Source organism: Aphidius gifuensis, linkage group LG3, assembly GCF_014905175.1.
Source record: "Aphidius gifuensis isolate YNYX2018 linkage group LG3, ASM1490517v1, whole genome shotgun sequence".
Classification (NCBI taxonomy): Eukaryota; Metazoa; Arthropoda; class Insecta; order Hymenoptera; family Braconidae; genus Aphidius; species Aphidius gifuensis.
In genome coordinates, this window is record NC_057790.1 from 14,752,871 (window position 1) to 14,874,766 (window position 121,896).

At 26.8% G+C, this 121,896-nt stretch overlaps 7 protein-coding genes, 3 non-coding genes and 1 pseudogene across 10 annotated transcripts; 7 read left to right on the forward strand and 4 right to left on the reverse strand.

The window, feature by feature from the left end:
• Positions 1-46,571: 46,571 nt before the first annotated feature.
• Positions 46,572-49,942, reverse strand: LOC122852034 (ELKS/Rab6-interacting/CAST family member 1-like). Its single transcript, XM_044151589.1, has 4 exons — positions 49,367-49,942; positions 49,141-49,301; positions 48,639-48,780; positions 46,572-48,555 (listed from the first exon to the last, which is right to left on the reverse strand). Exons 1-4 carry the CDS (start codon positions 49,868-49,870, stop codon positions 48,442-48,444), a joined length of 921 nt encoding a protein of 306 aa, XP_044007524.1. The 5' UTR covers positions 49,871-49,942; the 3' UTR covers positions 46,572-48,441.
• A 180-nt stretch (positions 49,943-50,122) lies between these two features.
• On the reverse strand, positions 50,123-80,906 carry LOC122852033 (trichohyalin-like). Its single transcript, XM_044151588.1, is given in 20 exon segments — positions 50,123-51,042; positions 51,206-51,263; positions 51,411-51,598; positions 51,689-51,946; positions 52,663-54,493; positions 54,495-54,806; positions 54,880-55,019; positions 55,098-55,244; positions 55,337-55,489; positions 55,590-55,892; positions 56,208-56,612; positions 56,742-57,005; positions 57,855-58,022; positions 58,585-58,752; positions 65,010-65,849; positions 68,641-68,706; positions 71,361-71,416; positions 71,563-71,659; positions 72,677-72,826; positions 77,978-80,906. Coding segments are annotated over 20 exon segments (6,429 nt in total). The 5' UTR covers positions 78,767-80,906; the 3' UTR covers positions 50,123-51,006.
• Positions 80,907-93,696: 12,790 nt separating this feature from the next.
• Positions 93,697-102,296, forward strand: LOC122852035 (beta-hexosaminidase subunit beta-like). The gene is made up of 7 exons (XM_044151590.1): positions 93,697-93,821; positions 93,954-94,101; positions 100,423-100,645; positions 100,715-100,830; positions 100,930-101,302; positions 101,384-101,939; positions 102,035-102,296. Exons 1-7 carry the CDS (start codon positions 93,712-93,714, stop codon positions 102,210-102,212), a joined length of 1,704 nt encoding a protein of 567 aa, XP_044007525.1. The 5' UTR covers positions 93,697-93,711; the 3' UTR covers positions 102,213-102,296.
• A 3,450-nt stretch (positions 102,297-105,746) lies between these two features.
• LOC122850931 (3-hydroxyisobutyryl-CoA hydrolase, mitochondrial-like) lies at positions 105,747-107,388 on the forward strand. Its single transcript, XM_044149980.1, has 5 exons — positions 105,747-105,834; positions 105,950-106,014; positions 106,084-106,325; positions 106,426-106,887; positions 106,987-107,388. The coding sequence occupies exons 1-5, from the start codon at positions 105,747-105,749 to the stop codon at positions 107,291-107,293; spliced, it is 1,164 nt and encodes a 387-aa protein (XP_044005915.1). The 3' UTR covers positions 107,294-107,388.
• Positions 107,389-107,752: 364 nt separating this feature from the next.
• On the forward strand, positions 107,753-109,918 carry LOC122852036 (beta-hexosaminidase subunit beta-like). The gene is made up of 6 exons (XM_044151591.1): positions 107,753-107,951; positions 108,012-108,225; positions 108,303-108,421; positions 108,491-108,863; positions 108,934-109,486; positions 109,569-109,918. The coding sequence occupies exons 1-6, from the start codon at positions 107,784-107,786 to the stop codon at positions 109,744-109,746; spliced, it is 1,605 nt and encodes a 534-aa protein (XP_044007526.1). The 5' UTR covers positions 107,753-107,783; the 3' UTR covers positions 109,747-109,918.
• A 326-nt stretch (positions 109,919-110,244) lies between these two features.
• On the forward strand, positions 110,245-110,363 carry LOC122853568. The gene has a single exon (XR_006373907.1). It is a non-coding gene; the product is annotated as a 5S ribosomal RNA (ribosomal RNA).
• A 1,761-nt stretch (positions 110,364-112,124) lies between these two features.
• On the reverse strand, positions 112,125-112,243 carry LOC122853577. Its single transcript, XR_006373916.1, has one exon. It is a non-coding gene; the product is annotated as a 5S ribosomal RNA (ribosomal RNA).
• A 718-nt stretch (positions 112,244-112,961) lies between these two features.
• Trnai-aau lies at positions 112,962-113,035 on the forward strand. The gene has a single exon. It is a non-coding gene; the product is annotated as a tRNA-Ile (tRNA).
• An 824-nt stretch (positions 113,036-113,859) lies between these two features.
• LOC122853585 lies at positions 113,860-113,980 on the reverse strand (annotated as a pseudogene).
• A 506-nt stretch (positions 113,981-114,486) lies between these two features.
• On the forward strand, positions 114,487-117,056 carry LOC122852037 (homeobox protein 5-like). Its single transcript, XM_044151592.1, has 2 exons — positions 114,487-114,676; positions 114,765-117,056. The coding sequence occupies exons 1-2, from the start codon at positions 114,666-114,668 to the stop codon at positions 116,965-116,967; spliced, it is 2,214 nt and encodes a 737-aa protein (XP_044007527.1). The 5' UTR covers positions 114,487-114,665; the 3' UTR covers positions 116,968-117,056.
• Positions 117,057-117,159: 103 nt separating this feature from the next.
• Positions 117,160-118,055, forward strand: LOC122852039 (keratin-associated protein 10-12-like). Its single transcript, XM_044151593.1, has 2 exons — positions 117,160-117,365; positions 117,463-118,055. The coding sequence occupies exons 1-2, from the start codon at positions 117,292-117,294 to the stop codon at positions 117,986-117,988; spliced, it is 600 nt and encodes a 199-aa protein (XP_044007528.1). The 5' UTR covers positions 117,160-117,291; the 3' UTR covers positions 117,989-118,055.
• Positions 118,056-121,896: the final 3,841 nt, after the last annotated feature.

Genomic DNA, 121,896 nt, shown 5'->3' on the forward strand with positions numbered 1-121,896 from the left:
TAGTTCAAGTTTTTTTACATTCTGCCAAGAATAATCAAGGGCCTGTTTCCATTTTTTGCACACTAAAAAATAAATTTATTATCATTACAAAATAATTTTTTAAATCAAATAATTGTTATGTTATAACTATCATACCTAGTGCAATTTTTGGTCTTTCACATACTGGCAGATACGTGAATATTTCAGCCAGGCAATCATCATTAAGAAGGTCGATCATCGTTATTTTTGTACAAACCTTATCATCCTTTATGTCAAAGATACGTGTTGAAATATGATTCGTTACTTGAGAATTTTGTACACGCGTTTTTATACACTTACGTATTCTTGTGAATAAATAACACATTATATTTGATTAAGTTAAAAATTAAAATGGAGTATTTACTATTTAATCAACTTTTGGTTTAATATTTTATTTTTATTTTTATATATTATTAAATTATAAAAGATCAAGATTTTTTATCTATATGTTTTTAACCAAACGTAATTTCTATATTTTCATTTATTATCTTTATTAATAGGCCAGTATGTAAGAGGTACGCAGAGGTACGTTGCTACTGCCAGATAGATCGATTGTAACTAACAAGCTAACAAGATCACAAGATCATCAACGCCGTCACAAACGTATAGATCATGCTGGACCATGAACACGTAAAAGTATATAGACAACCAAGTTACTATACTATTGTATTCGATAGTTAACTAAACTATTGGCTACAAAACCGGCTCTAACTCGTGATTGGCTCCTAGAGAAAAAAATGGCGCATTTTGGCTGCGTCCAAGCCATGCGCATAGCGATGAAAAAAAATGTTCTGAGCTACAGTTTATATTATGTTGAAAAGACGAGAATATTCTCAAGTTTAACTGTTAGATACTTTATTTTCATAAAACCAAGAAATGTTGGTTAAGGAATTACCAGTAATTACTTTGCTACTAGATTATCTTTGTATACCACGCAATAATCAGCTGACAGATTGTAACATATATATGAACCGACATTGTTGAAATCACGTGGCGCAAGTGCCCACGTTGCCACGCCGTTAAAAGATTAGGGCGGGTTTTCACTCACCGCAACTCACAACTTCATGACGCAAAGCAACCAACTTCTTGACGCAAAATGTCCAGCTTCATGGTGCGCAGCTTTTTTTATGGGTGCCATTATTGTTTACAATCTGTCAAATTTGAAACATGTGATTTTTTTTGGCAGATTGTAAACAATAATGGCGCCCAAAAAATCTGCGCGCCAGATTTCGTGTTGCGCGTCAAGTAGCAGGATGGACACTTTGCGTCAAGAAGTAGGGTATTTTGCTTCAAGGTTAAATGTAAAAACGAATTCCCTCTACTCGATTTTGCTAATTTTTTTTTAAGCGCTAGCTAGAACATTTCTCTATTTAAATAACTACACTGAGAGAAATATTAACTAAGAATTACAAATGTAAAAGAAAAAATTACAAAATAAATAGTAAAAACTGCGTTCCCCCGTCATTTATAAGAATTATTCGTATATTGATAGATAATTTTTACAATAAAATTATGTAAAAAATCTGGCCATTGACTATATACAATACTAAGCCATAAAATTTACACAATTTTATTGTAATTTCTGTTTAAAAAAATGACTAAATTCACGACACTCACAAGTAAATTCTAGCAGACTGAGAATTTACCCACTACCGGTTTTAGAATTTACTAAATTTTATTATAAATTTTATTTAAAAGTTGGACATTTTTTGTGTTAAGTTCGGCAGTTTGTGCTAGATTCACGGAGAATATCAATCGATTCCCGGCAACATTTTTTCTTTTCTGTTTACACGCTCAAAACTCGAAAACTAATTGTTAAATAGAAAAAAGTTATTCTTGATAAATTGTTTAGAAATAAATAAGCAATAATAAACCTCGCTTAACCCCATACCTAGCTTCAACAGATAAGGCTGTAGAAATGCTTGAAATTACATGACAGTTCAATCATTTGTTCAATCGGTCGGCCATCTTTGTGTTATTTCGCCCCACAAACAGAATTTTTACAAAGCTATATAGTAAAAAATATTTAAGTCTATGCTAACTTTTATATGTGTACATGATAATTTTTATTATATATATAAGAATATTTATTAAATTGTGCAGTATTTTTCATTCAAACATATAATAATTTTTATTGTTTTCACTAAACATGTATGTTCTTTATTTAATTAACTCATAACTCATTATCTAAGAGATTAAAAAAAGTAATTCTTTACAAATTGTTTAGGAATTTTCAATAATAAACTTCACTCAACCCCATGTCTATCTGCAATGGATAACGATGTATAGAGGCTTGAAGTAACCTAGCAATTTTTTGACATTTTACATAATTTTATTGTAGAATTCCGACTCTGGCGGCCAGTCGCAGAGTTAAAACAAAGATTACAGAGTACTATAGTAGTTTCTATTCAACCATGGTTTTAATTTTTAGTTAAAATTTCTCTCAGTGTAATAAAATAGATCTCGGTCGTTTGTGGCTTATTAATGATACTTTTACTAGAAAATCGTATCATTTCGTCTATGTTATTGCATAATAAATCATATTCTTGTAATTTAAACAATTTTAATTGCTTTTAATTTTCACATAATGACCTCGGCAACAGTGCTTTTTTTGTAAGTTTGCAACACTGATCTAGATGCCATATTAATATCTACCCTAGCGGATGCGTCGACACCTATTCGATCGAGATTTGACTCTCCAATGTAGCACTCAGTCGACATTTGACAGCCATTTTGATATATAAAACGTAATTCACAAGCGCCGGATAATCAAAATAAATTGGAAAATATATAATAAATGATTATAATGACAACAACTTGAACTGAAACCTTGACTAGTATATGTATTTAATATTAAATAAGAGTTTAAATTATATACGGTAGAAAGGTTAGGTTTGTATCTACTGGAGTCAAAAAGCTGTCGAGCCTCAGACCATTCATCGGTAATTGATTCGGTCATTATTAAGATATTTTGTCACAGAATCAACAGTCTTTCGACACCGAATTGAGAGCTGTCTAATTCATTCATTTTTCATTGTTTTAAATTGTTTAAACATTATAATGGACTTTATTAATGATAGATTTATATTTTTCTATGAAAAAATTAATAGGAAATGTAAAAAAACTTGTAAAAAATTAAACAAAAAAAATTTTTTTTTTGTTCGTAATTTTTACAAGTTATTTTATATTTTCTATTATTTTTTTATAAAAAAAATACAAATTTATCATTAATAAAGTCCTTCATGATATTTAAACAATGAAAAATGAATAAATTAGATACCTCTCAATTCGGTGTTGATAGCCTGTCGAAAGGCGGTCGAAATGCTGTCGAAACGTGATCGAAACGGTGTCGAGACAGAGTCAACTGGCATATAGTGATATAAAATTGAAAAAAAAATTATTTTTGCGATTGTTTAATCTTTAAATGCATAATTATACTGTTTTATAGTGTTTTACATGCAATTGTTATTAACATTTATTTTAAAAATTTTAAAAAAAAAAAAATTTTTTTTTTTTAATTTTTACAAGTTTTTTTATATCTTCTATTATTTTTTTAAAAAATACAAATCTATCATCAATAAAGTCCATTATAATTTTAAACAATTTAAAACAATAAAAAATGAGCAAATTAGACACCTCCCAATTTGGTGTCGATTCAGTGACAAAATATCTCGGTAATAATGACCGAATCAATTACCGATGAATGGTCTGAGGCTCGACAGCTTTTTGACTCTAGTAGATATTCGAATCATGTCAACCTAACCTCTCTACCGTATGTAATTTAAACTCTTATTTAATATTAAATACATATACTAGTCAAGGTTTTCTTCAGTTTAAGTTGTTGTCATTATAATCTTATATTTATTTTATATTTTTCCAATTCATTTTGATTATCCGGCGCTCGTGAATTACGTTTTATATAGGTATGCTGTCGAATGGCTGCATGTCAAATCGTGAAATCGCTATCGACTGAGTGCTACATTGGAGAGTCGAGCCATCCGCTAGGGTATGTCATGAATGCATGTGTGTGTATAGTAGGGATGTGAAAATGACGGTCACAATTTTTTTTGTCATGTCATAGAAAAAATGACCGTCATGTGACAATGACGTCATTTTTTTTGTCACAAGTTTTTATTATTTTTTTTTTTTGTCATAAAATATTGTCATGTTTTTTTTTTGTCACAAAATATTGTCATGTTTTTTTTCTGTCATGAAGCTGTCATTTGACGATCATATAGATGAAAAATGACCGTCACATTTTTTTTTTGTCATATTTTACTCAAAAATTCAGCAGTCAAAGTCTAGGTGTACAAATAATAAAAACCCTCAAAAAACAGTATTGGGTGATATTCGGTGAAAGTAGACTGAATTAAAATATTAAAATCAAGGGGCGACAGTCGCTGCGACACTTATTGAGAAATGACAGTCACGGTTTTTATTTGTCACAATTGGGTCAATGGCAGCTATATAGTTGAAAAATGACGGTCAAACTTTTTTTTTGTCATAATTTTATTTTATGACGAAATTGTCACATGACATCGCGTTGTGTCATTTGACCGTCATGACATGTCACAAAAATTTTCTCATCCTTAGTGTATACTGTATGTCAGCTGTGTAAAAGCTAAACATGTGTAAGCATGGATGCTAAATTTTGCTAAGTTTGCTGTTCAAATTTTCCCGCTCCAATGCGCTGTTGCCAAAGCCTCAGTACTCGTTCTCATAAAATTGGTAAAAATCGTGTTTTTAGCTTATATTTTTATTAATTACGCAAGAATTAGTCTTATAATCCCATTTCATCTTGATATCAAAAAATTCCTTATTTTTTCTTTTATTATCTTTCAGTTTTTGGGAAAGATGTCGTTAATTTGGGTATTGTTTTGTTAAGTTCGTAGATATTTTCTAACACCTCCTCCCATATGAGCCCATGTTTAACCTCTCTAAATTATGTCAACTTTAAATAATTATTTTAAAAAAAAAAGTCTTATAACATGAAAACTGAATTGATAAAAAGATGCATTATTATTCCATGTACCTAAATTATTAATTTCATAAGCGTCCCGTTAGTTTTCATTTTGGTAAGTTATACCTTAATAAAAATAATAAATAAAAATAGAAATTAATCCATGCATGCACGTGTAAATATGGGAAACAATCATGAACTAAAAATAAAGTCATCAAATCAATGAACATTAATAATTTTGATAGAACACGTGTACCCTAAAAGCCCTATATGAACCCGTATGACAAAACACAATTTTAAATAATAATGCAGGGAATTTATGTAATGAAAGTTGGTGCTGAAAGATGTCCACCACTTGTCGTTGCAATATTATTGTTAACATCGTTTGTAGCTTGTAGAATTTATCAACTAAAAATGCTGAATTATTATATCAAATCGATTAGTTACATAACGAGCTCAGATCTAAATTTGACGTTACTTGAGTAACGTAAAATTCATAATCATCATGTTATTGTTGTTGTTATTTTTATTTAGCCTTGATGAAAGAAACTATTAGGGTTTTTTTTTATATAATAAGAATTATATTTATATGATAATTTATAATTTATTTATTTCCATTTTCGTAAACCACGCAGAATTAAGCCATTTAAGTTTTTTTTTTCTACAGTAATTAATTACAATATATAATAAGAACAATATAGCCATTTTCATGTTTATTTTTTTCGACCTTGACCATTTATGTTTTTTTTTTTATTACTTTATTTCTGTTTTTTATTATTAGATACTAAACAATAACAACGTCTTTAATACTATATCCCAAGTGGAAAAAATTTGTATAAAATATATATGGAATAATATATTCAGGTACATGTGAATTATCTGGACATTGATTTATTGGCTATATACTTTTTTATATATATTTTATATATATTCCATATATATTTCATATATATTCTATAGAAATATTTATTTATAAATATTTTATATTATTATTTTTCACTGAGAGAATTTTTTTGTTAATTCTACGGGGCAACCACTACGAAGTGGGCCAAGTTGACGATTCTGTATTTAACTATTTATTTACACTAAGTTTTCTGCATGTGGTTACTACTATTTACGAAAGAATACCGTACAAATTCAGGAATTTATAATTACGGGAATATGATGTAAAAAATATCAAATTATCATGGAATTATTTCATTGCGCATTGAATATTTTACGTTGTATTTTCCTAGATACAGAGTTATTTTATATCTTTAAGTATATAAATTATTTGTGAATGTATCATCAAATATTCCGGTATGACACCGTAGATATAGAACGTTTACTAAGAAATTTATAAATACGGAAAAATACTCTGAAAAGATTAAAAAACATTGACGAATTTTTTAAGTTACTAATTTTATATTTTCTACAGGGGACCCTGTACTTTTACGCTTTCTTTTTATTTTTTATGACAACAAAACGAATTTTGTGCATGCTTTAAAAATTAAGAATTTATTTTACGGGGCAAGCAGTATTTATAAAACATATAAATTATCAACAAAGGTATAATTACAAAATACCCCGTAATTTTATTTCAAAAAAGAAAGAACAAAAAAAAAAAAAAAATTTATTTAATATCTATTGCAGTCCTAATGCTTTTTCTATGCAAATAATTTTAATTAATAATTTACATGTATTTTATTTATAAAATAAATAAAAAATGTCCAAGGAAAAGCAGTAGCTAAGGAAAAGATGTAGCTAAGGAATGAATGTGACTAAGGAATTATTTTCTTGAAATATAATTCTTTGGCAACATTAATTCCTTAGTCACATTAATTCCTTAGCTACATCTTTTCCTTAGATACTGCTTTTCCTTGGACATTTTTTATTTATTTTATAAATAAAATACATGTAAATTTATTTTTTAAAAATACAAATGTCCAAGGAAAAGCAGTAGCTAAGGAATTAATGTGACTAATGAATTATTTCCTTGAAATATAATTCTTTGGCAACATTAATTCCTTAGTCACATTAATTCCTTAGCTACATCTTTTCCTTAGCTACATCTTTTCCTTAGCTACTGCTTTTCCTTGGACATTTGTATTTTTAAAAAATAAATTTACATGTATTTTATTTGAAAAATAAATAAAAAATGTCCAAGGAAAAGCAGTAGCTAAGGAAAAATAAATAGCTCAGCTAATGACTAATTGTTCCTGAAATATATTCTTTTGGCAACATTAATTCCTTAGTCACATTAATTCCTTAGCTACATCTTTCCTTAGATACTGCTTTTCCTTGACATTTTTATTTATTTTATAAATAAAAATACATGTAAATTTTATTTTTAAAAATAAAAATGTCCATAGTAGTATATGGGGAATTAATGTGACTAATGAATTATTTCCTTGAAATATATTCTTTGGCAACATTAATTTTAGTCACATTAATTTCTTAGCTACATCTTTTCCTTATACTGCTTTTCCTTGGACATTTTTATTTATTTTATAAATAAATACATGTGTATTTTATTTTTAAAATATGTGTCGTTCAGTAGTTAAGGAAAATTATGTAGCTAAGGAATTAATGTGACTAATGAATTATTTCCTTGAAATATAATTCTTTGGCAACATTAATTCCTTAGTCACATTAATTCCTTAGCTACATCTTTTCCTTAGCTACATCTTTTCCTTAGCTACTGCTTTTCCTTGGACATTTGTATTTTTTAGAAAAAATTTACATGTATTTTATTTATAAAATAAATAAAAAATGTCCAAGGAAAAGCAGTAGCTAAGGAAAAAGACTAAAGATAATGTGACTAAGGAATTAATGTTGCCAAGAATTATATTTCAAGGAAATAATTCATTAAGTCACATTAATTCCTTAGCTACATCTTTCCTTAGCTACTGCTTTTTCTTGGACATTTGTATTTTTAAAATAAATTTACATGTATTTTTATTTATAAAATAAATAAAAAATGTCCAAGTACAGCAGCTAGCTAGAAAAAAGTATATAACTAGAATTAATGTGACTATGGGAGTATAATGTTACTTAAAATTATATTTCAAGGAAATAATTCATTAGTCTCATTAATTCCTTAGCTACATCTTTTCTTTAGCTACTGCTTTTCCTTGGACATTTTTTATTTATTTTATTTAAATTACATACATAATATTTATGAAATAAATATTTTATTTCATATATGTATCACTTTAATTCTCTTCACATTCATTCTTGTCTCGATTTATTCATTTCAATAATTAACAAATCTTTTTTCATTTAATTTTCGAGGGTCATTATTAATAAGGACGAAAATTTTTTTCTCCCTTAATAACGCGCGATGGCTTAGGGGATAACGCACTAGGTTTTAAATTTTAGGTTTAATAGGTTTAGGTATGGTCGTAGGTTCGAATCCCGGTCGGGACAGAAAAAAAAAAAAACAGGGAAACAATTATATATATATATATATAACTTCTGTCAAAACAAATCATCCCGTTAAATGTAAAAAACTTTTTTTTTTAATAACTGAAATGCATTTTTATTTTAACGGTGTACCGCGTAAAAATTTCATATTTCGTAGGGACCGATAAAAGTTGAATTTATTTGTACTTGACATCATATTATTTTTTTACAGACCACCCCGTAAAAGTAGAAAGTTCTTCCTGAAAAAATAAAAGCGAGCACATTTTTTTAATCGGTGTACCCCGTAAAAATTATTGTGTTTCGTACGTATTTATAAAATCCGAATTTCAATATTCGTGCGTAAACTTATCTTTGTCACCCACGAAAAAAAACAAACTATCTCGTACAAATTACGGTGTTGTCGTCTTGGCCCAGTTTTGAGTGGCTACCCCGTAATTATAAAAAAATTTTAACTTAAAAATAACAAAAAAATTCTCTCAGTGTTTTCTATATTTCTATATAATATATAGAAAAAATAATATAATATTTATATAAAATATAATAATATATATAAAAATATAAATGTATATATATACAATATATATATATAAATATATATATATATATATACATATATATTTTTATATATATTTATATATATTTATATAAATTTTTTTTTTAAATTTATTTTTTTTTTTTTTTTATTTTTATTAAAAAAAAAAAAATTAAAAAAAAAATTAAGAAAAAAAAAACATATACTAATGAATTAATTTTTATAAATAAAAAACAAGAGAAAAAACGGAGGGAAAAAAAAATTAACGCAGTAAAATGAATAATTAAAAAAGTTTGTTTATTTGGAGCCCTAGCAACGGTCACTTTCTATCCATTATAAACAAATGAAATACTTAAAGTGTCAAATATATATAAAATATATATGGAATATATATGGAAAATCTACGTCCAAATCCATACATATTCTATATATATTCCATATATATTTTATACATATTTTTTCCACTTGGGATGTTATCTTTAAGAAATATTCAAAGCCATAATATAATAGCAAGTATTAAATATTCGTTTTTCAATACAATTTTGTATACTTGTTTAAAAAAAAAATTTATTGTCATATTCAAGAATGTTTTTTTTTTCTTTACATACATTATTTCGGAGTGAATACAATAGTACATTTATATATATATACATATATACATATACAATAATAATTTTTCATTTATCAAAAAACAAGTAAATAAATAATCCTTTAATTTAATCCTAATTCCTAATTCCTCTCACAAAATTTCAAACTGATTAAATCTTTTTTTTTAAACAATAAATGTTTTTGCAGTCTTTTTTAAACATTTGCTAATTTTCTCCCAGTCTTTTCTATCGTAGACAGAAAGATCATCTTGTATGCATGTTAATAATTGAGTTTTTTGAGTATCTAAAAACCCAAACCATTCAAATAATGAATTTAATTTATTATTTATATCATCTTTACTTTCTGCTTTTTTTATAACATTTCTTACAGTATCAGGCCAATACGTATGAAATTTATACTTCTTAATTTTATCTTTATCATTTTTATATGTCGCATCAAAGAGTTCATCAGCTATATCATAGCGCTCATGTTTCTTCATGAAATGCTCCAAAATACTGTATAAATCAAATGTCATGATATAATCATATCTTTCTTCTACTGTTACTAAAATATGTTTTTGTATTTGATAGATCAAATCCCATTCTTCTGACGTTTCAAGATACCAACGATGACCATCTGATACTCTAATAATATCTTGTCGGATTTCTTCTGGTTCAATTCTTTCAAGCCCAAAATATATTTTAATAAAAATTAAAACTCTCATTTTGACTCATATTCATATGATGATTTCCAGCATATTGTGGGAATATTATCATAAAGAGGACGTCGATACTTTTCTATAAACTTTCTAATTATCCAACCACTTAAATACCCAATTTCTTGAGGGATATTAAAACCATCAATTATCGATTCAAGAATAAAACTCAGTGAGTTTTCATAAATTGTTTTTGTCATATTAGCACCTAATTGAATTGACAAATCAAAAATGTCAACATACAAATGCCGCCATGGCCAAGATTTAATCAAACGTCCCCACGTAAAGGTATTAATCGATTGAACATATTCAAATCGATGTCTATATGTGATTTGTTGCATTGAAATTATCCAGTTTTCAACATTATCTGGAAATCTTGAATGTTTATCCAGGCCAATCAATTGATGCAACAAAAAATCTTTCTCTTGGCCATCTTGAGGATACACTGTATTCAAAAAATATTTAAAAGTTTCAATGTCTTCATATAAAAACATACGTTCGGAAAATCTTTGAAATACATCTTTTGATATTTTAAAAGAGGTATTTACAAGATTATTTGATTGAAAAAAATTTAAATGGCTTCCCCAATAAAAAACTAATGATGTTGTATAAGGATTAAAACCAGGCAAATCAGAATAATTCAATGTATCAGTAGCTGCTTCATCAATTTCACTTTTCTCTTCATCTGTTAATTTATTCCAAATTAATTTTATATCCATTTCAGAACAATATTTACAAGCTTCTATAAACAAAAACTGATTATTACAATCTTCACGTGGATATTTTTCATTGATATTGTTAAAGATAGCTTTTATTGTTCGTGATTTATTGATTAAACCTTTATCTGAATATCGTATATTATTAATGTAATCATTTAAAGATGGATGTGCTTCATGTACTTGGCCCAATGACCTTTTTGCATCTAGTAAAAATGTCATTGTTATTTCACCAATTGCGTACATAACTTCTGGTAATTGTTTTTGAAATTGATTAGGTATTTTTGCATATTTAATACATTGAGGAGAATCACGCAGCACTTCTTTTGCTACAATTGATGGAACACCTAAGCCTGCATAAAATAGACGAGGTATTGCAATTTTCATTTTGTTTATCGTATCCTCATGTTTCCACCAGTTAATGGCTACTTGAATCAATGCTCTCTGTTCCAGTGATAGTTCTAATACAAATTCACTTGAACTGAAATTAATTAAATAAAACTATTTAATTTTTTCCTGCAATGATTTTTTTTTCTTTCAAATTACTATTATTTTATAGATGAAAAATTTATTTTTATACTCACTGCAAACTCTTGATTTCTTTGATAATTAAAACCAACATAATAAGACAAATGAATAATTTCATGATTATATTTTTCAATCGTGCTGTATGGTGATGCGTCGTCTACGTGTAATTCACAGTATACGAGTTATTTTTAAAAATTTTTTTACTACATGTATATTTCTTTTCGATGCTTGTTATCTTTAAGAAATATGCAAAGTAATAAAATATCAAATAAAAAAACAGGAAGTAACAAATATTTAAAAAAATGTTTTTTTTTTTTCTAATACGTCAAGGACATGAAGACGGAAAAATAATTGCGTTGCAAAAAAAATAATATTAAAAATTTGCATGTTTTTTTATTTAAAAAATAATATATTCATTTAATAAACTTGCAAGATTTTGAAAAATATTTTTAGATAACGTTTAATACTTAATTTTACTTTTAAACGTAACAAATAATTTCCATTAACTTTAATCAAGTTTAATAAATTATCCCTGAAACAATAACAATGAAATATTGTAGGGGTGTGCGAATAGTCTTCGAATCGAATCGAATCGAATAGTACTATTCGATTCGAAAGTCGAATCGAATTATTCGAATTTTCGAATAGTCGAATAGCTACGAATAATTCGACTATTCGGGATTATACGAATATTCGAAAATTCGAATAATGACGAATAGTCGAATAGTAACGAATAATTCGACTATTCGACTATTCGACTCTATGTTTTTAATTTTTCGAATAAAAATAATTTAATGCATTTAAAAATTGTTCCAAATGGAAGATAATAATTATTGTTAGAATATTGAACCCAAACATGAGATAATTTTTTTATTTATATTATTTTAATGAATTTATTAGGTATGTAAAATTAGCCTATACATTGTAGCACAATCAAACTGGACTATATCAAAAATTACGTGCGGATTATGTGCGTTTTTTGTGCGGAATTCGCAATTTTTGTGCGTTTTTTTTTTTTTTTTTTCCTTTTTTAAAAAGTTGTGCTAGCTTTCACTGTAAGCTATAGCAAAACTTTTTTATTAATGATCTGATCTTGATGAAGTTAGGCTTAAAATTATGTGCGAATTATGTGGGATTTATGTGCGAATAAATAAATTTAAAAAAAAATTTTTTTTTAATTTTTAATAACATTTTTAATAATTGACAAATGAAAGCTAGCAGAACTTTTTATATAATGATTAGATCTTGATGTAAGTAGGCCCGAAATTACGTGCCAATTATGTGTTATTTATGTGCGAATAAATAATTAGAAACATTTTTTTTTAATTGTTTATAACAACTTTTTTAATAATAATCCGATCTCGATGAAATTAAATTTCGTGTTATCTTCAAATAAGTAAACTTATAAATAATTCTTTACAATTATCTAGTGCAAATCCAATTTTTTGCAACTGAAACCTCAATAAGAGCTAAAACGACATGCAACAAATTATTTAAGAAATTCAGTCATTTTTATGATAAACTCATATACCTATATTTATTTTCTAGTGTTATAAATTGTTTTCAAAATATAATTTTTCTTATATACTCTTACAATAATTTAACATGAAGTATTACAGTTTTAAAATAATATTAAATATCTTATTGATACTATGTGCACAAAGAAGAATTTTTTTCATTTATTTTTTATTTCGGTGTTATTTCTTAGATATTTATAAGTTTACTTATTTGAACATAACACAAAATTTAATTTCATGAAAATAAGGATATTATTAAAAAAGTTAAACCTAGGTCTTTTCAATAATAACAAAATTGAATTTGTTATAAAAAATGAAAATAAAAAAATTTTTTCTAATGATTTATTCGCACATGAATAACACATAATTCGCACGTAATTTTTGATATAGTCCAGTTTGATTGTGCTACAATGTATGTGCTAATTTTACATACCTAATAAATTCATTAAAATAATATAAATAAAAAAATTATCTCATGTTTGGGTTCAATATTCTAACAATAATTATTATCTTCCATTTGGAACAATTTTTAAATGCATTAAATCATTTTTATTCGAAAAATTAAAAACATAGAGTCGAATAGTCGAATAGTCGAATTATTCGTTACTATTCGACTATTCGTCATTATTCGAATTATTCGAATTTTCGAATATTCGTATAATGGCGAATAGTCGAATTATTCGTAGCTATTCGACTATTCGAAAATTCGAATAATTCGATTCGACTTTCGAATCGAATAATTCGATTCGTATTCGATACGAATTATTCGAATTTTCGAATATTCGCACACCCCTAAAATATTGATAAAAATCTGATGTTTCTGCAGTGTATACCACATTGAGGTTTCTGTTTGTCATCCTGCACAACTATTCTGATTTGGCTAGCCTGATTTGACTTCAAGTGTTGATCAAGACTTGATCAATGTTCCCTTAACACGGGAAGCCTGATCAAATTTTGATCAAGATTTGACCAAGATGCTTCCCTAGCGAAAATGCCGATAGTCGGATTGTGCACTGATCTCATACAAAACCGACATACGACTATAAGAATTTCTAAGTCACAAAAAAAAATAGTAAAAAGCATTTAAAAAATAAAATATTATGTCTAAAAATTTCTAAATAATACCCTAGCGAAAATGCCGATAGTCGGATTGTGCACTGATCTCATACAAAAACGACACAAAACCGACACACGACTATAAGATTTTCTAAGTCACAAAAATAAATAGTAAGAAGCATTTAAAAAATAAAATGCTATGTCTAAAAATTTTTAAATAATATTTTTATAATTTGAGACACATTAGAATTTTTTTTAAATAATTTTTTTATTGAAAAAACTCAATTCTGTTGATGTATTAAAAGTGAGGTTAGCTGTCAGAATCATCTGTACACGACTGTGAGATTCAGTGAGATTTTACAATTCTCACACAATTCCGACACAATTCCGACACACGACTGTGAGAATTGTAAATCCGACACAATTCCGACACAAATCCGACAGACGTACGACAGTTCATTTTTATTTTGTATTTAATATAAAAAAAGAGCATTTTATTAATAAAAATTTGTGTTCAATATTAAAGTTATAATATTTTAATAATTTTAGGCATATTAGATTTTTTTTTTTTTGAATAAATTTTGATAAAAAAAATAATTGGAATCGTCTGTGAGAATTTGCGATTTGCAAAAATTTTTGTTTAATAATTAAATTATAATCTTTTAATAATTATCGGCAAATTAGATTTTTTTAAAATTATTTTATTAGAAAATTATCATTTTTTGGTTTTTTTTTCAAAACTAATACATTTAATCAGTTTCCCACGTATTTGGTATTTTTGTAACTCGAATGTAATTTGTAATGAAACCATGTATTTGGTTTCCCATGTTTCCAATTATTTTTTTTGTCAAAATTTATTCAAAAAAAAAAAAAACTAATATGTCTAAAATTATTAAAATATTATAACTTTAATATTGAACAAAAATTTTTATCAATAAAATGCTTTTTTTCATATTAAATACAAAATATAAAAATATACTGTCGTACGTCTCTCGGAATTGTGTCGGAATTGTGTCGGATTTACAATTCTCACAGTCGTGTGTCAGAATTGTGTCGGAATTGTGTGAGAATTGCAAATTCTCACAGACGATTCCAATTATTTATTTTTCTCAAAATTTATTCAAAAAAAAAAAATCTAATATGCCTAAAATTATTAAAATATTATAACTTTAATATTGAACAAAAATTTTTAATAATAATTTTTTTAAAATAGTTTTTTCAATAAAAAAATTATTTTAAAAAAATTCTAATGTGTCTTAAATTATAAAAATTATATTTAGAAATTTTCAGACATAATATTTTATTTTTTAAATGTTTCTTACTATTTATTCTTGTGACTTAGAAATTCTTACAGTCGTGTGTCGGTTTTGTGTCGTTTTTGTATGAGATCAGTGCACAATCCGACTATCGGCATTTTCGCTAGGGAATTCTTTATAAATTGTTTAGAATTGAATTCTCAATAATTAACTCCACTCAACCCCATGTCTATATCTGCAATAGATAACGATGTACAGAAACTTGAAGTAACATAACAATTTTTTGACATTGTGTGACATTTTACATAATTTTATTGTAGAATATCATCTCTCGCGGCCAATCCCAGAAATAAAACAAAAATTACAAAGCAGTATAGTAATTGAGGGTCTGGATGCAATAACACGTCGAGCGCTCGAAGTCAAGAAAATGCTATGTTGCTGTGGGTGGAAAATAAGAAAAATTAAAATAAAAAAATTAAAAAAAAAAAAAATACAGTCGTCGATAAAATTAAAAAGTACATATTTTTCTCCAAATAAACTTTTTTATATGATAATTAGTTTACGAGATAAAAAATAAAAACGAAATTTTTTTTTTTGAAAAAAATACTTTTTTTTAATCATATAACTCGAGACAACTTCTTTAAAAAGTAATAAATCAACTTGAAATTTCGACTGTAGATTCATTATAAGCTACCGATTGCAACAGTATATAATAAAAAAAATCATTTATTCATATTGTTTAATTTTTATTATATGATTATTCAATGTCGAGGAAAAATTCAATTTGTCTACCCTGGCGGAAATGGTGAGAGCTAAGCCAGAAGAAAACGATATCGTTTTTGTCGCCAAAGCCAGAGCAAAACCAGAGCAAAGCCAGAGATAATAAATACAGAATATTAACGATATCAAACGTTAATTTAGGCATTATATATAGATATATTATTTGAATTCAATTATTATTCAACTTATTTTTGGCAATTATATTGATGTAAAGAGATAAATATAAGTAGAACAAGTTGTAAAAGTTGACAGATTTTGACGTTTTGAGGTTGACTTGAATCGACTAAACACAAAAATCCCTAGCTCAATACAAAGCCAGAAAACCAAAAGCCAGAGTAAAGCCAGACATGTAAAAAAGACATTTATTTATAACAATATCACTAATTATAAATAAACAATAATAAATTAATGAATTTTAATGACTTTTAGAGACTTTTTTATTATTAAAATTAATTTTCGCTTAAAAATAAAAAATAAAACACATCAATCTCTGACAATACAAAAGCCAGAGGAAAGCCAGAAAAAAGCCAGAGTAAAACCAGACAAAAGCCAGAGCAAAACCAGAGTAAAGCCAGACTTGTAAAAAAGACATTTATTTATAGCAATATCAGTAATTATTAATAAACAATAATAAATTAATGAATTTTAATGATTTTTAGATACTTTTTTATTATCAAAATTAATTTTTCGCTTAAAAAAAAAAAAAAAACACATCAATCTTTGGCAATACAAAAGCCAGAAGAAAGCCAGAGTAAAACCAGAAAAAAACCAGACAAAAGCCAGAGTAAAGCCAGACTTGTAAAAAAGACAGTTATTTATAACAATATCACTAATTATAAATAAACAATAATAAATTAATGAATTTTAATGACTTTTAGAGACTTTTTTATTATTTTAATTTATTTTTCGCTTAAAAAAAAAAAAAAGAAAAACACATCAATCTTTGGCAATACAAAAGCCAGTGGGAAGCCAGAGTAAAGCCAGAGTAAAGCCAAACTTGTAAAAAAGACATTTATTTATAGCAATATCAGTAATTATTGATGAACAATAATAAATAAATAAATTAATGAATTTCTATGACTTTAAGAGACTTTTTTATTATTAAAATTAATTTTTCGCTTAAAAAAAAAAAAAAACACATCAATCTCTGGCAATACAAAAGCCAGAGCAAAGCCAGAGTAAAGCCAGACATGTAAAAAAGACATTTATTTATAACAATATCACTAATTATAAATAAACAATAATAAATTAATGAATTTTAATGACTTTTAGAGACTTTTTTATTATCAAAATTAATTTTACGCTTAAAAAAAAAAAAAAAAAACACACCAATCTCTGGCAATACAAAAGCCAGAGCAAAGCCCAAGAAAAGCCAGACATGTAAAAAAGACATTTATTTATAAAAATATCACTAATTATAAATAAATGTTGGAGATACAAAGTCTGATGACACGTCCCCGACTAAATATATTTACAACTGCTACACTACCGGACACAAATCTTAACTTACAGGCTGACACTAAACAAACATACACAACCATACACTACACACACACTATATGCACCCCTATATAATATATTCATTCCAGTTCCGGCCGCCGTGCACTTTACACTCTTGCCTCGCATTATATATTCTCTGACCGCTAATTAAATAAACGTAACCAATAATATTAAATTGTACTTGTTATTATTTATGATCTACCCTCACATAACCAACAGGTCTGGTCCAGGCAATTAGCCTAAAATTAAATAACAAGCATTTAAATAAATTTTCTTGTTTAACGTACAACGCGTCTAGTGAAAACGTGTAGCGTCTATTGCATCAGAAACCGCGTGTGAACAGTGAGTGCTTATATATATAAAATTAGTGACAATGGCGAAATCTCACGTTATCTCAATTGATCCATTAAAACATGATAATTATGAAATATGGAAAGTCCGGATGGAATCATATTTATATAAATTAGATCTCTGGGATATCGTATCAGGCGTTGAAACAAAACCTCCAACAGAATGTGATGATTGGAATCAAAAAGATAAACTGGCCAGATGTGAAATAATCCTAGCCATGTCAGCTAGCGAATTACAAAGTATTAATTCTACAAATACGTCCAAAGAATTATGGGACAAAATTAAAAATGAGCATCAGTCAAGTGCACCAATAAATAGAGTGACTTTACTTGCCATGCTTACTCGTTTTAAAATGGATAGCGCAAAAAGCATCCTAGGTAATATTAATGAATACTTTGATCTTGTTAATAAATCCAAACAAATAAAATTGGAAGTAACTGATGAAATATTGGCCATGTTTTATTAAATAGTTTGCCCGAAGAATTTAAAAATTTTAGAATGAAAATTATGACTAGACAGACTTTTCCATCATTGCAAGATCTGCGCTCGAAACTTCTAGAAGAGTCACATGCAAGAAAATCTATTACAGAAAGTAGTGGAAACAGTCAAGGTCAGAGAGCCATGTACGCAAAATCTTCGTTTGGCCGAAAAGGCCCGAGCAATCGAAACTCGTTTTCTCGAGGTGGAAAACGACCAGCACATAAACCGCCGTCACACACAGAAACAGATGACCGGTATAACAATAACAATAGAGGTGGGGGAACGAATGGACAGAGAAGATGGATCCCGCACAACAACAATAACAAAGGTTTTGACAGAAAGTCAAGCAATACAATACGCTGTGCAAGGTGCAATGGTTACAATCACCATGCAAAAGATTGCTATTCAAAAAATATTTATAAACATGCAAATTATGCGGAAGAAAAAGAAGAAGAAGATGAATACGAAGAAAATATTGAACTGACTGCAAGTTCTCAAACAAATGAAGAAATCGCATTAATGAATTATGTAAACAATGCTAACAAATCAAACGATAAAAATCTATGGTGCTTAGATAGTGGCAGTACATCACATATCACTGCAAACAATAAGCTATTTAAACAAATTGAAAAAGCAAATTTAAAATTAAGCCTTGCCAATAATGATTCAACAAAAATGAGTGGTGTTGGTGAAATTAAAATGAATATTAATGATGGTAATAAACAAAAGACAGTGAAATTAGATCGTGTTTTATATGTAAATGATTTAAGAACTAATTTACTGTCAGTGTCAAAAATGACAGATGAAAATTATAAAATCCTCTAGCTTTTGAAAAAGAAAAAGCGACAATATCTGACATAAATGATAATGTACTGATAACAGCAAAGCGAATTGGCAATCTATACTATATCCAAGAGAGCCAAAACGCTGCAAATCTTGCCGAATTTAATTCTAAAAATGACTTTGAAAAATGGCATCAACGTCTAGGCCATGTCAACGAAAAAGATATAAAGCTCATGTGTGAACAATCTACCCTCACATAACCAACAATAAACAATAATAAATTAATGAATTGTAATGACTTTAAGAGACTTTTTTATTATTAAAATTAATTTTTCGCTTAAAAATAAAAAAAAAAACACATCAATCTCTGGCAATACAAAAGCCAGAGGAAAGCCAGAAAAAAGCCAGAGTGAAACCAGACAAAAGCCAGAGCAAAGCCAGAGTAAAGCCAGACTTGTAAAAAAGACAGTTATTTATAACAATATCACCAATTATAAATAAACAATAATAAATTAATGAATTTTAATGACTTTTAGAGACTTTTTTATTATTAAAATTAATTTTTTGCTTAAAAAAAAAAACACATCAATCTCTGGCAATACAAAAGCCAGAGTAAAGCCAGACTTGTAAAAAAGACAGTTATTTATAACAATATCACTAATTATTAATGAACAATAATAAATTAATGAATTTTAATGACTTTAAGACACTTTTTTATTATTAAAATTAATTTTTCGCTTAAAAAAAAAAAAAAAACACATCAATCTCTGGCAATACAAAAGCCAGACGAAAGCCAGAAAAAAGCCAGAGTAAAACCAGACAAAAGCCAGAGCAAAGCCAGAGCCGTGCCGTAACAAGGGGTGGGCAAGAGGGGCAACTGCCCAGGGCGCAGTGTAAAGGAGGGTGCACTTAGAAGCGCGTCACAAGAAAAAAAATATTCTTTTTTAAACAATTAGAAAAAAAATTATATTTTCAGGAAAGAAATTGACTACTGTCATTTATGATCATTCAGATATTACATAAACATGATTGTCTTTCTAAATTTTGAAGTTAATTGTCCTCATTATTGTCATTTGTCGTTTAGAGACAATCGTGCTAAAACAATATTAAAAGTGCAAAATAAGACGTAAAATAAAAAATATACTTAACAATTTGAATTGAAATTTTTTTTTGTTTCTTCTGACAACGGCCAAGACACGATCTTCTATTCTCTAAAATTCTACCTAATTCTACCTATCACTAACATTGTACTATAACCAACTTAACCACTAACGCAGGTTAACATGGACCGATTTTTATTCTGCTTGTATTGACTATATATGCCAAAGGTTTGCCTATCCTTTTTCCAATTGACATAAATTGAGATGATTATGGCAAATGGCTGAGAAATTAATTCAGATTACGAATTTATTTATTTGGTCACATCCTTCTCTTAGCAACATTTGCCATAATTAATTAATAAAAAAGCTATTGCCAAATATTGCTGAGGAAAGAATGTATCACCAAATATATTATTTCCTAGTCTAAATGAATTCTTTAGCTATTTTAGACAATAATTTCAATTTATGATAGGAGATATTGCCATCCCTAGCGAAAATGGCGACACCGATCCGACAGTCGGTTTGTGCACTGATCTCATACAAAAACGACACACGACTATAAGAATTTCTAAGTCACAAAAATAAATAGTAAAAAGCATTTAAAAAATAAAATATTATGTCTAAAAATTTCTAAATAATATTCTTATAATTTAAGACACATTAGAATTTTTTTTAAATAATTTTTTGTATTTAATATAAAAAAAGAGTATTTTATTAATGAAAATTTTTGTTCAATATTAAAGTTATAATATTTTAATAATTTTAGGCATATGAGATTTTTTTTTTTTGAATAAATTTTGACAAAAAAAATAATTGGAATCGTCTGTGAGAATTTGCAATTCTCACACAATTCCGACACACGACTGTGAGAATTGTATATCCGACACAATTCCGACAGTATATTTTTATATTTTGTATTTGATATGAAAAAAAGCATTTTATTAATAAAAATTTTTGTTCAATATTAAAGACTTAAAGTTATAATATTTTAATAATTTTAGGCATATTAGTTTTTTTTCTTTGAATAAATTTTGACGAAAAAAATAATTGGAAACATGGGAAACCAAATAAGTACATGGTTTCATTACAAATTACATTCGAGTTACAAAAATACCAAATACGTGGGAACTGATTAAATGTATTAGTTTTGAAAAAAAAGTATTTAAAAAAAAACCTTTCTTAACCTCATAAAAAAACCAAAAAATAATAATTTTCTAATAAAATAATTTTAAAAAAATCTAATATGCCTATAATTAGAGATGCCGCGATAATCGATAATATCGCGACAAGACGATACGATAATGACGACAACGATACGATAATGCCATTTTTTATCGTATCGTCGTCACGTCACGATAACCGATAAAATTATCGTGTTATCGCGATAATGTCGGAAAAAATATACATTTAAATCAAAGCAATATTTTCATATTGTTAAACTCCACAAAATATTAAATTAAAGAAAAAATAGATTACTGCAACATATAATATTAGATACATATTAATCTAACAATATGAAAGTAATATAAATTATAATAATATGATAATTAATAATAATTTTATATAAATTATATAAACCGTTGTTGCATGTGTTATAATATTTTTTTTTTAATTTGGTTTTCAAGTTTTTTTTCAATATTATTTGCCAATGAACTTTTAAACCATGAATTTAAACATAATAAATTTTGAGTATAATAATTTTTACTTAGATAATTCATGTAATTTACTTATTGTCCTTAAGATAATTCTTCCTGCTTTTATAATGTTTTTGTATGCAAAAAATATTTTAAAATTTCCCTGTAAATTATACTCAAACAAAAAAATTATCGTCGATAATGTCGATAATACCCGATACGATACGACAACACCTATGACGATACGATAATAAGACGACACGATACGATAACGACAATCATCTTTCGCGACACGATACGATAATCAGCCAATTATCGTATCGTATCGTATCGCGGCATTTCTACCTATAATTATTAAAAGGTTATAATTTTATTATTAAACAAAAATTTTTGCAAATCGCAAATTCTCACAGACGATGCCAATTATTTTTTTTGTCAAAATTTATTCAAAAAAAAAAAATCTCATATGCCTAAAATTATTAAATCATTATAACTTTAATATTGAGCAAAAATTTTTATTAATAAAATGCTTTTTTTTATATTAAATACAAAATAAAAATATACTGTCGTACGTCTGTCGGAATTGTGTCGGATTTACAATTCTCACAGTCGTGTGTCGGAATTGTGTCGGAATTGTGTGAGAATTGTAAAATCTCACAGTCGTGTACAGATGATTCTGACAGCTAACCTCACTTTTAATACATAAACAGAATTGAGTTTTTTCAATAAAAAAATTATTTAAAAAAAATTCTAATGTGTCTTAAATTATAAGAATATTATTTAGAAATTTTTAGACATAATATTTTATTTTTTAAATGCTTTTTACTATTTATTTTTGTGACTTAGAAATTCTTATAGTCGTGTGTCGTTTTTGTGTCGTTTTTGTATGAGATCAGTGCACAATCCGACTATCGGCATTTTCACTAGGGATGGTAGAAATACTACAGGTATGGCAGTGCGCAGCCTGGTTTGGCCGCTGTGAATCGACCAATCAAAGGGTGCGTTCCGTGGCTATCCAGTCCGTACGAACTTCAAAATGGCGGAGTTTGGAAATATTTTGATCCTTTCTTGTGGTAGACCTGATTTTTTTCATTTGAAAATAATTTGATCAAATTTGACGTTAGCCAATTTATTCGACAGATTTGAAATAATTAAATAGAAACTCTGTCAACTTAAACCTCGCGACGAAAAAAGCATGGACTACTGCCATACCTGTAGTACTTCTACCATGGATATTACTAAGGAATTAATTTAGACTAGGAATTAATATATTTGGTTACATTCTTTCCCTAGATACATTTGCCATAATTAATTAATCAAAGGGCTATTGGTGACTGTTGCTAAAGATTGGATGTAACCAAATAAATTATTTCATTATCTAGATCAATTTCTCTGAAATGGTTTCTATAATACAATAGAATCATTGTGCCAAATTGATTGTATCTTCAATAGACTTCGATGACATCATAGATGAATTCTCCAGCGACAACGCCAGAAGACAAAAACTGTTTTGATTTTCTAATGATCTATTCTTCATCTATAGGTATCACTTTTAAAATATTTTGTCTTCTATATTAATATCCACAACAGTTTTTATTTAAAAAATAAAATAATTTCAGTATATTCTGGCAGTTTTGCTTGTTATATATATTATTGTTAAATACACCTAACAAATGATTTCTTTTTTATATATTATATCGATAAAAATAAGGCGCAAAATATAATTTTGCCCAGGGCGCAAAAATTCCTTGTTACGGCACTGAGCCAGACTAAAGCCAGACATATAAAAAAGACATTTATTTATAACAATATCACTAATTATAAATAAACAATAATAAATTAATGAATTGTAATGACTTTAAGACACTTTTTTATTATTAAAATTAATTTTTCGCTTAAAAAAAAAAACACATCAATCTCTGGCAATACAAAAGCCAAGTAAAGCCAGAGTAAAACCAGACAAAAGCCAGAGCAAAGCCAGAGTAAAGCCAGACTTGTAAAAAAGACATTTATTTATAACAATATCACTAATTATTAATAAACAATAATAAATTAATGAATTTTAACGACTTTAAGACACTTTTTTATTATTAAAATGAATTTTTCGCTTAAAAAAAAAAAAAAAAAACACATCAATCTCTGGCAATACAAAAGCCAGTGGAAAGCCAAAGTAAAGCCATAGTAAAACCAGACAAAAGCCAGAGTAAAGCCAAACTTGTTAAAAAGACAGTTATTTATAACAATATCACTAATTATAAATAAACAATAATAAATTAATGAATTTTAATGACTTTTAGAGACTTTTTTATTATAATAATTTATTTTTCGCTTAAAAAAAAAAAGAAAACACATTAATCTCTGGCAATACAAAAGCCAGTGGAAAGCCAGAGTAAAGCCAGAGTAAAACCAGACAAAAGCCAGAGTAAAGCCAAACTTGTAATAAAGACATTTATTTATAGCAATATCAGTAATTATTAATAAATAATAATAAATTAATGAATTTTAATGACTTTTAGATACTTTTTTATTATTAAAATTAATTTTTCGCTTAAAAAAAAAAAAAAAAACACATCAATCTCTGGCAATACAAAAGCCAGAGTAAAGCCAGACTTGTAAAAAAGACATTTATTTATAACAATATCAGTAATTATTAATGAACTATAATAAATTAATGAATTTTAACGACTTTAAGAGACTTTAAGAGACTTTTTTATTATTAAAATTAATTTTTCGCTTAAAAAAAAAAAAAAAAACACATCAATCTCTGGCAATACAAAAGCCAGAAGAAAGCCAGAGTAAAGCCAGAGTAAAACCAGACAAAAGCCAGAGCAAAGCCAGAGTAAAGCCAGACTTGTAAAAAAGACATTTATTTATAACAATATCACTAATTATTAATGAACAATAATAAATTAATGAATTTTAACGACTTTAAGAGACTTTAAGAGACTTTTTTATTATTAAAATTAATTTTCCGCTTAAAAAAAAAAAAAAAAACACATCAATCTCTGGCAATACAAAAGCCAGAGGAAAGCCAGACATGTAAACAAGACATTTATCTATAACAATATCACTAATTATAAATAAACAATAATAAATTAATGAATTGTAATGACTTTTAGAGACTTTTTTATTATTAAAATTAATTTTCCGCTTAAAAAAAAAAAAAAAACACATCAATCTCTGGCAATACAAAAGCCAGTGGAAAGCCAGAGTAAAACCAGATAAAAGCCAGATTAAAGCCAGACTTGTAAAAAAGGCATTTATTTATAATAATATCACTAATTATTAATAAACAATAATAAATTAATGAATTTTAATGACTTTTAGAGACTTTTTTATTATTATAATTTATTTTTCGCTTAAAAAAAAAAAAAAAAACACATCAATCTCTGGCAATACAAAAGTCAGAAGAAAGCCAGAGTAAAGCTAGAGTAAAACCAGACAAAAGCCAGAGCAAAGCCAGACTTGTAAAAAAGACATTTATTTATAATAATATCACTAATTATTAATGAACAATAATAAATTAATGAATTTCAATGACTTTTAGAGACTTTTTTATTATTATATTATTTATTAATATTTGCGAAAAATTAATTTTGATAATAAAAAAGTATCTAAAAGTCATTAAAATTCATTAATTTATTATTGTTTATTAATAATTAGTGATATTGTTATAATTAAATGTCTTTTTTATACAAGTCTGGCTTTACTTTGGAAAAGGTCTGGATTTACTATTGCTTCACGCTAAGGATTTTTGTGTTTAGTCGATTCAAGTCAACTTCAAAATGTCAAAATCTGTCAACTTTTACAACTTGTTCTACTTATATTTATCTCTTTACATCAATATTATTGCCAAAAATAAGTTGAATAATAATTGAATTCAAATAATATATCTATATAATGCCTAAATTAACGTTTGATATCGTTAATATTCTGTATTTATTATCTCCAGCTTTGCTCTGGTTTTGCTCTGCCTTGGCGACAAAAGCGATCACGCCAGTTTTGCCAGGGTAATGTTAATTAATCTACTATCCTTGAATTTAATTTGTTAACAATTTTATTTTTTACAGTATCAAAAATCAGTCTTCTAGACAGTAAGCTGATGGCAAAAAAAACTAGACACAACCTTACTGGTCAAATATTTGTTCAGTGGTAGTCCTTGAGTTCCAAAACACGTTGCACCTACTCCCTACCGTTTTCTTCGGTAACTCTCCACAGGTAAGCCAGGTGAAAATCTGATAATTCAGACAGCTCATAATTACTTAATTTTTTGTTTAATACTTTTAATTTTATTATATTAATTTAATTTAAAATCCCTACTAAATTAATTGCAGGTAACCGACGGAGATTATAATTTTTGAAAATTGAAAAAAACACGAATTATTATTATTATATCAGGCACGTTAAAACATTCTCAAACATTCATTCGCCCGTGATCTAGTTTGATTTAAGTGCAGATCAAGTTTGATTTAGTCAGATCTGGTTGGATCAAGTTTGATTTGGTCAGATACGATTTGATCTGGGTCCAGATCAAGTTTGATCTAGTTGGATCCGGTCAGATAAGATTTGATCTGTACCCAGATCTGATCAGATCTAATTCGATATGATTAGATCTGACGATTTTTCCCTGCACTGAGAGAAATTTTAACTAAAAATTAAAACCCATGTTGAATAGAAATTGAGGGTCTGGATGCAATAACACGTCGAGCGCTCGAAGTCAAGAACATGCTATGTTGCTGTGGGTGGAAATTAAGAAAAATTAAAATTGAAAAATTAAAAAAAAAAAAAAATACAGTCGATAAAATTAAAAAATACATGTTTTTCTCCAAATAAACTTTTTTATATGATAATTACATTACGAGATAAAAAATAAAAACGAAATTTTTTTTTTTTGAAAAAAATACTTTTTTTTAATCATATAACTCGAGACAACTTCTTTAAAAAGTAATAAATCGACTTGAAATTTTGACTGTAGCTTCATTATAAGCTACCGATTGCAACAGTATAATAAAAAAACTCATTTATTCATACGGTTTGATTTTTATTATATGATTATTTAATGTTGAGGAAAAATTCAATTTGTCTAACTTTCAATGGAAAAAGAGTCGGAGAAATTTAAAAATTGAGTAACTTCAAACTTGTCAGTGGCAATATTGTTGAGCAGTATATCAAGAAGTTTTTTACAAATTTTCAGATATTTTTATTAATTATTTACTGAGTTATTAATTTAACAACAAATTGCGCGTATACTGTTTGTATTTATATGGATATACAAACGCGCGAACATACGCGTTCGCGAGAGAGGGGGCTGACGATCACGCATACATAGCCCTAACGGCAGCTCGCAATTTGTTGTTAAATTAATAACTCAGTAAACAGTTATTAAAAATATCTGAAAATTTGTAAAAAACTTCTTGATATACTGCTCAACAATAATGCCACTGACAAGTTACTCAGTTTTTAAATTTCTCCGACTCTTTTTTCATTGAAAGTTACCCTGGTAGAAATATTTTTTAGCGTTCGACATAGTTAAGTCGAATTCAAAGTCGACCCAATGTCGGCCGTATGTCGGTACGATGTCGAACTTGCCCGTTTGTCGTCGTTAAATCGAGGTTATGGTATTTGAAAAAAAAAAAATTCCTAGCATGGTTTTTATTAAAATGACATTATCGGCAGCGGTATTTTATTTATTATTGGATAAATGAACTACATGTACTTTATTTATTGAATAAATAAGTTGTATGTATTTTATTTATTTAAAAAATGAGATACATCAAAATTATTCTTTGAAAATGAAAATTTCCAAGAAAAGCTGCAGCTAAGGAAAAGATGTGGCTGAGGGAATACATTTGCCAAAAAAAATATATTTTCAAGCTACATTCATTCCTTAGCCACATCTTTTCCTTAGCTGCTGCTTTTCCTTGGACATTTTTATTTTTCAAAAATGAAAATTACATGTATTTTATTTATTTGATATAAATAAAAATCTCAAGGACAAGCAGTAGTAGGAAAAGATGTAGCTAAGGAATTACAGTTGCCAAAAAAATTATGTTTAACCCTTAGCCACATTACTTCCTTAGGTACTGCTTTTCCTTGGACATTTGTATTTTTAAAAAATAAATTTACATGTTTTTTATTTATAAAATAAATAAAAAATGTCCAATGAAAAGCAGTAGCTAAGAAATTAATGTAGCTAAGGAATTGAGGTTGCCAAAGAATTATGTTTCAAGGAAATAATTCCTTAGTCACATTAATTCCTTAGCTACATCTTTTCCTTAGCTACTGCTTTTCCTTGGACATTTTTTATTTATTTTATAAATAAAATACATGTAAATTTATTTTTCAAATATACAAATGTCCTAGAAAAAGCAGTAGCTAAGGAAAAGATGTAGCTAAGGAAAAGATGTAGCTAAGGAATAATTGTGACTAAGGAATTCTTTCCTTGAAACATAATTTTTTGGCAACATTAATCCCTGAGCCACATTAATTCCTTAGCTACTGCTTTTCCTTGGACATATGTATTTTTAGAAAATAAATTCACATGTTTTTTTATATATAAAATAAATAAAAAATGTCCAAGGAAAAGCAGTAGCTAAGGAAAAGATGTAGCTAAGGAATTAATGTGACTAAGAAATTATTACCTTGAAACATAATTTTTTGGCGACATTAATTCCTTAGCTACTGCTTTTCCTTGGACATTTGTATTTTTAAAAAATAAATTCACATGTATTTTATTTATAAAATAAATAAAAAATGTCCAAGGAAAAGCAGTAGCTAAGGAAAAGATGTAGCTAAGGAATTGAGGTTGCCAAAGAATTATGTTTTAAGGAAATAATTCCTTAGTCACATTAATTCCTTAGCTACTGCTTTTACTTGGACATTTTTTATTTATTTTATAAATAAAATACATGTAAATTTATTTTTCAAAAATACAAATGTCCAAGAAAAAGCAGTAGCTAAGGAAAAGATGTAGCTAAGGAAAAGATGTAGCTAAGGAATTAATGTGACTAAGGAATTCTTTCCTTGAAACATAATTTTTTGGCAACATTAATCCCTGAGCCACATTAATTCCTTAGCTACTGCTTTTCCTTGGACATTTTTTATTTATTTTATAAATAAAATACATGTGAATTTATTTTTTAAAAATACAAATGTCCAAGGAAAAGCAGTAGCTAAGGAATGTGGCTCAGATTAATGTTGCAAAATTATGTTTCAAGGAAAAATTCACTTAGTCAATAATTCCTTACAACTAATCTTTTCATAACTTTTCCTTGGACATTTTTTATTTATTTTATATATAAATAAACATGTAAATTTTTTTTTTTAAAATACAAATGTCCAAGGAAAAGCAGTAGCTAAGGAATTAATGTGGCTAAGGCATTAATGTTGCCAAAAAATTATGTTTCAAGGAAAGAATTCCTTAGTCACATTAGACATTTGTATTTTAAAAAAAAAAATTTACATCTATTTTATTTATAAAATAAATAAAAAATGGCTAAGGAAAAGCAGTAGCTAAGGAAAAGATGAAGCTAAGGAATTAATTTTTAATTTTACTTTTTAATTTTTAACTTTAATTTCTTAGCTACTGCTTTTCGTTGGACATTTGTATTTTTAAAAAATAAATTCACATGTATTTTATTTATAAAATAAATAAAAAATGACCAAGGAAAAGCAGTAGCTAAGGAAAAGATGTAGCTAAGGAATTGAGGTTGCCAAAGAATTATGTTTTAAGGAAATAATTCCTTAGTCACATTAATTCCTTAGCTTCATCTTTTCCTTAGCTACTGCTTTTACTTGGACATTTTTTATTTATTTTATAAATAAAATACATGTAAATTTATTTTTCAAAAATACAAATGTCCAAGAAAAAGCAGTAGCTAAGGAATTAATGTGACTAAGGAATTCTTTCCTTGAAACATAATTTTTTGGCAACATTAATCCCTGAGCCACATTAATTCCTTAGCTACTGCTTTTCCTTGGACATATGTATTTTTAAAAAATAAATTCACATGTTTTTTTATATATAAAATAAATAAAAAATGTCCAAGGAAAAGCAGTAGCTAAGGAAAAGATGTAGCTAAGGAATTAATGTGACTAAGAAATTATTACCTTGAAACATAATTTTTTGGCAACATTAATTCCTTAGCCACATTAATTCCTTAGCTACTGCTTTTCCTTGGACATTTGTATTTTTAAAAAATAAATTCACATGTATTTTATTTATAAAATAAATAAAAAATGTCCAAGGAAAAGCAGTAGCTAAGGAAAAGATGTAGCTAAGGAATTGAGGTTGCCAAAGAATTATGTTTTAAGGAAATAATTCCTTAGTCACATTAATTCCTTAGCTTCATCTTTTCCTTAGCTACTGCTTTTACTTGGACATTTTTTATTTATTTTATAAATAAAATACATGTAAATTTATTTTTCAAAAATACAAATGTCCAAGAAAAAGCAGTAGCTAAGGAAAAGATGTAGCTAAGGAATTAATGTGACTAAGGAATTCTTTCCTTGAAACATAATTTTTTGGCAACATTAATCCCTGAGCCACATTAATTCCTTAGCTACTGCTTTTCCTTGGACATATGTATTTTTAAAAAATAAATTCACATGTTTTTTTATATATAAAATAAATAAAAAATGTCCAAGGAAAAGCAGTAGCTAAGGAAAAGATGTAGCTAAGGAATTAATGTGACTAAGAAATTATTACCTTGAAACATAATTTTTTGGCAACATTAATCCCTGAGCCACATTAATTCCTTAGCTACTGCTTTTCCTTGGACATATGTATTTTTAAAAAATAAATTCACATGTTTTTTTATATATAAAATAAAAAAAAAATGTCCAAGGAAAAGCAGTAGCTAAGGAAAAGATGTAGCTAAGGAATTAATGTGACTAAGAAATTATTACCTTGAAACATAATTTTTTGGCGACATTAATTCCTTAGCTACTGCTTTTCCTTGGACATTTGTATTTTTAAAAAATAAATTCACATGTATTTTATTTATAAAATAAATAAAAAATGTCCAAGGAAAAGCAGTAGCTAAGGAAAAGATGTAGCTAAGGAATTAAGGTTGCCAAAGAATTATGTTTTTAAGGAAATAATTCCTAGTCACAATAATTCCTTAGCTTCATCTTTTCCAACTACTGCTTTTACTTGGACATTTTTTATTTTATTTTATAAATAAATACATGTATGTATTATTTTTCAAAAATACAAATGTCCAAGAAAAAGCAGTAGCTAAGGAAAAGATGTAGCTAAGGAATTAATGTGACTAAGGAATTCTTTCCTTGAAACATAATTTTTTGGCAACATTAATCCCTGAGCCACATTAATACCTTAGCTACTGCTTTTCCTTGGACATATGTATTTTTAGAAAATAAATTCACATGTTTTTTTATATATAAAATAAATGAAAAATGTCCAAGGAAAAGCAGTAGCTAAGGAAAAGATGGAGCTAAGGAATTAATGTGACTAAGAAATTATTACCTTAAAACATAATTTTTTGGCGACATTAATTCCTTAGCCACATTAATTCCTTAGCTACTGCTTTTCCTTGGACATTTGTATTTTTAAAAAATAAATTCACATGTATTTTATTTATAAAATAAATAAAAAATGTCCAAGGAAAAGCAGTAGCTAAGGAAAAGATGTAGCTAAGGAATTATGTTTTAAGGAAATAATTCCTTAGTCACATTAATTCCTTAGCTTCATCTTTTCCTTAGCTACTGCTTTTACTTGGACATTTTTTATTTATTTTATAAATAAAATACATGTAAATTTATTTTTCAAAAATACAAATGTCCAAGAAAAAGCAGTAGCTAAGGAAAAGATGTAGCTAAGGAATTAATGTGACTAAGGAATTCTTTCCTTGAAACATAATTTTTTGGCAACATTAATCCCTGAGCCACATTAATTCCTTAGCTACTGCTTTTCCTTGGACATATGTATTTTTAAAAAATAAATTCACATGTTTTTTTATATATAAAATAAATAAAAAATGTCCAAGGAAAAGCAGTAGCTAAGGAAAAGATGTAGCTAAGGAATTAATGTGACTAAGAAATTATTACCTTGAAACATAATTTTTTGGCAACATTAATCCCTGAGCCACATTAATTCCTTAGCTACTGCTTTTCCTTGGACATATGTATTTTTAAAAAATAAATTCACATGTTTTTTTATATATAAAATAAATAAAAAATGTCCAAGGAAAAGCAGTAGCTAAGGAAAAGATGTAGCTAAGGAATTAATGTGACTAAGAAATTATTACCTTGAAACATAATTTTTTGGCGACATTAATTCCTTAGCTACTGCTTTTCCTTGGACATTTGTATTTTTAAAAAATAAATTCACATGTATTTTATTTATAAAATAAATAAAAAATGTCCAAGGAAAAGCAGTAGCTAAGGAAAAGATGTAGCTAAGGAATTGAGGTTGCCAAAGAATTATGTTTTAAGGAAATAATTCCTTAGTCACATTAATTCCTTAGCTTCATCTTTTCCTTAGCTACTGCTTTTACTTGGACATTTTTTATTTATTTTATAAATAAAATACATGTGAATTTATTTTTCAAAAATACAAATGTCCAAGAAAAAGCAGTAGCTAAGGAAAAGATGTAGCTAAGGAATAAAGGTGACTAACGAATTCTTTCCTTGAAACATAATTTTTTGGCAACATTAATCCCTGAGCCACATTAATACCTTAGCTACTGCTTTTCCTTGGACATATGTATTTTTAGAAAATAAATTCACATGTTTTTTTATATATAAAATAAATGAAAAATGTCCAAGGAAAAGCAGTAGTTATAGAAAAGATGTAGCTAAGGAATTAATGTACTCAAGAAATTATTACCTTAAAACATGTAATTTTTTGGCAACATTAATTCCTTAGTTATTATTTTCTTTAGCTACTGCCTTTCCTTGGACATTTTTATTTTTTTGAAATAGAATTACATGTATTTTATTTATAAAATAAATAAAAATGTCCAAGGAAAAGCAGTAGGTAAGGAAAAGATGTAGCTAAGGAATTGAGGTTGCCAAAGAATTATGTTTTGTTGAAATAGTCACATTAATTCCTTAGCTTCATCTTTTCCTTAGCTACTGCTTTTACTTGGACATTTTTTATTTATTTTATAAATAAAATACATGTAAATTTATTTTTCAAAAATACAAATGTCCAAGAAAAAGCAGTAGCTAAGGAAAAGATGTAGCTAAGGAATTAATGTGACTAAGGAATTCTTTCCTTGAAACATAATTTTTTGGCAACATTAATCCCTGATTATATTACCGCTTTTTTTCCTTGGACATATGTATTTTTAGAAAATAAATTCACATGTTTTTTTATATATAAAATAAATAAAAAATGTCCAAGGAAAAGCAGTAGCTAAGGAAAAGATGTAGCTAAGGAATTAATGTGACTAAGGAATTCTTTCCTTGAAACATAATTTTTTGGCAACATTAATTCCTTAGCTACTGCTTTTCCTTAGACATTTGTATTTTTAAAAAATAAATTCACATGTATTTTATTTATAAAATAAATAAAAAATGTCCAAGGAAAAAGTGTAGCTAAGGAAAAGATGAAGCAGGAATATGTATAAAGAATTATGTTTTAAGGAAATAATTCCTTAGTCACATTAATTCCTTAGCTACTGCTTTTACTTGGACATTTTTTATTTATTTTATAAATAAAATACATGTAAATTTATTTTTCAAAAATACAAATGTCCAAGAAAAAGCAGTAGCTAAGGAAAAGATGTAGCTAAGGAATTAATGTGACTAAGGAATTCTTTCCTTGAAACATAATTTTTTGGCAACATTAATCCCTGAGCCACTTTAATTTCTTAGCTACTGCTTTTCCTTGGACATTTGTATTTTTAAAAAATAAATTCACATGTATTTTATTTATAAAATAAATAAAAAATGTCCAAGGAAAAGCAGTAGCTAAGGAATTAATGTGGCTAAGGAATTAATGTTGCCAAAAAATTATGTTTCAAGGAAAGAATTCCTTAGTCACATTAATTCCTTAGCTACATCTTTTCTTAGTTATTATCTTTTTTCTTCTAGCTACCGCTTTTCTCTTGACATTTGTATTTCTTTTGAAAAAATAAATTTACATGTATTTTATTTTATAAAAAATAAATAAAAAAAATGTCCAAGTAAAAAGCAGTAGCTGGGAAAAGATTTGTGCTGGGAATTAATGTGACTATGAATTATTTCCTTAAAAACATAATTTTTAACATTAATTCTTAGTTATATCTTTTAGCTACTGCTTTTTCTTGGACATTTATTTATTTTATAAATAAATACATGTATAAAAAATAAATAAAAAATGTCCAAGGAAAAGCAGTAGCTAAGGAATTAATGTGGCTAAGGAATTAATGTCGCCAAAAAATTATGTTTCAAGGTAATAATTTCTTAGTCACATTAATGTCCCTTAGTTACATCTTTCTTACATTGTGCTTTTTTCAGCTACTGCTTTTCTTGGACATTTATTTTTTTGAAAATAAATTACATGTATTTTATTTATAAAATAAATAAAAAATGTCCAAGTAAAAAGCAGTAGCTAAGGAAAAAAGATGCTAAGGAATTAATGTGACTAAGAATTTTTCCTTGAAACATAATTTTTGGCAACATTAATCCCTGAGCCACACAATTAGCTACTGCTTTTCCTTGGACATTTGTATTTTAAAAAATAAATTCACATGTATTTTATTTATAAAAAAAAAAAATAAAATGACTAAGGAAAAGCAGTAGCTATGAAAAGATGTAGCTATGAATTGTATTTTAAAATAAATTATGTGTTTTTATATAAAATATTTCCCCAAGAAAAAGATGTAGCTAAGGAATTAATGTGACTAAGGAATTCTTTCCTTGAAACATAATTTTGGCAACATTAATCCCTGAGCCACTTTAATTCTTCTTAGCTACTGCTTTTCCTTGGACATTTGTATTTTAAAGAAATAAATTTCCATGTATTTTATTCATAAAATAAATAAAAATGTCCAAAGAAAAGCAGTAGCTAAGGAAAAGATGTAGCTAAGGAATTAAAGTTGCCAAAGAATTATGTTGAAATAATTCTTAGTCACATTAATTTAGTTATTTTTCCTTAGCTACTGCTTTTACTTGGACATTTTTTATTTATTTTTCAAATAAAATACATATAAATTTATTTTTCAAAAATACAAATGTCCAAGAAAAAGCAGTAGCTAAGGAATTAATGTGACTAAGGAATTCTTTCCTTGAAACATAATTTTTTGGCAACATTAATCCCTGAGTTATTATTATTTTAGCTACTGCTTTTCCTTGGACATATGTATTTTTAGAAAATAAATTCACATGTTTTTTTATATATAAAATAAATAAAAAATGTCCAAGGAAAAGCAGTAGCTAAGGAAAAGATGTAGCTAAGGAATTAATGTGACTAAGAAATTATTACCTTGAAACATAATTTTTTGGCGACATTAATTCCTTAGCCACATTAATTCCTTAGCTACTGCTTTTCCTTGGACATTTGTATTTTAAAAAAATAAATTCACATGTATTTTATTTATAAAATAAATAAAAAATGTCCAAGGAAAAGCAGTAGCTATGAAAAGATGTAGCTAAGGAATTTATGGTTGATTAAAGAATTATGTTTTGCTGAAATACTTTTCTTAGTCATTATTGGCTCCTTAGCTTCATCTTTTCCTTAGCTACTGCTTTTCCTTGGACATTTTTTTTTATTTTATATATAAAAAAACATGTGAATTTATTTTTCAAAAATACAAATGTCCAAGAAAAAGCAGTAGCTAAGGAAAAGATGTAGCTAAGGAATTAATGTGACTAAGGAATTCTTTCCTTGAAACATAATTTTTTGGCAACATTAATCCCTGAGTTATTTCTATTAGCTACTGCTTTTCCTTGGACATATGTATTTTTAGAAAATAAATTCACATGTTTTTTTATATATAAAATAAATAAAAAATGTCCAAGGAAAAGCAGTAGCTAAGGAAAAGATGTAGCTAAGGAATTAATGTGACTAAGGAATTCTTTCCTTGAAACATAATTTTTTGGCAACATTAATCCCTGAGCCACATTAATTTCTTAGCTACTGCTTTTCCTTGGACATTTGTATTTTTAAAAAATAAATTCACATGTATTTTATTTATAAAATAAATAAAAAATGTCCAAGGAAAAGCAGTAGCTAAGGAAAAGATGTAGCTAAGGAATTGAGGTTGCCAAAGAATTATGTTTTAAGGAAATAATTCCTTAGTCACATTAATTCCTTAGCTTCTGCTTTTACTTGGACATTTTTTATTTATTTTATAAATAAAATACATGTAAATTTATTTTTTTAAAATACAAATGTCCAAGGAAAAGCAGTAGCTAAGGAAAAGATGTAGCTAAGGAATTAATGTGACTAAGGAATTCTTTCCTTGAAACATAATTTTTTGGCAACATTAATTCCTTAGCCACATTAATTCCTTAGCTACTGCTTTTCCTTGGACATTTGTATTTTAAAAAAAAAAATTTACATGTATTTTATTTATAAAATAAATAAAAAATGTCCAAGGAAAAGCAGTAGCTAAGGAATTAATGTGGCTCAGGGATTAATGTTGCCAAAAAATTATGTTTCAAGGAAAGAATTCCTTAGTCACATTAATTCCTTAGCTACATCTTTTCCTTAGCTACATCTTTTCCTTAGCTACTGCTTTTTCTTGGACATTTGTATTTTTGAAAAATAAATTTACATGTATTTTATTTATAAAATAAATAAAAAATGTCCAAGTAAAAGCAGTAGCTAAGGAAAAGATGAAGCTAAGGAATTAATGTGACTAAGGAATTATTTCCTTAAAACATAATTCTTTGGCAACCTCAATTCCTTAGCTACATCTTTTCCTTAGCTACTGCTTTTCCTTGGACATTTTTTATTTATTTTATAAATAAAATACATGTGAATTTATTTTTTAAAAATACAAATGTCCAAGGAAAAGCAGTAGCTAAGGAATTAATGTGGCTAAGGAATTAATGTCGCCAAAAAATTATGTTTCAAGGTAATAATTTCTTAGTCACATTAATTCCTTAGCTACATCTTTTCCTTAGCTACTGCTTTTCCTTAGCTACTGCTTTTTCTTGGACATTTGTATTTTTGAAAAATAAATTTACATGTATTTTATTTATAAAATAAATAAAAAATGTCCAAGTAAAAGCAGTAGCTAAGGAAAAGATGAAGCTAAGGAATTAATGTGACTAAGGAATTATTTCCTTAAAACATAATTCTTTGGCAATCTCAATTCCTTAGCTACATCTTTTCCTTAGCTACTGCTTTTCCTTGGACATTTTTTATTTATTTTATAAATAAAATACATGTGAATTTATTTTTTAAAAATACAAATGTCCAAGGAAAAGCAGTAGCTAAGGAATTAATGTGGCTAAGGAAATAATGTAGCTTTAAACATAATTTTTTTGGCAACTGTAATTCCTTAGCTACATCTTTTCCTACTACTGCTTGTCCTTGAGATTTTTATTTATATCAAATAAATAAAATACATGTAATTTTCATTTTTGAAAAAAAAAATGTCCAAGGAAAAGCAGCAGCTAAGGAAAAGATGTGGCTAAGGAATGAATGTAGCTTGAAAATATATTTTTTTTGGCAAATGTATTCCCTCAGCCACATCTTTTCCTTAGCTGAACCTTTATTGGAAATTTTCATTTTCAAAGAATAATTTTGATGTATCTCATTTTTTAAATAAATAAAATACATACAACTTATTTATTCAATAAATAAAGTACATGTAGTTCATTTATCCAATAATAAATAAAATACCGCTGCCGATAATGTCATTTTAATAAAAACCATGCTAGGAATTTTTTTTTTTTCAAATACCATAACCTCGATTTAACGACGACAAACGGGCAAGTTCGACATTGTACCGACATACGGCCGACATTGGGTCGATTTTACCGCCGACTTATTAAGTCGAACCATATGTCGACCCGACGGAGTATTTCTACCAGGGTAATAAAATGTATTATTAGCTACTGCTAAATTAGCGGTACTGATAGGAACTTCTTGGCTAGTAATAATGAAAAATTGATAATTTCTTCAGAAATCTTATTATTTTAATATTAATCATCATATGTTATGAATAATAAAAACTTACTCAAATTATTATAATAATAAAGAAAACAATTTATTAAGCTCATAATCAATGACCAAATTTTCAATCCTAATAGTTTTTATTGGCCAAGAAAATAGTAATTTTGGAGTACTGTTACGTGAAGTAGAAGTGTACCAAATAGAAAAACCATTAAAATAAAATATTTCCCTGGAAAAAAAAAAAATAATTAAATAAATAAAAAGTTTTACAAATAAATTACTTATTTGTATTTTGTTTGCATGCTTACTTTTTCTTTCGATAAACTTGAATATCACCCAATATCCTGTAGTAGGTTGAACAACATACATACAACATCTGGTTTGTCAAATAAGTTATTCGTAACTTTTATTGCATATGTATCTCCTTCGATGTTTCCAATTCAATATACATGTATATGTCCTGTTGTCCAATCAGATGCTATTGATACTGTTCCATTAAACATATTGAGAACTCGTTTAATTATTCGAAAATTGTTATTGTCATCATATTGGATGACGTCTAGTACTTGTTCAGGATCTGAAAAAAAATATATATGGTAAAATATGTATATTTAAAATAAACTAAAAAGATTTTTAATTAAATTTTGAAAATTGTTACCTTCATGTGGAGTTGTAGTTTTTAAAATACTAGGGGCCATGACGCGCCTACGGCGCGTCTTTCTGGCTCTCCAACCTTTAAGTAGCGTATCCACCTTGAAGTGCAAAGAAATAATCTGGCAATAAATCTTGCAAGTGTACACAGTTTGGAAAATTAAGATAATAATAAGAGAAATTTACTTAATATTTTTACTTATTATAATAAAATATATTTTAATTATTTATATACATTATAATTTTTTTTTTTATAATAATTATAAATATCATTCTAAACTATTTAAATTTCAATGGAATTCATTAACTGAACATAAACATTATATAATTATAAATATTCTATTATTTATTCAAAAACAATTATTTATATACATAATTTTTAACAATGTTACTTTGACGCTGATCACTTAAAAATATGAGAAGTGATTTCCATGATCTTACTCTTGAGAAAGCAACGTACATTTGTCCATGATTAAAAAAATCTTTCCGGAGATCAAGACCAACTAAAATAGCTAATAGACCTTACGTAGCCTCCTACGTATTGCTTTAATTTTTCTAACTCCATACGTATTGCTTCAAATTTTCTAAGCCCCATTCGTATTGCTTTAATTTCTTAAGCCTCATACGTATTGCTTTAATTTTTTGAACCCCGTACGTATTTCTTTAAATGTTCTAAGCCCCATACGTATTGTTTTGGATTTTGTAAGCCTTATACGTATTTATTAGAATTTATACTTTACTTTTATATTATTTCTGTGAATATTAATTTCATATTTTATAAATATCAAGAACAATTATTTAGGATTCATTATAAGGTGATCAAATAAATAATAAACGCAGTGATAGAATGTTTAGTTTTATCTTTAAGGCAAAGCTAAGTATAAGGTGATCTGGTCAGAGCTATATGACGGTCAAAGTTAACTAACGCTTTTACAAATATTATATTTCTTCTAAATTTCCTTTTTGCCTTTTTTTTTTTAAAAAAAATCCTTGAAAAAGTGAAATCTTCTAAAATATATTTACAAGGACATTGCAACATAAGTAAACACTTAAACGTAATAAAAATAAATATGTTCACCCTTATACCTGAGTTCCCAACATGCGTTTCACCTTTTACTTCGTTTTTACCATTACCCTCTTGTTTAAAGTCTACCGACAAGTAAAAACTAAATATGTTTTTCTAACAGTATTGCTTCAAATTTTCTAAGCACTATACGTATTGCTTTGAATTTTCTGAGCTTTATACGTATTGGTTTAATTTTTTAAACCCCATACGTATTGCTTCAAATTTTCTGAGCCCCATTCGTATTGTTTTAATTTCTTAAGCCTCATACGTATTGCTTTAATTTTTTGAACCCCGTACGTATTGCTTCAAATGTTCTAAGCCCCATACGTATTGTTTTGGATTTTGTAAGCCTTATAAGTATTGTTTTGAATTTTCTAAGCCTCATACGTATTGCTTCAAATTTTCTAAGCCCCATACGTATTGTTTTGGATTTTGTAAGCCTTATAACTATTGCTTTGAATTTTCTAAGCCTCATACGTATTGCTTTAATTTTTCAAACCCAATACGTATTGCTTCGAATTTTCCAAGCCCCACACGTCTTGCGCCATTGTCGGCTTGTTAAAAAAAAGAGAGAGAGAATGTTTGACCCTACAGCAACCGTTGCTAACCGCAAAATTTATAAAATCGACAAAAAAAAAAAAAAATATGAGAAAAAAACAGACGAAGAGACAAATGAATAAATTCATTTTTTCAATTAAAATAAAAAGAAATAGAAAGAATATAATCTAGGGACCCGAGAGACAACCAATCACACAACGAAGAACCGGCATTACAGTTCTTCTTTTTATAATAGGATAAATTATCTTATTCGAACAATCACAAGTAAATCCTTTATTGTATACACATCTTTCGTAAAATTTGAAAAAAAATCTGGAGAATCACACTCAGAGAAGGATATGTTAACAGTTAACATATCCTGTTTATAATGTTAACATATGCCATGTTTAAATGGGTGGTGGCTGATAAGTTTACATCAGAGATATATATATTAACATTAAACATACGTATCTTAATAGGCGTATTAATATGCGTATGTTAACTATTAAGATATCTGTAATTGACACAATCTGAAGGTTAGGTTGATAGTTGAGGACATTTACGTATGTAAATATGAAAATTTAATGTAAAATTAAGAATGAATTTACAAAAAAACTAAATTCAAATAATTTTATGACAACACGAGTACATATTATATTATATTACAATTAGAATAGTATCACAATATAATGTCAAAAAAAAAAAGATTACAAGAAGTACACTGATATGCGCAGGCGCATCAAAATATTTGGCCGCGTAAAGATACGTATGTTAACTATAAACATACGTATGTTAACAGTTAAGATATCTATGTTTATTGTTAATATATATATATATATATATCTTAACATTAAACTTTTGTATGTTTAATGTAAACATATTGGTATGTTGACTGTTAACATATCCTTCTCTGAGTGCAGTTATTTGAATTTCTAGTTAATGTTTCGTTTTTTTTTTAAATATGGTCGTGCAAAAACTGTATACAAATCTAAGAGTACAAAAAACTTTGTAGAATTTTTTTAAAGATCTACAATATAAAAAAAAATTTGTTATCACCAAATGTTATTTATTTGTAAATGATGTTTATAAATCGAAATTTTAAAAATATAATTTAAAGATATCTTGTTAACGAAATTTGATAATCCACCTCGAGTCATTGTTAACGTCTCCAACTTTATCTAAATAAAATAAAAATAATTGTTAAATTAGATAGATAAAATACCAAAAAAAAAAAATTAATTGTTTAATTATTAAAGCTGTTAATTTTTTTCCTTATTTTTTTATCATTCTAGTATACTGTTGTTATTATAAATTACGTAAAATATACAGTACCTTTCTCTGCTGGTTTTGAATAATCTGTAACAAATGAAATTGTTGTCAAATTAAATTACGAGACAGTAGATCGATTAAGTAAATTTATAATATGAATTAATAAAATTTATTAAGGATGAATGTAAGTCCCAAGGTAGGAGAATTCTTTGGGTTCAAAGAGGCACCCTTGTAACCATAATTTAAAAAAATAATAAGCGCCCTCCAATGTCTAAAATTTTTATACTTTACTGCCACGTCTTTGGAAGTATGAGCGTGGACGGCTTGTATTTACACACACTAATACTATTTCAGCAGATTATCAATGCTTTGGCTAGTACTTTTTGACTGTTTTTAACCTTAAATTTCCGTCTTAAATAATTAGAAACTTTTAAAATCCGTAGTAGAAATCGATATTTTTTTTTTATTATTCTCGTAATTTAAAGAAGTATAAGCTGTAGTAAAATAGAGGATTTCTGTGAGAGCGTTTTTTCAATAGAAGCGAAAAATGGCTGATGCTTCCTATGCTTGTGTGTTAAAGTGCACGGAGAGAATTTATTGTGAAATTTACAAAAAAAAATATTTATTTTTACATGGTCACCACGACAGTTCGGATCGAAGCGCCAACAATGTAATTTAAAAAGGAGAACCTGTTAATTTCTGTGTATACATTAGAAGATTCACAGTGTACCATGTAAAAATAAAATGGATGTTATATTTTTGAAATGTTTTCTTTTTCACATTGCACAATGCGAAATTAAAATGTATTTTAATGAGTTTTTTTTAGGGTGACCATGTAAAAATAAAATGAAATTTTTAATTTTTTTTTTACCAATGCTAAATAAACAAAAAAAAAAAAATCAATAGTATTATACTTATTGTAATCATTGTTTTTTTTTTTTGACGACTGTCCCGACCCGGATTCGAACCTGTGACTCTACCTAAACCTATGGAACCTATATTCTAAAACCGAGTGCCTTATCCCCTATACCAGAAAGTCAAGAAAGAAATATATTTTCGACTCATGTAACCAACTCTGAACTGTTGGCAAAATTTTATACTCTACCCCACTTGATGTAAAATATATATTTATTTATATATACTAAAATTTTATTTGAGAAAAACCAAGTGAGTCATTTTGATCATATAAAATTTAATAAATCCAGCCTCAAAATTACTGGATTGTAATTTCGACACACACTGGTTTGTTTCAACATATACTTCACAAAAAATTGTTACTAAGGTAACAAATGAAATCTGGACTCTATGAATTTCAAAGTATCGATAAGAAAAAAGATATAGCGTGAAAGAAAGTATGAGAACAAAAAAAAATTAAAATCTGGCTTTTAACGCAAAGATGTAAAATATATTTAATTCCCTGGTAGAAAAAATCTCTCTAGAATTCTCTCGAATTGAGACTTCTGGAGATATTTTTCCGGAATTTTTTCGGATTTTCTCTGGATGTTTTGGAAGTACTGAAGGAATTTTTTTCTAAAGTCAAGGACAGAAGAAAACTTCTATCGAAAAGTTGTTTAAAATAAAAAAAAAATAGTTTGAATTAAGAAAAATTCTGTTTGTATGGAGAAAGATAAAGTTCTTGTTTGAAACAATTTCGGGTGGTGCTTGCACCTGGAGATGTTGAAGATGTATATTTTATATGCTGAATACTAGGGGTGTGCGAATAGTCTTCGAATCGAATCGAATCGAATAGTACTATTCGATTCGAAAGTCGAATCGAATTATTCGAATTTTCGAATAGTCGAATAGCTACGAATAATTCGACTATTCGCCATTATACGAATATTCGAAAATTCGAATAATTCGAATAATGACGAATAGTCGAATAGTAACGAATAATTCGACTATTCGACTATTCGACTCTATGTTTTTAATTTTTCGAATAAAAATGATTTAATGCATTTAAAAATTGTTCCAAATGGAAGATAATAATTATTGTTAGAATATTGAACCCAAACATGAGATAATTTTTTTATTTATATTATTTTAATGAATTTATTAGGTATGTAAAAATTATTCATTGTAGCACAATCAAACTGGACTATATCAAAATTGCGTGCGGATCATGTGCGTTTTTTGTGCGGAATCCGCAATTTTGTATGTTTTTTTTTTCCTTTTTTAAAAAGTTGTGCTAGCTTTCACTGTAAGCTATAGCAAAACTTTTTTATTAATGATCTGATCTTGATGAAGTTAGGTTTAAAATTATGTGCGAATTATGTGGGATTTATGTGCGAATAAATAAATTTAAAAAAAAATTTTTTTTTAATTTTTAATAGCATTGTTAATAATTGGCAAATGAAAGCTAGCAGAACTTTTATATAATAATAAGATCTTAATGTAAGTAGGCCCAAAATTACGTGCCAATTATGTGTTATTTATGTGCGAATAAATAATTAGAAACATTTTTTTTTAATTGTTTATAACAACTTTTTTAATAATAATCCGATCTCGATGAAATTAAATTTCGTGTTATCTTCAAATAAGTAAACTTATAAATAATTCTTTACAATTATCTAGTGCAAATCCAATTTTTTGCAACTGAAACCTCAATAAGAGCTAAAACGACATGCAACAAATTATTTAAGAAATTCAGTCATTTTTATGATAAACTCATATACCTATATTTATTTTCTAGTGTTATAAATTGTTTTCAAAATATAATTTTTCTTATATACTCTTACAATAATTTAACATGAAGTATTACAGTTTTAAAATAATATTAAATATCTTATTGATACTATGTGCACAAAGAAGAATTTTTTTCATTTATTTTTTATTTCGGTGTTATTTTAGATATTTATAAGTTTACTTATTTGAACATAACACAAAATTTAATTTCATGAAAATAAGAATATTATTAAAAAAGTTAAACCTAGGTCTTTTCAATAATAACAAAATTGAATTTGTTATAAAAAATGAAAATAAAAAAATTTTTTATAATGATTTATTCGCACATGAATAACACATAATTCGCACGTAATTTTTGATATAGTCCAGTTTGATTGTGCTACAATGTATGTGCTAATTTTACATACCTAATAAATTCATTAAAATAATATAAATAAAAAAATTATCTCATGTTTGGGTTCAATATTCTAACAATAATTATTATCTTCCATTTGGAACAATTTTTAAATGCATTAAATCATTTTTATTCGAAAAATTAAAAACATAGAGTCGAATAGTCGAATAGTCGAATTATTCGTTACTATTCGACTATTCGTCATTATTCGAATTATTCGAATTTTCGAATATTCGTATAATGGCGAATAGTCGAATTATTCGTAGCTATTCGACTATTCGAAAATTCGAATAATTCGATTCGACTTTCCAATCGAATAATTCGATTCGTATTCGATACGAATTCCGCTTTTTTTTACTAATCTAGCTGAGAAGAGATATCTCCAAATAAGCGCAACATTTTTTTTTTTTTAAATACTCATAATCAATGATTTACACATTTTTTTTACGAGAATTTCATTTACTTTTTTAATTGCTAACTCGTTTTCTTTTTTTTTTTTTTTTGTATCGCACGTGTTTTATAATATCATTGTGGTTTTTATTTTTTAAATTATGAACTTGAAAAGCAAATAATGAATTTTTTGAGTATAAAAGACCAAAGAAGTACACTAAAATTATTACGTTGTACATCGAGATATAGAGTATAACTTTTTTTAAATTTTTTCTTCATGCATTTTTTGCAGAATAATTTTTTTTTTTTCTGTTTTTATCATCATCATCATATACATCAATTTTTTCGTAGTTATTTAGATTTTTTTATGACAACACAATAATGATTTTCAAATAAACAATGGCACACATCATGGCAGTTGCATCAATGTATTTTGATGAATATTTTATTATATTCTTAGCCACAACTCAACTTAATTTCTATATTATAATTTTTTTTAAATTATCTCTATCACATTCCATATTAATTTATGATTTGGAACACACATAATTTTTGTATATAATTATTTTTGCATTTGGAATTTTTGCAGTCTTTCGTGATGTGTCTTTTTTTTCTGTTATTTACTTACGCTTATAGAATTATTTTTATCGAATCATTTGTTTGAATATTATTTTATCTTCACAAGCAAATAAATTATCGAGGCATGAGTGTGTATACCATGTTGTTTTTAAAATTTTTACAATATTATAATTAAAATCAATTATCAGTCGAATGACGTTAATCATTCATTATATTCAAATAATATTATTAATTGATAAATAATTATTCATCCAATATATTTACATTCATTAACTACATTGCTATTACATTTCATTTTTAAATACGTTCATGTGAATAATATAATTTTAAATTTTACCAATCAATGACTCACGTAAAATTAATAGTCAATGTCTTACATACTTTCATTACGCGTATCCATAAATTATATGTATATTTTTTTTTCTTTCAACTGCCTCTTATTTATTATTATTTTATTAATTATTTATCAAGTTAATCAGAATGTTTTTATAATAAAAAATTACAGAAAATTTAATAAAACTCACACTCACATAGATTTGAAAACTATTTTTTTTTTTGCTCGTCTTTGTAATGTTATTATCATTAATAATTTTGTAATTTCTTTTTGTATTGCAATATTCACATAAAAAAATTTGGTAAATACTGAACAGTCGAGTCAAAAAATAATCATGTCAGCCTCTTTTACCAGGAGGTTTTTTTGTTTACTTAAATTCAAAATTTTTTTTTTTTTTTTCATTTAACATTAATAATAACAAATCAATTTGATGCTTCAACAACGTAATTAAAATAAAAAATAACTGGTTTTTTTCATTTTGAGTTATTTTTTAAATTTACATCAATAAAGTTCATGTATTAGACTTTCTATATAGTAATAAACAAGTTGATAATATTATCGTCTATAACAAAGTGCACTGAAATTCTGGCAATTTCAATAATCATAATAAAAAGAATTTTATTTTTTATAAATTATATTTGTATATTATGTTTCAACAAGTTAATTATTGTGATATATTATTTACGTTTGATATATTATTTTAAATTATTATTTTTTTTGCTCGTCAGAGTTATGTTTTTTTAGATAATATTTATTTTATATGAAGGAAAAAGTCCACTCTTTGTGGAAACAGTCATTTAGAATTAACAATTCGATTTTTAACGATAAATACTTATATAATAATTTATATTTATTCTTTATTATTTTTCTCATATTATTTTATCTCTATCTTAACATGATGATATATATATCGATTTGATATGGCGATAGCACGTTTCAAAACTCAATAATTTTTTATAATATATCTTTTCAACTCACATTAACATGATAATATTTTTTGCATTTATTATAAATTATTTTTAATCTGCAAATAACAATCAGTTTTGATTTAAAAATTTTCTTAATTAAAATAAATAATAGGTCATTTTTTTTTTTAACTATTATGAATTGTAAAAATTCATAGTAACTAATTGTTATATTATAAAAAATTTATTGATAATATTTTTTGTAAGATTTGTAGAAATAAGAAAGATGGAAAATTATTAATGACTGTTATGGGCAAATAAAAATAATTTACAATACATTTAATAACACAGTATTTTTTTTTTATTATTATAATACTTTGCATATTATTTTTTTTTCTTTTTGTTTTTTAATAAAGTACAATAAGAGTCAAAATTTGATAAAAGTCCGTTTGTTGCACAACGGTAGAATTTTAATTTCTTTAAAATTTTAATTCATTATAATTTTTTTTCTGAAGAAAAAGAATAAAGTTACTACTATCTACAGTCTCGTTTTTTAGTGGATAGACAAGCCAGATTTCGTTAACACTAATGAACAGTACAATAATTATATAGCATTACATATTTTGTTCTTTTATATATTTTTTCGTTTTGTGTTTATTTACAGAAAAAAAAACTAATAAATTAGTACCTTGACTAGTATAATAATTAGACTCCGATTCTAAAAATCAATGATATTAGATAAACCAATTCCAAATGTTATAAATTTTTTGTATTTATTTTTTAAAGTATAATCTAATTCCATCTGGCATTGTCCAACATGTTATTATAAATTATATTACTATAAATAATATTATATCTACAGTAAAAAAAAATGTAATAATATCCATAATAAATTGAGAAATAAATTATACCTATTATTCGAGAATTAGATAAAACATTAGATGCATATAAACAGTCATTATTGTCAATATAATAATCGAATACAATATTTGCTCATTTGTCAAACTTGAATAATACACACTCAGTATTATTTTCTTCATCGACCTTGTAATTTAAATTTATCGTAATTATTTTATTGTAAATAATAATAAATTCATTATCTATACAAATTAATTAATACTAACATATATATTGCTTATAATAAATGTTTTGTTTGTTTATTTATTTATTTTTTTTTTTAATTCTTGAAATATTTGGACCCTTGACAAGAATTCCAAATTAATTATAATAAAAATTACTCATTTATACTTTTATTTATTGATATATGTATTTTATTATTAAAATTAAATTTAACAAACAATTTTTAAAATTTTATTGATGAATTTAAATTAAAAATTTGTTTAATCTAAAATTAATACAGTTTTTATTATTTATTTATTTTTCGATTTGTTTTTCAACTGGTTATAGTGAATAACAACGAATATGGTCCAATAATATAATTATTTATTATGTCTATGATATTCTAGATTGAGTTATATGATTATTTAAATATGTATATGCTATTGTCATTAATTTCGATATTATTATGTGCGATTTAAACGAAATTAAAACGTTCATATTCATCAATTTGTTTTCATTGTGATTATTGCTTACCCATCTTGACTTGCGTATTTATTTTAATTAGGTCCAAATGGTTTTTATAAATTTCCGTAATTGTCACTAGGTTCAAGTGTACTAGTAAGAAGTGGTGGATTATCTGTACTTGATGAACTTGATTCACTTTCTTCTGATAATTCCATGTACTTTTTGTCCTAATAAAAATTCAAAAATCATATAATTTAATGAGTAAAAATAATTGTTAAGATAATTATAAAATAAAAAATATTATTTATACTTCATTTTTTAGTTGCTCGATAATTTTTTCCTTGTCTTTTCTAAGTTTTTCAGCTTGAATTGATTGTTTTTCAATACTAGGCAACTCAAGGAGTGCTAGATGAGCATCTTTCTCTGACAAAGTTGCTCTTAATGCTTCACGCCTGATGAAAAAAATGATGAATTATATTAATTCATTATTGATTGTGTTAATTAAATAATTAATTGCATAGATTGTTAGTTAATTTGAGTTCGTCACAACTCGTTGAAAAATGTTGTTTTACAATGGAAATGATTTCAACAAAACAAAAAACAAAAAATAATTAAATACTGTACTTTATTTGTTTTTATTTGATGAATATGATTAATTATTGTTTTATCAAGATGAAACTGCTTGTTAAATTAAAATGAATATCTAAGAAACTCTAAAAATGTTAAAAAATTTTGATTTTAGGATAAAAAAATTCATCAATAATTAGTATCAATTTTACTGTTTGAATAGAAAAAAATTAAATTTTATTAACTTTATTTGATGGAGTTCTTTGAGCTGTATCATTCGTTCTCTTGTCAAACAGTCTAGTTTTTTCTCATTGTCTGCTAATTTTTGCAACAAAGATTGGCAAGTATAACACTTGATAGCTGAAGCTGATTGCATTGATGTTATTCTCTGCTCCAATTCGTCAATCTAATAAATTTAAAATTAATTCAATAAAATAAATTTCTTATTGGTTTTAATTATTAATAACTTACTCGAGTTAGAGCATTTCTTTTTGTTTTTTCAATAGAACGTGATTTGTTTTGTTCTTGACTCGATATCTTGATACTTTCACGTAGTGCTTCAGTCAACTCGTTATTTTTTTCTTTTTCATTACCAAGTTCTATGACTAATTGATACTCTCTTTCTTCTTTTTCTTTAATCATATTAACCAATTCTTCAATGTGATCAAGATCTTCGAATCGTTCACTGAATGTATGCTCTAATGATTCAATTTCATTTTCAAGTTGTTGAATTTTTTCATCTCTTACTCGTATCTCTTCTTTCAGTACACCAATATCTTCAGCTTCATATTCTGTTAATTCATTTTGCATTTTTTCCATATTTTTAGTTAGAAAATTAATTTCAATTTGTAATTCATTTACTTGTTTTTCATGTTGCTGAATTTTGTTATTTTTATCTTTTATTGTGTAATTTAGTTCTTTTATTTTGTTATCATCATCGATAATTAATTCATCATCAAGAAAAGTCAGTGGCATTTTTTCATTTTGCAAAATATTTTTTTCGAAAATATCAATTTTATCTTGTATTTTTCACGATCCTTTCAAGACTCGCAACCATTTTTTCTAACTCTATTATTTTAGTTTTTTCAATTTTTACATCACTATTTTTTTCAATCCAATTTTCAAGCTCATGAATTCTTTGATCACCAACAATTATCTGAAGTTTAAGATTATAAAATTCTTTGATATCAGGATTTAAATTAAGAAAATCTTTAAAATCAGAAATTACATCTTTTAAATTTTCAATTTTATTTTGTTTATGATTAATAATTTCTTGTAATTTTATTATTTTATAATTATCTGAATCATTTTTTTCATAATTATTCAGTGAAGAATATTTTTTTTCAATGTTATAATTATTCATTTTTGTATTCTTGAATTTTAATTTATCATGACAAATTTTATCCTTTTCATTATCCGAAGCAAGATTCATTTTGCAATAACGCAAATGTCCGATATACAGATGGGTCAATAAAAAAATAAATAAATATAAATAAATAAAATAATAATCAAGATAATTTTAAATAATCAAGATAATTTTAAATAATATTTGGAATTTTAACATAATTTTCCTCATTTACATTAATTTTTAATTTCAAAATTTTTATGTGCATATTATTATTCAATTTAAGACATGCAAAAATCACACATTAATTATTAATTGTGGATAATAAGTTATTAATATTAGTTGGAAATACTGTATTTACTATGTGGATTTTTTTTATTGTTGCCATTTTTTATTTTTATATATACTTATTAATAGTAATAATAACAATAACAATAATAATTTTCTTTTTTATTTTAAAAGATTAATAATCAAAATGATTATTGTTTCAATTAAGTTGTTATTATTAATAATTGTTTATGAATATTTCTAAGTTTTTTTTTATCAAGTTTATAGATTAATGGTCGTAGTATTATCGATCATTAATAAATTATAAACAAATAATTTATATATCGAAAAAAAAACACACACAAAACTGCGTATTTATCAGTTCACATAAATGAGTTCATGCACGTTAATTGCAATTTTTAACTGATCAATTTTTGCAATAAACAAAAAAAAAAAAAACAAAACAAAACTGAGATGATTTCTCCAATGGTAAACGATTTTAGAAGAAGCTTTTCAAGAATCCAGCAGGGCCAGCCTTTTTTTATGAATATTAATTTATTAATTAAAAAGATTTTTTATTTTTTTTTGATGTCCAGGTTAGCGTGAAAAGAATAATATTAAAATTGCATATAATTATGTACTCATTGGATAGTTAGAAAATAAAAATATATGATAATTTTTCAAAATGAAATACTGACCTCTTGTTGTTGTGCAGTTGTTGCTTGTTTCAACTTGGCTTGTGCTGCTTTTAGTGCTCTAGAAAATTTATAAAAAATAATCATTATATAATAGTAGAAATAATTAAATATAAATTAAATAGTTTGTATTATTTTTTAAACTAAAAAAAATAAAACAACAACAACAACAACAACAACAACAACAACAACAACAATAACAACGTACTCTGAAAGATCTCGAATTTGTTTTTCCTTTGAATTTTGTTCTTCTTGTGTCATTTGTACAAGTTGAAGTAATCTTTCAGTTTCGGCAGAACTTCTACCTGCTTCATCTTTAGCTTTTTCCAATTCTTTTTCAGCAATTTCCAATGATTTTTGTACTTCTGCAAGTCGTTTATCTGGTGAACCACCACTCTGTTATAAAAAAAAAAAAAAAAAAAAAGTTTTGTTAATTACATAATAATTTCATTTGTGTATTAATTTATAGATTTTTAATTTTAATACTTTTCGTATTTGTTGTTCCATTTGATCAATTTTATCTTTTCTTTTTTTAAGTTCTTGATCAAGACTCTGTAACATTCTCTCTTTTTCTTCAGCTGCTCTAAATCTACCCTCTGCAATTCTTGCTCGTTCTTCTGTTTGTTTCCTTTGCTCTTCTAACTGACGTCTTTGATCATCAAGTTGTTTCCTTTCTTGATTATTATCGACGCCAGGTTTCCCTCCGCCAGCTTGAAGTCTCTTGTTCGCCTCGTGAAGATCCACCTGTATCATTCATTATCTCAAATTAATATTATTACAAATTTATAAAAAAATATTTTTCATTCCATTTTTACTACATAAAAATATTGAGTGCATTTTATAATAAAATTTTATTCAAAAATCAAGACAACATTATCATAATGCTCATATAAAATTAATATAAATTATTATTTTTTTATTTTTTTTCATAAAAATAATAGCCAAAAACATACAATAAAAACAAGTGTTATAATATAAAAGTAAAATAATAAAAAATAACAAAGAGCAAGTAGCCATGAGCAGTGCAATATATTGTTCCATGACTTTGATCATTGTTTAATTTGCATAAAAAAATAAAATAATTGTTAACAAATCTATAGCAATTTAAAAAAATAATAAAACGATGATGCATATTTGAACATGATGATACTACAAAATAATACAATGATGATTATAAAATAATATTTTGATAATAGACGTGTGCAATGAATGTATTGCAGTAAATGTCATTGATAAATATAAATAATAAATATTAATTCATTAACGTTGAAAAACGTGATATTGTAATTGATATTGCATTGCAAGAGTGTAATAAATGTTTTTTTTTTTTTTTTTTCAGTAGAGAAAATGGCAGGCCATGAGTGGATACAGTGAGACATAATAATATGTTGCAAGTTGATCAGTGCGACAAGATCAGACTTAAAAATTTTGCAGTCATTATCCAGACGTAATCGTCTAACCTGATTTTTCTCCAGTTCCTGACACAACATCTCGAGCTGAGCAGTCAAACGCTCACGTTCAACAGTAACTTGTTTAATTTCTTCACGAGCATTATCAAGTTCCTTTCGTAATTCAGCAACACCAGGACCAGCACCATTATTTTGTTGTTTTGATTGTTGTTGCATCTGTTGTTGTGCTTGCTGTAAATGTATCTGCATCTGTTGTATTTGTTGTTGTTGTGCATGTAATTGTCTTTCAGATGTTTGTATTCTTTTTTGTAAATCAGCTGCATTTTTTTCAGCATTATCAGCACGTTGTTTTTCCGTTTCTACAAGTTTTTTCCATTGTTCAATTTGTGTTTCATTTGTTGCACCTGCAGCAGCATTTGCAAGTTGTTTTTGTAATTCTTGTATACGTTTATCTGATTGTTCAGCATGTTGTTTTTCTTTATTATGAGCTTGAGTAAGTGTTTGTACTTGTTGTGTAAGTCTTTCAACTTCACGATATTGTGCATCAAGTGTTTCTTTTGTTGCACGATCATTGACTGATGATGATGACTGATTTTGTAATAATTGTTGTAAACGTGATATTTCTTTACGTTGTCTATCAACTTCTGTTTCACTTGAATTAAGTTCTTGCTCAAAGTTCATTAACATATCCTGTGATTTTTCTAATTGTAATACCAATTGATCTCTTTCTACTTGTAATTGTTTATTTTCAATTTCAAGTTTTTCACGTAATTTTTCAATTTTTTCAGAATGTTTTTCACGATTTTCAAGTATTGCAGCAACTTTATCACGTTCACGAATAATTAATTGTAAATCATGTTGTAATTTTGCCATTTCTTCATTTCCATGATTTTGTTGAATTTGTTGCATTCTTCTGAGTTCTTGTCTTAAATTTTCTTTTTCTTCTCGCATCATTGATAATTCATTGATAACTCTTTCATATTCTTTTTTTGCATTATCAGCCGCTTCTTGATGTTTTTGCATAATTAATTGTGATTTTTCAAGTTCTTTAGCAAGTCTACCTGCTTCAAGTTCAACTTGATCTCTGGCAACAATTGCTTTATCTAAACTTGCTCGTAATCTTTCAACTTCAATACTAGCACTTTCTGATCTTGTTTTACCTTCCGTTTGCATTAATCTTTCAAGTCTAACAATTTCAACTCTTAATTTTTCATTATCAGCCTCAAGTGCATCAGCTTTGGCTTTAATTTTATCATGTTTATCACGTATTTTTTCAGCTTCAATTTTAGTATTTTCAATATCTGTTTTCATTTTTTTATGATTATTATTAGCTTTACTTGCTTCTTCACGTGCTAAATCAGCTTGCAATTGTGCCTCATGTAATTTAGCCTCAAGCTCTGAACATGTTGTTTGCATACGTTTAAGATCAGCCTCACGTATTTCAAGTCTTTCTCTATATTTATCAAGATCCTGCTGTAGCCTATTGCCCTCACTCTGCCATTTTTCCTGCTCGAATTGATATTTACCTCTGGTACTCATTGCTTGCTCCAAATCAGCACGACGTCTTGATGAATCCTGTTCAGCTTTTCTTGCACGTTCAAGTTCAACAAGTGCCTTGTCCAAACGATCACTTAATCTTTCAATTTCCAATTTAGCTTTTTCACATTCTTCTTTTTGACGTTCTTGATTTTCTTGATATTTACCAAATCTTGATGCATATCTTTCACATTCTTCATGTGAACTTTCAGCTTCTGAACGTAATCTTTCAGCTTCAGCTTGTGCTTTACGTAATTCTGATTGTAGTCTATCATGTTTTTCATACATTTTTTCAATTTCCATTTACGCCACGTTTATTTAATTAACACGTGCTTGTGATTTTTCACTTACGATCATTTTGTAATCTACGTAATTCCATTTGTGATTTATCATATCTTTCACGTATCATTTCAAGATCAACTGATAAACGATCCAAATCTTCTTTTGATTTTTCCTCATTTTCTTTAGTACGACTAAGTTGAAGTGCTGCACGATCATACATTTCTTGTACACGTGCTAGCTCTTCTTGGGCTTTACGTGCCTCTTCACGACTTTTATTTAATAAATGTAAATTTTTTCCTGATTCAAGCTCAAGACGATCTTTCTCGGCTTCAGTAACTTCAATGCGATTTTGTAGACGATAAACTTCACTCTGTAATCTTTAATGAGAATAATATTTAATATATATTATTGGTATTCAATAGTTTTGCTTGTTATGTTGCTAACACTTACCTGTCATATTTACCAGCTTGTTTTTCAAATTCTTTACTTGAAATATCACGATCCTCAATTGCTTTGTTCAATGAATACTGAGCTTTTTCGAATTTTTCTTTGAGCATTTCAATTTCTGTTATTGCATCATCACGCTCCATCTGAATAATCAAACCATTTTATTTATATATTTCAAATTAAATTAAAGTAACATTATTATTTATTATTAATAAACTTACACTTATTTTTTGGTGCGAATTGTGCGTTTTTTCCCATCTTTCCTTGACAAGTTCTAATTCAGAGAGAGCGTTTTCTTTGTCTCTTTGAAGTTTTGTAACTTCTTCTTGATAATTATCACGTTCTTTTTGTAATCTTTGAATAATTATCTATTGAAAAAAAAAAAACAAAAAAACAACAAAAAAAATGATTAAATAATCAAGTAAAAGAAAAAAAAATTTATATGAATTATTTGATTCACTTGTGTTTTTTCATATTTATCTTGGAAACGATCAGCCTCAAGTTGAATTGCATCTTTTTCTTTTTGCATTCTTGCACCTTGTCCCAAAGCTTTATCCAACTGACTCTGTACGTTTTCAAAGTCATAGTTTTGTTTTTCTTTTTCCATTTGCATCTATTATTTTTTTCAATCGAAAAATAAAATTTATATTATCATCATAACTTCAATAAAATATTTAACAATAGTAATTATAAAGTAATATAATAATACTTACTCGACGAACTTCAGTTTGTGATTTGTCAAAACGTTCTTGAAGTTTATCAACTTCACTTTGTGCTTTATCAAGCATATTTTGCAATCTTTCTTGTTGAAGTTGTGCTTTACCAAGTGTTGCTTGTGTACGTTCCAATTCTTCTTGTGCTTTTTCAAGCTCACCAACAGCTTTGTCACGTTCAGAATGAAGTCTAGCAACTGTTGCCTGTGCTCTATCATACTCATCACGAAGACTCTCCTGTTCACCTTGGGCATTTTCCAGTCTAGCTTTTAGTCGATAAACCTCACCCTGACTCTTTTCAACCTGTCACGTAACATATAATAACAATATTCATAACATTGCTTGTTGTTTTCTTTTTTTTTTTTTTTTTTCTAATAATGATGATAATGATGATGATAATGATAATTTAAAATAACTAAGTTCTTAAATAAATGATAAAAAGAAACACACAGTCTCAGTTTCACAATGAAACTACGTAGTCAAATCATCACACATATTTTGTTTTTTAACTGTTGTATTATTAAAAAAAAAATATAATTTTTATTGTTGATTTGAAATAAAATATTGATTATCACAATTATCATCGAAACATAATGAAAAAAAAATGAATATTTTTACCTTTTCTTGGAGAGCAGCTGCTTCAGCTTTAGCTCTCTCATTGTCAGCTTGTGTAACTCGGAGTTCAGCTTGAGCACGACGTAATTCTTGTGCTGTTTTTTCAGCACGATCTTGAATTCTATCAATTTCTGGTGATGATTCATATTTATGTGAAGTTCTTGTAAATGTTGTTGATGGTGTTGATGATTTTTCAATATCGTGTCGCAATCTTTCATTTTCAAGCTCAAGACGTGAAAGACGTTGTTTAGCTGCTTCCCAATCAGCACCAGATCTACCAACTTCAGATGCAGCTTTGTCTAATTCTGCTTTACTTTTACCCAATTCAGATTGTGAACTTTCTAATTTTGTTTCTAATCTATCTTTTTCAGTTTGAGCACGTTCAAGTCTAGCACCAAGTTTTTCAACCTTAAACAAAATAAAAAATAAAAATATTTATATTAAAAAAAAAAATATATAAATATGAAGAGTGTCAAAAGCACAATAGATTTTTCTTGATAACTATTTTTTTATATAAAAAAAATCGAATAAACATACTTCAGATTCAAGTGCATGTATTTTCATTTTATATTCAGCAAGCTCACGTTCATGCAATTCTCTTTCTTCTTGTTTTTCTTGCTCAGCACGGTCTCGTTGTTCACGAAGTTGTGCCATTTGCTTTTCTTTATCACCAATTGCTTCTTCTAAACTAGTAACAGCACCCTCACTGCTGCAATGATGTGCTTGCATTGCTATTAATCTCGCACGTGCCATATCCACTTGATTATCCTTTTCTTTCAATAAATCCTCAAGATTTTCAATCTAGTTAAAACGAAATTATTCAGTGTTAGTATAAATTTTTTTCAAATATTACATTGTTCCAATTATTCCAGTTGTTAATTAACAAAGTAATTTAGATCATTATTACAGGGATATATTACAAATAAAAATACATTTATTAATTATCAAAATATACAAAGATGAATGGACAACTAACATTTTTTATGTACTTACTTTTCTTATCACGTTTTCTCAATTTTCACGTCGTAACTTTTTTATTTTATTTTTTTAACAACACCAATTTACACATACAAATAATAACGAATACATTCTACGTGTATGTTGTACTGGGATTGGACACTTTGAACATAAAATAAAAATAAAAAATAGTACTTTGAAAACATCAAAGTATAGAAGAATAAAAACAATATAATTTCAAATTATTACATCTATAAAATAGAAAATACTTGATAATAAAAAAATAAATAAAAACTCAAGAAAATTTGAACGTTTAACATTACATATAAGAAATAAAAATGTAAAATCAATTTTCTAATGAATTTTCAAGTTTCAATTCAACTAGAAAATTGGCTTATTTTTTATTTTATTTAATTAATCATAATTATTTTAAAAATACAATTAAATTTTGTTCAAACTTTCTTACATTAACATAATATACACAAGAACATATTTTCATACAAATTACATTGATCAAGTATTGATTTATATAACAGAAGACGTTGAAATGTTTACTCATTTACTCATCCATTCATGTACAATAAATAATTACAAACAACAATAAATGATAATTTAAAAAATAATAATTGGTGTAAAAAAGTGAGGATCAGTGTAATGATGTGAAATATTGATAATATTATCATTTGAACTTACTTTACGTTGAAGAACACTAATTTTTCGATCCTTAATTTCCATATGATCTTTGAGTTCTGTAAATTCATTATTCATTCGATTTCTTTCTTGCTGTGCTTGCAACATTCCTTGGGTTTTCTTTTCAATTAAACGATTCTTTTCATCAAGTCGTAGTCGCATTTCTTCAACCTATTTAACATAATAATAATAATAATAATAATAATAATAATAATAATAATAATAATAATAATAATAATAATAATAATAATAATAATAATAATAATAATAATAATAATAATAATAATAATAATAATAATAATAATAATAATAATAATAATAATAATAATAATAATAATAATAATAATAATAATAATAATAATAATAATAATAATAATAATAATAATAATAATAATAATAATAATAATAATAATAATAATAATAATATAAATATAATAATAATAATAATAATAATAATAATAATAATAATAATAATATAATAATATATATAATAATAATAATAATAATAATAATATATATATATATATATATATAATATAATATAATATATATATAATAATAATAATAATAATAATAATAATAATAATAATAATAATAATAATAATAATAATAATAATAATAATAATAATAATAATAATAATAATAATAATAATAATAATAATAATAATAATAATAATAATAGGACAAAAGTAAATAAATAAATAAAATTTACAATGAATTATTATTATCTTACATCAGCTTGCAGCATATTGTAATGTTCTTCTTTGGCGCAAAGTGACTCTTTAAGAACAGCAATGTGTCTTTGATAATCCTGATGCTGTTCTTCAAGTGTTTTCATTTTGGCTGACATTCCAAGTATCTCTTGGTCCCTGCGTTGTACTTCAGTTCTAAGTTCATCCAACTGTGAAAATATTTGTCGATTTGACCAAATAATCAATAAGTATTATTATTTTTTAGATAATTAACCATATTTTTTTCTTTTTTTATTTACATTGTGTTATGTTATTTTTTACTCTTTATTTTTTTCATCATTTTATTTGTCACATTATCATTATTATTCATTCATCTTGTAATTCATAATGATAAAAATAATACCTTGATCTTCTGACTGATAACATTAATAATAATCAGTATTACATGCAAAAAAGACTTTTTGAAAAATGTATATATATATATATTATATAAATTTGTTTAAATGTAAAATGTTGTTATGTTTTTAAAAAATCTTTTTTTTTGGTTATTAGTGAACCACTCGATTGAGCCACCATTCAGCGTGAATTGTCTGTTAATAAAGTCTACATTATTTGCATACTGGCAATTGAGTTCGTAGTGAATATCAAATACATTTATGTTTATTTATCTCACTATAGTGTGAGGTAAGTAAACTTATTATTTGATATTTAAAAACGAAAAGCAGTTTAATTTATAAACTAAGCTCTATATCTAAACTTTTTTTATCTTCAAGAATTGGCTGTTTATTTTTTATATTATTATTATAAAATTATAATAATATTGTTATATAATATATCATCTGACTTTTTGTGTAAAAATTAAAACAACCAATTCTTGTGTATTTTTTTAATGATGATAATGACAACGTGTGATGAATCATGAACGTGACAAAGTTAATATTGCATTGAATACAATTTTTTTATATTTTTTTTTATTCATGAAAAAGGATGCAATGGAAAGGGTTTTAAAAATTACTAATAAACACTGCGAATTCCTAAATGATTATAAATTTTTTTTTTAAAATTTCGTTAATCTACCATTTATATTTTGAGTCAATAGTTTTTTTTTTTTTTTTGTTTAATTTAAAAAAGAAAATTGAAGTAATTATGATGATGAATTTAAATACACAATCATTGATAAAGCATCGATTGATTATGGGATCAAATAGTTTGATGTCAAAATGCAAAATGATTATGATGTTTTGTAATTTTTTTTTGTTTTTGAATATATTTATATATGAATAAACAAGTAATGATAACTCAGTGATTACTACGATCAGAAAACATCAATGCTGATTTAATTGAACTTACTTATTTTTGGTTCTTTAATAATAATTTGGTTGAGAGGGAAATTTATAAGATTTTTTTTTTAATTTAACTTTTTTTTTTTTTTGTTATAATTACGATAGTCCAGATTGTTTGGAAGTGGGATGTCTCGTTTAAGTAAACGCAGTGATTGATATTGAGGATTGGGTGCTTGGAGAGCTTGGATGTGCTTCTCGTTCAACGGATGAATTCATATCCTTACCTCCTCAGTAAGCTAAAATATTTTTATTTCATAATTTTAAAACCTTTCTTTATCAACTCAGCCAACTCGATAATCCATTTAATCTCGTTTATTTTTATCTACAATATTTTATATTATTTTTTTAAATACAATTATGAAAATAAAAACTTTTATATTTATTTTTATCTTTCTTTGTAAGAAAAACGAGAATCAATAGAAATCGAGGGCATTTGTTGGCTTCAATGTCTTAACAATAAACCTTAAACTTATTATAAATAAATAATATTATTGTTTTAATAATTATTAAAACTTTAACTTGCATAATTTTTATGTATTTTTATTTATTTAAAGATAAAATAATAATACTGATAATCACGTTGAAAATATTTTTATCTATATTTAAATAAATAAAAAATTTGATAATACAGTGATATGAGTGCAAAGATAGACTATGATAGTATATGTATTTTATATATGAACAGTTTTGTAAAAATATTTAATGTTTATTCTCCAAGGCCCGGTTGCACCAAGCTCAGGTCAAAGGATTTGTTCATGTTAAATAAAACCGGTACTTAATTTTTACGATGTACTTACAACAATTTTACCCTAAGGAATTTTATCAGTTTTTATTTATACACGGTTAAAAAAAAAACTGTTAAATTTTCAACATCTTTAAATGTTAAACTGAAAATTTTTACATCAATTTTTTTGTGCACAAAAATAAATGTTGAAATAAAAATTCAAATAAGAAAAAATGTCGTTTAAAAATCAATAGATAACGAAAGCTTGACATTTTATTTTAAATATTGATTAGTCAACATTTTTCAAGTATTTTTTTGACTGTCTGTATTTAGCTAATGGCATTTGTCAATAAAAATATGTTAATATGGTTAATTAAAATAATAAACCATCATAAATAAAATTAGAAAATGATTAACATAATAAAATTTTTGTCATAAATTTACCAGGCATATATAAAGTTATTAATAATAACGTATTATACACTACCAAATAAATTTATATGTTGAGCAAAAATTAAAATAAATACCCTGTAGTTTATTAGTGTGAGGGTATTTTACCCGACGGTGGTGCAATCGAGCCTTGATCTATCATGCGATTAAAAAAAAAAAAAATTATATAATATGCCTTTCATGTGGTATATATGTATTCAAACGAAAGTGGCTAGCCATCATTCAATTTTAAGGATAATTGAATTTTATCACGATGAAATATTTTGATCCACTTTTTACCAAATTTTGTTATAGAAAAAAAAAAAAAAATACACAATAATAAAAAATTAAATTATAAATTTTTTTATTTAAAATAAATTTATAAGTTTAATTGAAATTTCATAAGCATAATTTTTAAATAGGAAAAGAGAGTTCGAAATAGATATTATTAATTATTTTTCACGAAAGCATTTGAAACTTGCTGTACGCGCACATGCATCATGCTTTTATTTATTTATTTTTATATATAATGTTAAATATTATTTATAACATCATTATATTAAATTGTCAGATTTTGACATGTTTTTTTTTTTTACGTAATAATGATTGAAAAAAAAACGAACATGTATTCAATATATGTTTAAAAAAATAAATGAATCATCTGATACATGTCGATGAGTTGAAAAATAAAAATATACTTTTTTTTTTAGTTGATTGTAGGGATAAGTATGTGATAAACACCTTCAACAAGATGACTCATGGTTGAAACTTGGTAGAAAAAAAAAAAAAATAATAATGTGAAAATAAAATAAACTAATTAATAACACTTAATAAATAAATGAATGAAGAAAAAATATTATAAAACAAAATAATTATGTGTATAATTAATTATTATAAAAATTTTTCGCATTTCAATTTTTTAAACTATATTATTACCTAATGCTAATGAAAGGTCGCGTGCTCGTATGAACGATATAATGATAATTTTTAGTGATTCAGAAAAGCAAGATCATAATTTAATAATGATAAATTTGATGAATTGGTTATAAATTTATAATAAAATTTATAAATTATACTATTGCTCTATAATGAGAATAATGATTGAGTGCATTCAATTTGCAATTAATGATTTTCAGTAACAATAATTGTGATAATTTAATAGCAATGATGCAACGAATGGTTCAAAATAATATTTATTCTACCGATAGATGATTGAACTTTTAGGATAGGATTTATTATAATTTTTTTTTTTTTTTAATATTTCTACTAAAAATTTAAGAAACTCACCAATTTTTTTGATCAATCATTATCTTTTCTTTTTTTTTTTTTTTTTTTGTTGACATAAATATATATAACTTTATTTTTGTAATTTTTTAAAATTTATTTATTTAATTTCTCTCACAATTTTGACAATTTTATATATTTTTATTTTTATCAGTATATTACAGTGAATTTGAAAAGATATTATTTAAATCACTGGAAATATTTTTTTTTTTGTTTTTTTTTTATATTCTCATAAAATTATATGGATAAATTTTATCTATTAAATTTATATTTTTTTATATTTATTTATCTATACGCATTCCTCGAAAATAAAGTTTATTTTTTTTTTTTTATGGTTTTTCAATCTATCGACTTTTGCATACTTGAAATATTAATTATTTTGTGAATCAGTCTCGTTATCTAATTTGTGTTTTTTTATTTTTTTAAATTTAGCGGTTTTTTTTTTTCATCGCGGTTTTTCTATTGTAGGCAATTTTTGAAAATACTATTTAATATGTAAAAATATCATTCCGAAATTTTTCAATTTTACTCAAACTATTACAATTTGTTTTTTTTTTTTCTCAAATATATATTTTATATATAGGTACATATTTTCTATACATAAATAGTTTTATAATTGTCTTTATTTTTTATTTATTGACTTCCCGAAAAAAATCTACTTTCTGTACATTTAACATTTTTTAAATATCTTAATGGATCAACAATTTCTAAGGCCTAAAATTCAATTCGATATTTTTTTTTTTTTTCATTTGTTTATTTGTCTAATAGATTTTCTTTTTATATTTTTAGATTTTTTCTAATAAGGTACGTTAATAATTATGATTAACTATCCTACACAGCCAAACGACTTTCTTTTTATTTTTTTATAATATTTGATCTTTTTAAACTCTGTTATTCTGAATCACTACATTTTTTTTATCATAAATAAAAAAAAAACCTTTGAAGTTTTTTTAAATTCTTACGAATCAATTATTTTGAGTATTTATTTATTATTAATGATGTAATCTAAAAATTAAATTTGAATAATAATTCATAATATATATGTTATATCAAATAAAAAAACTTAATTAAAAAGAAAAAATTATAAAAAATAGTATATAAAAAACAATAAAAAAAAAAAACCAGAGTAATAAAATTATTATTATTATGGTAATACGAAGGTAAAATAACTGAAGGTAAAAAAATTGGAATAAATATCTTGTTTGAGGTACAATATTAAAATTTTTTTTTACAAATATTAATGATAAAAAATATTGAGAATGTATTGAACACGGATGGTTTGTAATCAGTTTCCTGCATACCGCTCTCAGAATATAATAATAAAAAAAGAAATAAAAAAATTCATGGAAAATACCACGATACTGCAGCATGTTTACTTTAGCTTGTATGGTTATCGACTTATCGAAATTTAACTCGATCACTAGGATAAAAATATAATTATAACAATGATATTGTTAAGTGTTCAGTCATTACAGTTTAAGGCTGTATCTCACACCGCAAATACAAGAAATAAAAAAATAAAGAAAATGTTTAATTGTTGATATGTTTTTAAGCCTATCCAAGTATTTGAAATTAAAATAAAGATTTTTTTTCTATTATTTTGAGTAGTTAAAATATACTAAAATAAAAATAAATTTGTTAGTTACTTTGATTATTAAAAAATAGACACGATAAAGTCATCGAAAGTCGTTAAACATAATTAAACCATTAAGCAATTTCTATTCAACAGTGTAAGTATATTGATTGAATATTCTTATCAGCACAATCATCAAAACTAGACTGTAAGATACAACCTTAATGCGACTAATGCTTGAATTTCTCTGGAAAAATTATTTATCTAGAATTTTCCGAATTTTCTCTATATTATTACGTCTGTTTGCGAAATTACTTAAATTTTATTTTGGATTTTCTCGGAAGAGATCAGTTCCAGAGAAATGCTGAGTTATATTTTCAACTAATATTTCAAAGTTAATGAAAATATATTATATAAATTTATCAACGAGAATAATACATACTTTTTGGATAGTAAATACCATTTGATATGTACCCGATAAATAAAATTTCATAATATACACAAAATTTTTTTAGAGTCTTTAAACTAGGATTAACCCAAAAATTTCATTTGATAAATTTTTTTAAAAAATATCTTATTATTTTTCATTTCTAAATTTTATTAACTGAAATATTATTTTATCAAGAGATCCTGTAGAGTCTCCCATCATATTATTTTTTCTATTTACTCATTTTTTTTTTAAACGGAAGTACGATTGTGTGCTGTCTAAAAATAACGCACAACGTACTGATGTATGTTTATTTATACTTAAAAGTTTTAAAGATATTATGTTTGGTGTTTTTTTTTTTTTTTTGTTTCAATTTTTCAATGTTGACAGTATATACTTTTTGCCTTTTTATATCAATTTTTTTTATTTAAATGCATGGAATAATTGTTATTAGTATATATACTGTTTGCTTGGGATGGAAAGACAACGTATTATATATTCTATAAATTTTTATCCATGTATATTCGTTGGATTTAATTATCATAAAATAATAATAATATTAATAATAAATAATAATACCAAAAAATAACATTAATACCAATAATAATAGTTAGAGTGGAAGTGTGTCCAGAGATCTAGGTTGAGTCGTTCTTTTCGATGCGGACGTTGTTGATGAAGAAACTTACTTGTCGTTTAAAGTTGAGATCATGCTTGTTGAAATTATGAGCATGAAGAGCCAATGCACCAGCGGCGGCCGGCTCAATTTGCTTCAGATGTTGTTGTATTGTTTGTTGTTGTTGTTGTTGTTGTTGTTGTTGATGATACAAATGATATGGCTGTTGTGAATGATGATGATGAGATGTTGTTTGATGTCTGTCAGTATATGGATTGACTACACCTGTTGATAAACCAGACGATGAAGTATTGAAACATGATGATGTACCAGTTGTTGTTGATGTTGTTGTTGTACCTGTCGAACTCGTAAGTAGCGGATTTGTTAATGTATTTGTAATTGTATGAGTTGTCATGGCTGTGGCCGGTCCACGTGTTAATACAGATGATTGTAGACTTTCAAGAGCTGTTGGAAGTGATAATGAATGTACCCTGTTTATACTAGTTTCAATAACTGAGGAAGACGATGTAACACCTGGTCCTGGTGTTATATTACCACTTGGTACTGATTTAAGTAATTGATCACGTAATCTACCACCACAATCACGTATTCGTTGCAATTCAGCTTCAAGTAAATCAACTTCTTTTTGTAGGGTTTGTATACGAGCATCTTTTGTTTCAAGTATTGCTGTTAGTGTTGTACTACCCGGCACACCACCAGGCACTGCAACACTTCCACCAAGATGAGTTGCTGTATTACAAGATGATGTATAATATGGACCAGTACTGCTACTTCTACCAACGCTTATTCCAGTACATCCAGCTACTGGCGCACCAGATGATGCTGTTGTTGCATATGCAAGCTCCAACTGGGTCTGGAGACTCTTCAACGACTCGTTCGTTGCTTTGAGCTCCTTATAACAAGCAATAGCAGACGTTACTCGCGCTTGCTTTTTTTAATATTATCATTAATATTCAACAGCATTTTTAGATCTATTTTTTTTTTTTGTTTTTTGGGTGTAGTTTGGTGAAAGTGATGATTGTGTTTATAGCAATATTGTTTGGGTGATTTTAAATAATCATTACGAGATTGGATAATATTTTATTTTCATATACATTATTTAATTTACAAAAAAAAATTTTATTATACTATTCATTTTATGATTTAATTTTATTTTTCATTTACAAATCCAGTCTTGGTAATGATTTTTTAATAACACCTCTTGTTGATGAACCACACACAAAATTTTTTTTATTTAATTTTTCTATATAATCTCGTAGAAGTGTGTCATGGTTGACGAAAGAATAGCGACGGTCCCGTCGAGCTTTCAAATTATTTTTAATTATAAATCCACTTGTTTAATATCCATATTAATCAGCTTTCACAACAATTATCTTCTCGTGATTTGATTCAATTTCAAGTATTTTTTTTTTTTGCAACTTTTTATCATGTTTATTATTCAATTAATTATTGATATCACTGGCACGCCACTGGTAATCAGTTGACTCTTCCAGCATTATTTCGACTTTTTTTTTTTTTTTTTGAATAATAAATTTTGAAATGAACTCCTCTTGGTTGATTGATATTGACGCCGGGCGACGCCGCAGTTCTTTCGCCCACCGCGACGTACGGCCGACATTTTGTCCATTGTTGCAATCAGCGGAGTTTTTGTTATTTATTTAATTAAAATATATTTCGTTACATATTATAAATTTCACTAAAATTATTTCTTTTAAAAAATTTTGAAAAACATAATAATGATGCTGCTGTCGCAATATAAAATTATAATTGCCAGCGATCAGAGCATTTTTGTTTTTTTTTAATTCAACAATTCCTCTGATAGTTATGTTCACTATGGACAAAGATCTGACTCTACGAGAATTTTTCAAGATGCACAATTATATCGAATAAGTTAAGACAAATTTTAATAATTATTATTATAAATTTTATGTCTAATCGATTATTATGCATTTTGATATAAATTAATATCAATATAATAAATTTTTATTTTATTTTTTTTGTGTGATAATTGTTTAGCAAGATAAAGAGTGATTTAAATAATAATTAAAATGAGAGATAATTTGAAAATAAATATGAACAAAAACAGAAATAATGTGTGAGTATTTACTATTTTGTTGTTATGATTAGTTACCGGTTTATTTTTTAAATATATTTTTCAATTGTATAGTATTTCGAACAGTAAATCATTTATATAGAATAAATAAAATATTGACAAATAAGTTTTTAAGAACGGAAATAGTGTATATACATCCAGTGATAAAATAAGTATAATAATCCAGCGTAAATAAGTATAGATAAATAGTGCCAAGGAATGAAAGATGTATGTCATTTGACTTGTTTTTATAAATATATGTGAACATATAAAAGGCGCTCTCAATACAAAAAAAATTATTATTATTGAATGTTAATAACAAAAAAAAATCATGCCGTGATTCATAAAAAGGCCATCCATAAATTATGTAAAGGCTTTTGGAAGGAAGAGAGAATAGAGATCCAGCAAATCTCTATCTAAGCAACTTGAAATAGAGCAAGAGAAAAGGGGTGACAAGGGGCATGAGGATTCTTACGTAATGACTAGTGTTTCTTTTTTCTATATTCATTTTTTGCAGAAAACCTTGACGAAGAAAATTCTCCGATGTTTTCTTCATTTTCTTCACGATTTTTTTTGAATTTTCTCTAAAATCGACTCAATTTAGAGAAATTGTATGAATCAGTGGCAAAATTTTTGAAAAAAAAATCATAGAATTTAAAATTAGAGAAAGGTGATACCAATTTTTTTTACCAGAGAACGATTAAAAACCGATTGTTATTATTTGAAAAGAAATCAGTCTTATACATGTTGATAATTAATTGAAATAAAAAAAAGTTGAGAAAGATTCTAGAAAAAAAAAAACCTGATACCAATAAAATGTTATTTATAAATAATGATTTTTTTTCTATTCTTACGTAAGAGCGTGAAAAGAAGGTGAAGGGTATAATTCAGATATTTTTGTTAAAAGATGTGAGAATTGAATTGATCAAAATAATCACATTTAAGTTTATATGTAGGGGGTATTTCAAGTCAACTCACATGATCATTTCTTTGCCTTCCCGGTCCCTTTTTAACTAGCTTGAATAATTTACATTTCCATACGTTTAAAAAAAATACTAAAAGCCCCAAATATATTTAGAATCTGCAATTTTTCATCTATATAATTGTATAAAGTGATCCAGAGAAACAAGAAAAAAAAACAACGTCCCTTTCAAATAAATTTACAGTAATAATTAAAATATAATTTTCCACGGAAATAATGACTTTGTGAGTTGACATGTAGTATCTATAAACATTCGTGCTGAACACTTATGTTGAAATGCCGTACAATCAAATATATAAAAACAAATTGGTTAACTGTGGATAAATATGTAACCGTTTGTGATTATCGACATAATAATTTTTTTGTAAAAATTTAATTGAAATTAATTAATCACACGAAGCTAAACTGTATCGAAGTAATTATTATATTAATAATTATTGATAAATTTTGACGACAAAAAAAAAATAGTTAAATAAATCCGATCAAATTGTTTTGTATATTTAAAAAATATATATGTTGTAACACGGTAATAATTGAGATTTTTTTTTTATTTCATTGACGTTGTGTAATTGTTTGTGTAATATTGCCATGAATTTATTTCGAGTGTACCTGTTTGGTCCTCCGTCGAATTGGTCGTCCGCGTTCTTCAATGGCCAATAATTTTTTGAGTTTGTCCTAGAGACAACAGACGTATATTTTTGTGGTACTTGTTGTTGTTGTTGTTGATATCATGAAGATGATGATAAACAAAATTTATGATGAATAAATAAAATTTTTATGATGATTAATATATTTAATGTAATTTTAGTAATTAATAATTATCATTAATATATCAATAGTATATCTGATAATCATTATATATAAATATTATAATGCAATTCATCAAATAAAAAATAATATATAAATCATATAATTATAATAAATTATGATGATGATGGCTCAGGGCAATCTAGATGCAGGCACAATGCCTTGGATTGGACATTCTAATGTTTTTTATAATAACGATAATAATAATAATAATAATAATAATAATAATAATATTTTTTAATTAAAACCATCCTAAACATTCAAAGCGGTTCATTCAACGCAAATGTATATTTGTATAATATTTTTTTTTCATTAATTTAATTGAGTATTTCCGGTACACCCTTTCATTTCACGCCTATCTCTGTATACATGTTTTTTTTTTTTTTTTTTGTATATGTTTATATATAAAAATGTAAATAATAAATAAATAAATAACTAAATAAATGAATAAATAAATAATAATAACAAGCGAAAAAATAATTTGTGTGAGAATAATAATAAGCGACACAAATTAATCGAACTCTTGTATATAAAAATATCTATTTAGTCAAGTTTTTTTTGATTAAATTAAGAAAAAAAAGGTGTTGAATTGTTTGTTGATAAATTCTTTTTTTTTTCATTTTTTTTTATTGATTAAAAAAAGAAATAACTATATATTTTTTTTAGAGTTGGTGTTTGAAACATCAAGTTGACAATTATTTTGAATGATTATAAAATTTCGGTGTGAGGATATATTCACACACAAGCAACAACAATTATAATTCCGAAAAATAATAAATAATATTAAATTTTCGAACTCTCTTTTTTCTATTTTTATATATATTATTGTTTTTAATTATTTCATTATTTTATGAATCCTGGTTTTGTTTATGTTTTTTTTTTTTTTATTTATATTTATTGAAATAAATTATGTGAATTCAATTTATGAGTCCTAAAAACTATTTACGAGCACATTCATGAAAATGCAATGACTATGGCGCAATGTTTTTTTTATTTTTTTCTATGTCGAAGAATTAATCTGCTCCAAAATAATAATTACAAAATTTTTAAGCTTTGATGTAGGTAGATATATATATTGCTTTATAATGAAAAAAATTTTAAGTCATAAAGTCATGAATAATATGTATTTGAAAAAAAATTATTTTATTAATGGAGCAACTTAAAATTCTCAAAGAAATCATCAATTATTCATCGAAAATAGAAAAAAAAAAAAAAAACATATCAATTGGATCTATAAAATTTTTATCAAAGTGGGCCAGAAATAATTTCATCTTTTTTAAATTCTGTTTTATGCATTATTATTTGCATGATCGAAATGTAACTATCCAATTTCGTTGATGGAATATAAAAAAAAATTTAGTATAGTTATCAAGACAGATAATAATTATCCACTGCAAGGAATAAGTGCATTTTTTTACATAAATACAATAATATGCGATAAAAGAGGACTATTATTTAATAAATTTTTCAGGCATAAACACTAATGAGGCGATATTACTACTGGCATGCTAAATTAATAATTATTGGAGTAGCCATTAATAGTGCAAAATTTACATAAGAAAAATTAAAGAAATGATATTAAAAAAAACAAAAAACAAGCAGTAAATAATTCAAAAAATTTAATTTGTATAAAAGAATAAATAAAAAAAAACCTTTAAAACATGAATAGTACTGTGAAAAAAAATTTCACAGTAAATATATAAAAATAGATAAATAAAATATTTTGTTCAAGAGAAGCATACGTTTTTTTTTTGTTTTTTTTTTCAATAATCAATAATAGTATTTGAAGAAAAAAGAAGTGAAATTTTATTTCGTGTAGATTATAATATTTTTTTGTATGTAATTTTAATATTTTTGTTTTTGCTTTATCATTATAACAAATTATTAGATCCAAGTGTACTTACACGTTGTTTGAACAAAGTACAAAAGGAAAAAGCATTCTCATTTTGTATGAGCGAATTGTAATATTTCAAGTACAGAATATATAAAGAAATATGTTTTTTCGAAAGAAAAAAAGTATATAAAACCAAAATTCTAAATGTACAGACAAAGCAAATGACAGTTGTTATCTTCTTGATTAAATAAAAATGTATATGAATGCATTTGTGTGAATTAAATTTTTGAATGAAGCGAATGAATGAATATAGCGTATATATATAAATGAGGTATAATATAACTAAAGCGTATTATCAAATCAATGTCTACAATAGAACAACAATAATGAAAATTTAAAAATATTTGTTTATGATGGTTTACTAATAGTTAATATTATCTATATAAATAACTTGACGAATATAACATCGCGCGATATATTTTTTTATGTATAATATATATATTTATAATTATTTTATATAAAATATATATATATAATAATTATGAATTCATTAATAATGTCTTATATGATTTTCAAGTTAATAAATAAAATATACTTATTATAAATAATATTTAAAATAATAATTGATACGAGCATTATTATGATAATAATAAAATAATACGATTAATAATAAAATATTTATAAGGACCTGCTTTTGGGCCAATGACTGCATCTGTTGAAACATGATCCTCTCTTCTTCTTTCCCTGTAACAATTTAATAATAATGCTTACCGATTCGTTAAGATAAATAAAATAATAAAAAATGCTAATTAATTTTTCATTAAATATATAATTTCAATTTTAATAAAAATGTTGATTTCTTTTTTTAAAATTAATAAATGTTATCTTACCCATTCCTTTGTTTTGAAGCATCTCAAGGAGTTTTTTGATGCTATCATCGCGGGCTTGAAGTGTCTGTTTCTGAGTTTCAATTCGTAATTCAAGTTCCTGAAAAAAAAACAAAAAAAACGCACATATATAGTGAAAATAATGAAAAAATGAAAAACAAAAATTGAATATTATTATTTTGTTGATATGGAATATAAAGTTCCAAGATAAATAAGTAGATAGTCTATAATTTGACACCAGATATACCTATAACGAATTTATGTTCTTGCCGTTGATGACGGAAATATAATTATAATTATTATCGTGCAAAAATAGAATTATGTCAATAAAGAGAACTTGGTGTAAACTATTTTATACTATAAATAAATTCTAAATAAGACACAATGTCGATACAGTGATATGCTATCTTATATTTTTTTTACTTCAAAATAAATAAATTATTATGCTATTTTTTTGAAAATTTACTTGCATGTTTTTTATCAGTTTTATTTTACATGTACACATTGAAAGATACGAAAAAAAAATAAAAGTATAAAAGGTTCATTCGTGCTGAACAAGTTAAACAAATGAGCTGAAAAAAAAAGGAAAAAAAAGCACGACGACTTGACTTGGATATACAACTGCTAGAAACGTGATGGAGTGCACAGTTGGGTGATAGCTTGACTTACAAATTATTAACGTTGGCTATTTGGTCAAGTTAGTCACAATGACAAACAATGTGCTGATGATGTTCTTAGAGTAATAATTATAGTTGTATATATAGCAGCAACTGCTAAAACTGTGTATATGTATATATAATAAAAAAGGCTACAAGCCAAAAACTGGGGTCAACAATTGTGGATGTACGATAATGAGTTGTGAGGAATGAGGATAACGACATCTACATTATCTGGCATTATGCCAAAACGACTAGTTGCTTCTTATATGTCAATTTCAATAATAATTTTTATAAATCAAAAAAAGCTTTATGATATAAAAGTTATTGAAAATCTTAAAATTGCCCACTAATTAAAGAGAAGAAAGATGAATAATTCTAGTTGATAATAATTTTTTTACAGTTTATATCATAATCAATTAAATTAATATAAGTATAAATAATTTGAGTCAGTTTCTTACCTTTATGGTGTCTCTCAGTATTGCTATTTCTCGTGTAAGATGCTCGTTCTCGTTGTAAAGTACTTCCATTTGTTGTTGCATTTCAACACTTGGTCCCCGCATTCTCAGTCTAAGTTCTTCTTCAAGTTGTCGAACCATCATACTTTGTTTCTGAAATAAAAATAATTTAATTATTTATTTAAATGGTATTTATCTTAAGTTATGATAAGTATTATTAAAATTATCATTTATCAATTACTATTTTACAAGCCACTTAAATAAGAAACTTTATGTCAAAATTCCCTGATAGAAAACTGCAATTGCAAAGTTCCTTTTTTAATAAAAATATAGTGTTTATGTTTTGCTAAGATAAGAGCATCTCAACATAAAAAAAAAAATGTAATTAAAAAGTTAACGAATAAAAAAAAACGCTGCTTGAATGGTAATTTATCATGATAATATTTCTTTAAATTTTTCTCTTAACTGACCAATTTCGGAGATTCACGAAAAAATACGGAGCCATTACAAAGTAATACCAAGAAATCTCGATGAATATTTCAAGCCCTCCATCAATTTAAAAACTATGCTTCCCTTATCTAGCATCAAAACTTATCTCGTATAATATTGAAACATAAAATCACGACAATAAGTGCATATCAAGTAAAATGATTTCAATTTACGACATGGATATATATATATAAACACTGTATTGCAGAAAATCTAATTGAAACATCAAAGCATGTGATGTATTGATCGTGTCGATAATCAATACAAAGCTGATTAATTAATGTGTCAATGACATCACATAAGGTGTGACTTTATCAGGGGCTAAAAACTTGCAGGTTAATTCGACAAGTTATTCTATCATGTTTGACCCGGTTAAATGTGGCTCATCTCTATACATTATACTGGTAAGTGTGACGTCATCTCAACTATACGAAAGCCACACCCATTATTCATTATTGTTTTTTTTTTTGTTTGTACATTTTTTATTCCCCAAGTCAAATTAAGTACTTAATCGCATTCTTTTTTTTTTTTTTTTTTAAATATAAACGTCATGCAATCTTAACAAAATAAAATCTGCATGCATGTGTATACGTGAATGTATATATATTTCATATCATAATCTGTTTGCTGAAATAATTATTTACTGATTAATGCTTGTTTTTAGCAAAAACATAGAACATTGTGTTTATATTTTTTTTATCAAAATTTTTTATCAGCTTCAAGTGGTGTTTCAGTGTAACCAATCATATCTCGATGGAAACATATTGCCAGGAAGTTATATTTATTCGATAATATTATATACAAATGGTTTTCAAAAATATGAAAATTTTATGTGAAAAATATTGGGACAAATAAAAATAAGCTTATACTTATGTATATGCTATTTGAATTGAGCATTGTAATGTGTTTTTAATGTTGAAATTTTGTGTAAAAAATAATACAAAGAATAATAATTTTAAAAAAAGTATAAAAAATTTTATAAAAAAAAGATGAAAAGAAAAGACAAAATAAATTGAGAAAAGAAAAAAAAAAATATGCGAATGCACGTAGTTCAGCGACACGTGTTTGAATAGCCTCTTGAGCCAACACTCTTGTCTTTGAGAAATGAATGTCGTTGTTGGTAACAGACCAAGTGTATACATGTACATAGTTATTTTCGCAGTCATGTAATATATGCTTGCGTGAGTACATATATTTTATGTATATATAATGTAAAACAGCCTGAGGTCAATGTACTCTAAGAGAATCGATCTCTTGTTCTTCTGGAAACTGGCGAAAATTTAAAAATTTCGCTTAATCTGATTTACTCAAATTAATTTGAAAATTGATTAAAATCATTTCATCAAGTTATAAATTACAGTATAATTATAATTGAAAAAATACTGTTAGATTTAACATTAAGCTTGGAATGCTTGAATTTTTCTTAAAACTCGAAAAATGATAAAAAATCAATTTAAAAAAAAAAATGTTAAATTCAAATTTAATATAAACTTGTTAATTTATTATAGCGAAAAAAAAAAAAGTTAACTCATTTAACATGTTTAATTAACACATTTTCATTGAATTTTAAAAACCATTTTTTTGTGTTAACTTCAAAATTGAATAAACATTTTTTTTTATTGCGGAATTTTCATTACAACATTTATTTTTTTGTTTCAAAATACAAATAAATGTAAAATTTCTAGCTGAAAGTTTTGGGTTAATGTTGATTTAATATTCAGATACATTTAGTTTTTTTATATTTACATTTTTATTTTATATAAAAATGTGCCTGCTGGATTGTCGTTTCAAAAAATCAGTGATAGAAAACTATTTTTATTATTTATCATATAATATAGGAAGTTTTGACCGGCGTACTAGCAAAACATAGCTTAATGTTTCAAGAAGAAACTAGTATGGCAAAGGGGCAAGGGAAACATAGTAGCCGGAAAAGAGGGAGCGAACCGCTCGATAATACTCCCGTTTATTTCTATCTCACTTTAGCTTGTACAATAAAACCTGTGTTCTATTTAGCATGCCATCTCTTTCTCACCATTTGACCTATTTTTTTTTTTTTGCCTGGTATAAAGTCATGCTCTTGTACTAGAAATATACGAGAAGTAGAAATTTCAAGGATTAAAGCTGAAAAAAAAAAGGAAAAACCATTCAAAAATAATGTGTGGTTTAAGTTGTGGAAAATGAAAATAATTTAACACTTGATAACATCGAAAATAATGGACTAAAAAATATAATAGAATTTTCAAAAAATATGAGTATAACTTATACATCCAATAATCATTTGATGACAATTATAAATATATTCATATAATGACATGGAATTTAGCCAATAACAATATACAACTTGCCTTTTAAATTCTCAGTAATAAATTTTTTTTTTTTTAATATTTTCCAATTATCACTCGACTTTATCCCAGTCTGATTTGCTTGATGGGTTCAATTAACTTTCTGTCAATTTGCCAAAACATGACCATGAAATTTTTTTTTTTCAAACGACATTGTTGAATGATTTAAATTTATATAATTCATTTCGTTTTAATATCTCTCAACAAAAAAAAAGTACAATTAATCATTTCAAACAAATTTTGACGTGAAAGGAAATTCAACTTTTTTTTAATCAAATTTTTTTTTTTTTATTTTCAAAAGTTTGTATAAACGATAAAATAATTTTATAGTGTAATTGCTTCAATGAAAATATATATGTTTATATTTGTTTAATTAAAATAAGTTTGATTTTTTGAATAAATAATAATTGTATTTTCTAAAATAGGTGCATGAATGTGTAAATGGTTTTTTCATATTTTGTTTTTCAACTTGCCAAGAATAAATGTATTGTTGTATAAATTATTGGGCAAACAATATAAGAATGCTTTGTTTATTCATGAAGAAAATAATCAATGTGAGTTATTTGTAGAATATTTGTATAAATCGAAAAACAAAAAATATGAATGAGACTCTTGATATATAAATTGTGTTTCATGATGGTATAGAAAAGTATATATATAATTATCAAGTGTCATTTATGAAGACCTTGACATCAGCTACCTTTTTATTTATCTAGGACAATCTTTAGTACACTGATAGATGAAATTTTATTACAACTTTTGTTCTCCAATCAAAAATGACATATCTATTTAATTTTTCAAAGAAAAATAATAATAATAATAATAATAATAATAATAATAATAATAATACTTTCAGAATAAAAAGTAAATTGAAAATTTCATTGTATAAATAGTAGTGCTGCAAAAGATTCATGTAATTTGACATGTAATAGAAAAATGAAAAATATCTATTTTATTTATTCTGATGATCTTCTCAGATGATATATTGATCGCCCTAAATTTGACATAGATAGAACATCTTGCTGTCGATATCACAGATATCACTAATTTTAATTATTGAATAATTAATATATATTTCTATTATTAAAATATTATTTATTATTTAAATGTTTTGACTATAATTAAAACTATTTTTTTTTTTTAGCTATACTTTTAGTATTATCATTTGCATTTTTTATAAAAACGAATAAATCGATAGTATCATCTGAAGACGAATTATTTATTGTCCAAAGTGGTATTAACTTGGCTTAAATTAAGTACATATATTTTTCTTGTTGTTGTTTTTTAATATATGTATATATTTTTTTTTTTTTCATCGACATGAAATAAAAAAAAATTATATTTAATCTGAAAAAGTCCACGAGCTTTATTTACGACCTACTTTTGCTGCTACATGTAAATGTAACTAGGGGTGAAAATTCAAAGAATATATACTTTTCAGAAAATGTCGAATCAATATATTCGACAGACTAAAATTATTTCGAAACAAAAAAAAGAATTCTATTTTTAAATATCTACTTTATAATGAAATTTTTTATTAACTGTTTACTTTTTATAAAATATTTAATAAAATTGAATATGAAAAATTTAAAATACCATGTGTATAATTGGTCAAAAAAAATAAAAAGAAGTTTATTTTCCACTAAAGCCAGTGACTGGCTCGTTAATTAATAATGCATGTGTACTAAAGTGGAATGAGCTATGCGTGCCTGTGTGTTTTATGGTACTGTATATATACGTAATATATTATGTCGGTTATTCTATTCGTGTTGAAAATAAGATAGAAAAAACAAAATGAAAAAAAAAGTCAGCGCCTAAACGCCTGCGTGAAACGCATGATGATATGTCAGTCAGTCTTACTATACATAATATATATTTATATGGACCTGACACTACAAAGTACTACATATATATGTATAAATAAATTATAGTAGTGTAGATAGCGTAGGTCAGCTTGTAAGTATCTGGATGAATCAGAGAACAAAATTTGAATCGGAAATACTATTCCACATCTATCAATAATTATTGAAAAATTGTAATCCATATGGCTCTGAAAATTTTCGACTTTTTAAATTTGATTTGAGCTTTTTATCTGAATCATTCTAATTTTACACTAAATTATTCTTTCAACCATATTTTCTAACTAAAATAAGAGCTCTGCGAGTTTTACAGTTATCAAAAATTGTTTGAAGTCTTATTGAACTTAGCTTTAAGCTTCTAAATGCTTATGAAGTTCTTCATATATAGAGTTTAGTTTCTAGATTATCCATAATAAATTATTAATACTAAGTAGATTTAATTTTTGAGTCATTCTTAGAAGACTGTGGTTAGCTGAAATAGCTATAATCAAATGAATTTTATGTAAATAAAATACTTATGGACGGTAAATCAAAATGTTTCTCCAGTGTCTGATTATTCTTAAAACTTATCACTGATGCTTATGTATTTATATAGTAAAAAATATTAAACCAACCTGATTTTCTGAGTTGAGTATTTTCAGCTGTTCATTAATAAGACTATACTTGGTGCTTTCCTCTTTTCTAAGTGCTCTTTCTTTCTTGAGTTCTGGGCTCCAAAATGTTTTAATACTGTGCATAGAACTACCAAGTTTTTGATTTGTTAATTCAAGTTCTTTTTTTAAATTTCCAAGTTCTCTTTGTAAGTCATTATTTTGATGTTGTAATTCACCAATATATAATCCACCATCACGAAGCATATGAGGATTTGGACTTTGTCTAGCTGATCTTGAGCCATATATGTCATCATCAAGATAAAGACCACCACGATCCCTGCTACGATCTCTACTGGGTTCACGTATTGGTACAAATTCTCGATCATGATCAAGTATACCAGCAGATGCACGATCTAAACTTGTATATCTTGCTGATATACCAGCTGAGCTAGACATTGCTGGTCTTGATGCACTTCGTGAACGATGATGTCCACCACCGCCAGTGGACATACTTCTACCACGTTCTTCAAGCATAACTGGACTACCAAGTTCTTCGTCACGTGAATAAAATGGACTATTTAATTGATGATGATGATAAGTACTGTAGCTAAGATGTTCAGGTGAATTATTTCCACTTCTTGTACCACGTTTACGTCCTCCAAGTGGACTTCCACGACCACTTGCATAACTTCTTGATGGGCTACGATCAACTGTTGGCAATTCACCTACACGTCGACCACTTCGTGGTGATCTGGTCCCACCTCCTGGACCAACCACACCACTCGACGAGTAAGGATCTCTGGACATCATCTGTTAGTACCAAATGATATAGCCACTTTTTTTTTTTAAATATCAAAATATCCTTTTCTAGCAATTTTCACTTTTTATAATTTAATCTCATACAACTCAAACACTATATTAATCTTTTATCTCAACTTTTTTTTTGTTATATTTTTATATTAACCGGCGCCTGGCCCGCGTCTTCAAAGTACTACAGCTCCAATCGCTTATTCTTTCAGACATCAATGGCATTCTCACCAAGCTCAATTGATTCATTCGTCGATTTTCTTTTGTCAGTCACTTAGTTCTGTCATTCAAAGACAGAAAAACATAATATCTTGACAATTTTATTGACTTTCTTTTCACGTGTATACGACTAAACTTTTAGCATCGATACACTGTCAATACAATTCTGAATCTTCTTTTTTATATTTATCGGAAAATTTAGAAGATAAAATAATCATTGAATAATTTCTTTTAAATTTTTTTGTTCTATTTTTAATCTTATATTTATAACTATGATAATAATTCATTTATTATGTTTGCTATGTTGAGAAAAAAATTTTTTATTCGTCCCTGAGTGATGAGTAACGTTTTAATAAACATGCTCAACTAATTAAACATTTTTTATGAGTTTAAATAAATAATAATTTTATCGCTGCACCACTGATGTATCTATTTTTGCTTCTCACACAATCAAATACCAAGTTACACTCTACAACTGAAGAGAAAATTTAGTTATTCTCATCCAGGACGATCGATTTTTGACCCTCTTCTTTTTTTCGTTCAATCAAACACCAAAATACGTTTGAATAAAAAATGAAAAAGTAAGGGAGTATCTTTCACTCTGGATATGTGCGCCTCCCTATTATAAATTTTTACGAATGACGTCGATGTTCTCTTTTTCCTCTTTTTTTTTTTTATAATGGATTTAGGGTACACCCAAAATGAGACCCTTATTACGTTTCTTCTTTACCCACACTCGATAAACTACACTGTACTGTTAATTTTTATTTTTCACAAATTAAAATTTTTTTTTTCTCATTTGTATTTGATTTTTAATTTCATAAATATTGAATTACATTTCATGTAATAACAAATTATTTTAATCACTTGTTTTTTTTTTTTAATTTATATTTAGAATTAATTTGTTTAAATAATTAAATTATCATTGAAATTTTCTAAATTTTTATACGAAATAATTCTGCCGAATAAAAAATGAATTTACAGTTCTCCCTTTTGACATATATATATGCCAACTACCGAATCGATCTTTTAAATTACCACCACCACCAGCACTATATTATCACTGTATATATGAAACACCACCGCCACCACCACATCGACAATCACCACTGCCTTCTTCCTCTTTTCTTACACGCATAATCACAATAAACTACACTTAAATACTCCAAACATTTATACTATATATTATTAATAATTAACAGTTTTTAAAATTTTTTTTTCTAATCAAAATCAAATTCAATTTATCATACTATTTTAAATAAATAACAAAAATTTAATTCATTGATGATGGTGATGATGCTGACGATATTGATAACAATGACAATGATATTGATGATTTTTGTTTGAAGTAAATAGTGAGTTAACCCGGAAGTCAAAATGCTGATTAATACACAACAGTTTCAGTTCAATTGACGGCATATTCACGACGAAATTAAATGTCTTAAATTAATACGAATGAATTTTAACGAAACTAAACTGGCACTTTAGTTTTTAAGTCACAATTTTTTAACGAGTACACATCATCAGTAACAACACCATCACCAGTAGTAGTAGCACAGCAGCAGCAACGTGTATAGTGTTAAATTTTCTTGGATGGTAAAAAAAAAAATTTCTTCTCTCCTTCTTTGTTTCGTTATTGGACTTGAGCTTTTTTAACAGAGGCCACCCGTATCGAATCTATTCTCGATTCTGCGCTGTAAAATGCATGTCTCTTTATTCACATAGGCATACAACATCGCGACGATACCCATTAGAACCCACCACATATTTTCTATATATTCGTTTTCTCACTTTTCATCAAAGCTTTAGTCATTACTACCTATATACCATGTGACTATTTTTTTTTATTCTTTGTCGCATGTATCCCATATTCCGGGAGCATAGAACTGTTTCAGTCTTCCCCTACTTGAACTTTAATACTATACTAGTACTACTACTACTACTTCTACTACTACTATTTTTTTTTTACAAATACATCTGGGGTGTACCAACACTCTGATAGCAAACACACAGATTTAGGGTAAGTTCAATAAGCTCACTTGAAACTTCAATATAAATGCAAGAATAAAAAAATGCTATGGTGAATTTATACTATATCATGACAATTCTTTATTTTTACAATGAAAAATATACTTTGCAGATTTATTCTAAAAATATATTAAACTGGGAAATACAATATATAGATTTTTTTTTTGTATCAATGAAGTCATTGCTTTTTTAATTAACATGAAGAAAAATATTTTTATAAATAAATTATACAATTGTATTGTAAATTCAATACATCTTATGAATAATAATATCATATAAATTTTTACGCATGGGTTTTGAAAATTCATATGTTACTCTGTATATAAACAAGTAGATCAATATGAATCTGTTAATGATATTATTTGAGAAAAAGGAAATGTAGCACTGATTGCACATTGATTGAATTTCGCATGTCTGACTAAAGCTTTACCTCGACTTCTTCTTCACTGATACAGGTGAAGCTTCGTAATGAGGTTTTTTTAAAAAAGAAACATAATTGACATGTACGGAGATAGACACGAAATAATTATTACCAAATGATATTGAAAATAAATTGATATATTATATAATATTTAAAGAATATAATATTCAAAATTTAAGATACAAGGAGATGAGTTTTTAATATGACGCAGTATAGCGTGACTATTTTATAATACAGAATCGATTATGTATAGAATATATTCAAAATATGTCATATGTTGCGTGACAAAGTTACCAAGGATATTGTTTATCAACTCATCAACATTAGAAAATTATATTTTCATTTTTCTATTAAGCTATTAGTTTCTAATGATAAAAAAAAATCTGCATTACTGTTATCATCGGTTTCTAATGTTATTGCGCTTTTAAATGATTACAATCAGTAAAAAATATTTTATATATATTTTAATTTTTATCTAATGCATTATGACTAATATCTTTTTTTTTTTTAATATCATTCAATAGTAAATTATTTCGTATTGATTTACTTGTTAAATAGTTACTTGCAATGGCTTTTGTGTAACAATTAACATCATTTTCATATTTGTGAAGACCAAATAGTCGATTACCTTGTTCTTTGAGTTTTTTGTCAGTCAAAAAACAAGAAATTTAAATTATGTAAGTATATTTGAATAAATTTTAATATTAATAAATTATTATTTCATTGGATGTTTTGCTAAAAAAGACATTATTGGTGGAACCAATGGAATTGATTTAATACGATATTTTTGTATTGTTTGACAAAATAATTGTGGATCAAATAATGACATAGATACAACAGTTAAACCACGTGATATTATTGATAACATTATTGCTAAACCATAGCCATAGTCAATAAAAACTGTTCCATTTTTTAAATCTCCACAAAACTGTGGAGATCTAAAATTTAAAAACAATTCATATAGAATTATTATTGAAAGTTGTATATTATGTATTTGATAACTTACTCCATTGCTGAAATTATTGCAAGCATATTTTTGTGTGAAAGCATGACACCTTTTGGCAAACCAGTTGTATCAGATGAACATAAAATTACAACTTCAATATCACATGGATGATCGATTATTAATTATTTCTGCTTTATAAATAAATTCATCTGGCCATATTTTTGATCCACCAATAATATCATTCATCATTATTGATTCATTTAATTGTACCCAGCTCAAATTGTATTATTTCAATATTTCAACTTGAATTTTTAATGACATCGTGAATTAGCTTTGATGTTTTTTGAGATACAAAAATTATTTTTGGTTCGATAGATTGAGACAGTGATGAATTTCATCTGGAATTGTTAGAAAATATATATACAGTCAAATAAATTTAGCTACTTAATTTAAAACTTAATGAAAAAAGAAAAGAAAATATACTTTTTAAATAAAATGAATTTATTGGTGCAATGCAAGCTTCTCTAAATAAACCAGCACACACGGCAATAAAAAAAATCACAATTATTCCCGCTTGATATTGCAATTGTATCACCTGTTTTGCAGTTGTATCGTTTATTCAATGACACAGCAAGTCTAACACTTTTTTTTAACAAATCATGACTTGTTAAAATTTCACCAGCTTTAGCATTTACCTAGATTTTTTTACAAAACAAATAATTAAAAATATATAAATTAATTATACGATAAATTTTTTGTTCATTATTGAATAGATAAAAATAAAGTGATGCAAAAAAATCAATTGATTTTATTTTTCTTCTATACAGTCTCTACGATAGAAATATAGAATGGTCATCATTAATCCACAAATTTTTTTATTTACTTGAAAACTATTTCATCAGATATTTAGTAAATCCTATCCATTTTTTTACATTATATACAATTTGGTGATTAATCAATCAAATAAATATATATTCAAAAAATATAATTTTATTACCTGAACAATTGTCATCTTGAATTTGTTGATAATCAGCCAATGATGCAGCTTCAAATTCCATTGAACCTTTTTCTAATACAACAAAGGATGAAGATGATGATAACGATGTTTTTTGATCATCACAATTTAAATTACTACTTAAATATGATGGTGACATGTGATTTTTGGCCAAGGCTTTCAAAGATTCCAGATGACAACGCTGGTGATGTCTCAGTTGCCATGATAATTCTGATAAAGTAAATAAATAAATAAATACCATTGTCCAATTATAAAAACAATAACAAAATTATATTGATGATACAATTAATTTTATTGATTGTCACATTGATTTCAAAATACTTTTAAGGGCAAAGTGAATTTAATAGGCTTGGTTGACTTTTAGCAACAATTTGGTGTTGGTTTTTTATACTTGAAACACTAAATTCATATTTGAATTGTTATAACAAATAAGCTACTTACATGTTATATTTATAAAATTAAACGTCACTCACAATTCATTCGATTAATATCATCAGTCATAACAATAATAATATCATTATTATCATCGTGCCATCAGCTGGTTTCCTTTTACTCTCTTTCTCTCACTCTTGTTTATTCAATCGTTTTTTTTTCTTTTTAGTGGATTGAGATGACTGATGATATATTACGGCTATTTAGCATATTCATTATTTTACAAGGGCCAATCGAAAGTCGACACGACGGACAATGTAGCCTTTTCTTTTTAGGGAATTTTAATTTCCTATTGTTTTCGCTTTTCATCTGGACCCCCCCCCCCCGAAAATTTTCTAAGTCCCTTAATCTAAATACGATAAATATGGGGAACATCATTTAATATGAAGGAAAATATAGAAAAATCACTGAATATGAAGAAAAAAACAATAAATATGTGAAAATATCAGTAAATATGTAGGAAAAATTACTGAATATAAAGAAAAAACCGATAAATATGGAAAATATAAGTAAATATGAAGGAAAAATCACTGGATATGAAGAAAAATACAATACATATGGGAAAATATCAGTAAATGTAAAAAAAAATGTAGGAAAAAACTTCGAGGAAAAAATATAGAGGAAAAATTACTGAAAATAAAGAAAAAATTGCTGAATATGAAGAAAAAACCGATAAATATGGAAAAACATCAGTAAATATAAAAAGGGGTAAATATAAAGAAAACTCTCATAATTATGAAAAAAAATCAGGAAAATATCAGTAAATATCAAGGAAAACTTACTGAATATAAAGAAAAATACGATAAATATGGAAAATATTAGTAAATACTACTGAAAAATTACTGAATATGAAGAAAAATCGCTGAATATAAAGAAATATCCGATAATTATGGGGAAATTTCAGTGAATATGGAAGAAAAGTAACTGAATATAAAGAAAAATACGATATATATGGAAAAATATCAGTAAATATGAAGAAAAAGTCGCTGAATATAAAGAAAAACCGATGAATATAAAAGAATATCAGTAAATCTGAAGAAAAAAGCGCTGAATGTAAAGACAACTCCGACAATTATGAGAAAATATCAGGGAAATATTGGTAAATATCAATGAAAACTTACTGAATACAAAGAAAAATAGGATAAATATGAGAAATACCAGTAAATATGTAGGAGAAAATCACGGAATATGAAGAAAAATACGATACATATGGGAGAATATCAGTAAATATAAAGGAAAAGGTAGACGAAAATAAGAAAATATCAAAGAAAAATCAGGGAATGTAAAGAAAAAACGATAAATATGGGAAAATATCAGTAAATATAAAGGAAAAATTACTGAATATAAAGAAAAAATCGCTAAATATAAAGAAAAGTCCGATAATTATAAGAAAATATCAGGGAAATATCAGTAAATATCAAGGAAAACTCACTGAATATAAAGAAAGATACAATAAATATAGAAATTAACAGTAAATATGAAAGAAAAATCACTGAATATAAAGAAAAATACGATATATGTATATGGAAAAATATCAGTAAGTATAAAAGAGAATGTAGAAAAAAATATGTCAATATCAAAGAAAAATCAGTAAATATGAGAAAAATTATGATATATATAGGAACATATCAATTAAGTTCTCCCCCCCCCCTCCAACCATAGTAGATCTCTCGAAAGTCCCTTAATTAATCTAAACACGATGAAATGGGAAAATATCGGGGAAACATTGGTAAACATGAAGGAAAATATAGAAAAATATAGGAAAATATCATGGAAAAATCACTAAATATAACGAAAAATATAATAAATATGGAAAAATATGAAAGAAAAACCACTATATATATAATAAAAAATATGATTTCAATCATGTTACCCCCTCTTAATATGCGAATCGAAATCTAAAAGAAATTATCAAATAAATCACAAAAATAAAAATGAAATGACAAGTTTAAAAAAAAACAGAAGAAAATAATACAATATATGTGACCTAAGATATAATAATGTGGAGAATAATCAGAATTCATTTCAGTCAACTTAAAAACAACATATAATAACCAAAAATTAATGACAAAAAATTAAATACAACATATAATAACCAAAAATTAATGTCATAAAAATAAAAACAAAATTAAGGAGGTTATACACAAATTTATTGCGGGTGTCGCGGGGAGCTTCTGACGTCACAGTCTTGGCTACACTGTAAAATAATAAAGTGTAAAGCGCCTGCGCCCCGTATACAATATATGGGATTGCGGGTATGTGTGTGTGTTTGAACATGCCATACGTTGCTACATCTAATTTTTGTAAAGTTTATAATTAATTTCTCATTAATTGACCGATCAACATATGAAAATTTTTCGCGCAATTAATAAAACTCGGTTTCTAGTATATGTGTGATTTTTTTCAAGACTTTTTCATCATTTTTTCTATCCGAAAAAAATGGTTGAAATCTCCATAAGAGCCAATGTTAAATATTATTTTCAATAATTAATTACAAAAAATTTAACCGATCAACATAAGAAAATAATTATACCGTTGTATTCAGAATGAAAAGATCTACTTGTATACAAAATTTTAGAACATTCTCATTATATTTTTTAAAAAAGAGTAATTTGTGTATAACCTCCTTAATGCAACAACATCACATCATCAATAGAAAAAAAAAAAAACATCTATTATTTTTAGCCAATTTGAGAACAGATACAACGAAATTTTTGAAATCATAAGCCAATAAAATCGAAATGGGTAAAAGAAAACAAGAAGGGAACAATCCAAAAATAAAGAAAAAAAAAATAAAACTGAGTGATAAAAACACAACAAAAAATACATTGATGAAAAAGAAAATTGAAAAAATAACAGATTTAAAATTAAACACAATATGGTAAGTCAAAAATTAGAAATGAATATAATTTACATAAAAATTAAATTGAAAATTCAATACAGTGATACGATTCGAGCACGAACATTAGTAGACGACAGTGATTATGAAGTATAATAAAATTTGAATAAAAATAATTAAATAAACCAAGTAAAGATACTAAATTTACTAAAGAAAAAATATGGAACGAACAAACAAAATGATGAATAATGTTCAGTTGTAACAGTAATCATTGTAACAATAGAGAATAAAATAAATTTGTAATCACGAATTTCAATAAAGAAATTAAAATTCCCCCCGCAGGGCAGGCACAGTTGCTTCAGCAACTGTTTCATCATTTTTTTTTTTCTTATCAAATAACGAAAAACCCTGGTAGAAATCTCCAGATTTCTCCGGATTTTCTACGCAATTGAGACTTTCGGAGATATTAATCCGGAGTTTCTTCGGATTTTCTCCGGATTTTTTTCGAAAAAAATTCTTTTTTTATTTTTGGTTTTTTCATTGATTTTTCCATTTTTTTTTTTTAGTTTTTTTAAGCGAAAATTCCGGAAAAAATCCGGAAATATTATTATGAAAATGAACAATATTATGAAAATAGTCTAGAGATTACTCCGTAAATATCTCCAGAAGTCTCAATTACGTAGAAATACGAAGAAATCCGAATCATGTCCGGAGAAATTCTTAGCGGACAAAAAAAAGAGACAAAATAAAGCGTTTTTGCGTAAATTTATATTATTTAACATAATTAATAAATTGAAACTATATAATCACACTTAATAATTTAAAATACAGAGACCACGTTATCGTATAAATTTTTGTATATTAGTGTGAATATTTTTGGTATTTTTGATTTTAATGATTTGTACTGGAAGGCAACGGTGGTCTACATAAATGGCTTGGTCTTTTCACGTGTGGCTTTGGTTGCTTGTGCATCACTCGTTAGAAAAAAAAAGAAAAAATTCATCTATAGATTGAGGCAAAAATATTAAACAATCTAATAAAATTTAAGAACTATTTATAATAATATTAATTAATTATTAATTATTTTCCTATATTTTCTTGTTTGTGATGGATCAAAAGTAAAAAAGTTTTCTTTTCTCTTTATTTTTTCCCTAATTGTCTTACCACTCACTTATCCATCTGTCATTTTAATTGTCTTTTATTAAAAAATTATTTATCACTATTATTATTATTATTAATATTTTTTTTTGTCGTTAAGTAATTAGAGATAATTAGAATTTATTTTGTCGATTACCAATCTGATTTATTTTTAAATCAAATCTAATCGTTAAAGAATAATTAAAAATATATCGTTTATCATTGCTTTTTCCCCCTTCTCTCTCCTTTTTCTCCTTTTAAAAAATGGACAGTAGTGATGATGATAAATCTGCAGCCAAGTTTCTACAAACACCAAGTTATTAATGACACTAATTATATTATTATTACTATATATTCATTAAAATATTATTTCTAATTGGTTTTAAGGAGCAGTATATTAATTTTATTGTTTATGATTTGTTAGATCTGCATCAGCAATACTAGCTGGGAACTTGTCGCCAGAATCAACAACTAATTCATTTAAACAAGATATGTTCAGTGACGACAATCATGAAGATTTAGTGGCTACAATTAATTTGGCATTAACATCATCATCAATAGCACCACAAGTCACTAAAAGAAAACATCCAATATCATCAGCATCATCATTATCATCACCCTGGTAAAAATATTTCTCCGCGATTACTGCAAATTTCTCCGCAATTACTCCGAATTTCTCCCGAAAAACTCACCCGTGCGGAGAAATAAGTGGGGAAAGATATCAAAATTTTCTTCTGAATTTTCTCCGAATCGACTTGTGTGAAAAAACGTTCGGAAATATTCCTCCGCAATAAAAATACGTGGAGAAACGTGTGAAAAAAAACTTTACCGCAGAGGAATTCTTCTGAAATCAACGACGAGGGGAATTTTTTCCACTCATTCGTTGGTCAATTTGATGAAACGATCACGGGAGTTTTGTGGACCAAAATTTTCATTTTTTTCAAAAGAAATGAACATCATCCTGCTTTGCGTTATGTAACAAATAATAATTAGTCATTTTTTTTGGAAAGATTGAAAATTGGAAGAAATGGAAAAAAGTGGAACAAATAGTAGAAAAAAGTTGAAGAAAGGGTGGAGAAATTTGTCAACCATTTTTCCAACCGTGTGAAAAAATAAATTTACTGCCAAGAATTTTTTTTTAAAATCAACGACGTGAAGAAATTTGTTTCTTCGTTTTTCCGAATCAACTTGGGTGAAGGAACCTTCGGAAATATTTATCTGCGAAAAAAACACACGCGGAGAAATGTGTGAAGAATATAATTTTACTGCGGAAAAATTCTTCCGAAATTAACGACGAGAAGAAATATTTTTCCACTCGTTTCTTTGCATGGGTCAATTTGGGAAAAAATCATAGTAATCGTAGAGAAATTCGGAGTAACCGCGGAGAAACTCGGAGTAATCACGGAGAAATACGGAATAATTCGGAGAAATATTTTCACCAGAGCAGTCACAGAACAAAGATAAAAAAAAAAGTGTCTGCCAATCCCATCATCGTCATCATCATCATTATCTCATGATGCAAGTGTTGACAATTTATCACAATCCTTATCGAATCTCAGTGCAAGTGATAAAACTGATAATACAATAATTTGTGATGATGATAATAATGACAATGCTACTTTGCAAGAAGATTTTGGATACTGATGACGAAGATGATAATATGAATAATAATGGTAATAATGATAATAATACTACAATGTATTACATTGAAGAACCAACGGATACGGATCAAGTCAGTCAGCATTCAACATCTTTCTGGGTGTCTGATGCATCTGAACGAAAGTCTTTTGGTAAAAAAGAAAAAAAAAGAAGAAAACAAAATCTTAAAACTTTGGCTTCGCTGCGTAGTACACCAACAACACCACATCCAACAATAGCATCAGCATCACCACCACCGCCACAACCTACAATAGCAACACCGAAACCACTACAACCAACAGCACAAATATTCAAACCTCCAGTAGCTACAACAACACATTCAAGATCACTATCAGTATCATCAAGGTCAACAATTAAAAAAGCAAAATCAACTCGCAAATCATCAGCAGCAAGTTTATCACGTACATCAGCATCATGAAGGAAAAGTACAAAAAACAACTGAATTTGGTTTTAAAAAATTGTGTGGTTCTCATGGATTTACAAAACAACAAATGGGAACAATCACAATATAAAAAAAATTTAGAATTATATAACATGATTGTTGAGGATGTTAAAATAATATCAGCATGGTCCACTGAATCATCAATTTTTTACAATTATTGTATTGGTCATAAGGACAAATGGTTGTTGAATGAAATTGCAAATTCTGATAGAGAACCCCTGGTGAAAATGATGTCTCCGATTTTCTTCGTTTTTTCTCTGATATTCTTCAGTTTCCCTCCGATTTTTCTCCGTTTTTCTTCGATATTTCTCTGGTTTTCTCCGCATTACACAGATTTTCTTCGTATTACTCCGATTCTCTACGAATTTCTGTGATTTACTCTCTTTTACTCCGATTTTCTCCGCATATTGTTAAATAAAAATTTCGAAGAAATATCGGAGTATAACAAAAAATCATTTTTTCCGATTTTCGTCCGCATTTCCTCCGATTTTCACCAATTCTTTCCGAATTACTCCGATTTTTAAAAATCTGAGAAAATCGAAGAAAATCGGAGAAATCATATTCACCAGGAACCAAAAGCTGATGATATTTTTAATCGTCCAAGAGGAGGTATAAAAAATAGGAAAGAAATCAAACAAGAAATTTTAGACTTGATTGAAGATTATAATAACAATCGACCAACTGATGTGAATTTTAGCATGTTGTATCAAAATGGACGTCGAAATAATGTGATTGGAGAAACTACTAAATTATTTATGACAAATTTAAAGACTAATATTAATACACATGGTTGGAATGAAACCAAGAAATATTTATTTTCATTGACAATTGAACGGAATGGTAAAACTGAAAAAAAATATAACAAACAAGTTCTTGATAATGCTTATATTGCTTTTGCTTAATTTATTTAATGAAAATCAACATCCAAATGAAGGAATATTTCAAGGTTTTGAAGATTTAGATTGTACATCATTTAAAAAAAAACGGTACGGTGGAAATTTCTTCCTTTTTTCCATAATCTTCAGACAATACAAAGAAATTTTGTTTTAATTCCATCATTTAAAGTTGGTTTGAAACATATAAGATATTCCAACAGTGGATTGATATTGCTTGCATCACGATATCTCAACCAAAGACTGGAAGATGGTGTTCTGTCGGAACATTGGCAAGGAAAAAGTCCGCCTGTCTCTCTTGCACATCGCCAGGCGAAGGGAAAAAAGGGGGGATAGAGATTTTGAGAAAATACAAGAAGAAACTTGAAATCTCACCAAGTATTCAGCTCACATGCATACTTGTAAATTACCGTTTGTACTTTCCTTAGAATTGAATCTTCACAATCCCGAGATATATAACATCCTAACTATTCTTGAAGATAACTTCCTAAATACGAAAACAAGACAAGTCGAAGCGTGCTCAAAGCAAGAAAAGTAATAAACAAGAACGATTGATTGAATTAGCAGCGGCTAGAAGAAAAAATTCAAAATTTATTTCAAAACATATTAAAAAACGACGAAGACAACGTCGTCGAGAACAAGAAAAAATAAAAAAAGCTGAAGCTAAAAAAAAAATTGATGAAAAATATCGAGCACCTCAACTTGAAGTTGAAAATAAATAAAAGAATTGGGTGGTAAAGACAGGTGGCAAAAAAGAAGAGAACCAATTGATCAAAACAGCATTACCTTATCATTGATGGGTCTAACAAAAATTTCAAATAAAATAAAAGGATATGTTCGTATGGCATCATCTAAATTTGTTAAAATATTATAAAGAAAACGTAATGCTGTTTATTATGAAAATGATGAATGTAAAACTACACAAAATTGTAGTTCTTCCTCGGTGAAAATGATTTCTCCGATTTTCTTCGATTTTTCTTAGGAAAGAATCGGAGAAAATCGCAAAAAAGGATTTTTTGTTTTACTCCGATTTTTCTTCGAAATTTTTATTCAACAATATGCGGAGAAAATTGGAGCGAGAGGGAGTAAATCGGAGAAATTCATAGGGACTCTGAGCAATATGAAGAAAGTCGGAGAAATATTGAAGAAATTATTTTCACCATGGTTGTAATAATAAATGTACAATTATCAGCAATTGGGGTGATTGCTATTTATATTGTAAGACATGTCACAACATATGAAATCGAGACATTAATGGTAGTCGAAATATAGGACAACTTGGTACAATTAAACTTCCCAGGGAAAAATCATCAGATCAAATTCGATCTGGCATATCCCAGATCAAGCCAGATAAGGATTATTGGACAATTTCAGATCTGGCTTGATCTGACTTGATCTGGATAAAAATTTATTAATTATATAAAAATAATTTCAAATTAGTCAATGCTCGATTGAAGAATTTGGTTTTCTTCTTGTAGTTTCAATGAAATACAATTGAGAATTCTATATATTGACGATAAATAATTGACATCACTCGGACTTGAACTCAATACTTCTAGTGTGAGATTCCAGAGCCCTACTTACTTAACCACGGCAGTGATTATAAAACGTAAGAAAATCTCGTCTTCCTAAACATTTGTTCGCTTGTGATCTAGTTAGATCTAAACAGATCACGTTTGATCTGGTCAGATAAGAATTGATCTGGGCGCAGATCAAGTTTGATCTAGTCAGATCTGGTTAAATCAAGTTTGATCTGGTCAGATACGATTTGATCTGAGTCCAGATCAAGTTTGATCTAGCCAGATCTGGTCAGATAAGATTTTATTTCTAATTTGATCTGATTTGATCTGACGATTTTTTCCTGGGTTGGACTGAAACCTGAAACATCAATGGAAAATTATCAAAATTTCCAACGTGGAAATTATGATGTTATTTATTTTCAATAAAACAAAAGGTATAAGATAATAAATAAAAATATTATTAATAAATAATAAATTAATTTAATAAATTGTTTTTTGGTTAATTAATTTTTATTTTCTATCTTTTTTCAGGAAAAACACAACAAATACCAATTTTTACATAATTAGGTATTACGTAGTAACATCAATTGTTTTTTTTAAATATAAAAAACATAATCGTCCACAGTCGGGTTCTATTTTAATAAATTATTATTAATATAAACGTATGGAATATGGGCGTCAGTCATTGCGACGCAAGATAAATAATCTTGTTGAATAGTAAATGTAAATCATAAATATAATCTATAACGTATGTTGAACAATTATTTTTGTGTAGTGCTTTTAATAATGTTTATTCATTTGGAATTATTTGAAATGCCATTTAGAATAATGCTGGATACGAAATGAAGCTAAGCGAATTTTATACGAGTTTAAATTTCGTCTAATTTAATTCATTTATTCGATAAATATTTATTCAAATAAAAAAAAAAAAAATTACTTCGTAATATAAATGAAATTTTCATAATAACCACTTTCTTTACTTATTTTAACAGTCAAAAAATAAAAGTATGCTTGATAATTTCAAAATTTTTTTTAATAAATTGATATGAGATTATTTACTAAAATTAGTGCAATTGCTCATCAAACCAGACAATGTTATTCGTCATTGAAATATGTTCCTCATTTGGTCGGTTTCGTTTCTTAACTTGGCTTGAAATACGATTTCGTTTTAGGTGTCTTATGTCGTTTGAAATTTCGAAATAAAAAAATCACAATATAAAAAGATAAAATGATGATTCTATAATTAATTTCTACAAAAAACATACTTTAATCATCAAGTATTCCGGATAATTATTAACGCTTGATTAATTTAAATAATATATATCTAAATGAGTATTTATGAATATGAAGACTCTCATATAAATATAAGCTCCCACTTTGTCTGATAATAAATAGTGATGACCGCTAATGACCCACGTCCTACTTACTGTATATTTATATATAATGGAAACCAACTGGTGACATTGAGATCAAAATTTACACGACACTCGAAACAGTTGACAGCTTGGTGAGATATTATATACACATCTTTTTATAATAAGGTCTAAGTTATGTCTTCATAATTATTCAATTTAGCAACAAAGAAAAAATTTATTAAGTTATAAAAGACAATGATTGTTTTGGTTGGAATTATTTTTAGTGGACTATTATTTTCTGTACATTGTGATTGGCATGATAATTTTGGACCGTGGTATGTTCCTACTAAAGGTGAACCATGGCCAAGGCCAAAAGAAAGAATTTTACATGACGGATATTTATTTCTACGCTCGACAAATTTTAATATCGATGTAAGTTATCATTGTTATTTTATTTTTTATCTAAAAGTTATTAGATCAATTTCTCATATCACCTACTGGCTTTAACAAAAAAATAGCTTTAATACTTTTTAATAAATTAATTTTTAGTTTTTTTTTTTAAATCAATATATATTTAATGATACTTAAAACAAATATATATTCGTGATATTTATCAGTTTTTTAATCCAACAGATATTCTTCGACCTAGTTTATACATAAGAAAAAAACATAATTTATAGGATACGTTGTTCCAATACCATACGGTTGATACGGTGATTAGATTCATGAAATAAAAAAATATTTAGATTTCGAGAAAAATCTTTTATTCGTTTATTTTCCTTCATTGTGCCAAGTAACTCGAGTATTTCGACATTTTTTCGGAGTGAGTCAACTCCGGAATAATCCGGAGCAATTTCCACCAGGGCATAATTTGACAGTGCACGTCAGGACGAATAAAACAAAAAACATCCCTAGTGAAAAAAATTAAATCATAGATTTCTATGCAATTGAGACTTCCAAAGATGTTTACGAAGTAATCTTCTGACTATTTATACATTTAATATCTCCGAATTTTTCCGGAATTTTCGTACAAAAACACCAACAAAAAAAAAAAAATGGAAAAATCAATAAGAAAACGAAAAATAAGAGTTTACATACGAAAAATAAACGAGGAATTTTTTTCCAAAAAAAGCCGGAGAAAATCCAAAAAAAACTTCGGAATAATATCTCCGGAAGTCTCAATTGCCGGAGAATTCCGGAGAGATTATTTCTACCAAGAATATAATTTAAAGTTATAAAAAATATAACTGAATTTGTAATAACTGAGAGGAACCACATGAAAATTTGAAAATTTTCAGTTTTTAGTTTAATTTGTAAGTAAAAATTGAATAAATAGATAATTTTTTTCATTTTACGTAACAAAATTCAATACTATTAGCGAATGAACACAGTAATTTTTGCGATGAAACATGATACTTTTTATCCTCTAATAGTTAGTATAGAGTGCAGTTGTTTTTACTCGAGAAAATAATAAACCTTACGATGTAACATAGTAAAATTGATGGTCGTAGTTTTTAACTATACAACATAGAACTTTTTATCTGAAACATGGGCATTTTTACGATTGAGTATTATCAAATATAATACGTCTAATAAAAATTCTCAAACATAGTAAAATTTACCGTTTACATGATAGGTATATATCTATATTTCCTAAAACATCCACCAGTACTATAAAACATTGTAAAAATTAGCAGTTTCTTTAGTAAAGCCTACACGGAGAGAAATCCGCAGCAAATATTACTGTAGTGGTATCGTAAAAATCATAGCTGACGTCATTAAAGCGACTAATTCCCACTTATTATAATGATTATTATTATATTTCATCTAAATTTTTTACTGTAGTCTACCGGAATTTTTGGAAGTCTGGAGTTAATGGTATACTTTATGCCAGAAATTACTGTAGTGTACAGCAGGTTTTCCCGCCAGATGACACGAATATTTATTGGAAATCAAGTGTGTTCCTTACCTCTTCTAAAAAAGTTTATTGTTTTTATTTTATTCATGAATTTCAATAAAAATACGGTGAAACACATGAAAATTATAAAATGGTTTATTTTTTTAAAATTAATAAACACGTTACATTTTTATTCTGATGTTTAAATAATAAGGTTTTATTTAATTTTTTGTGACGTTTTTTTGTTTTGTTTTGATTAAAATTACTGTAGTGTAGTAGGAACTTCTAGTCGATCCTGGTGGCCTCCCCACGCAACTTCTCAATTTCCAGTAGACTACAGTAAAATTTGTTTGATACTCTACAGCATTATTTGCTGCGGATTTCTCTCCGTGTAATATTTTTTCTCTCCGTATACAAATAGAACCTTATATCTATACATAATATAGCTTTTATAGTGTTCAAACTAGTAATAAAAAAATAAAATGCAAATACAAATAGATAAGTCTGCAACTTTGAATTCTCAATAGATAATGAATAGTGAACAATAAAGCTTAATTTTAATTTCAATATTTCTTAAAAATAAAAAAAAGTAAATATTGGATAAAATAAAAGTATATGTATATGTATTTCAAAGATATTTGTACTATGATAAAAAATGATTTGGTAACTTTCCATAAACAGATGATGACGCTAAAAGTTACTGATAAGAAAAGCCTAAAATCTGGGTGGTTTATTTTTAACTTGATAAGATTTACTTGTACAAGCAGAACCTAGGATTTACTATTGATTTTGCAATTTCTTTTCCATTTTTACTATTATTTTATAGAAGTAATAATTAATTAATATTAGTTTTTTAAAAATTTTATTTTATTGGTCATTTATACTTATCGATGTTAATGTTAAGAATAATTAATAATTTCTTTCAATTCACATTTGATTATTTTAAAAGAAAAGATTTGAAATTTTGAATGAATTGAAAGGAATCAAGGGTGATTTTTCTATGAAAAAGTTTAAAAAAAAAAATTGACAAACAAGTAATGAATAAATCAAATGTAAAAAAAAATTCATAACTCAAGTGAATATACGTTTTAGCGGATTAATTTTAGGTAGTGGATATAGAGATATAAATAAAAGTAAATAAGGTGATAACAATTTAGATGTATAAACTTATACTTTGACATCAGTATCTACTTTAAAACCAGTACTTCATAACAAAATACGTCCACAATGAATAACATCCGAATTTTGTGGATAATAATTAAATTATTATTGATATATACACCGTTGTTGGTTTTTTCGGAGTCACATTTCTGTTATAAAACAATTACGGGAACCTACAAAAATTGTAGAACAGGTAATTGGACATTCTTTAGAAACAACGATTCAGCTATCAAAATATATCCAAATAAAACTGAAATAACAAATAAAAAAGTTAACGTTTTTCAAAATAATGCATTGGAAAATATATCATCATCTTCATTAATTAAGTTTTTACAACTTAATTTGGCTGATATTGAAATGCATATTGAACCACTTGCTTTTTCAAATTTAGCAGCATTGGAAAACCTGGAAATTATTTCAGCTTCAGTTTTGCTGGATACTGATATTTTTTATGGTTTAAATAATTTATAATATCTTAAAATTCAATTGACCGATAAAACAAAATCATATCTCAACGATTTGCTGGATAAACATTTAAATTTACATAAATTGGAATTTGTTAATCATCAAGATGCTGATATTTGCGATTTCACAAGACAAAATACTTCTCTCAATATCTTTGAACTTCAATATACTGAGAGTGCCATGACAGTATTAACTCGTCAATCATTCAGTTGTTTAAAAAATCTTCAACATCTCACAATAACTAAAAGCAATTTAACTTTAATTTTGTCTGGTTCATTTAATGTATTGAAGAAATTAAAAAAAGTGTCCATAGTATCAAATAATAAACTGACTCATATAGCCTCAAATGTATTCAATACTGTTCGAAGTTTGAAAGTTATTGACTTGAGTAATAATTCGATAAATAAAATTGATAATGGAGCATTTGTAATTGAAAGTAACAAATTATCATTACTCAACTTGAGCTACAATTCATTGTACATTATTGAAGAAGAAATTTTTCAAAATGTAAAATGCAATGTTATTGATCTTACACAAAGTGAAATTGTTGCTATTCTTGATGGAGCATTTAATTCCTCGCATGTCGACACAATCTATCTATTTAATAATGATTTGTTTATTGTCAATAACTTAAAGTGAGGTTTTAATGATAATACTATTGTTTATTATGATTATATGAATTCCGACATTGCATTGAACACAGACAATAATTTAAAAAATAAATCAATAAGTATCCCCAGTTCTAATGACAACATGTGTTACGTGAGTGAATATTATTTTTTCAAAATTTGTACAACTGGCATGAAACTTAAATTAGTAAAAAAACTATTTGATAATTGGCAACCTTCAGCACTTGAAATAGTAGACAACAGCATTGAATCAATTGAAGAAAATGCATTTCAGAATTTGAGTATAAAATATTTAATTATAAATTCTGATGCAAAAAATTTTACAATATTTCCTTTATCATTTACCGGCTTAAAAAACCTTGAAGTTCTTATACTCAATACTCGGACAATTCAAATTAAATCATATATTTTTGATTGCCTAACGTCATTAAGATCTCTAGAAATTTTGGCAGATAAATCATCCACTATATTACCTCCCTGTCAATTATTAAAAAATCTCAAATATTTACATAACTTATTATTGTCTCATCAAGATAAAGTCAATATTTGTGATAAAAAATTATGCACAAATAATTTTAATTTATCAACTCTTCATTATGAATATGGAAAATTTACAAATTTACAACAACTTGCTTTTTTGTGTTTGAAGCAACTTGAATATCTTGCTGTTACAAAAAGCAAGCTCGAAACAATTGAACCCTCTGCATTTGACGGTCTTGATAATATCAAATATTTGAATCTATCATCAAATAAAATAAAATCATTTGATTATAAAGTATTTATGAATCTAAATTTATCATTGCTTGACTTGAGTTATAATTTATTAACTCATATTAAAAATGATACATTTTACGGTCTTAAAACCAAAGCTTTAGATATTTCAAATAATCAAATTATTCAAATTGATGATGGAGCATTTGATGATATGAATCTTGATCATATATATTACCATAATAATATTGGTTTTATTAATGACACTCATTTTTGGTATGTTAACATTTCTCAACCTAAAGCAAATTGTCAAATTTATGATTTATATATGGTTTGTATTGACCACAAATCTTTATTATACGTTGATGAATTAGTATCCATGTCATTCCATACTGGAAAATATTCTCATATGTTACCAAATGAAAAATTAGAATTGAACAACAAAGGTATATCATCAATCAAAAAATATGCATTTAGAAATTCGTTTATTAAATCATATTTAAAAACATTAATCATGTATGAAAATTTTAAAAGTGAATTTATTATTTATCCTGAATCATTTGATGGTTTAACGAAGTCAGAAAATTTAGTATTAAATGTTGGACCAATTCAACTCAAAGAAAATTTATTTGATTGTTTAATATCACTCTATTATTTAAAAATGAAAATTAAAAAAAATCCAAAATCTTCCTCTGAACATATTAATAATGTATTGAAAACTGTTCCAAGTATAAGAGTATTGGAAATTTTAGATAGTGATTTAATTAATATTTGTGATAATAAGAGTTTACTGCCAATTACGGCTCTCTATTATACAGGTGGATCAATAAATAAATTACCAATAAATTCATTGCAATGTCTACGAAATCTGAAAAAATTGTCAATATCACAAACACAATTGACAACAATTGAAGCTGGTGTATTTAATTCATTGGACAATCTCAAATATATATATTTGTCATTCAACAAAATAACTCGTATTTTTACTGGCATTTTTGATAGTCTCAATAATTTAATTACCCTCGACCTGAATCATAATAAAATCAATGATATTGATGATAAATCATTGATGGAGTACAATGGAAATAATCTACAACTTCTCAATTTAAGTTACAATGAAATTGCAATTATTAAAAAAAATACTTTTGGAGGTTTTAAATGCAGTCAGCTGGATCTATCACACAACAAAATTAGCCACATTAAAGATGATGCATTTAAATATACCAACATTCACGATATATTTTTATTGGATAATGCTTTCATCGATGTGAAAATTAAAGCTTGGAAGAGTCCTTCATTTACTTTTGTTCATGTTAAGAAACCATCGTATTTCATATCATTCTGTTCGGGAAAACGAACAAGAGTTTGTGATCATTCGGGATTGTGTGAATCCAGGTGCATTGATTACAGTTCTAGTCCACCAGGATTGGGATAACAAATTTTTAGTTAAATCATAATATATATATTTATCATATCAAAATTAAAAAAAAAGAAAACACTCGACATAAAATTGTTATTATATTTATCCTTTATCTTCTTTTTCTTTTAGTGAATTCTACTTGTAATCTTGTATTCATTTATAATGTTGTGTAATAATAAACAATCATCATGTTTAACTAAAAAAAAAAAACTATTCAAATAAATATAATATACATAAATAAATTATTATGTTTTCATTATTTTATTAAAAATAAAGTATAAGTTTTCTTTTCAACATTCTATATCACTCAATATCATTCGATATCATCGTTAAATAATAAACATGAATTTAAAAAAAAAATTTTAAATCGCTAAATTTGTTAACAATTTACTGCTCATTACAACTCATAATAAATTTTTTTTTTTTTGCTACTATTTTTTATTAAAAATATTAAACAATTACATATTAAGATTCCTGAAGATTGTGAAATCTTAAATGAAGCGAGAAATCGATACAATACAATAATCAGAAATGAAGGAATACTTGGAGCTTACTCAACGCTGCAGCACAAAGCAGATGTACATAATTCCAGCCAAAATAGTATATTGTTTAGAGGAATGCTCCAACGACTTCATATTACTGTCACTGAAACCTGTCATCAACAAATTCCTCATCTATACATGAATGAAAGCTGTAAGCTATGAAATTACTTGAAGATATATTCATCAATATTTGTTAAATATTATTTATTTTTTAATGCAGATAAACTTTTAATAATGAAAAATACTGCTGAACTTACTGCACCAACTGTATGGGGAGCTTTACATGGGTTGGAAACATTTTCTCAACTATTAACACCTTCTGGACAAGGATCTAATGTAATATAATATATAAATTATATTTGTATATCATACAAAGCTTTTTTTTATTTAGCAAATTTATTTATACAAAGCTTTTTTCTTTCGATAATAAAACAGCTATCAGTGAGACTACAAGAAATCAAAGATAAACCTCTAATGTCTCATCGAGGTCTTCTTCTAGACACATCACGACACTGGTTATCACTTGCTGATATAATGAAAACATTGGACGGAATGTCTTATAACAAGTTGAATGTTCTTCATTGGCACATTGTAGATGACAACAGTTTTCCTTATCAGAGCCTTGCATTTCCTGAACTGTCTCAAAAAGGTGCTTGGTTTCCATCGATGATTTATACACCTAACGACATCAGGAGTATCATTGAGTACGCAAGACTACGTGGTATTCGTGTAATTCCAGAATTTGATTCACCTGGACATGTTGCATCATGGGGAGAGTCACATCCAGAACTTTTAACAACTTGTTATGGTATGTTATAAACATCAATTATATATATATAAATATTACAAGTCAATAATTGCATTTCAATATACGCAATATATTTGTCAGATGATTTTGGTAAACCCAATGGAAAATTAGGACCAATCAATCCAATAAACTCAGCTATATGGCCATTTTTAACAACATTATTTAATGAAATTATGGATTTGTTTCCTGATAATTACATACACGTGGGTGGTGATGAGGTACTTTTTGATTGTTGGAAAAGTAATCCTGATATCCTTGCATATATGCAAGCAAATGGTATGAAAAAAAATTTTGAGCAACTTGAAAGTTATTACATAGCAGAACTTCTCAAAATTCCATCTACTTACAACAGAAGTTCCATCGTTTGGCAAGAAGTATTTGATAATGGTGTAGTTCTTTCATCAGACATAGCTGTTCATGTTTGGAAAATAAATGATTGGCAAAATGAAATGACCCAAGCAACCAATGCAGGTCATCCAGTGCTTTTGTCATCTTGTTGGTATCTGGATCATGTTGCAGGTGGTGGTGATTGGATTAAATATTATTTGTGTGATCCTTTTGCATTTGATGGCTCTGATAAAGTTAAAAACTTGGTACTCGGTGGAGAAGCTTGTATGTGGAGTGAATTTGTCGACAGGTTAGTATTACTATTTAAAGTTGAACGGTAAATGTATCTACCATTGTATCACTAAGATTGATATATATTAATATGAAACATATATTTTATTTTAGCACCAATATTCATCAAAGAATTTGGCCTCGTGCAAGTGCTGTAGCAGAAAGACTCTGGAGTTCTAATGTTGACACTGTAGACCATGCAGCTCAACGCCTTGAAGAGCATGCATGTCGTATGAGAAAACGGAGCATTGCTGCACAGCCTCCTAATGGACCTAGCGTCTGCCTCACTTAATTATTATAAAATAATTTTGTAATTTTTTTTTTTTATACATTTTAATTGGATGAAACTCAATAAAATAGACTTTATGTACTTATAGAATTATACAATATTGTTTACATTATTATATTTTTTTATCTCTTATAAAAACTGGAATTTAATGAGTAATGGATGAATTTGATTTTTAAATATAACGTATAAGTACTCTCAACTATGATTTTATGATTTTTGATCCGAAAAAAAGACTGTTTCAAAGAGTTGTAAACATCATCTATATATAGATGATTTTTGTTTTTTTTTTTTTTATATACAAAACCCATCATTAGTATTTACTTTTAGAAAAGTTTTAATTTTTCGAAATATCAATTTTTCAACAAAAATAACCAATATATTATTTTTTTACAGAAATAACAACGGGAAAATTTTCTTTGATTAGAGTAGATTAAGTCACGTTCGCGAAAAAACCACCCCTTTTCCTCTAAAAATAATTACGCGTCGCGAAAAGAATTAAAAAAAATATATTTTTGTCGATGAAATATCAAATAACTCTTTAAATAATTGACCAAAAAATAAAATAACAACGGGAAAATTTTCTTTAATTGTATTACATTAATTTCGTTGTAGGGCACTTTCATGAAAAAACCACCCCTTTCATCTCAAAAATAATTACGCGTCGCGAAAAGAATTTAAAAAAAATTCTTTTTGCCGGAGAAATCGTGAATAATTTGTTAAATCATCGACGGAAAAATAAAATAAGAACGGGAAAATTTTCTTTGATTGTAGTAGATTAATTTCGTCTTAGGGCATTTTCTCGAAAAAACCACCCCTTTTATATCAAAAATAATTACGTGTCATGAGAAAATAGAAATGATAGTATTTTTATTAGCATACGATAGTGCATGTAATCATTAACACGATGAAAAAAAAAATTTTTAAATCGATGCATTTTTGAATATTGAAGCCATTTGTTAAGATTTTTTTTTTATTAACAATTCCTGTTTGTTGTTATTCCGGGGCGACAACGCGAGAAATAAGAAAATTGCCTGAAATCGAATTTAAAAGTGTATATCACTAATACTATCACAGTGCGCGTAAATACAATAGTTGCGTGTGTGTATGTGCGTCGAGTCGGGTACAATCGGGTAGTGTCGGGTCTAAATAACACTATCTCTTTTTTTTATATATCTATCGCTCTCGCGTATGGGAGTTTTGAGTGGGGACACGTGATGGGTAACGAGTTAATAAAAAATCCAAAAAAATCACAAACTTTAAAAATTAATTACGCGTAAACGGTCGGTTAAAACAAAAAAACTTATAGGAACTACCCCCTTAAAATCTTATTATCTACAACTTTTACTTGAAACATTTTACTCTAAGTCTAACGGGAAACGCGTAATTGATTATTTTATGTTTAATTATTTTTTTTAACCCTTTCCCTTAGCCCTATCAAATTATAAACCCAACCATTCGATTCGCGAGCCCCAATTACATACCCCTATATTTTTTGTTTTAAAAAACTTAAAAATTCCCGAGGTTGAAAAGATTTTGAGCTGACTACAATCACTATTCTTATGAACTTTTTTTCATTCAATTCAGTTAGATATTTTATATGAAATAATTATATGCAGTATAAGATTGATAACTTATAATTTAGTGATGCTGGTTTGTAGGTATAATGATCGAACATTATGAGAGAAGCATCTGTGTCTCAATCATGATTATTTAATTCAAAATAATATTTTGTTTTTACATTCAAATTATTTTATTTTTATAATATTACAAGTAAGTCAATTTTTTTAATCTATACAATAAAAAGACATGGCCGAATCCGCTTGGAAACGCAGTTTTACGCAAACTATTGGTCCGATTTACATGAAATTTAACATAGATATTTAGTTTGAGCTCTGGAGGGTTTAAGCCTACGAAAAAATCACCCAAGTTACTTTTTACGATCACCAGGAAGTCAAAATGATTTCCCCAATTATCTTCAGGGTTTTTCTTATTATTAAATATATTTTTTCAGAAAGAAGAGATTAAAAAATATTGCTTTAGTTTGTATAATGTTGGTTTTCGGTTCACCAGGATGTCGAAGTTGAATTTTTTCATCATCTCCTGGGTTTTTTTTTTGATGAAACAATATATTTTATCGAGAAGAAAGGAAATAAAAAAATGCATTGGTTCCTAATGTTGTCCGGTTTATCAGAATGTAGAAATTGAATTTTTTCTACATACCTATTTCTTTTGTTTTTAATTTTTTGAAGAATCAAAAATAAATATACAACCAAGTTCGGCGAAGCCGAACACGGCCGACTCGTATTGAATATTTTAATAGAATTAATATTTTTTTAGTGGTCGTTTCATTTGTATAATATAAATAAATAAATAAATATTCTATAAAGATTATAACCTCAATCTTATTTTAGGAATAGGAAGAGACTCAAGGACTATGATACGTTGGTAATGACATTATTATAATTTATATTTATCAAAAAACTAAAAGGATGAGATTGAAAAGATTGTGAAAATTGGTACAATAATTTGGATCTGAGTGCTGAAGAAGTTCAAAAGAGCAAAAGTTTAAGTTCACGTCACCGTCCAAAATACAACCCACGCTATAAAACCCCACCAGGCTTTTGGAATCCAACATTTTTACAATCATTATCATCCTCTGATGAAAATTAATATATACAATGTATTTTTCAATTAAATAAAAAAATAAAATAAATTATTATTGTTATTATTATTATTACTATTATTATTATTATTATTATAAAATCAACCCCCTAATCTCACCTAGCCAAACCTGACTTGTCTATGTCGCATGCGATCTCGCTGCGACTCAAAATATCATTACATGATGTGCTCGACGCGAGCTCTTTGCGTTCTTTTTTGCGATACTGCTGCGATATTGCATATCGCACACCAACACCGCTGCGATATTATTGCGAGGTCAAATTTCTACCTGGGTAAGTTTTAATTATTTTGTTTTTTTAAGGTTGATGAGGTATCTTTTATAAAACTAAATGACTAGTTCATATCTAATCAGCTAAACACAATTCTATTTTAGATTTGTTTTTTTCCTTTTTAATCGATTTGATAAATATATATGAATAACAAAAAGAAAAAAATAAACTAAATAGGTTATTATATGCTTAATTTGTCAGACAACTACAAGGAACCAATCAATTTTTTTTTAAATGTATAATTATTTTACATTTATCTTTTTCCTAATCTTATTTCTAAGAAAAACATTATTTTGTTTATTTCAATTTTATATTTAGACTTGTTTTTTTCTCTTTAATTTTATTTATTTGTTTGTTTGTTTGTTTGTTTGCTTGATGTTATTATCTTTGACTATTATAAATATAAATAGATATATATGGATAATAAAACGAAAAAACAAGTCATGACAAGTAATGCATATGATTAGTTTATCGTATAATTCGAAGAAAAAAATCATTTTCTCCCCTCTTATCTAAATTTGTTTCTATAAAAACTTACAAATAGATCATAATTTTGATTCATTATATAATTTAAAACATTTATAAAATGAAGACGTTCAGCTTAAAGCTATTTTTTGGAAATAAAAAAATAGCCCATAAACTTTTAACTAGAACTATAATTACAACAGCACAAAGTATGTTACTTTTTTATTTCTAAATTATATGAACTAAAAGTTTGAAATTGAAAAAAAATTATTCAAATGCTAGACAACGCAAGTTAATTTTCTAAAATCTTATTTCAATTTTCAGTTAGAAGTAAACAAATTGATGAACGTTTTCTTGACAATGACCCAGATAGTGTGATTTTTCAAGAAGTATGTAAATATTTATTCAAAAATAGATCGAACAATTTTTAAATTAATTTTTTTTTTTTTTCCCGACAGTTTGGTGATAAAGGCCTAGTCACCCTGAATAGACCGAAATATTTGAATGCTCTGAGTTATTCAATGATGTCAAAATCACTGTCAACTCTTACACAATGGGAGCTAATAAAACAGGTCATTGTTGTGAAAGGAGCTGAAGAAAATGTATTTTCTGCTGGAGGAGATATAAAAGAACGCTTTTTTTTTATGAAAAAACCTGATGGTAGAGAACTTGACAGAATGTACTTTTCGGGTTGTATAAGGTATATACCTATAGTCTTAGCACTTATTAACATTTAATAAATTCAATGATAAGAATAGAAGTATATCAATTCATTTATGCTCTATACAAAACGACTGTAGATTACTCGAAAAAATTGGAACATACAAAAAGCCATACGTATCATTGATAAGTGGAATTGCGATGGGAGGTGGAGCTGGCGTTTCGGTTCTTGTAAAATACAGAGTCGCAACTGAAACAACACTTTTTTCAACGCCTGAAACATCAATTGGATTGTTTCCCAACTCTGGTTGTACATACTTTCTTCCAAGACTGGAAGGAAAACTTGGTTGGTATCTGGGTTTAACAGGACATCATTTAAAAGGTCTAGATGTCAAATTGGCTGGTATTGCTACACACTTCGTGCCAGCCTCAAAACTTCAAGCATTAACTGATGCATTATTATCACCCGGAAATCAAAATGTGGAAGAAATACTTAAAAGCTTTGATGAACATGATCCTGCAGCTGAGTTTAGTTTAGCTAAATATTCAAAACAGATTGACGAATGTTTTTCTGGTGACACTGTGGAAGAAATCATTTATAGGTATATTATATCACACACAACGTTTTTTCTTTTTATATAAACTATTTTGTTTCATATAAATATGTATCTGATTTGAAAATGTTTTGTTTTTGTTTGAAGGTTAAAGGTGGATGGCAGCGAATGGGCCCAAAGTGTTATTCATACTCTTCAGAAAATATCACCGACATCCCTCAAAGTTACACTCGAAGCTTTGAAGAGATCAATAAATATGATCAGTCTTACTGAATATCTAGAGATGGAAAGTAATCTGACAGAAAATATGATAATGCTCCAAAAAAGTCCAGACTTTCAGGAAGGTGTTCGTGCATTATTGGTTGATAAAAATCATAAACCCATCTGGAACCCAAGAAATCTCGAAGATGTTACAGATCAATATATTGATAGTTTATTCACCAAGGCTGTTTAGTTTAGAATTTAAAGTATTCAACATAATAAACTTGATGTTATATACTTGAAAAAATATAAAAACTATTGAAATACTTACGTTGTTTACTTACTTTATTTATTTGCTCGAAAAGTTATTGTATTTTTTCATCTCAATGTAATTAATAAATTTGTTTTTACTTGACAATGAGTGTTTAAAGATGTTATTTAATAAACCATCAGCAAAATTTATTATACAACCTTTCTTAAAGGAAAAAAAAAAAAAAGATAAAAACTATGTCAATATACTGTATATTCATAAAAAAAATTTAATGTTTTTGCTCTTTTTATCACTGAGATTGATTTGATATTAAATGTCGAAAGATCATTATCAATTAATTTTTACCAGATAAATATATTTTATCAAACTAAATACACTTAATCAATAGATAATAATTTTTAATGCTGTTAATGAATTTATATATAAAGACAACTTGGTTCAATTTAATCCAGTCTTAATTTTAGAATTAAAAATGCTGAGATGGAGTTTTTTGTTGATGGTAGTAACGATCCATCAAGTCGTGAGCCAAAAATATGGCCCTTCAGTGGTTACTACCCAAGGTGAGCCTTGGCCAGTGCCATACAAACGTAGTCTTCATGGTGGATTTAAATTAATACATCCACAAGCTGTTATATACCGAGTGAGTCAGTTATTTTTAGTTAGTATACTGTCGATGATAATGCAATTTATTTTTTTCCAGTACAATCACAATCATCCAATACTCGTTGATGCAGTTGCAAGATATCGTAATATCATAATTAAAGAATGTGAGATTGGTTATCGTTCAATAAAACATCAACAAAATGATAATAATATTTATAGTGATCCCAACTATAAGGGTGATATCAATATAATAACATTCAATGTACCTCTGGATGAAGAAACACGTCCTTATCTCAACATGAATGAGAGCTGTTAGTTATATAAATAATTATATTATTGATTGGATTATAAAATTATTAAATGTCCTTATCAATTATTTTTTCAACAGACACACTGACTATTGCTGATTCTAGTCAGATTGTTATTGATGCTGGTTCTATATGGGGAGCACTTCGTGCCCTCGAAACACTTTCACAACTTTTAACACCATCTGGAAAAGAAATTAGTGTTTGTATAATGATAATACATGATGATAAGAGTCCTAGAATACTTCATTTATATTGTTACAATTTTTAGATGATTATTCAACTTCAGACAATTTATGATGAGCCAAAATTATCACACAGAGGTCTCTTGTTAGACACGTCCCGTCATTATCTGCCAGTGTCAGATATATTGATGACACTTGATGCGATGTCTTATAATAAACTAAACGTATTTCATTGGCATATTGTTGATGACCAAAGTTTTCCTTACAAGGGTAAAAAATATCCCGAATTAGCTGAAAAAGGAACATGGCACCCTGAGTTTTTATACACTTTAAATGATGTCAAAAATATTATTGAGTACGCAAGACTACGTGGTATTCGTGTCATCTCAGAATTCGACTCACCAGGGCATGTCGCGTCATGGGGACAGTCACATCCAGAATTTTTAACAACTTGTTATGGTATACATCATATACATTATACATAATATTGTATACTATAATTATATTATTTTTTTTTATGATAAAATAGATACATCAGGAAAACCCGATGGAAAACTAGGACCAATGAATCCAATTAGTCCAAACATTTGGGAATTTCTTAGCAGTTTTTTTGAGGAAGTATTTGAATTATTTTATGATAGTTTTGTTCATCTTGGTGGTGATGAAGTACCATTTGAATGTTGGCAAAGTAATCCAGATATTATCACTTATATGAATAATAATAATATGGCAAGTGATTTTACCCGCTTGGAAAATGAGTACATACAAAAACTTCTAAAAATACCAGAGAGCCATAAAAAAAATGCAATTGTATGGCATGAAGTATTTGATAATGGAGTAACATTGACACCCAGTACAGCTGTTCATGTATGGACTGGAGACTGGAAAAAAAAACTGCAAAATGTTACCGAGGCAGGACACCCAGTGCTTTTATCAGCTTGCTGGTATCTCGATCACGTAGCAGGTGGTGGAGATTGGGAAAAATATTATGATTGTGATCCACTTGATTTTGTTGGATCTGATTCTGTAAGACATTTGATGCTTGGAGGAGAAGCGTGCATGTGGGGTGAATCAGTTGACAGGTATTACAAGTTTTAAAAAAAATACTTCCGTTAAAACGAAAAATAAAAAAGTAATGGTATTTAATCATTGATTTATTTTTAGGACAAATATACATCAGAGAGTTTGGCCACGTGCAAGTGCTGTAGCTGAACGTCTCTGGAGTTATGCCAATGAAACAGTAGCAGTTGCAGCTCAACGACTTGAAGAGCATACGTGTCGTATGAACCGTCGTGATATTCCTGCTCAACCTCCCAACGGCCCATCATTTTGCTACATATAGGACTTTTTTTTTGATTAAAACTCTTATCTTTTCATCAATAAATTGCAATCCGATAAATATTATGTTGTTATGTGTTAAAATTAAATTTTTGATGGAATTCAAATTAAATGAGCTGAAAATAAAAACTCAACTCAATTTAATGTGTGTAGTAGATCTGTCAAATAGTCAAGTAGTTGATATATACAAGTAGTAGTTCATTTCATTCAATTTATGATACTGCATGCAACTTAGATATAATAAGACCAAATTGATTGATCGGACGAGAACTGGTATTTTCATCGTGATATGGTCGTTATCTGAAGTCTCAGTTACTCCGAAACAATTATGACCAGCTTCTTAACACTTTTCACCAGGTTGATTGCATAAACCAATACAAAAATTCAATCATAGTTGAATCTAAACTAGTCTGATCAAATTTTCGTTTTTACTCGATGCAAATGACATGGAAAAAAGTGTAAAGAAGCTGGTCATAAATGGTTTGGAGTAACTTAGACTTCAGATAACGACCATATCACGATGAAAATACCAGTTCTCGTCCGAACACTGAAGTCAAGCATCGTTGAGCGTGGTTAGTACTTGGATGGGTGACCGCTTGGGAACACCACGTGTCGTTATCTTTTGCCTTTTTTTTTCAAATATGTATATTTTGATTTATCAATTAGTAATTTTGAGAACCCGATCCATTACAATATAACTCGGACGGAATCAGAACCGAATCGGTACGAAACTCGAGTAAGTAAATCTCATCGTTTCGAATTGTGTTCAGCTCTGCTCAAAAAGTTTAAAAATGTCATAGTTTTCACTAGAAAATTTCGACTGAGCGTTTCAAATCATCCTCTTTCTAAAGATTAGTTTAGTTGTAATGACGTAGATCCTTAAAATTACTGATTGATGAATCAAAATATAAAAAAAAAATAAAGCAAAAGATAACATGGTGTTTCCAAGTGGTTAAATCCTTGATGCAAATAAAATTTCAAATGATTAGTGTTGCCGCGATACGATACGATACGATAATCTAGGCATTATCGTATCGTATCGTCAAATTTTCACGATATTATCGTATCGTCGAGGGTATTATCGTATCGTGAATATCGTGAATATCGTCAAAATTATCATTAAATTATCGCGTTGATAATTTCGTTAATACTACGAGATTGTCGTGAATATGGCGATATTATCGTTAATGTCACGAGATTGTCGTGAATATGACGATATTATTGTGAATAATTTCTATTATTTATATTATAAAATTAAATAATTCTGATATTTTATTATTTAATATTATAATTTTTATTTTGTCGTCATATTACTGAGATTTATTCTGCTGGGCATTACTATACGTATGAAGAAAAAAAAAAACAAATAAATATAAATATAATCGTTAATAAATATAAATTTAGAAATTTAAAAAATAATTTTTCATTTGATTTAATCTGTCCAGATTACGTTGAATATATAGAATTATATTTTTTGTTTTTTTTTAAATTGGTTAAAATATTAACATAAATCGGTTAAGCCCAATATAGATATAGATATACGTTGACGCGTATGTCATCTTATACTTCTTATTAATTATTATTAATAACATTGCAATTTTATTTCCAACCGTGATAATGCAATACAATGGCAAATTTCTGAGTAATATATTACTGATATATAATACCTGAAATAATTATTTTCAAGATTATATACTTGAACTTAAAATTAATAAATGGATTAAGAAATTATTATACTCATTATCTAAATTAATATTGATTGAATTTTTTTTCAGAATTCTTTTAAAGCTTAAATGAATATTGAAAATTCTCTCAGATTAGAATTGTTAATTGCAATTTTTTAAATAAATAAATAAAAAAAAAATAAACAAAAATATATTTTTTGACGATATTATCGCAATTATCGTAATTATCGTGTAGGTATTATCGTATCGTATCGTCATATCGTCACGATAAAAATTTGCATTATCGTATCGTCTATCGTGATTATCGTATCGTATTGTATCGTGATTATCGTCTACCGCGGCAACACTACAAATGATAAATAATTAATCAAAAACTTGAACGAAATTATTGTTTTTTTAAGTAGACAGAGAAAATAATTGTAATTAATTGTAAAACAAATCTTGAATAATGTTAAATAACACTAGTTTATATAGAAAAAAAAAAATAAAAACAAAAAATAATGTGTGTGGTGTTCCTCGACGTTCACCCATCCAAGTACTAACCACTGCCTACAGTGCTTGACTTTAGTGGTCAGAAAGCGAACTCAAAAAAAAATTATTATCAGTTTTTTTCGTTCAGTTAGAGATATATTGTAATGAATTGAATGCTCAAAATTACTAATTGATAAATCAAAATATATTTAAAAAAAAAGGCAAAAGATAACGACACGTGGTGTTCCCAAGCGGTCACCCATCCAAGTACTAACCACGCTCAACGCTGCTTGACTTCAGTGATCGGACGAGAACTGGTATTTTCATCGTGATATGGTCGTTATCTGAAGATTCAGTTACTCCAAACCATTTATGACCAGCTTTTTACATATTTCACTAAGTTGATTGCATATAAAAATACTCGCGCTGGAAAAAAATGAGTTCAGACCCTGCAACCAGGTCTTGTGCATGATAATATTTACTCTACTTGGAGAATAAAAATTAGTCTAAAAAAATTCAAATATTAGAACATTCATCTCACATCGACATCTGCAGAACACTACTTTCAACTGTAAGCAAAGTAAATTGTATACAAGATACTATATACAAATACAAATCACAACTAAAACTTTTTTACTTTTGAAAGCAAGATCACAAAAAATATTGAGTTTGTTATTCCAGAAACGTATTATGTAATAGAAAGTATGAAGTTATATACCCTAATTAAACAACGAAATAAATGATAACAGGAAGAACACAAACAGCAAACCAATTAGCTAGTCGTTATATATCACTAGCTGTTCCACATTTGCATCAATAGCATCCAATAACTTATTAATATTATTACGGAAAAATAATCATCATCGTTTTACTCCTAAATTGTCTTAGTCAGAGAAAATTTGAAAAACAGCCCGAAAAAGACCGGTTGAAGATTCTTACAGAAATTAGATTCAATTCTGTAATAATGACAGAGAAAACCTACATATGATATGCTCTCACTAAAAAGTGTGTTGCATTAGATGCTACTCGGTGTTTTGTAGCGCAAAAATTCCTCTAAAATCATGGCCCATTAGCTCAGTTGGTTAGAGCGCCGTGCTAATAACGCGGATGTCGCGGGTTCGATCCCCTCATGAGCCATTTTTTTTTTACATTATTAAATAGCAATAAATTACACTAACTCACTTTTTTGCACTTTGCAATTTATCAATTATTCGAAAAAAAAAATATTATTTTTCAAAAAATTGCAAAAATAATTATATATAAATTAAGAACAAATTCCATTTAAAACCCTATTGAATCAAAAAAAAATTAATGTAAAGCATTATTTTACGTCTATAGTCCTACGCTTGACTTGCTTCAAATAATTCAACTATAAAATTATACTTTCAGTAAGACCATCAACTATGAACAAAAAAAACAACAACATAAATATTTAATTTACAAGAGTGACCCCGCGTCTCTGGTAAGTGATTGTACATATTATTGTGTATTTTTATTATAACTATTTGATTCATCATAATTATAATTTTTATCATTCATGATTGATAAAAATTGCACACGAAGAAAAAATTGCTAAATAATTTAATATATACACTGTAAAAAAAAATAATTATAGTTTCACTATGTCACTATAGTATCGAGGGACGTTTTCGGAAATATCATTCAACATATTATTTTATATAATTTTTTTTTTTTAATTTTTTTACTATGAGGGTATACTTATTTGGAGATATGAACCGTCCTATTTCTTCAGGACAGGTTTTTCAGCGTAGTCAGGATGAGATTATATGGTCAGTTGCTTGATCTAGTTTAAACTATAGATTTTTAGCAGTATGACTATTATTTGTTTAAGATAAAAAAATTATGACGTTTTTTTCGTTCAGTTACAGATATATTGTAATGAATTAAATGCTCAAAATTACTAATTGATAAATCAAAATATATTTAAAAAAAAAGGCAAAAGATAATGACACGTGGTGTTCCCAAGCAGTCACCTATCCAAGTACTAACCACGCTCAACACGTTGCTTGACTTCTGTGATCGGATGAAAACTGGTATTTTCATCGTGATATGGTCGTTATCTGAGAGTTTTTTACTCCAAAACAATTATAAACAGCTTCTTTCCATATTTCACTAGGTTATAACGACCATATCACGATGAAAATACCAGTTCTCGTCTGATCACCGAAGTCAAGCATCGTTGTACTTGGATGGGTGACCGCTTAGGAACACCACGTGTCGTCATCTTTTTATCTTTTTTTCATTATATATTTTGATTTATTAATTAGTAGTTTTGAATATCCGAAGTTATCCCACATCTATAAATTTGCTCCATATCTTTTTTTTTTACGCTTCAAAGAGATCATGCTCCAAAAGTTAATAAATTTCATAGTTTTCATCAGAAAATTACAACTGGCCGTTTAAGATTGTCTACTTTTTTATTTAATGAACGTTACTTTTTTTACCCTTTCTATATTATTAGGAAAAAAAAAAAGATTTTCAACAAAAAAACTAAAAAGAGAAAGAAAGAAATGACGTTCATTAAATAAAAAAGCTCATTTAACAAAACATTACCATGGTAACGAGTATATATTAACTGTAATAATTTCACATTTACGATCAGTCATTTTTAATTTGTTTACCAATGATTCTTCTGTTAATATTTCAAAATTAATAGAAACCTGATTTTTTGGCATTCATAATAACTATCAATTAAATTTTAAACCTTTGAAAAAAATTTTTTTTTTTTAATTTTAAAAATATATCAATGAGTGGACGGTAAGTTTATCATTATTTATTGTCTTTAATATGAATAACTTATTTTAAATCATAAATTAAAGATTGTCATTATATAATTAAATTACAGAACAAAAGTGTTGTCAAAGACAAATCCGGTGCAAAAATTATCCAGCAGCAGTCGTATTAATTCGATGCTTGCAAAATCTGCAAATATAATCCAAAGTGCACAACATGTTATCGATAAACAGAATGAGAGGCTTAAATCAAGTACAACGTGGCAAGATAGACCATCAGGGATACGTGTTTCATCGCCACGACTAAAAAGTTTTCCAGCCGAAGAAATAAGAAAGTCAAGGCCTACTCGAAGTTGTGAATTTATAACTGACACCCCAAAGCTAAATGAGAAAACAGTTAAAAATTTATCAACTACTCAAATTAAAAGTAACAATAACAAAGTATTAAGTCAACAACATCAACAACGATTAACTAATCCATCGAGCAATGAATCTATCAACAGAGTACTGTATTTTACTCCAGCAATGATTCATGATCAAGAACTACTAGTATCAACCTTGAGACAACATGGGATTAGTGAGGATATTATGAAGCGACAGTTTGACTCATTACTGGCTGAACAAAAAAAGCAACTTTTTTATCTTGACCAACTTCAAAATCATGAAGTTGACAGTCCATCAGATTCAAAAAATAATACACAACGAAGACGAATCAGTAGATTAGATGATGGAAAACCAGAGTGGATGGCACGAATTACACCTCCTTGGATATCATATGCAACTTTAGATAACGAAATAAATAATTCAAATACTCAAATGCATGAAATAAGATCAAATGAACAAGTTGTTTGTCAACCAGATGCAAATTTGTATGAGTTACAAAAACAGCAACAACAACAACAACAACCAGAGATAGGATTTACCCATCAACACTATAATCAAAATCCTAATACTCATACACAAAATGGTGATACAGATATTTCAATGAGAGTATGTGATCACAATAACGACAATCATCTAGAGTCTCGTTCCAATAACGCCAATAACAATCGATTGCCAGTTCGAGTTTACAATGATATTATGAAAAAACAAAAACAAAATAATGGACTTCAAGATCCAGAGACAATAAAATTAGCAATGGAAATGTTAAAAAATCCACGACACCAAAAAGGTCTTGAATATGTTGAAAAATTGAATAGAAAAAATGAGATTGTAAAGTTAAATGGTGTACAAGATCCTGATGAGACTTATCAAACTCATCAAAATTATTCAAACATTGTTGATAACAAAATGAACACAAAAATTTGTGCAAATGGCTTGGAAAATACAAGAAATTCTAATAATCCAATTTCAGCATCACTTTTACAGCTTAAAAAAAATTTTAATGAACCAGTTTACGCAGAGTATCCAAGACGAAAAATTAATTCAGTAATTTTACCAGCAGAACGTGAAAATGGAACTATTGCAAATTCTGTAAGTCATGATAATCAGCATTATGCTCCTATTATTCAAAATCCACAAATTGAAGGAACAACAGCAGATTATACAATGGCAAATAATTCTCCCCAACAAACGCAAGATATTCATCAAGTTCAAGCGAGTGGAACTGAACCTCATAATTGTCGTAGAGTGTCATTCAATATCGATAATGCACCGCAAGTTGTTGATGCAACAGATTGTGCGACAAATCATGCCCACAATCATCAACAACAAAGTATTCATCAAGTTCAAGAGAATGGACCTGAGCACCATGAATGTTGTAGAGTTCCACTTGATATTAATACCCCACGAGCTGTTGGTGGAGCAGATTGTACATTGGCAAATCATTCTCATAATTATCAACCGCAAAATATTCATCAAGTTCAACAGAATGAATATGAGCCTCATCAATGTCACAGAGTACCATTTAATTACAATCAACCTCAAGTTGTTGGTGCACCTGATTGCACAATGACTAATCATCCTCATCATCATCAACCACAAGATATTTATCAAACTCAAGGAGTTGAATCTGAGCCTCATCAATGTCGCAGAGTTTCTTTTAATACTAATCAACCTCAAGCTGTTGATACAACAAATTACACAGTGTCTAATCATCCTCATCAAACACAAGATGTTTACAAAATTCAAGGAAATGAACCAGAGCATTATGAATGTTGTCGAGTTCCATTTAATACAAATCAAGCTCAAGAACAAATTATGCAAAATCATAATCAAGAATTTCAGGCAATTTTAGAACCCAAAATTATTGGAGGTGTTCAATATTTTACAATAAAACCAGCTTATTTTCCAAATAATAACTCAACACATCAATGATCAACTTTTGAATATACTTTTATCTAATAATTTGTATCATTTATATTTTTTTTATTTTTTAATAAATAAATACAAATTTTGAGTAGACATTTTGAATTTTTTTGTTTCTTGTAGTATAGAATTTTTACATTATCCTGAAGTTGCATATTTTATATTTAAAAAATTTATTTATTGAAACAAATGACAGTAAATCTTTGATGAGTCAATAATTTTGACAGAAACTTTTAGTTTTATTTTGTAGAGCAGTCCAAATTTTTGTAATACAATAACTTAAAAATTTTAAAAAAAAAAAAAAGAAGAAAAGTTAAAATATATTTTTAAAATATGGGAAGCTGCAAGAAAAATAGTTATAATGTTATGGATGAAATAAGCAAATTAATTTGTGAAATGGATTGCCGGTGAGTTTTTCACAAAAAAAAATTTATCATTCTATCTATAAACTATTTACAATGAGAGTATAATAAAATAAAATCAAATAAATACTGTTTCTTTAAGAAAACCCGAGCCAGAATGTTGTAATATATCATGTCCACCACTGGGATGTCCACAAGGACCCTGCCCAGGAATGTGCACTATTCAAAGAGCTCCTGATCCATGTTGTGTCTCCAAGATGCCAAAGTCATTTTCTTGCAAACCAACATCACAATGTTGTGTTCCTAGTCCGTGTTTTCCAACAAAAAAATACTGTCTTACTCCTGCTATACCTTCACGACAAAAAACATTTGCCCTAAATTGTCAACCACCCTGCTGCCCACCAGTACCACAATCATGTGAATGGGATCGTGAACATATTAAAGTTTGTTATCCTACTGGACCGAGCTGTTGTCCAACTCCTTGTTGTCCAGCTCCATTAACTTGTGTTCAACCACAAAAACAAGCATGGCAAATGTGTTGTCCAACGACATATCCCAAGCCATGTCCACCTCCATGTCCTCCACCTGTTCCCAGCTGTCCTTTACCAAGAAATTTGTCATCACCACCTGCATGTTCAACATACATTGTTTCCATTCCACCTCGATAAACACAATCATTGTATATTTATTTGAATATTAATAAAAAAATATAAAGAACATACAATGCAAAAAAAATTATTATCATTTTTTTTTTAAACAAAAGAATAACATTTTTAATTTTTAAGAAAATTTGCGTGATGACATTTATATTTGTGTATTTAATAGATAGAATATGTCGATAAAAAAAAATAACGATATTAAAAAAATGTTTGATTGTGATAATATTATGAAAATAATATCACAATTTGTTTATCAAGATGTTAATCATCTAAAAGATGATGTAAGTATTTGATGTATTTTAATTATTTTTTATTTAATGATATAGCTAAAATATTTACTTTTTTCTTTTATCAATAAAATAATAAATTTATTTTTAATTATAAAATACATCAGTTGGCTTTATTGCCATCGGATTACAAAAAACAAATTTTAATGACTTGCGAAGAGAGACTTAAACTGCTTTCTTCATCATCGTCATTATTACGTGAGCCTCAATTGACTCATCATCATCATCATCATCATCATCATCATCATCATCATCATCATCATCATCAACAACAACGAGCTTTTGCAGCAATACCAAAAGTCATTATATTTCAACAATTTGTTGCTGGTGAAAATTATTATGCCAATTTAGTCATTAAAAATATATCTAAAGTAAATAAAAACTTGATAATTATGTAGTTTGTTTCAATCAATGAAGATGTGTGTATTAATTTGTCATTCAGGTACCACATTTAATCAAGATGAATGCAAAGGCTAACCTAGTTTTTCAAATAACACACAAAGGACAAACATTAAATACAAAAATAGCACCTGGTACCTATCATGTTTATACTGTCAAAATGTGTGCACAAGAACAAAAAGATTATCATTATGAAGTTACTTTTTTCACTGATGAATCGGAAGAACGACTGACTGTTCCAATCATTGGTATGATTCAATTTAAATACACAGCCTGCAAATGGTTAAACAAATTATTTTTATTTAGGTCTAGGTCCAAGAGCAATTCTTGATTTTCCTGATGAAATATTAATGCCAGAAACTGGACCTAAATTATTAATATCAAAAATTATTCAAGTACGTAATGTGGGTGATTTTGTCGCTGTATTTACATTATCTTTGTCAAGTGAAAACTTTTCCATCGAGCCATCACATGGACTCATTGAAATTGGTGATAGTGCTGAATTTGTAATAAAATTTACAGCCTATCATGCAAAAAAATATACTGGAATAATTTTATTAAAATATGAAACTGGAGAATTGATAAAAATTAAAGTACATGGTGTTGCAAATAACTGTGATATTAATGTTGACACAGAGAATGTAGCAATTGATGAAACTTTCATTGGATTATCAAATGCAAGGTCTATAAAAATAACAAATAACACTGACTTTATTATTGATTATCACTGGATGAATTATCAAGATATTGAAACTGATGAAAAACAAAAAAATAAATTAAAAGAAATGTTCAATGTTGTAGAAAATATTGAAGAAAAACGTTATGTTAATTTGGAACAATTAAATATTTGTGATACAGCTATACATACACAAATTTGCAAAAGAATTTTAGCTGATGAAATATCTTCTCTTACAACTGAAAGATTTTCATTCACTGATAAGCAATTTACCTTGTCTCCGCATATCGGAAAGATTGCTCCACAAAGTTTTGCTGTAGTAAATGTGATTTTTGAGCCAAAAGAAATTGGTAAAAGTTCAACAATAGCTTATCTAGAAGTTTCAGGAAAAGAAAAAAGAATAACAGTAAAATTGAGTGGAGTTTCAAGAGGACCGGCACTCAAATTTAGCACATCAACTGTTGAAATGGAAAATGTATATCTCAAGTCAATCACGAGTTTTCCAATAAGCTGTGTGAATGAGGGACTTGTACCAGGTACTTTAATTTTCAAATCAGCATCAACTGATTTTGGTGGTAGCATCACAATTACCCCATCTTGTCTCCTTATTGAACCAAATGAAAGCAAAATATTTAATCTTAATTATTTATCATCAAAAGTTGGTGATTTTATTGAACAAGTTGACTTTTACGTTGATGAGTCATTTGAAAAATTATTGCTCTATGTCAAAGGATCAGTCAAGTGTCCAAAATTACACTGTCAAACTAGACATTTAAATTTAGGTGAAAATGCAATTGGATTTACATCAAAACATTATATTTTACTTGAAAATTTATCACCAGTTTCTGTAACATTCATCGCATGCATACCAGAGGATGGTAATGAAATACCATTGACTTGTGAAAAATTCAATGAATCGATTGATATATCAGCAACAAGTATACCACTGAATCCTCGAGAATTTTTCATTCATCCATTTCAAGCAACTATTGACGGTCAAAATTCAATTAAACTTGAAATTAATTTTACTCCAAACATTATAAGATCTGAAAATTATAATTTGACAATTGAAATTCAAGATTCTGACAGTATTCCTCTTACAATTCCAGTTTCATTTAAAAGTATTGTACCTAAATTTAACGTAAAACCACAGCAGTTGAATCTATCAGGTTTTATTAATTTTTCATACACGCAAACTTTTGAAATAATCAATACTTCAGATGTTGTCGGAGTTTGTTATTTGTTACAACAACCAGTAAGTGTTTAAAGTCATCAGCAATTAATTATATAATTTAACTTTTTATTATTTTATTTTCTTAGAATACTTTTGAGAATAATGAAAAAATATATTATACCTTGGAAAAATGTCAGTGGCAATTGGAGCCAGGCCAATCGACAATTGTTCCAATAACAATAATTACACAAGAAATTGGACACCACAAAATTGAATTAAAGTAATTTTAATAATTTAAAAATTAATGAAAAATAAATTAATTTTTAAATGATTTTTAGTTTAATGACATTTGGAAAAAATGAAAGTAATAAAATTCAAATTTTGTGCTTCGGACATGGTCCAATTGTTATAATTGATCAAAAAAAATTAAATTGGGGTAATGTCACATTACTTCAGGAACAATCAATGACACTAAAAATCATCAATGACTCACCTATTTCTGCAAATTTCAAAGCAATCATTGTAAGCTTTAAATTTAATTTATTTTAATTATTATTTTTAATATTTCATATGACGTGCATTAATTTTTATCTGTAATTTAGTCAAACAAAAATACACCATGGGCAGTATTGCCAAGTTTCGGAGTGATTGAACCTCATGAATCATTTGACATAGAAGTGTCATTATTTGCAAGAGATGTTGGAAAACAATCAGACAAAATACTTTTTGCAATCTCAAATACATCACCACAATCAGTGAGTTTAAGTGCAATTGCTGCTGGTACACCAATTGTCCTCGAGCCAAATATATTTCCAAAAATAAATATGGGTTTTTTACTTACTGAGTGTGATAATGCAATTGCAGTGAACGTGATGAATGAAGGCAACAAGTGCCAACGATTGACATTTACCAATAAAATTAATTTTTCGAATATTCGAGGTGCAACTGGAAAGACAGGTGTTTTTTTAGTTGAACCAGTCTCAATAGAATTACCCAAGAAAAGTAGCAAACAAGTTGTCTTTACTGCACGTTCAAATACATGTGGAGTTGTCTCAGAAGATTGGTGTCTCTATGGGACAATTGAAGGCCAAGGAAAAAAACAATTTATTGGCACAAGTACACTGTCTGCAAATTTTTTAGAACCTTCTATCAGTTTTAATCAATCTGAATTTATTTTTTTTGTAAATAAATGCCCAAATATTGAAGAAAATTCTGAAAAAATAATAAATGAATTACGAATTATCAATAATTCAGAAATCAAATTAAAGACTCGTTTGTCAGTAGAGTTTCCTTTTAAAATTTCAACTTTAAATAGCCAAAAGTGCCACAAGGACAATATTGATTTAAATGTGCATGAAGAATATTTAGTTAAAATTTATTT

Excerpts from the sequence above, each read along its gene's own strand:
- LOC122852035 (XM_044151590.1), top strand. The coding sequence starts at position 93,712 with ATGACCGCTAATGACCCACGTCCTACTTACTGTATATTTATATATAAT. Across the intron at positions 100,646-100,714 it reads TCTATACATGAATGAAAGCT|ATAAACTTTTAATAATGAAA; the intron begins GTAAGCTATGAA and ends TTTTTAATGCAG. Across the intron at positions 101,303-101,383 it reads ACTTTTAACAACTTGTTATG|ATGATTTTGGTAAACCCAAT; the intron begins GTATGTTATAAA and ends TATATTTGTCAG.
- LOC122852036 (XM_044151591.1), top strand. The coding sequence starts at position 107,784 with ATGCTGAGATGGAGTTTTTTGTTGATGGTAGTAACGATCCATCAAGTC. Across the intron at positions 107,952-108,011 it reads CACAAGCTGTTATATACCGA|TACAATCACAATCATCCAAT; the intron begins GTGAGTCAGTTA and ends ATTTTTTTCCAG. Across the intron at positions 108,226-108,302 it reads TCTCAACATGAATGAGAGCT|ACACACTGACTATTGCTGAT; the intron begins GTTAGTTATATA and ends TTTTTTCAACAG.
- LOC122850931 (XM_044149980.1), top strand. The coding sequence starts at position 105,747 with ATGAAGACGTTCAGCTTAAAGCTATTTTTTGGAAATAAAAAAATAGCC. Across the intron at positions 105,835-105,949 it reads TATAATTACAACAGCACAAA|TTAGAAGTAAACAAATTGAT; the intron begins GTATGTTACTTT and ends TTCAATTTTCAG. Across the intron at positions 106,888-106,986 it reads GTGGAAGAAATCATTTATAG|GTTAAAGGTGGATGGCAGCG; the intron begins GTATATTATATC and ends TTTTGTTTGAAG.
- LOC122852039 (XM_044151593.1), top strand. The coding sequence starts at position 117,292 with ATGGGAAGCTGCAAGAAAAATAGTTATAATGTTATGGATGAAATAAGC. Across the intron at positions 117,366-117,462 it reads ATTTGTGAAATGGATTGCCG|AAAACCCGAGCCAGAATGTT; the intron begins GTGAGTTTTTCA and ends TGTTTCTTTAAG.
- LOC122852034 (XM_044151589.1), bottom strand. The coding sequence starts at position 49,870 with ATGCCACTGACTTTTCTTGATGATGAATTAATTATCGATGATGATAAC. Across the intron at positions 49,302-49,366 it reads AAAGAAATGCTCTAACTCGA|ATTGACGAATTGGAGCAGAG; the intron begins GTAAGTTATTAA and ends TAAATTTATTAG. Across the intron at positions 48,556-48,638 it reads TCGAGCAACTAAAAAATGAA|GACAAAAAGTACATGGAATT; the intron begins GTATAAATAATA and ends AATTTTTATTAG.